The sequence below is a fragment of the Hyperolius riggenbachi genome, chromosome 7 (assembly GCF_040937935.1).
Source record: "Hyperolius riggenbachi isolate aHypRig1 chromosome 7, aHypRig1.pri, whole genome shotgun sequence".
Taxonomy (NCBI): domain Eukaryota; kingdom Metazoa; phylum Chordata; class Amphibia; order Anura; family Hyperoliidae; genus Hyperolius; species Hyperolius riggenbachi.
Genome location: NC_090652.1, coordinates 313,003,733 through 313,147,911, shown reverse-complemented (window position 1 = coordinate 313,147,911; position 144,179 = coordinate 313,003,733).

Genomic DNA, 144,179 nt, shown 5'->3' with positions numbered 1-144,179 from the left:
TCAAACACATTTTTTTGTAGAGACATATGAGAGATGTTATAGAAAAGTTTTCTTTGTCTAAAACTTCAGGTAAGTTCCCACTGTTAGCAAAGTATTCTTACATAGCTCCACAGCACCACCTGCTGGCCTATGTGTGATCTTCATTCAATCACTGAAATCTGTTGGGGCCCTGTTGATGTTGTTATTCATTTATGTAGTACCTCTGCAGCAGCACTTTACGGAGTAAATAGTCATGTCACTGACTCAGAGGAGCTGACAGTGTAATCCTTCCATAGCAATAGTCTAATGTCCTACCATATTATTATTATGTACTTTTATATAGCACTGACATCTTCGGCAGCACTTTACAGAGTACATAGTCATGTCACTGACTGTCCTCAGAGGAGCTCACACTCTAATCCTACCATAGTCATAGTCTAATGTCCTACCATATTATTATTATGTATTTATATAGCGCTGACATCTTCTGCAGCACTTTACAGAGTATATAGTCATGTCACTGACTGTCCTCAGAGGAGCTCACAGTCTAATCCTACCACAGTCATAGTCTAATGTCCTACCATATTATTATTATGTATTTATATAGCACTGACATCTTCTGCAGCACATTACAGAGTACATAGTCATGTCACAGACTGTCCTCAGAGGAGCTCACACTCTAATCCTACCATAGTCATAGTCTAATGTCCTACCATATTATTATTATGTATTTATATAGCACTGACATCTCCTGCAGCACTTTACAGAGTATATAGTCATGTCACTGACTGTCCTCAGAAGAGCTCACAATCGAATCCTACCATAGTCATAGCCTAATGTCCTACCATATTATTATTATGTATTTATATAGCACTGACATCTCCTGCAGCACTTTACAGAGTACATAGTCATGTCACTAACTGTCCTCAGAGGAGCTCACAATCTAATCCCTACCATAGTCATAGGCCACATACACACATCAGACCTTAAGGCTCATACACACATCAGACTATAGTCTTTGGAAAATGAAAGATCACAGACCAATCTTACCACCCTTCATGTAGTATGAGAGCCATACCTATACAGTCTTTTCTATGGAGCTGAACTCCCGATCAGAAAAAAATCTTTGCAAGATGCTGCACACACAGATGCTGTACAGACACAAAAGATCAGTATCTGCAAAAGATCTGTTCCTGCCAAAAATCCATTCCTGCAAATTGCAATGATAGTCTATGAGATCTGCACATCATCATACACACATGATTTAACTGGCATTCATCTGCAGATCAAGCAATCATCTGCAGATCTGAAAATCCATCCTGGTGGATCTGATCTGCAGATGAATGCCAGTTAAATCATGTGTGTATGATGACCTGCAGATCTCATAGACTATCATTGCAATTTGCAGGAATGGATTTTTGGCAGGAACAGATCTTTTGCAGATACTGATCTTTTGTGTCTGTACAGCATCTGTGTGTGCAGCATCTTGCAAAGATTTCTGTCTGATGGGGAGTTCAGCTCCATAGAATAGACTGTGTAGGTATGGCTCTCATACTACATGAAGGGTGGGTGGTAAGATTGGTCTGTGATCTTTCATTTTCCAAAGACTATGGTCTGATGTGTGTATGCACCTATAGTCTAATGTCCTACCATATTATTATTATGTATTTATATAGCACTGACATCTTCTGCAGCACATTACAGAGTACATAGTCATGTCACTGACTGTCCTCAGAGGAGCTCACACTCTAATCCTACCATAGTCATAGTCTAATGTCCTACCATATTATTATTATGTATTTATATAGCACTGACATCTTCTGCAGCACATTACAGAGTACATAGTCATGTCACTGACTGTCCTCAGAGGAGCTCACAATCTAATCCTACCATAGTCATAGTCTGATGTCCTGCCATATTATTATTATGTATTTATATAGCACTGACATCTTCTGCAGCACTTTACAGAGTACATAGTCATGTCACTGACTGTCCTCAGAGGAGCTCACAATCTAATCCTACCATAGTCATAGTCTGATGTCCTGCCATATTATTATTATGTATTTATATAGCACTGACATCTTCTGCAGCACATTACAGAGTACATAGTCATGTCACTGACTGTCCTCAGAGGAGCTCACAATCTCACTTTTGTTGTGAAACAAGTTGAAACAACTAAAAAGAGTATTTTGCTATTGTTCAAACAGCTGATAAGACGGATAAGAAGTCAATAAAACTGTTGTTTTAGTTGTTTCAACTTGTTTCACAACAAAAGCTGTTTGACAATTGTGCTGCATAAAGGACCGCTGTTGAGCCTGTGAATGGGGGCTTAACAGTCAAGTTTGGCAGATAGTTGGACAGATAGTTGGTGGGTTTTGGGGCTTCATATCAATAAAGTACTTGGGGCCCAATATAAAACTTGCACTGCCCCCCAGTTACGGCACTGCAGAAATGTACAGCTTATACACAGGTGTACACATGTATTTATATTGTACAGCTGTTCGTCAGAGAGCCCATTTGAAGAGATTGCTTGTACAATGAACCTCGATTCATTTCATACCAATTCGTTAGGAGAGCTCCATAATTGGGTTTTTGGGTTTTAAAACATTCCTTAACCTGCTGGGAGGTCTGGACGAGCTCAGCTCGTCCAGTACCGCCGGAGCCTGCCGCTCAGGCCCTGCTGGGCCGATTTGGCTCAAATAAAAAGCAGCACACGCAGCCGGCACTTTGCCAGCCGCTTGTGCTGCCTGATCGCCGCCGCTCTGCGGCGATCCGCCGCGAGCAGCGGCTAAAGAGGGTCCCCCCAGCCGCCTGAGCCCAGCGTAGCCGGAACAAAAAGTTCCGGCCAGCGCTAAGGGCTGGATCGGAGGCGGCTGACGTCAGGACGTCGGCTGACGTCGATGACGTCACTCCGCTCGTCGCTATGGCGACGATGTAAGCAAAACAAGGAAGGCTGCTCATTGCGGCCTTCCTTGTTTATTCTGGGCGCCGGAGGCGATCGGAAGAACGCCTCCGGAGCGCCCTCTAGTGGGCTTTCATGCAGCCAACTTTCAGTTGGCTGCATGAAATAGTTTTTTTTTTATTAAAAAAAAACCCTCCCGCAGCCTCCCTGGCGATCTTAATAGAACGCCAGGCAGGTTAATACCGTACTTTTAAATAACTGAAATATTTATTCAGTGCTTTTTTTTGTTTTAGGGATGCTCATTTGCATTTCACAAAAATTAAATATCCGCATTTCCAAACAGAAATCCGCGTTTCCGATCGGAATTTGGAAATCAGAAACGGAAATCGTATTGGCGGAAATCAAAATTTCCTCGGAATAGGAAAATGACATTTCTGACCATCCCTAGATTTTATGTCTGATTTTATAAGGGCTGGTTCAGACGGACGTCTGCGTGGCGTCGCGTTTGGGGGGCGTTGCGGCGGCTGCGCGGTCAGGCTTCGTGTCGCGTTCCGATGTGGTCGCGTTTTTTGTTCCCCTAGGGGGACATTAGTCGTCGCGGTTGGCCGCCTCCTGGAAGCTACATGTCGCTTCCAGGGGCAGCTCGAGCGCTCGCGAAAATCGGGACTCGAACGCCGCGAACGTGCAAACGTGCGCAAAAGCTCGGTGTAAACGCTCCCATTCACTTCAATGGGAGCGTTTACCGCGATGTTCCGAACGCTTGCGGTAAACACTCCGCAAGTGTCCGTTTCAACAAGCCCTAATTTTGTTTTTTTCATCTGAAAACTTCCTAGAATGGACTAACTACTTCATGTACCCCTCAGTTCCTTATGAACAAGTCTTTTGTACATAAGGGGTTGGCAGATTTGCCACTGCTGGCCTTTGCAAACTCTTACAAGAGTTTGCCATTAATTAACTATTGTTCCATAATGCCATAGTAATTACAGATGCAGAATAACTGGAACTAGGTTTACAAGTTACTGCAGTTCTGTACATCAAGCTTTGCTTAGAATCTCCAGCGCACCCACAGGCAGGAACAGGAATCAGAACGTCGCTAGAACAGCATCAGCAACAGATCCTCTGCAATCATGCAGCATCGCAGTAGTAGTAAAGTAATGTCACGGGGGACGGGGCCACCTACAGGCCAGAAGCATGAACACCACACCAAGCACGACCTTTGACCTGAAGTCAGAATAGGGCTTGAGTCCGCCGGGTTGAGTGCGTTTGCGTCAAAGCCGGATCATCCACAAGACAATTGTAGGCAGTTGCCTAGGGCATGGTGAAAGTCTAGGGGCCTAGTGGATGCTACCCCCCACCAGTGGTGGGCCTAAATTCCGCATATGCGAAATTATGCATCGAAATTTGCATTTATGCATCGTAATCGTAATGTGAAATTTCAGGGAAAACCGTAATTAATTTCATATGTAATAGTAGTATTTCAGAATTTCGAGTCATTTTTAGCGTAATTTTCATGCAATTTCACGAAATGTTGTGCCTACTGCTACCAATTTGGTACATATGTTAAGGAAAATATTGGGTACAAGTAAAAAAAAATAATTTTTAAAAAATACATTGTAGTTTTAGAGAAAATCGATTTTAAATATGCAAAGAAAAATAGTTTTTAAACTCATTTTTTTTGTTTGTTTAAAAACAATTTATTATTTGTATTTTTAAAATCGATTTTCTCAAAAACTACAATGTCTTTTTGGAAAATTCTTTTTTTTGACTTGTACTCACTATTCTGCCACTTCCATGTATGGGGGTTTGCTATTCACTGCCAAAGTCGGCACAAAATGACGTGAAAATTACGCAAAATTTTAGGCGAAATTACGAATCGCTGTACGAAATCAATTGTACTTACAAATCATAATTACGTTCAAGCGTAAATGCGAAAATGTATGTGAAATTTCGCGTAATCGTAATTAGCTGATTAAGATCATCATTGCCCCCCACCAAATCTAAGGCTCATACACACATCAGACCATAGTCTTTGGAAAATGAAAGATCACAGACCAATCTTACCACCTTCCATGTAGTATGAGAGCCATACCTACACAGTCTATTCTATGGAGCTGAACTCCACATCAGATAGAAATCTTTGCAAGATGCTGCACACACAGATGCTGTACAGACACAAAAGATCAGTATCTGCAAAATGCATTCATAGTCTATGAGATCTGCAGATCATCATACACACCTTGTTTAACTGACATTCATCTGCAGATCAGACAATCATCTGCAGATCTGAAAATCCATCCTGGTGGATCTGATCTGCAGATGAATGTCTGTTAAACAAGGTGTGTATGATGATCTGCAGATATCATAGACTATGAATGCATTTTGCAGGAACGGATCTTTTGCAGGAACAGATCTTTTGCAGATACTGATCTTTTGTGTCTGTACAGCACAGGGCCGGGCCGAGGCATAGGCTGGAGAGGCTCCAGCCTCAGGGCGCAGTGTAGGAGGGGGCGCAGAATTCATTCAGCTGTCATTCCTAATTGTGTTTGAAGCAGAAATAAATAAGAAAAGGGGATACATGGCAGTGACTGCAAGCCAGATAACTAGAGATTAAGGTGTTGAGGAGGTTGTGAGCCCTGTGGCGCCTCTTAGTCTAACAGCAATCCGTGTGTGACGGCTGGGGTGGGAGGGATGGAGGGGCGCACTTTGGTGTCTCAGCCTTGGGTGCTGGAGGACCTTGTCCCGGCTCTGGTACAGCATCTTTGTGTGCAGCATCTTGCAAAGATTTCTATCTGATGGGGAGTTCAGCTCCATAGAATAGACTGTGTAGGTATGGCTCTCATACTACATGGAAGGGGGTAAAATTGGTCTGTGATCTTTCATTTTCCAAAGACTATGGTCTGATGTGTGTATGAGCCTTTACTAAAAAAGCCAGGTGACCATGGAAAAGCTGAAGAAATCCACTTGCTGGCCAAACTGCAGCAGTAAGCAGGTGTTGCTCACAGTGAAGACTTGCCGCAGGTTTCCGTTGGGAGTGATAACACAGGGATATCTCTTCTCTTTCATTACCTTTTGCTGCCAGAAGGTGTCGCTGTGCTCTAAGGAGTGGATTTCTGGATATAGGAAGGTTCTTGAAGCTCACGTCTCTCCAATAAACGCAGTGATTTTCTTTCTATCATTTCAGACTATGAGTTCACATTATAAATCGCCAGCGAAAAGTGCATTTGTGAGCGCTTTTTAAACTGCTTTTTCTGGCGTTTTTACAGTGATTTGCGATTTAGTAAAGCACTTTTGTTAAAGGGATACTGTAGGGGTCGGGGGAAAATGAGTTGAACTTACCCGGGGCTTCTAATGGTCCCCCGCAGGCATCCTGTGCCCGCGCAGCCACTCACCGATGCTCCGGCCCCGCCTCCAGTTCACTTCTAGAATTTCAGACTTTAAAGTCAGAAAACCACTGCGCCTGCGTTGCCGTGTCCTCAATCCCGCTGATGTCACCAGGAGTGTACTATGCAGGCCTAGTATGGTCTGTGTCTGCGCAGTACGCTCCTGGTGACATCAGCGGGAACAAGGACACAGCAATGCAGGCACAGTGGTTTTCAGACTTTAAAGTCTGAAATTCTAGAAGTGAACCGGAGGCGGGGCCGGAGCATTGGGGAGTGGCTGCGCGGGCACAGGATGTCTGAGGGGGACTGTTAGAAGCCCCGGGTAAGTTCAACTCATTTCCCCCCGACCCCCCTACAGTATTCCTTTAACGCTTTTCAGTGGCAATTAGCATTTTTTGGGGTCAGTGAATCAGGAAGTGAACTCTTTGACCTGGAACTGAATCTAATGGTTTTTTTTTTGTAAAAAGCGCTCACACGATTGGTTTTCTAAGCGCTTTTCCAAGCGCTTAGCGCACTGGCGTAACAATAGGGCCTGCAGTCCCTGGGGCCCGGACTCCCCTCGGGGCCCGCTTGGGGCCATTTTGGGGGGCCGGAGGGGTCGCAGCATGAGGGGAAAGCCATGCTGCACTTCGAAGGCGGGGCAGCGGCAGATACATACCTTCCGTGTGCTCCAGCATGGACGTTTCTCCCTCTAGTGCCTGACGCGACTTCCTGTATAAACAGGAAGTCGCGTCAGAGGCTAGAGAGAGGAACATCCACGCTGGAGTGCACGGAAGGTATGTATCTGCCGCTGCTCCGCCGCCTGCATACACAAACTATTCAACGCTGGAGGGGAGCGCAGGGGGGAGAGCCCGAGGTCAGGGAGGGGAGGGGACCATCCCCCCTCCCCGCCGAAGTGCAGCATGGATTTCCCCTCATGCTGCGACCCCTCCGGCCCCCCAAAATGGCCCCAAGCGGGCCCCGAGGGGGGCGCTCAGTATTTCTGTAGGGGTCCCGGTGGGACCTTGTTACGCCCCTGGCTTAGCGATTTTCCTATACCTTGCATTGAAGCACAAATGCTCAGGAAATGGTGCAGGTGCCGCATTTGCGATTGGAAAGAAAGATCATCGCTCATGTGAGAACACTCACACGTAAAATCATTGCTCAAGCGCTTTTAAAAGATCACAATTCTCTGCCTTTATAAAGAAAACCTGTTTCAGAAGAAATAAATCCAAATCGGTGAATCGGTGGACTGAGTGAGCTGTGCATTACGCTGCAAAGTTCCCCATTTTATAAAGAACAGATTTACAGTCAGCGATCCTTTTTCGACTGACCCCGCTGTGAGTTCTTTAGCATTTGCTCCTTCGCACGGCTGAACGCACTGCATCAGAATGATTGCGCCATGCACATTATGGGCCCTAAATCTTGCTATACAGAGACAGAGGTGCCTGGCTCTTCTACTGACCACATCTGCTCATGGCTGTATTTAGGTCAAAGCCACCTAGGCTATGGCCTAGGGCACCACAGGAGCAAGGGCACCAAAGCAGCAGGCTAAACTGGTGCAGCATTTGCAAGCTTGCAAATGCTGCAATGCAGGGAGATCAGGCGAGCACCTGACCGCAGTACTCTGCTGCCAGCCACCTGTGCAGCAGCCACCTTGCTCTCTGTGCACGTTTGTATTGTGGCCGGTGGCTATGGATTTGGGCAGCTTTGGAGACGGAAAGGAAGAGGAAGCTTCTGCACTGGAGACGAGCAGAGAAATCAGTGACACGGGATCCGTTGAAAAGGGCGCCTGAGCTGGCTGTATGAAAAGGGCGCCTCCATAGACATCAATGTTATTTCTGGAACTATGGGCTACAAGGTGGTGAAAAGGGCTTTGATATAGAGTACAAGCGGGCGCCGCTTTGTAGCCCATATTTTTTTTGGCCACAAGGTTTTCGGCTACAGTAGGGCACCCCTCTGTAGCCCATATTTTTTATTCAGCTACAAGATTTTCGACTACAAGGTTTTTGATTCTGCTACAAAAGGGCACCCTTTGATAGCTGAGATTTTTGATTCAGGGGTGCAGGGGGGGTTAGGATTAGGCATCAAAAGCGGGGGTGTTTAAGGGTTAGGCACCACCAGGGGATAGTGTTGGGCGAACAGTGTTCGCCACTGTTCGGGTTCTGCAGAACATCACCCTGTTCGGGTGATGTTCGAGTTCGGCCGAACACCTGACGGTGCTCGGCCAAACCGTTCGGCCACATGGCCGAACTAAGAGCGCATGGCCGAACGTTCCCCGAACGTTCGGCTAGCGCTGTGATTGGCCGAACGGGTCACGTGGTTCGGACCCGAACGCGCTCTGATTGGCCGAACGGTCACGTGGTTCGGGTAAATAAATACCCGAACCACGTCATATCTCCGCCATTTGTCTGTGGGTTTAGCTTTGGGTAGGCAGGCAGGGTAGTTCGCGCTCCAGCCACGCTAGCCAGGGTCCCCCCCAGTCATTGTGTGTCGCAGCTGGGAACAGTAGTACACCGCTCGCTCAGCCACACTATATATAGCATTGTTTACTGCCACTGTGTACCTCGCTCAGCCACACTATATAGCATTCTGTGTACTGTTCTGTGTCTGCTGGGAATAGTGGTACACCGCTCGTTCAGCCACACTATATAGCATTCTGTGTACTGTTCTGTGTCTGCTGGGAACAGTAGTACACCGCTCGTTCAGCCACACTATATAGCATTCTGTGTACTGTTCTGTGTCTGCTGGGAACAGTAGTACACCGCTCGTTCAGCCACACTATATAGCATTCTGTGTACTGTTCTGTGTCTGCTGGGAACAGTAGTACACCGCTCGTTCAGCCACACTATATAGCATTCTGTGTACTGTTCTGTGTCTGCTGGGAATAGTGGTACACCGCTCGTTCAGCCACACTATATAGCATTCTGTGTACTGTTCTGTGTCTGCTGGGAATAGTGGTACACCGCTCGTTCAGCCACACTATATAGCATTCTGTGTACTGTTCTGTGTCTGCTGGGAACAGTAGTACACCGCTCGTTCAGCCACACTATATAGCATTCTGTGTACTGTTCTGTGTCTGCTGGGAATAGTGGTACACCGCTCGTTCAGCCACACTATATAGCATTCTGTGTACTGTTCTGTGTCTGCTGGGAATAGTGGTACACCGCTCGTTCAGCCACACTATATAGCATTCTGTGTACTGTTCTGTGTCTGCTGGGAACAGTAGTACACCGCTCGTTCAGCCACACTATATAGCATTCTGTGTACTGTTCTGTGTCTGCTGGGAATAGTGGTACACCGCTCGTTCAGCCACACTATATATTGTTTACTGCCACTGTGTACCTCGCTCAGCCACGCTATATATAGCATTGTGTTTTCTGACACTCTGTGTACACGGCTTAGCCTGGCTATATAGCATTGTGTGTACTGCCACTGTGCACCTCGCTCAGCCACGCTATATATAGCATTGTGTTTTCTGACACTCTGTGTACACGGCTTAGCCTGACTATATAGCATTGTGTGTACTGCCACTGTGCACCTCGCTCAACCACGCTATATATAGCATTGTGTTTACTGCCACTCTGTGTACACCGCTCAGCCAGACTATATACCATTGTTTACTGACACTCTGTGTACACCGCTCAGCCAGACTATATACCATTGTTTACTGACACTCTGTGTACACCGCTCAGCCAGACTATATACCATTGTTTACTGACACTCTGTGTACACCGCTCAGCCAGACTATATACTATTGTTTACTGCCACTCTGTGTACATGGCTCAGCCAGACTATATAGCATTGTGTGTACTGCCACTCTGTGTACACCGCTCAGCCAGACTATATAGCATTGTTCACTGCCACTCTGTGTACACGGCTCAGCCAGACTATATAGCATTGCGTACTCTGCCAGTCAGTGTGTATATTGCTGGGATCAGTAATACTCCACTCACCGTCAACCACTATATGAGCTCACCATGAGTTCCTCAGAGACCTCCGCTGTGAGCAGCACTCCCAACAACAGCAACAGCCAACGCCCCACGCAAGCTATAACATCCACCCCAGCAGCCAGTGGTCAGCAGCAGCCCTCCCCGGAGGAGAACGTTGTGTCCATCGGTCCGGCGCCAGAGCGATTAATGAGAGCTGCCATTGAGGAGATGATGGGGCCTGATGTGGAGGAGGAGGTCGGGCTCAGGCCAGCATCCCAAGTTAATGTTGAGGACGATGAGGGGTCTGTGACTGTGTCTGGGGATGTTGGGGTGGCAGAGGTGGTGGGTGGGTCAGACTCAGGAGAAGAGTTGTATGATGAGGATGATGATCGGGACCATCTGTATGTGCCTCAGAGTCCGACCCCGAAAAACATGTTGTATCGTGTGTTTAGGTACTAAAATCTGCGTTCCCAGTAGTGTTGGGCGAACAGTGTTCGCCACTGTTCGGGTGCTGCAGAACATCACCCCGTTCGGGGTGACTATATAGCAGACTATATAGCATTGTGTTTACTGCCACTCTGTGTACACGGCTCAGCCACACTATATAGCATTGTGTTTACTGCCACTCTGTGTCTGCTGGGAACAGTAGTACACCGCTCACCCGCCACTGTATAGCATTGTGCTCTGTGTCGCTGCTGGCAATAGTGGTACACCGCTCACCCACCACTGTATAGCATTTCTGTACTGCCACTGTACTGCTGCCAGTCAGCGTGTACTGTAAGGATAAGTGAAATGAGGAAGAAATCCGGTGAAAGAGGGAGGGGCAAGGGAAGAGGTGTTTCCCCTGACGGTTGTGCTGGGGAGCTGTACTCCACGGCGGCGGCCCCCCACAATGACATATGACGAGTTTGAGGAGATGGAAGAGGAGGGTATGGACAATGTGGACATAGACCCAGATTTTGTTTGTGAACGAGAACATCGCCGTCGTAGCAGCAGCACAGATGAGTCTGTTGAAGAACCCACTGCTGCACGAGTTCGCCTTGTGCCACAAGGTAGGCGGCGCGCAATTTCAGGCACCACAAGCGTGGAAGTTCAAGTGAGAGGCAAAAGAGGCGCAAACAGAAATCGCCAGCAAGGCAGGTGCTCCAAAGTCTGGCCTTTCTTTGAAGACTGCACTGAGGATGTTACCATGGCGATTTGCAAGGTGTGCAAGACCCGCCTGAGCAGGGGGAAAAGTATTAACAACCTCTCCACCACCAGCATGAGCCGCCACATGCTATCCAAACATCCCACTCTGTGGGCAAACACGGCAGGACAGGGTACCACCAGCAACACTGCCTCCCTTGGGTTCACCAGACTCACCACCAGACCCGCCTCAGCAGCAGCAGTAGCCCAGCCATTGCGTGGTTCAAAACATTCCAAAAAATCAGATGACGCTGACACTGTCACTTTCCGGAGTAGTGCTCTTGAGGTCTCCCAGTGTTCATCAAACACAACAACCAACAGCCCTTCGTTGTGCAGCCCTACGGTTCAGTTGTCTGTCTCGGAGATGTTTGAGCGCAAGAGGAAATTGCCAGCAAATGACCCCCGGGCCGTGGCAGTAAGAGCCAGCATAGCCAAGCTTCTGGCCTGCGAAATGCTGCCATATCGAGTGGTGGAGACAAACAGCTTCAAGGGCATGATGTCAGTGGCCATCCCACGTTACGTGGTTCCCAGCCGCTACCACTTTGCGCGCTCTGCAGTGCCTGAGTTGCATGAGCACGTGGTCAGCAAAATAACCCGAAGCTTGAAGAATGCCGTTGCCTGCAAGGTTCACCTCACCACTGACACCTGGACGAGTGCGTTCGGCCAGGGTCGATACATCTCCCTTACCGCGCACTGGGTGAACCTTGTGGAGCTTGGCAGCGAATCCTCACCTGCTACGGCGCGGGTGTTGCCCACGCCGCAAACACCTGCACCGCCGTCCCTCCCACTGGATAACAACAGCACCTACCTCTCTGACTCCTTCTCCTCCAACGCATCTCAAAGCTGTACCTCATCCGGAAACGCTAACCCAGCAGCAGTAGGATCGTGGAAGCAGTGCAGCACAGCTGTTGGCATGCGTCAGCAAGCGTTGCTGAAGCTGATCTGCCTTGGGGATAAGCAGCACACAGGGGAGGAAATTTGGAGGGGAATAAAGGAACAGATGGATTTGTGGCTGGCACCGCTGGACCTGAAACCGGCCATGGTTGTGTGTGATAATGGGAGTAATCTCATTCGCGCTTTAAGGTTGGCTAAGCTGACACATGATGAAGAAGAGGAGGAGGAACAGCTGGAGTTGGAGCAGGAATTTCCTGCCACCACTGACGAGGGCCAGAGCGGTGCACGTTGGACTTCCACAATTCAGCGCGAATGGTCAGCAGAAGCAGACCAGGAAGAAGGTGACGACTATGATGCATCACAACAACTATCACAACGCTCACAAGAGGATGATGAGGATTCTGGTAGGACTCTGGCACACATGGCTCAATTCATGCTAAACTGCATTGAACGCGACCCACGCATTGTGCGCATTCGGGACAACACCAATTACTGGGTTTATATACCCTTCTGGATCCACGGTACAAACACAATGTTCCAAAACTGCTTGAAGAGTCAGACAGGTCAAAATGGAAGAATACCAGCAGGCCCTTGTGGAGACTTTAGAGAGGAGATTGACATCCTCCCCCTCCTCTAGCCAGTTGTACGCCGACAGACTGACTTCCGCAAACCCAGGACGACCAGGAGGGCAGCAAACAACACAAGCCGCAGCTAGTGCCCAAAAGGGAATGGTATCGGCAGTGTCCTTGGAGTGGGAAAATTTTCTGACACCCATGCAGCAGCATCCCACAGAACAGCAAGCGTGCAGATCCACCTCCAACACCGATCGCCTGGAGAAGATGGTCAAGGACTACATGTCAGATGGCGTAGCTGTGTCTAACAATCCATCTGCACCCTTCAACTATTGGGTATCGAAGCTAGACACCTGGCACGAACTGGCAATGTACGCAATAGAGGTGCTGGCTTGCCCGGCAGCCAGCGTTATGTCGGAACGCTGTTTCAGTGCTGCCGGAGGCATCGTCACAGATCGGCGTATCCACCTCTCCACAGAAAATGCAGACCGTCTGACTCAAATTAAAATGAATCAATCCTGGATTGGAAACGACTACGCAACACTCCAGGACCCCAACCAAGTAACATGACCAATGAACATCTGGGATGGTTTAGCGTTTCCGGTCCCTGTTTATTGAACCTCTCATCTGTATTACATTTATGACTGCATGGCGGCAAAAAGCATTGCTGCTATATCCGCACGCTTTTTGTCCTCATGCAAGGCCTGGGTTGTTGTGTCTCAAAAAGCATGGCCTTCTCCTCCTGCGCCTGCTCCTGTTCCATCACGTGTGCTGCTGCTGCTGGGTTAGCGTTTCCAGTCCCTGTTTATGGAACCTCTCATCTGTATTACATTTATGACTGCATGGCGGCAAAAAGCATTGCTATATCCGCACGCTTTTTGTCCTCATGCAAGGCCTGGGTTGCGTCTCAAAAAGCGTGGCCTTCTCCTCCTGTGCCTCCTCCTGTTCCATCACGTGTGCTCTGTGCTGCTGCTGCTGGGTTAGCGTTACCGGTCCCTGTTTATGGAACCTCTTCTCTTTATTACATTTATGACTGCATGGCGGCAAAAAGCATTGCTATATCCGCACGCTTCTTGTCCTCATGCAAGGCCTGGGTTGTTGTGTCTCAAAGCGTAGCCTTCTCCTCCTGCGCCTCCTCCTGTTCCATCACGTGTGCTCTGTGCTGCTGCTGGGTTAGCGTTACCGGTCCCTGTTTATTGAACCTCTTATCTTTATTACATTTATGAATGCATGGCGGTAAAAAGCATGCTATCCGCACGCTTCTTGTCCTCATGCAAGGCCTGGGTTGTTGTGTCTCAAAGCGTGGCCTTCTCCTCCTGCGCCTCCTCCTGTTCCATCACGTGTGCTCTGTGCTGCTGCTGCTGCTGGGTTAGCGTTACCGGTCCCTGTTTATGGAACCTCTTCTCTTTATTACATTTATGACTGCATGGCGGCAAAAAGCATTGCTGCTATATCCGCACGCTTCTTGTCCTCATGCAAGGCCTGGGTTGTTGTCTCAAAAAGCGTGGCCTTCTCCTCCTGCGCCGCCTCCTGTTCCATCACGTGTGCTGCTGCTGCTGCTGCTGCTGCTGGGTTAGCGTTACCGGTCCCTGTTTATTGAACCTCTTATCTTTATTACATTTATGACTGCATGGCGGTAAAAAGCATGCTATCCGCACGCTTCTTGTCCTCATGCAAGGCCTGGGTTGTTGTGTCTCAAAAAGCGTGGCCTTCTCCTCCTGCGCCTCCTCCTGTTCCATCACGTGTGCTCTGTGCTGCTGCTGCTGCTGGGTTAGCGTTACCGGTCCCTGTTTATGGAACCTCTTCTCTTTATTACATTTATGACTGCCTGGCGGTAAAAACCATGTTACCTGTGCAAAGAAACATGACATTTTCAGCATTTAAAAGACAATTTTTCCTTTGAAACTTTACAATCAATTTTCTCAAAAACTATAAGCTCTTTTTGCAAAAAAATTTTTCCTCTTGTACCCACTCCCAAGGTGCACATACCCTGTAAATTTGGGGTATGTAGCATGTAAGGAGGCTTTACAAAGCACAAAAGTTCGGGTCCCCATTGACTTCCATTATGTTCGGAGTTCGGGTCGAACACCCGAACATCGCGGCCATGTTCGGCCTGTTCGGCCCGAACCCGAACATCTAGATGTTCGCCCAACACTACCAGGGGAGTCTTAGGGTTAGGCACCACCTGGCGGGTCTTAAGGTTAGGCACCACCTCGGGGGTCTTAGGGTTAGGCACCACCAGGGGAGTCTTAGGGTTCGGCACCACCGGGGGGGGGGGGGGGGTCTTAGGGTTAGGCACCACCTGGGGGGTCTTGGGTTAGGCACCACCAGGGGAGTCTTAGGGTTAGGCACCACCAGGGGGATCTTAGGGTTACGCACCAGCAGGGGGGTCCTTTTTATAAACTAAAACTATATGGCATATATGGGGCTACAACAGGTGCCTTTTGTAGCCGAATTTGACATATATGGGCAACACCAGGCGCCCTTTCTAGCCAAATTTGGCATATATGGGCTACATCAAGCGCCCTTTGTAGTCTAATTTGGCATATATGGGCTACATCAGGCGCCCTTTGTAGTCTAATTTGGCATATATGAGCTACACCAGGCACCCTTTGTAGCGAAGTTGGTATATGGGCTACACCAGGCTCCCTTTTTGTAGCCGAATTTGGCATATATGGGCTACACCGGGCGCCCTTTTTTCCAGGCGCCCTTTTCAAATAGACACGAGTGACATTGAGGGCTGCTGCGGTGTGTGGAGGGGAGCTGGCTACCTATATTGAAAGGGGGAGGGGGAAGGAGGGATTTAGGCCTCGTTCACATTACAAACGCGGACGGGCACACACGCGAAACGCAACGCGTACGAACGCACGCCATTCGCGTTTGTATGCGTTGCGTGGCTGATCCCATCACTGAAAAGTGAATGGGACAGCCACGCGTTTTTGCAAAAAATGCGTGCAGCATGCGTTCCCGGACCGCACAGGTCCGGAACGCATGCAGTGTGAACATCAGACATTGCACTCTATGCAATGTCTGATGTCGTGCGTGTCGGCCACCTGCACGCGTTTCCAAAACGCGGCTGGAAACGCGTGCAGTGTGAACGGGGCCTAAGGGAGTCATCTGGCTACCTATACTGGAGAGAAAGGGGAGGGGTTATTTGGCTACCTATACTGGAGAGAAAGGGGAGTGGTCATCTGGCTACCTAGACTGGGGGGTCATCAGGATACCAGTGTAAGATATGTCAAAAATAGGCACCCCATAAAAATAAACTAATATCTATAGCATTGCCAGACTGAGCAATCCAAGATAATGCCAGCTATATCAGGAAACAATTCATGACCCTTTAGTAAATCACCATTAGATGGCAGCAGAGTGTTAAGACCTTAGGACAGCACTGCAAGGGAGGAACAGAACACACCGATCTTTCGTTCCTGGGAGGACAGAATATACTGTCACATTCCTGTAACTCCAGACTGATAAAGACATGTGCTTGTTCATTACAGGTAAGAAAACACATATTTAGGGCTATAGACAGGGTAAAATGATTCAGACCCCATTCCTGTGATCAGCCAAGGCTGCTGGTGATGCAGGGGGTGTACATAGACCCCACACACTTGTGAGTGAGATATACTGATGGGTCACTTGGTGCTACTGTACAGTGGATGTGATTGCTATAGGGAGCTGATGTGTCTGTATGAGATATAATGCACTGTTTGCTTACTGTGATGCCGATTAAGTAATCATAGAGCAGCTGCACGTTATATGGTCAATGTCTCTTATAGGAAAGTTATACTTGTTATGGAGAATGTGTGGATGAATATAGATGTGTATTCATATTAGGGATGGTCGGAATGCCAATTTCCGATTCCGCGGTAATTCCGCATTCCGTCACATACCAATTACCGATTCCGCTTTCCGCTACCAATTTCCGCATTCCAATGCGGAATTTCCGCCGGAAATCGCGGAAATTCCGCCCAACTTTAACATCGATTTTTTCAAAAACTATAAGGTCTTTTTGAAAAAAATGTTTTGCATCTTGTTCAGAAGATACTGTTTAATAAACCCTGAAAATTTGGTGTTTCTAGGACTTAAGGGGACTTTGCTATTAACCGCTAAAGTCGGTGGATTTTTACTGTAATGTAAAATGCAGAAAATAGGCAGATGCAGATTTTCTGCATTTTACATTACAGTAAAAATCCACCGACTTTAGTGGTTAATAGCAAAGCCCCCGTAAGTCCTAGAAACACCAAATTTTCAGGGTTTATTAAACAGTATCTTCTGAACAAGATGCAAAAATTTTTTCAAATAGACCTTATAGTTTTTGAGAAAATCGATGTTAAAGTCGGGTGGAATTTCCGCGATTTCCGATTTCCGGCGGAAATCCGCCTACGGCACTTGCATTACCGATTTCCGCATTCCGATGCGGAAATGCAATTTCCGATCGGAATTTTGGAAATTGCATTTCCGCGAAATCCCAATGAGCATCCCTAATTCATATGTAAGAATAGGATATACTGTCACATTCCTGTAACTCCAGACTGATAAAGACATGTGCTTGTTCATTACAGAAAATGTTCAATAAACACACTTCTGATTTCACCCAGCCCGCTCCCTTCGCACATTGGAATTATTAACCATACTTTCAGCATATACTGGAGGGAAGGGGGAGAGAGGTTATCTGGCTACCTATACTGGAGGGAAGGGGGAGGGGTTATCTGGCTACCTATACTGGAGGGAAGGGGGGAGGAGTCTTCTCTCTACCTATACCGAATGGGGGCAGCTGGTAAAATTGGCCTTGGGCGGTATAGAGTAAAAATGCGGCCCTGCATCTGCTATTACTCCATTGTTAGTGCCTGATGAAGCGGGATCAAACCTGCGAAACGCGTTGCATTGTCCCCCAAAGTATGTAAATAAACTTGTTCTATTTTACAAACACATTAGCAATTTTTGTTTCTGCTTGGAGGAGGCAAGTCCACCACTGTCTTCTCATGTTTTACACTTTTCAGATACTTTTATCCTTTTGGCGCCTCTGTATCCATACTACGCTAATTCTCACTATATAATGCTGTGTCATGAGGAGCAGTGACGCCGTCCTGTGGTCACCCAGTAATGTATGGGGGTAAGGGAATGTAGCATGTAATGCAGTGCTTACAGCATGCAGCATCCATTAAAGGGAACCTAAACTGAGAAGGATATGGATTTTTCGCTTTAAAATAATACCAGTTGCCTGACTCTCCTGCGGATCCTGTGTCTCTAATACTTTTAGCCACAGCCCCTGAACAAGCATGCAGAACAGGTGCTGTGACTGAAGTCAGACTGGATTAGCTGCATGCTTGCTTCAGGCGTGTGATTCAGACACTACTGCAGCCAAAGAGATCAGCAGGACTGCCAGGCAACTGGTATTGTTTAACAGGAAACATCCATATCTCTCTTAGCTAAGGTCCCCTTTAATGTACTTGTGTTTTAAGGTTAGGCACCTGGGGGGGAGGACGACAGGTACAACATAATAAAATATCAGTAACCTAAATGATCAATATTTTACTACTTGTGCCCCCACCCTGCGCCCAATCCATACATCTTCACCATAGCCCCTGAACAAGCATGCACAGCAGGTGCACTGACTGAAGTGTGACTGGATAAGCTGCATGCTTATTTCAGGTGTGTGATTCAGACACGACTGCAGCCAAAGAGATCAGCAGGGCTGCCAGGCAAATGGTATTGTTTAATAGGAACTCCAGTATTTATTATGCAAGTAGACTACTACATGTGGTGTTGACCCGACCTACAGAAGAATGAGATGAGACTTTTACCTTAAAGCACCCCGAAGTGACAGGGATATGAAGGCTGACATATTTATTGAAAATATTTATGATAAATTCAAGTTTAAAGGAAACCTGTAATAATAATAAAAAAAAGTTGAACTTACCTGTGATTTGTACCGGCCCCCTGCAGAGGTCCTGTGCCCGCGCTGGGACAAAATAATCCTCCAGTCCTCCCCCGTGGCTCAATCTTGGTTTTGCGGTTGGTGGTTCTGCGCTTGCGCGACCCTGGCCTGGTGCATCCTAGTTTTCGCTCCCTTTGCCGAGAGCGTCCTGTGCAGGTGCAGTATGAAAAAAACTCCTACTGCGCCTGCGCAGGACGCTCCTGGCAACGGGAGCGCGAACAAGGACACATGCGGCCAGGTCGCGCAGGCGCAGTAAGTCGGCGAAACCGAAAGTGAGCGGTGGGGGACCGGAGGATTGCTTTGTCCCGGTGTGAGCACAGGACGTCTGCAGGGGGCTTATAAGCTACACAGTTACCTTTTTCTGTTGTGGTAAGTCACACTTTTGTCTCAAGGTAATTCCATCCTTGGCCACAAGGAGGTGGTATTGCACTTTAACAAACTGAGTAAAGATTATCTGAACTGCAAACTAAACCACAAATACCGGTAGTAAGTTAGATACAATGAAAAGGACATAAAACTTCTGTACCTGGGCATAAACTGATGATCACAGTGACCTAAATGCCAAGTCAGAACCCCAGGAAAGGGTATTACAGTTTATGGATGATGTGACGATGGGGACACAACTGGGCAGTTTGAGCTGAACTGAGATATTTTTCTTCGCCGTGGACTGAATTGCACAAAGCTTTTCTTCTGTTTAGAGAAATGTTTTTGTTTTTTTATTTGGGAACAGAGAATGAAAGGAGGTTAATACAGAAAGAGTAACTCCGCTGCCTTCTGGATTCTGGGGTAGCCTCTAGTACAGGTAGCCAAAGACACCCCCAGTAGTTGGTGGTACCCAGTTTTATGAAGCAAGATGTGACACTCTCTCCCCCCCCCCCCATTATAGGTAGCGAGAGGTGTTCCCGGAGGACCAGGATCATCCACCAGGCAACCTAGGCATGTGCTTGGGGCCTAGTGGGTGTCAAGGGGCCTACCAGCCATCTTCTCTGGCCTCTCTTCAGTTCAGCTTACCAAATAGACCACAATTGGGACTGAAATGTACTAGCTTGCCTGGGGCGCCATTATATCTCAATCCATCCCTGGGTGTTCCCCAATATAAGGCATCCCCCAGAATGCCTTTATTTCATTTTCAACAATGCCAGTTGCCTGGCTGTCCTGCTGATCCTCTGCCTGTAATATTTTTAGTCATAGCCCCTGAACAAGCATGCAGCAGATCATTTGCTCTGACTGAAGTCAGACTGGATTAGCTGCATGCTTGTTTCAGGTGTCTGATTCAGACACTACTGCAGCCAAAGAGCTCAGCAGGGCTGCCAGGCAACTGGTATTGTTTAACAGGAAATAAACATGGCAGCCTCCATATCCCTCTCACTATGGGGTCCTTTAACCATTTTAGCCGCCTGAACGTGATTGTCACTTCCAGCCGGCTGCTGTAGCACTGCTGCACGCGCCCGCACGCCTCCGTGCCACCCCCGCTAGCCCGGAGATCAATGAACATAGTTCCCATTCATCGATCGAAGTCCCCGGCAGAAAGACCAACGGCTTCTTAGCAGATGCCGCAGTCTCTCTGAGAAAAAAAAAGTTTTCCTTCCTCCCTATACTTCCTGGAAGCGAGAGCATTCGCTTCCAGGACTAAACATTTTTTGGGGGACTGTGGCCATCTTGTGGCCAAATAGTAAAACTACATCCACATACATTTTTTTTATTAAATAAACACATATTATTACATTTCAAATTAACTGTTTACCTCCCACACCAAAAATTACCCAAATAAAATTTTGAATGAAAAAAAAAACTACAATTAAAGAAAAAAACAAAACAAACATAAATAGTTACCTAAGGGTCTGAACGAATTTTTTTCATATGCATGTGAAAAGGGTGTATTACTACATTTTTTTTTAATTATAAGCTTGTAAATAGTGATGGACGCTAAACAGAAAAAATGCACCTTTATTTCCAAATAAAATATTGTCGCCATACATTGTGATAGGGACATAATTTAAATGGTGTCATAACCGGGACAAATGGTCTAATAGAATATGTGGGTTTTAATCATGGTAGCATGTATTATTTTAAAGCTATAACTGCCGAAAACTGAGAAATAATGATTTTTTCCCCTTAATATTCCTGTTAAAATGCATTTAGAAATAAATACTTGTTAGCAAAACGTACCACCCATAGAAAGCCTAATTGGTGGCAGAAAAAAACAAGGCATAGATCAATTCATATTAAGCAGTGATAAAGTTATTAGAGAATGAATGGGAGGTTAAAATTGCTCTGATGCATAAGGTGAAAAACGACTGAGGGCTGAAGTGGTTAATCTTCAAGTCTTCTTTTCAAACTGGAATGATTGGAATGTCCCTTTTAAAAAAAGAGAGAATAAGTGAATACAATTCAGATTTTACTCCCCTTAATAAACACAGAATACGGCCTTGGCAGTGATTAGGTGACATCCCGGCAGAGGAGGATGCGGCTTTCTATTGACAAATAAGATGTTGTTGTAATTGCCGCGGTGTAATGGCGAGAGTGTCCTCAGCTGAACTTTTTGGGGTATCATCGTTACATCCACCCCCCGGCATGTGCAGCTCACGCCGTCCTGTGCCCAGCTCCTCTATACACATAGCAACTGCTGGGAGAACTCAGAACTCTCCCCATCCCAACAGCACCTTCCTACACCCACTATTCATACTGGTTACACAACCTCACACTCTGCTGCCTTCTCAGCTTTGAAGTCTAAGGACGAAGCTCATTGCATTGATGAAACAGGAGAACATTCATCTCAGGGGACGTAATGCGGGATCCCCTGAGGGGGGCGCACTGGGGCTGCTGCACGGGGGCGTCCTAGAGGCAGGTATAGCAAAGCGGCAGCTTCCCCCCCCACTGTGATTTCACCTTTCTGACTGAATCTTGTAATGTGTGAGTGACAAACATAAAGGGTAAGTGAATTCACCACCAGAGGCTGGGAGACTCACAAAGGGAATCTGAGGTGAGAGGGACATGGAGGCTGACATATATTTATTTCCTTTGAAAGCGGACCTGAACTCAGAACTTCCTCTCTGCTCTAAAAAATAAGCAACAGCATAATAACCTTTAAAGAAGAAACATTTCTTTGTTACAGCTGATACCAATCCTGCAATAAATCTGCAGTGTGTCTACTTCCTGCTTTCATGGAAGCAGGCATAGGGTTCACATCCTATGTTTACAAATTAGCTGCTCTGCCGAAGCCGTCAGGTGACACAGCTGAGAGATCAAATTACAGTTGTGGTTAGTCACAGATGAGGGGGAATTAGACAGGCTAAACTCTCTAAATACACACAGGGTGCATTTCTCTGTGTTTTCCTTGTGTCCTGTGCAAGAGTTCAGTGTACATGTAGCGAAACAAGTGCTGCAGATGGGTACTTACCTGAGGGAGAGAGAAACCTCCGGATCCTCCATTGTCCCCCTTCAGCGCACGGATCCAGTGCTGAGACCCTCCGAACCCCGTTGACAAGCGCTTGTGGACGCAGCTCAGCCGCACCGCGCAGAACTCAGAGCGAAAGCGCTCGGCTTTCCCTTTTCTCTCTACCGAGGGAAGCATCAAACTTTTTCCCTATAAAACGCTCACATGTTTACTTTAAACAATGCAGATTGCCTGTCTGCCCTCTAATGCATCTAGCCTTAGACCCTGAACAAGCATGCAGATCAGGTGCTCTGAATGAAGTCTGAGGGCCACTCTGCAGAGGATTTACCTGCTCCAGTGCTACATGAGATCCGCTCTTCTTCCCAGCAACTGCACAAGCTATACTGCCATCCCGATCATGTGACATGCAGGTCACATGATCGGGTGCCAGAGGAGAGCAGCACTGCATAGAGCGAGTTGCTGCTGGGAGGAAGAGGAGACCTGACACCGCGCTGTAGCAGGCAAATATTACACTACTACTCCCTACTCTTACTGTGCCAACCTGGGGGGTGTCATATGTGGGGTCTAGAGAGTAGAGACACAGATATGCTGTGGATACACACATACATGCTGTACACACACTGTACACACACACAGATATGCTGTGGAAACACATTCACACACTGTATGGATTAGATAGGTAGGTGCCCGCTGTAGGTGCCTCCAGTGTAGGTTAGACAGGTAGTTGCCCACAGTATAGGTTAGATCAGGGTCGGATTTAGGCCAAGGCCACCTAGGCCATGGCCTAGGGCACCACAGGAGGAAGGGCACCAAAGCAGCAGGCTAAACTGATGCAGCATTTGTAAGCTTGCAGATGCTGCAATGCAGGGGGATCAGGTGAGCGCCTGACCGCGGTACTCTGCTGCTAGTCCCCTGTGCAGCAGCCACCTGGTGGCTATGGACTTGGGCAGCATTGGAGACAGAGGGGAAGAGGAAGCTTCTGCACTGGAGACGAGCGGAGAAATGAGTGACACTGATGGCTGCTGCGGTGTGAAGGCGAGCTGGATACCTATACTAAAAGGGGATGGGAAAAGGAGGGATTAAGGGAGTCATCTGGCTACCTATACTGGATGGAAAGGGGGAGGGGTCATCTAGCTACCTATACTAGAGGGAAGGGGGGAGGGGTCATCTAGCTACCTATACTGGAGGGAAGGGGGAGGGGTCATCTCGCTACCTATACTGGAGGGAAGAGGAGAGGGGTCATCTTGCCACCTATACTGAAGGGGGCGGCTGGTGACAGTGGCCTTGGGCGGTAAAGAGTACAAACCCGGCCCTGTGTTAGATAGGTAGTTGCCCGCAGTATAGGTTAGATAGGTAGTTGCCAGCAGTATAGGTTAGATAGGTAGGTGCCTCCGGTATAGGTTAGATAGGTAGGTGTCCGCTGCATAGGTTAGCTAGGTAGGTGCTTGCAGTATATTAGATAGGTAGATGCCTGCAGTATAGGTTAGATAGGTACGTTCCCCCAGTATAGGTTACATGGGTAGGTGCCTCCAATGTAGGTTAGATAGGTGTCCGCTGCATAGGTTAGATAGGTAGGTGCCCCCAGTATAGGTTAGATAGGTAGGTGCCCCCAGTATAGGTTACATAGGTAGGTGCCTCCAGTATAGGTTAGATAGGTACATTCCCCCAGTATAGGTAAGGTAGGTAGGTGCCCGCAGTATAGGTTAGATAGGTACGTTTCCCCAGTATAGGTAGATTCCCCCAGTATAGGTTAGATAGGTAGGTGCCTCCAGTTTAGGTTAGATAGGTGTCCACTGCATAGTTTAGATAGGTAGGTGAACCCAGTAGAGGTTAGATGGGTATGTTCCCCCAGTATAGGTTAGATAGGTAGGAGCCCCCAGTATTGGTTAGATAGGTAGGTGCCTCCAGTATAGGTTAGATAGGTAGGTGCCTCCAGTATAGGTTAGATAGGCACGTTCGCCCAGTATAGGTTAGATAGGTAAGTTCCCCCAGTATAGGTTAGATAGGTAGGTGCCTCCAGTATAGGTTAGATAGGCACGTCGCCCAGTATAATTTAGATAGGTAAGTTCCCCCAGTTTAGGTTAGATAGGTAGGTGCCTCCAGTATAGGTTAGATAGGCACGTTCGCCCAGTATAGGTTAGATAGGTAAGTTCCCCCAGTATAGGTTAGATAGGCAGGTGCCCGCAGTATAGGTTAGATAGGTAGGTGCCTCCAGTATAGGTTAGATAGGCACGTTCGCCCAGTATAGGTTAGATAGGTAAGTTCCCCCAGTATAGGTTAGATAGGTAGGTGTCCGCAGTATAGGTTAGATAGGTAGGTGCCCGCAGTATAAGTTAGATAGGTAGGTGCCCGCAGTATAGGTTAGATAGGTAGGTGCCCGCAGTATAGGCTAGATGGGTAGGTTCCCCACAGTATAGGCTAGATAGGTAGGTGGGTAGGTGCCCCGCAGCGGCGGGGGGAGCGGGCATAGTAGTTACAACTTACCTTCCTTCCACCGATCCCCGCAGTCTCCGTCTCCTTCCTGTCCCAGCATCTGTCGCATTGGTAAGAGCTCCCCCTGTGACGACATGTGGTTATGTCATCACAGGAGGCGCTGTTCCCAACGTGACGGATGCCAGAGGAGTAAGGAGATAGATGCTGCTGGGTATCGGTGGAAGGAAGGTGAGTGGTAACTACTATGCCCGCTCTGCCACCGCAGAGGGTACAGGGCCTTCTTCAGGCGCAGGGCCTGCGGCGATTGCCCCACTTGATATGATGGCTTCCTGATCTGGATCACTTGAGCGCTACTGTGTGACTGGTACAGATTGCCCCACTTGCCCCCCCCCCAAAAGGCCGCCTCTGGGGGGGAATGCCTCACCATGCAGTAGGGGATGGGAAGGGAGTAGATTCACTGACGTGTGTGCATCCTGGCCTAGAGAAGGGGAAGGCTGGGTGGATTGGTGAGTAAGGGAGCCCCATGGAAAATCTGCGATGCTCCTGTACCGGCACTGGAGCACAGACAGCATATCAACTGTCAGGAGTAATGAGCTTGCCTCCACCACCATCTGTATTCCCATATATCTCTTCCCTAGATTCCAGATACCACCCTAACCACAGCCTCCGCTCTGCACACAAACTTGTTCTGTCCTCCACCATCATCTGTATATTCCATACATCTCCTCATTGAGTTCCAGACACCAACCTAACCTCAACCTTCACTCTGCACACAACCTTCTCCTGTCCTCCACCACCATCTGTATCTTCCATACCTCTCCTTACTGAGTTCCAGATACCAACCTAACCACAGCTTCTGCAGCCTTCTTCTGTCCTCACCACCATCTCTATCTTCCATACCTCTCCTTACTGAGTTCCAGATACCAACCTAACCACAGCCTTCTTCTGTCCTCACCACCATCTGTATCTTCCATACCTCTCCTTACTGAGTTCCAGATACCAACCTAACCACAGCCTCCACAGCCTTCTTCTGTCCTCACCACCATTTGTATCTTCCATACCTCTCCTTACTGAGTTCCAGATACCAACCTAACCACAGCCTCCGCAGCTTTCTGTCCTCCACCACCATCTGTATCTGTATTAGGTTACCAACCTAACCCCAGCCTTTACTCTGCACACAGCCTTCTTGTTGTGTTCTCCACCATCTCCATCTCCGTACATCTCAATGCTACTTTCTAGAAACCACGCTAACCCCAACCTCTGCTCTGCACACAACCTTCTTCTGTCATTCTTCTGATGGTCATTCTTTACCTGAGTCCAGGCGTCACCCCTGCCTGTGAGGAGGTCTGACACCTCCAGGACAGACGGGATAAACCGATGACAGGTCAGCGTCATGGTCATTCTTCACCTGAGTCCAGGCGTCACCCCTGCCTGCGAGGAGGTCTGATGCCTCCAGGACAGACGGGATAAACCGATGACAGGTCAGCGTCATGGTCATTCTTCACCTGAGTCCAGGCGTCACCCCTGCCTGCGAGGAGGTCTGATGACTCCAGGACAGACGGGATAAACTGATGACAGGTCAGCGTCATGGTCATTCTTCACCTGAGTCCAGGCGTCACCCCTGCCTGCGAGGAGGTCTGATGCCTCCAGGACAGAGGGGATAAACTGATGACAGGTCAGCGTCATGGTCATTCTTCACCTGAGACCAGGCGTCACCCCTGCCTGTGAAGAGGTCTGATGACTCCAGGACAGACGGGATAAACTGATGACAGGTCAGCGTCATGGTCATTCTTCACCTGAGTCCAGGCGTCACCCCTGCCTGCGTGGAGGTCTGATGCCTCCAGGACTGACGGGATAAACTGATGGTCAGTGTCATGGTCATTCTTCACCTGAGTCCAGGCGTCACCCCTGCCTGCGAGGAGGTCTGACGCATCCAGGACAAACGGGATAAACCGATGAAAGGTCAGCGTCATGGTCATTCTTCACCTGCAACAGCTGGAAGCAGAGACCCCTGATCAGCGCAGACCGTGTGACTGGGACGGGGGAGGCTTTGGTCATCGAGGAGGGCCATGACTGATGATGGCCAATGTCACCCTGGCAGGGCAAAGAAAGGACACTAAAACTAATCTGTTTCTAGAAGGCCAAATATCATCCATTTTTTTTCTTTACAAACGACTACCTGCAAAGACTCAGGCCTCGTTCAGACTATACAATGGTGGAATCTGCAAGCCTTCTTAAAAGGACAAGTGACCCAAGAGGTATATGGAGGCTGCCATAATTATTTTCTTTTAAACAATACCAGTTGCCTGGCAGTCCTGCTGATCTATTTGACTGCAGTAGTGTCTGATTCACACCTGAAACAAGCATGCCGCTAATCCAGTCACACTTCAGTCAGAGCCCCTGATCTGCATGGTTGTTTAGGGGCTATGGCTATTAGTATTAGAAGATCAGCAGAACAGCCAGGCAATGTGCATTGTTTAAAAATAAGTATATATGGCAGCCTCCATATCCCTCTCAGGGCCTCAGAGAGTGTTTTGTGTGTGTGTGTTTTTTAAACATTTCTATGGACTTGCATTAAAATTGGTGCAAAATTGCAAGGATCGCGATTTTTCAAAAAATCTACCTTGATTTTAATGCAAGTTAATGGAAGCATTTAAAAAAAAAAACACCCCAAAAATGCTCTCTGGTCTGCCCGGGCCTTCAGGACAGTTGTCCTTTAAGATCAAGGTGGGCACCTATACCTGGCTACCTATACTTGGCTACCTATACTGGTGGAATCTATTCCTTGCTACCTATACTGGGGGCACCTATACCTGGCTGACCGATACTGGGGGCACCTATACCTGGCTACCTATACTGGGGGAGCCTATTCCTTGCTAACTATACTGGGTGCACCTATACCTGACTACCTATACTGGAGGAACCTATTCCTTGTTACCTATACTGGGGGCACCTATACCTTGCTCACCGATACCGGGGGCACCTATACTTGGCTACCTGTACTAGGAGCACCTATTCTTTGCTACCTATACTGGGGGCACCTATACCTGGCTACCTATACTGGAGGAACCTATACCTGGCTACCTATACTGTGGGCACCGATACCTGGCTAGTGGCTACCTATACTGGGACACTGGGGGCACTTTTACTTGGCAAACCTATACTGGGGGCACCTATACCTGGGTAACATATACTGGGGCACTTATACCTGGCTAATCTATACCGGGGACACATACACCTGGCTAACCTATACTGGGGCACCTATACCTGGCTATCTATACTGGGGGCACCTATACCTGGCTATCTATACTGGGGCACCTATACCTTGCTAACCCATAATGGGGGCAACTATACCCAGTTAACCTATACTGGGGCACCTATACATGGCTACCTATACTGGGGTGCCTTATACCTGGCTAACCCATAATGGGGGCACCTATACCTGGGTAATCTATACCGGGGACACATACACCTGGCTAACCTATACTGGAGCACCTATACCTGGCTACCTATACTGGCGACACCTATACCTGGCTACCTGTACTGAGACACCTATGCCTGGCTACCTATACTGGGGCACCTATACCTGGCTACCTATACAGGGGGCACCTATACCTGGCTACCTATACAGGGGGCACCTATGCCTGGCTACCTGCACTGGGGGCACCTATACCAGGCTACCTATACTGGGGGCACCTATACCTGGCTACCTATACTGGGGGCACCTATGCCTGGTTACCTATACTGGGGGCACATATACCTGGCTACCTATACTGGGGGCACCTATGCCTGGCTACCTATACTGGGGCACCTATACCTGGCTACCAATACTGGGGGCACCTATACCTGGCTACCTATACTGGGGGCACCTATGCCTGGCTACCTATACTGGGAGCACCTATACCTGGCTACCTATACTGGGGACACCTATGCCTGGCTACCTATACTGGGAGCACCTATACCTGGCTACCTATACAGGGGGCACCTATGCCTGGCTACCTGCACTGGGGGCACCTATACCAGGCTACCTATACTGGGGGCACCTATACCTGGCTACCTATACTGGGGGCACCTATGCCTGGCTACCTGTACTGGGGGCACCTATACCTTGCTAACCTATACTGGGGGCACCTATACCTTGCTACATATACTGGGGGCACCTATACCTGGCTACCTATACTGGGGGCACCTATGCCTGGCTACCTGTACTGGGGGCACCTATACCTTGCTACATATACTGGGGGCACCTATACCTGACTACCTATACTGGAGGCACCAATGCCTGGCTACCTATACTGGGGGGGGGGAATACTGCATTGCAAATAACATTTTTGAGCGGGGGGGGGGGGCAGTTTTTTCTCACTCACCCTGAGAGCAATTTAGCTTAGGAACCTGTATACAAGCGATTCGCATTTTCCGCTGTCTTTCTGGACAGATATACAAAATGTGTGACTTCAACAGAAGCTTCTTGTTTTTTTTTTTTTCTCTTTAGCAGGAAATTAAAAGGTGAGGAAGTGACTGGAAGCAGCACGATGAGCTCATGTGTTGTTGTGTGTAAATATGCACTTACTTCCTCTATAGTGTTCATGTTTATTATATACGCACAGTAATGTGTAGTTGGGGAATTTTCTCGACTCAAAGGCCTAAAGGTTGGAAATTTCCAGTCGCTCCTCCCTTGTTCTATAGCGATCCTGCGGATAGAACCCCGCGCTTGTCGCATGCTGCTGATCCCACGCCGAGGGAAATTCCAGGACAATAATAACTGACAGAAGAACTGATGATGTCATGCAGAGGCCTCACGGGTGCTTTACTGCTCTGCTGGAATAAACCTGCATGTGTACATGTTTAACTGTCATCCTATCAAAAGCTAATGGGAAGCCAAAAAAACCCCAAACAGATACTTCCCTACGGAGAGGAAATGCTGTAGGGCTTTGTTCTCATTATAAATCGCCAGCGCTATCGCAAGTGCTGAGCCATTTATTGAGCTTTTCTTTAAAAGCGCTGTTCCCTGCACTTTGCGCTTAGAAAAACGCTTTTGTAAGCACTTTTGCCGAGCGGTTACGATTTTCACTTTCAGTCAGGAAGTGAACTCTTTGACCTGTAAATGAATAAATACAATGGGCTTGATTCACTAAGACAAATAGCATGCCTTATCAGAGATAACACGCCTTATCAAAGTTAACACGCCTTATCAGAGTAGCACAGCAAGCGCTACGAACCCACAGGGGCTCAGGGCAGGATGAGTGGAGCTCTCGTCATTGCCAATTAGCAGGCATAAGTTCGTAGCGCTCATTATGCTACTATGATTAGGCGTGTTAACTTTGATAAGGCGTGTTATCTCTGATAAGGCGTGTTATCTCTGATAAGACATGTAATCATGTAATCTCTGATAAGGGGTTCGATTCAGTAAACGGTGCTAACCCAGTTAGCACACCTAAAGGCTTTGGGCGTACTAACTAGGGTGCTAAGTAGTTAGCACATACAAACTACTTAGCACCGTAGTTAGCACATGCAAACTTACCACCATAGTTAGGACATGCAAACTACTACTTAGCACCGTGCTAACTAGGGTGCTAAGCTCCATGGTTAGATACCCCTGGTCTTGCTAATTATGATCTTGTAAAAGATAGAATATTTGGAAATTTAAATTCAATCTGAGCTCTATATATTATGTGACGATCATTATATTATTGCTAACAATACCTCTCATCTTCCACAGTGATAATTGATGCTGAAGCTACTGTTGGAAAAGTTAGGAGGCGCACTGCTACACTGCATATTCTGTCATATGTTCCTTTTCTTACTATTTAGCACGTGCAAAGCATGTTAGCACATGCAAAGTGGCTTTTCACTGGCATGCTAACACTTAGCACCCTTTTCTGAATCAAGCCCTACATGTGCTAACTACGGTGCTAAGTAGATTACATGTGCTAACTACAGTGCTAAGTAGTTTACATGTGCTAACTACGGTGCTAAGTAGTTTGCATGTGCTAACTACGGTGCTAAGTAGTTTGCATGTGCTAACTACGGTGCTAAGTAGTTTGCATGTGCTAACTATGGTGCTAAGCAGTTTGCATGTGCTAACTATGGTGCTAAGTAGTTTACATGTGCTAACTATGGTGCTAAGTAGTTTACATGTGCTAACTACGGTGCTAAGTAGTTTACATGTGCTAACCAGGGCCGGGCCGAGGCATAGGCTGGAGAGGCTCCAGCCTCAGGGCGCAGTGTAGGAGGGGGCGCACAATTCATTCAGCTGTCATTCCTAATTGTGTTTGAAGCAGAAAGAAATAAGAAAAGGGGATACATAGCAGTGACTGCAAGCCAGATAACTAGATATTAAGGTGTTGGGGAGGTTGTGGGCCCTGTGGCACCTCTTAGTCTAATAGCAATCAGTGTGTGACGGCTGGGGCAGCAGGGATGGAGGGGCGCACTTTGGTGTCTCAGCCTTGGGTGCTGGAGGACCTTGTCCCACCTCTGGTGCTAACTACAGTGCTAAGTAGTTTACATGTGCTAACTACAGTGCTAAGTAGTTTGCATGTGCTAACTACGGTGCTAAGTAGTTTGCATGTGCTAACTACGGTGCTAAGTAGTTTACATGTGCTAACTACAGTGCTAAGTAGTTTACATGTGCTAACATGTGCTAACTACGGTGCTAAGTAGTTTGCATGTGCTAACTACGGTGCTAAGTAGTTTGCATGTGCTAACTACTTAGCACGTGCAAAGCATGTTAGCACATGCAAAGTGGCTTTTCACTGGCGTGCTAACACTTAGCACCCTTTTCTGAATCAAGCCCACGGTGTATTAACTCGGATAAGGCATGCTATTTGTCTTAGTAAATCAAGCCCCATGTATTTATTAATATTTATTATTATTAAGCGCTCAGGAAATCGCAATAAAAAGTGCTTTTTCAAGTGCTTTGCGATTTCCCTATACCTTCCATTGAGCCAAAAAGCTGAGAAAAATGGCACAGGCAGCGCATTTGCGATTTTAATAAAATTTAAACACGCACATGTGCACACTCTAATAGGAAATCATTGCGCAAGCGCTTTTAAGGCGATTTCTAAAATCGGAAACGCTCATAGGGCTTCACTCACTAAACCGCGCTAACTCATAGCACAGCCGCGCTGGCGTGTTTGCGTGCAATTGCAAATTTCCTGCGCGTAATCGTGGGCGCAAATCCGCGTTTGCGCGTGAAAATTTCTTAATTGTGTGCAAAATCGCACGCAAAAACGCTAGTGCGGCCGTGCTATGAGTCAGCTCGGTTTAGTAGTGAATCAAGCCCATAGTGTAAACTAGCCCTAACAGTCATCTTTATTATTTTCCTTTTTCTCCCATTAACCTTAGTCACTTTTAGCCCGCCCCTCCTCACCTGTGCTGCGCCCGCCCCTCCCCCACGCGTCGTCGCGCCCCACCGCAGCGAGGTAACGGTTAACTCCGCGGAGATCTTACATGAAGGTAAATGATAATCTGTAGACAAATAACCGGCGGAGAGAAAGGCTTTGAAGATTTGCAGCGGAGTAAGCAGGCAGCGGCGAGGGGCCTGCAGAGGAGCTTTTGATTCTGCGGGTGATTCTGGGACGGGGGATGGGGGGGATAATTGCCCCCATGAAAGGCAAGCGATACATTTTTTGAAGTTAACACAAGTCGTGCCTCATTACTTTTTAAGAGGTAAAAATTGGTCCATTACCATCCCGAAACAATGGAAAGAAATATCAAAGCCGGATTTGTGGAATGGGCGCAGGTGTGACTCGCTCACAAGCACAGCTTTTATTTTCATATGCCTTTAATAGCACGCTAAATTCATTATGCTTAAAAAAAAACAACGTTTTGTAAATTAAAAAAATAAAAGGAAACCAGTTCATATTTAATATCCTCCTCTCTTTCCCGGTGACCTGCTGCCACCTGCCCACTGCCAGCTAGTCTGAGATCCTCCCCCTTTGGTCACATGGCCATACAGGGTGCAGGATGATGACTAGAATTTGAAGCGACGCCCCCTGTTGACTGTTGGCCTATCATAGCAGGGTTGGAAGAGCAAACAGCTCCAAACAGCACAAACCAAGGACAGTTGCAAGTACTTCTATTCTTCTCCTAAACATGGCCATACACTTAACAATCTCTCCTCACAATATCCGGCAGAGGCAGTGAGTGACCCTCACAGCCTGGGGACCATCTTGCAAGTGTCCTAACAAAAAGTGTAGACATCATGATCCCATAAGGCCCCATTCACACTTGCAAAACGCAAAACGCTAGCAAAGCGTTTTGCTCAGGTTATTTTGGGTGATTAACGTTAAAAAAAATCGCCGATTTTTTCCCGATTAGCGCTTCTATAGCACTAAACACGATCGCCGGGAAATCGTCTGAAAATGGTGAAAGATACAAATTTGCATTTGCCAATTTGAGTTAATCGCCGGCAATTAACACAAATTGCCCAAGTGACAACGGGCTCATAGGGTATTATGGCACTAGCGCTTTAAAAAGCGCTAGCGTTTGAGTGTTTTGCCTGAAATTACTGGCAAAACGCTCAGATGTGAACGCGGCCTTACAAGGGTAGCCACAAAACACCTGATCTGAAGGATGGACCCAGTGGCGGCTCCAGCTTCAAATCTGAGGGGGGCACAAAGGGGATTTGATGGCTGACTCGTGGGGCCCATTTGGGTGATCAAAATCAATGATTGTATAGCGAGCTTTAGATATTATTTTTCTAACTCAGGTAATAAAATTAAAGCTAACTTGTTCAGCAATGATATGATTATAAGGGATCTTGCGAGGATTGTGAGGTATTTATGGCAAATAGATAAGACCCTTGGTTTACTTAGCACCTACATATACTCTGGGTGACATGGATTCTTTACAGACCCTATTCACTGTATGCTGTTGGGGCCTGGGAACAGTTAACTGTATGTAGTGAGCAGGGGGGTACCCAGAGGGGCACAGTGATTCTAAGGGGGGAGCCAGTGTCCCAGCATGCCTCAGTGTAGTGCTGCCACTGGATGAACCCCTTTATCAGAGGGACGCAGTGGTGGGCCGAAATTTTGCATCGAAATTCGCAATTCTGTGTCGTAATCGTAATGCGAAATTTCAGAGAAAATCGTAATTAATTTTGTATGTAAAAGTAGTATTTCAAAATTTCACGTAATTTTTGTGAAACTTCGCATAATTTCCTGCTGAATTTAGAGGTTAATAGCAAATCCCCCATACATGCTATTGCTACCAAAATTGCAACCTATGTTAAGCAGAATAGTGGGCCTAAGTCACAAAAATAATTTTGCAAAAAGACCTTGTAGTTTTCGAGAAACTCGATTTTAAAAGTGCAAAGAAAAATGTTTTTTAAACTGTCATTTTTCTAAGTTTAAAGGGAAGGTTCAGGGAGGGGGGTAAAAAATGAAAATCAATCTCCACTTACCTGGGGCTTCCTCCAGCCCGTGGCAGGCAGGAGGTGCCCTCGCCGCCGCTCCGCAGGCTCCCGGTGGTCTTCGGTGGCCAACCCTACCTGGCCAGGCCGGCTGCCAGGTCGGGCTCTTCTGCGCTCCAAGGCCCGGCACTTCTGCGTCCCACGCGGGCGCGATGACGTCATCGGACAGCCGCCGAGCTGTACTGCGCAGGCTCAGAACTACTGCGCCTGCGCAGTACAGCCCGGAGGACGTCCGATGACGTCATCGCGCCCGCGTGGGACGCAGAAATGCCGGGCCTTGGAGCGCAGAAGAGCCCGACCTGGCAGCCGGCCTGGCCGGGTCGGCCACCGGAGACCACCGGGAGCCTGCGGAGTGGCGGCGAGGGCACCTCCTGCCTGCCACGGGCTGGAGGAAGCCCCAGGTAAGTGGAGATTGATTTTTATTTTTTTACCTCTCTTCCTGAACCTTCCCTTTAAAAAACATTTTTTTCTTTGCAATTTTAAAATTGGAGTTTCTCAAAAACTATGAGGTCTTTTTGCAAAATTCTTTTTTTTGACTTGTACCCACGATTCTCCTTAATATATGTAGGTGTCAGTAGCTTGTATGGGGGATTTGCTATTCACTGCTAAATTCAGCAAGAAATTACGCAAATTTTCACTAAATTTTATGCGAAATTACGAATGACTACACGAAATCAATTGAATTTGAAAATCGTAATTACGTATAAGCGTAATTGCGAAAATGTATGTGAAAGTTAGCGAAATCGTAATTTGTTGATTATGCTCATCACTAAGAGGGAGTGAATAAGTAGTTATTATTATTATTATTGATTTATAAAGCGCCAACATATTTACAGCTTTGGGCCCCACTGTGGTGGCAGGGGCTGCTGCCCTCTAGTTACACCCCTGGTCGGGAGCCTTCCTTACTCTATCTGGCACAAGGAAGAGCACAACTTTTTGCCAGAGCTGGGCTATCGCTCTCCATCTTCCACTCAAAGCACCTTGATTGCTGAACCTGTTGAATTATTCAGGGCCAGTGAAAGGGGATATTGTGAGAAGTACAAGCCACGGCCCGTCTCACTGCCCCGAACACAATGGGCGGCTAAATATGAATTACCCCCAAATGACCCGCCAGCGACAGCTGTGGGATATCCCCCTGGCGGAGGAAGAGCGCGGGACAATGGACAACCCTTCATGGCTTTCTCTGGCGTTGGCGATCACATCAGGATCAGCTGGCGGACGAGGGTGAGCTGCCACCACACCTGCGCCGCCGTCACGCGGAGGTCACATACCAGGCCGCAGCGGCCAAGCCCTCCCCTTCTATCACAGATACAATATGTTACATTCCTGCCTTTGTTCCTCGCACAAAATGGATTCAAGTCCATGTCCAAGAAAGGAATAGACTGGTGTAACTGGATCGCACGCTGCTACTTTTGTGGCGGCCCTGACAATGGAAATGTGAGATGGGTGACCTGGATGACCCTTGGCATTCCATCGCTGTGTCCTTCCTGGCCTCTGCCGCCAGGACACAGGGACAGAGCAGGCCCCAGACCCCTGCAAGAGAGACAGAGCCAAGGCCATCAATAAGCCATTATGGCTATATTAAGTATGAGGCATAATAGGGGGTACAGGGAGCTCCCTGCGGCCGCCTTACATACAGGCTGATTTATTCTCTGCTCCTGTCTCGTCTAATGGGCCTTCCTCATACTAAATCGTGACCCCCTCTGACCGATGATCGCAGACCTTCTGTAAGCTCCATTTCTTCTTATTAGCGGAGGGCGGTGAAGGGGACTTAAGGTGAGATGTGTCGTGGAATATTATCATGGCTCCCAGCTGTCCCTCTTTTGGAGAGACAGTCCCTCTTTGGAAACCCACTTTCTTCATAGGCAGCATGCGTGGTGTAAGTGGTTAGCTCTCTCACCGCGCAGCTCTAGGTCCCCAGTTTGTATCCCAGCCAGCTCAACATTTGCAAGGAGTTTGTATATGGTCTTTGTGGGTTTCCTCCGGGTACTCTGGTTTCCTCCCAAAACATACAGATAAGTTAATAGGCTTCCCCCTAAGTTGGCCCAAGATTATGATACATGTATGTATCATAATCATCCATAGACATATGACTATGGTAGGGAAACTAGATCGTGAGCCCCTCTGAGGGACAGTTAGTGACAAGATAATATACTCTGTACAGCGCTGCGTAATATGTTGGCGTTATATAAATACTTAAATAAATAAAATGTCTCCCTCTTTCGGGACTCATGTACAGATTTATGTAAATCAATGTATTTTTTACTGAAAAATGTGTTTCATTGACTATAAACTTTATTCCTAACTTTTTTTTTTTTTAATGATTTATAAAGCGCCAACAAACTCCGTGGCGCTGTACAAAGTAAGAAACAAACGTGGGGTACAGACAATGGTATACATCAATAAACAAAATACAGAACTGGTCTGATTGCCATTTGCCCCCCAGTTTTTTTTTTTTTTTTTTTAATCAATATTTATGTTCGTTTTTTTAAAAATATTTTTTAATATTTATTTCATTATTTTTTTTTTTTTAGAAAACCCCTCCATCCCCATCAGGCGATTGGCTGTCATAGGCTTCAGCCTATTAGAGCCAATCGCTCTCTTGTCCCCCAGGGGGACAGCTGTGCTGATCGCAGTGCTGTACTACATGTAAAGACGCCGGCAATAGCCGCTCGAAGACTGAAGGCGGGGCGGAGCTCCGCCCCTCGAGCAGGAGATGCGGCGCAGCCTGTGCGCGATCTCCTGCAAAGTGCAGCCCCAGGACTTGATGCCAATTGGCGTAAGGCGATCCTGGGGCTGCCGCCGCGGTCATGCCCATTAGCATGAGGCGGTCTTAAAGTAGTTAATATGTGTAATATGTTGGCGCTTATAAATACAATAAATAAGGTGGGGGGTGTGGTGGTGTTTACAAAATTCATACCTAAACGCAGTGCGTTTTTAGGTTATCTAGTAGGAGTGCAACTTGACCAGAGGCTAAAGAGGGAACGTTGAAATGTTGGAGAGTGGTGGATGTGTTTTGGAAGGGCATTCCAGAGGAGGGGTGAAGCATGTGAGAAATCTTGTATATGTGAATATGAGGAGCTAACTCTAGAGGAGGACAGAGGAAAGTCATGTGCAGATGTGAGATTGCGGTTCGGTTGGTATCTGGAAACTAGTAAAGAGATGTACACAGGAGAGAGATTGTGGAGAGCTTTGTAGGTTAGGGTTTAGAGTATGAACTGAATCCCCTGGTTTCTTAAGAAAACACTCCTCACCACCTGCTTTCTTCTCCCATCTCTCTAGGAGGCTGGAGGTGTGAATATATTGCCTGTCAGCTGCTCCCGTTCACCGGCCGGTGCTTTGCCAGCACTCGGCACAGGCAGTGACTATCCCCCCCTTCGCCCCCCCATGGTGCTACATCTGAATTGGTGGTACTGGGCTTTGATTAAAGTGTACTCCAGACAAACCTCGGGTCAAAAAGAAACATACCAAAGAAGAGGCAAGCTCCGCCTCGGGGGTCCCTCTATGGACATGTTATCTATCCTGCTGTTGCCTCAATAAAAGTTGAATAGTTGCCTTGCCGTCCTCAGATGTGACAAGTCAGGTAACTACGGAAAATATGGCGGTGCCGAGGTCAGGTGCTACATGGCTGTGAGCATGTGCCAAAATTACATGTCTCTTCTGATGGTAACTAACCTTAGCCCTCCCCTGATCGGTGCCTAACCTTAAAGGGGAACTGAAGAGAGAGGTATATGGAGGCTGCCATGTTTATTTCCTTTTAAGCAATACAGGTTGCCTGGCAGCCCTGCTGATCCTCTGCCTCTAATACTATTAGCCATAGCCCCTGAACAAGCATGCAGCAGATCAGGTGTTTCAGACTTTAAAATCAGATCTGACAAGACTAGCTGCATGCTTGTTTCTGGTGTGTTATTCAGATACTACTGCAGAGAAATAGACCAGCAGGGCTGCCAGGCAACTGGTATTGATTAAAAGGAAATAAATATGGCAGCCTCCATATCCCTCTCACTTCAGTTCCCCTTTAACCGCCCTCTGTGTTAAGACGCATCCTGTTTGAACTGCAGGTCAGAATAGCGGGCGTAAACGCCCACTCTCTAGCTGCAGTTTGCAAAGCATGCACCCTTTTCAAGAGGATGCGTCTTGCACCTTTTTTGAACTGCTTCGACTTTTTTATTACCAGTGTGAATGCAGCCTAACACAGTAGTACCCGCATAGAGAGGATGAGGAAACATCTGTGCTCCTATCTGGACTTTAGAAAGCACAAGTGTGTAAGCAGCACGCGGACGTACACAAATGTCCCCTGCGTTGTGGCAGCCGCGTCTCGCTGCATTTCTCACATATGGAGGCGATAAGCTGAAGGTCGTTCCTCCTGGTTCCCAGCGACGATGGCGAGCTTATATCTTCATTCGGAGGGATCTTCCAGCTCTGGCCGGCCTATCTCCTCCAGAGACACAGAAACACCCCAAACACGCCGGCTGCGTAACAGGCAGGGGGGGGGGGGGGCAACTTCACCGCTAACAGTCTACTAATGCTCCTCCCCCTCAAACTCTTTATTCTTCTTTATTTTCCCAAATGTGCTTTAGTGATTTACAAATACAGAGTCCTGTTTAGCAAACAGTCATTTGCAGAGCTTCTGTCCACCGGATGCTGAAATCATGGAAAACAAAAACAGATTTATGATGCAGTTTAGGCCGCGTACCAGAGGGGATGAATGTCAGATGCAATGGTGTTTTGTGAGTGATTGCTTCGGGTGAGAGTTACCCTGCTGCACAATAAGAAATGTCGGTGAGTTCCCTTCACAAAGACAATTCCACACATGTTTATTAATTTTTTTTAATTTTAAGCAGAGAGAGAGGTAGCAGAGTAGGGTGCTGGGAGGAGAGGTTCAGGAAAGGTTAGGTAGGGGTGGAAGTTGGGTAGGTTCGTTAGCACTGCAGCACAGGATAAATGGTACCTGGGATGTATCTGCAGTGACAACCGCATACAATGCTCCACCTTCCTGCCGGCACAGTGAGTATTGGGTGTATCTGCAGAGACAGCCACGTGCACAGCTCAGCCCTCCTGCCAGCACAGTGAGTATTGGGTGTATCTGCAGAGACAGCCACATGCACAGCTCCGCCTTCCTGCCAGCACAGTGAGCATAGGGTATATCTGCAGAGACAGCCACATGCACAGCTCAGCTTTCCTGCCAGCACAGTGAGTATTGGGTGTATCTGCAGAGACAGCCACGTGCACAGCTCCGCCTTCCTGTCACTACAGCGAGTATTGGGTGTATCTGCAGAGACAGCCACATGCACAGCTCCGCCTTCCTGCCAGCACAGTGAGTATAGGGTATATCTGCAGAGACGGCCACATGCACAGCTCAGCTTTCCTGACAGCACAGTGAGTATTGGGTGTATCTGCATAGACAGCCACGTGCACAGCTCCGCTTTCCTGCCAGCACAGTGAGTATAGGGTATATCTGCAGAGACAGCCACATGCACAGCTCAGCTTTCCTGCCAGCACAGTGAGTATTGGGTGTATCTGCAGAGACAGCCACGTGCACAGCTCCGCCTTCCTGTCACTACAGCGAGTATTGGGTGTATCTGCAGAGACAGCCACATGCACAGCTCCGCCTTCCTGCCAGCACAGTGAGTATAGGGTATATCTGCAGAGACAGCCACATGCACAGCTCAGCCTTCCTGCCAGCACAGTGAGTATAGGGTATATCTGCAGAGACAGCCACATGCACAGCTCCGCCTTCCTGCCAGCACAGTGAGTATAGGGTATATCTGCAGAGACAGCCACATGCACAGCTCAGCCTTCCTGCCAGCACAGCGAGTATTGGGTATATCTGCAGAGACAGCCACATGCACAGCTCAGCCCTCCTGCCGACACAGTGATTGGGTGTGTCTGCAGAGACAGCCACATGCACAACTCAGCCTTCCTGCTGGCACAGTGAGTATTGGGTGTATCTGCATAGACAGCCACGTGCACAGCTCCGCCTTCCTGCCAGCACAGTGAGTATTGGGTATATATGCAGAGACAGCCACATGCACAGCTCAGCCTTCCTGCCAGAACATGGAGTATTGGGTATATCTGCAGAGACAGCCACATGCTCAGCTCCACATTCCTGCCGCTACAGCGAGTATTGGGTGTATCTGCAGAGACAACCACATGCACAGCTCCACCTTCCTGCCAGCACAGTGAGTATGGGTATATCTGCAGAGACAGCCACATGCACAGCTCAGCCTTCCTGCCGCTACAGCGAGTATTGGGTGTATTTGTAGAGACAGCCACATGCACAGCTCCGCCTTCCTGCCAGCACAGTGAGTATGGGTATATCTGCAGAGACAGCCACATGCACAGCTCAGCCTTCCTGTCACTACAGCGAGTATTTGGTGTATCTGTAGAGACAGCCACATGCACAGCTCCGCCTTCCTGCCAGCACAGTGAGTACGGTGTGTGTATCTGCACTCCACATGTACAGCTCATCCTTCCTGTCACTACAGCGAGTATTTGGTGTATCTGTAGAGACAGCCACATGCACAGCTCCGCCTTCCTGCCAGCACAGTGAGTACGGTGTGTGTATCTGCACTCCACATGTACAGCTCATCCTTCCTGTCACTACAGCGAGTATTTGGTGTATCTGTAGAGACAGCCACATGCACAGCTCCGCCTTCCTGCCAGCACAGTGAGTACGGTGTGTGTATCTGCACTCCACATGTACAGCTCATCCTTCCTGTCACTACAGTGAGTATTGGGTGTATCTGCAGAGAAAGCCATGTGCACAACTCCGCCTTCCTGTTATGGGGTTGGTTCGTTTTCTGATTAGTGCAGTTGTTACTTCTCCAGAGTTCCAATGCATTCTACTGTGTTTAGCTGGTTACTCATGAAGGAAGAGTAGAGTGCCTGGGGAATTATTGGGTAATTTCACTTTTACATTGTGCACTAAAAGCTACAGATTAGATGTTTGAAGACTAAATTACTATATGATCATCCAGGCTCTTCGTGATACGCACAGCAGGCAGAACACTGAAACAGAAGAAAATTATATAATAACATTAAATAAAAAATAAAAATCCGTTATATAGCCCTGATATACGTCATTCCATTTTATAAACAACGGTGGAATTTCACCAACAATAACAAATGCAAATAATGTGCCAAATACCGATTATCTTACGGTGCACCAAACTGTTCCTCCATATCGATAAGCCGTCCATCTAGCCGCACCTAGAAACAAATGATACATTCAATAAACGCAGCTGACTAAACAATGTTATTGTGTCTGCTCTGACGCGTTTAGCTGAATCTTGGCCTGGAAAACATGCGGAATGGCCTTGACTTGACTCCCGCTATTTCTATAAATTTCAGATTGTATGATGATGCTCTGGTACAGTGCTCCTTTAAGAGGTTACCCCGCCTTCCCCACTCCACGTGCTCACCAGCCATTATTATTGATTTGTAAAGCGCCAACATATTCCGTGGCGCTGTACATGTAACAAACATGGGGTACATAATAAGACAGAAGTCACCGACATGATGAGGTAAGCGATCCTTTACAGTATACATCTCAAACTCCGGCCCCTGGGCCAAATTTGGCTCTCAGAGACATTAAATTTGGCCCTCAAGTGGTTTGCCTACTTTGCTGGAGTAGACCACAGCTGCAGCGAGGGACACAGACACTTCTAGGGGCTGGAAGAAGCACCAGGTAAGTAAAAAAGCATATGCTTAGTTAACCTCGGAAATCCTTAAAGAACAAGCGACACCCATGCTAAAGTAGAAATAAAAAACACATATATAAGTAGATAAATACTAGTTCTACTTACATAACAGATGTAGTGCACTGTCCACGTTATGATTCCTGTGAATTTTATAAAGTAAAAGCAGAGAATCCTATTCTAGACAGTTTCCATCTTGGTTACCTTTGAATGAAGCTAATCCTGACATCATTTCCTCCCTCACTCTTCTTTCTCCTCTTGCTAATTGTGTATTCGTTACCCACCCTTCTCCCAGAGTCTTCAGACACTCCCACTGAGGCCTATACTAGGAAGTGCACTGTCTTATGTCATTAGAAGGAGAGGGAAATAAAGGGAAGAAGAGGAACATATTAAAGATGAAAAGACCCCCCCCAGCATGCAACTGTTTGGCAATGGCAATTAAATGGCCAGTGCTCCTAAGGTATGTGATAACTCCAAACCATAACAGCAGAAAAAGTTTTGAAAGTTTTGAATGCAGGATTAGCAACTTTATCACTTTATACATTCAGACCAGTTGCAGGCCCCTTTTACGCTTGTCTTGCAATTGTGTGTTGCATTAAGGGGCCCATACACCTAACGATTTTCCTGCCGATATACAGCCGATTCGATCACAGTGATCGAATCAGCTGTGAAATCGCCGCGCACACCGCTGACAGAACGATCGATTTCCGTCCGAAATCGATCGTTCCTGTCGATTCCCGTCGATCCGTCCGAGCGGAAGATTTTTCTCGATCGCCGGCGGGTCGGGAGTGCGTCGATAGCGGCGTTCGAATGCCCGATGACCGACGCAATACAGCGGGTATACATTACCTGTTCCGGCCGGCGCGAGTCACCGCTGTCTTCTTTCCATGCTGGGTTCCGGACCGGCTGCAGCTACACAGAACTTCCTGTCCCGGCAGGAAGTTTAAACAGTAGAGCGCCCTCTACTGTTTAAACTTCCCCTGGACAGGAAGTTCAGTAGCTGCAGGAACGGTCTGGAGCCCGGAGCGGAGAAGAAGACAGCGGGGACCAGGGGACTCGCGCCGGCCAGAACAGGTAATGTATGCAGGGGGGGGGGGGGAAAGGGGGGGGGCGGCAGCAGCGGCAGCTCCACAGATTGTGATCGGCTTTAGACTGAAATCGATTCACAATCTGTTTGCAGTAAGGTGGCCATACGATCCCCCTCTGATCAGATTCGATCAGAGAGGGATCTATCTGTTGGTCGAATCTGATGGCAAATCGACCAGTGTATGGCTACCTTTACCCTGTTTTGCTCATAGCTCTCAACTGTCCCTCTTTGAGGACCCAATCCGTCTGTCCCTCTTTCTCCCTTACTTGTTCCCCTGCAGGACTGATGCACAGATCTGTGTAAATCTTTTCTACAGAAAAATGTGTCTAATTGACTCTAAACTTTATTCCCATTAATTAAATGTATATATTTCTTGTTTTCAAATGTTAAAATAAAGAAAAACTAATGATGATAGAAAGGACCAGTGGGGTTTGAATGAGAAAACATCTTTTGATTCTAAATTCTATGTGACATGCATGGTGAGGGGTGTGGTGGGGGCGTGTTTAGGGGTGTGGCAGGGGGCGTGTCTGAAAGTGTCCCTCTTTCTTATCTAAAAATGTTGGGAGGTATGTTTGCTGCAGGGTAATGCAACGATAGGGCAAGGCAAATACATCACTTACTGTACTTACTGTCAGAGGTGGTTCACCCATGATGCCGCCTGAACAGCTTGCGCCTGGTGGCGTCTTCCAAGGGGTGGCATCCTATGCCTGGTTAACCTATACTGGAGGCACCTATACCTGGCTACCTATACTGAGGCACCTATACCTGGCTACCTATACTGGGGCACCTATACCTGGCTACCTATACTGGGGGCACCTATACCTGACTACCTATACTGGGGGCACCTATACCTGACTACCTATACTCGGGGCACCTATACCTGGGTAACCTATACTGGGAGCACCTATACCTGGCTACCTATACTTGGAGCACCTATTCCTGGCTACCTATGCTGGGGCACCTATACCTGGCTACCTATACTGGGGGGACCTATCCCTGGGTAACCTATACTGGGGGCACCTATACCTGGCTACCTATACTGGGGGCACCTATACCTGGCTACCTATACTGGGAATCTATATTGGGGGCACCTATACCTGGCTACCTATACTGGGGGCACGTATACCTGGCTATCTATATTGGGGGCACCTATACTTGGCTACCTATACTGGGAACACCTATGTCTGGGTACCTATACTGGGGGTACCTATTCCAGGCTACCTATACTGGGGGCACCTATTCCTGGCTACCTATACTGGGAGCACCTATGTCTGGGTACCTATACTGAGAGCACCTATGCCTGGCTACCTATATTGGGGGGACCTATACTTGGCTACCTATACTGGGGGCACCTATGCCTGACTACCTATACTGGGGGCACCTATACAAGGCTATCTATACTGGGGGCACCTATACCTGGCTACCTATACTGGGGGCACCTATACCTGGCTAACCTACATACTGGGGCACCTACACCTGGCTACCTATATTGGGGGCACTTATACCTATCTAGCTAAACTGGGGCAGCCACAGTGATAGAAACATTATCCTCCTCGTGTTCCATTTATCACTGAAAACTCACTCAGAGGTGGAGACACACTTAAAGTGACCCTGAGGTGAGAGGGATATGGAGGCTGACATATTTATTTCCTTTTAAGCAACACCAGTTTCCTGGCTGTCCTGCTGATCCTCTGCCTCTCATGCTATTAGCCATAGAGCCGGAACAAGCATGCAGCAGATCAGGTGTTTCTGGCATTATTGTTGGATCTGAAAAGATTAGCTGCATGCTAGTTTCTGGTGTGATTCAGACTCTACTGCAGCTAAATAGATCAGCAAGGCTGCCGCCTGTCAGGCAGCTGGTATTGTTTTAAAATGAAATAAATATGGCAGCCTCCATATCACTCTCACCTCGGGTGCACTTTAAGTGATAAACAAACGAGAGCCGTTCTCTGCCCCGCCGTCATGGCGTTACCTCAGGAAACCTCCGGGCGTGTTTGAATGCGAGGCGATCGGCTCTGTGCCTCCCCCGCGATGTTCTGAGCAGGGCAGAGTGACGGAAACCCACGTTCGCCGCGCACAGAGCACTAATTTATCTGGCTATTCACGGCTGCCATTCCAAGCTGCCGCTACTGATGAAAAGATGTCCCCAGGCCAGAGCGGGCGCCGTGCCAGCCCATCGCTGCTGGAACAAACACATCCTCAGCGTACCCAACTGCCACTATTATCAAACCATGTTCTTTTCTATTTCTGGTTCCTCTTCCTCCTTTTTACTCCATTTCCCCGGCTGATCTCAGCGAGTCGTGGTTCAGATGCACAGAACATTCCGAGGCAGCGGGAGGGGTTGTCGAGTGAATGATCCAGTAGCTGTTCTATGGAGACACCCCACACAGATGGGGCAATCCCTGGACTGACACACACACCAATCATGTCCCCCGAGCTATGCCAGTAAAATGAGCAATATTCTCTAATGACTATACCTGGCTATTTATACTGGGGGCAGGGCCGGCGCTACTATTAAGGCAAAGGAGGCAGCTGCCCCAGGGCCCCAGAGCTTGTAGGGGCCCCCAGTGGCTACAAGAGGAAACATTTTTTTTCAAATCGGCCTTATAGTTTTTGAGAAAATCGATTTTAAAGTTTCAAAGGAAAAAAAAAATACACATTTAAAAACCTGCCGACTTTAATGGTTAATAGCAAATCCACCTTAAATGCTAGAAACCCTAAATTTGCAGGATATGTTAAGGAGATCATTAGGAATGAAAGGAAAAAACTATTTTTCAAAAAGACCTTATAGTTTTTGAGAAAATCGATTTTAAAGTTTCGAAGGAAAAAAAGTATACTTTTAAATGTAGTAAATGTCACGTTTAGTAGCAAACCTAACGGTAGTGTAATATTACATGCATCAAACTAAAGCGCAATACATTTCCTGACGGGGTTTCCAGGGGGTCCATACACAGCTGCAGCGCTTTGGCCAGAGATCGCTATACAGCCGCAATATGGCTGTATGAAGATCCCTGGCATTTTTTCCTATTTTCCCAATTTTTTTTTTATGTTTAGAGTGTGGGATTTTTTTTTTTTAAATTATGTGGGGTCCCCCCTCCTGAAACTTTTTAACCCCTTGTCCCCCATGCAGGCTCGGATAGCCAGAATGTGGAGCTCCGACCGATTGGGACTTCACACCGTTATACCAGCTGCAAAAAAGGTCCCCTAATGCCGATTTTTGTTCCGGGGTATATGTTGGGGGGGGCCCCCAGGTTTATTTTGCCCTGGGGCCCCATTGTTGCTTAAAGAGACTCCGTAACAAAAATTGCAACCTGTTTTTTATCATCCTACAAGTTCCAAAAGCTATTCTAATGTGTTCTGGCTTACTACAGCACGTTCTACTATCACAGTCTCTGTAATAAATCAATGTATCTTTCCCCTGTCAGACTTGTCGGCCTGTGTCTGGAAGGCTGCCAAGTTCTTCAGTGTTGTGGTTCTGTGATGCATCTCCCCCCTCCAGGCCCCTCTCTGCACACTGCCTGTGTATTATCTAGATTAGGGCAGCTTCTCTCTTCTCTCTTAACTTTTACAAGCTGGATAAATCCTCCTCTGAGCTGGCTGGGCTTTCACATACTGAGGAATTACATACAGGCAGAGCTGTCTGCACTCTGCAGGAAGAAACAGCCTGACACTTCAGTGGAAGATAGCTGCAGGGGGAAAGAAACACACAAATGATCTCTTGAGATTCAAAAGGAAGGGTGTATACAGCCTGCTTGTGTATGAATGTATTTTCTATGTGTGGACATACTGTACATCAACCTACTTCCTGTTTTGGTGGCCATTTTGTTTGTTTATAAACAAACTTTTTAAAACTGTTTTTAACCACTTTTAATGCGGCGAGGAGCGGCGAAATTGTGACAGAGGGTAATAGGAGATGTCCCCTAACACACTGGTATGTTTACTTTTGTGCAATTTTAACAATACAGATTATCTTTAAACCGGCCCTGACTGGGGGAACCTATACCTGGATAACCTATACTGGGGCATCTATACCTGGCTATTTATACTAGGGGCTTCTATACCTGGCTAAACTATACTAGGGGTCCCTATACCTGGCTAACCTAAATTGGGGGTACCTATACTTGGCTACCTATACATGGGGCTCCTATACTTGGCTACCTGTACTGGGGGCACCTATACCTGGCTAGCTATACTAGGCCACTTGTCCCTTGCTACCTATACTGGGGGCACCTATACCTGGCTAACCTATACTGGGACATCTATACCTGGTTAACCTATACCGGTGGCACCTATGCCTAGCTACCTATACTGGGGCACCTATACCTGGTTAACCTATACTGGCGGCACCTATACTTGGCTACCTATACTGGGGGCACCTATACCTGGATACCTATACTGGGGGCACCTATACCTGGCTACCTATACTGGGGGCACCTATACCTGGCTACCAATACTGGGGACACCTATACCTGGCTACCTATACTGGGGCACCTATACTCAGGAAACATATACTTGGCTACCTATATTGGGGGCACCTATACCTGGATAACCTATACTGGGGCCCGCAGTATAGGTATCCAGATACCTATACTGGGGGGCACCTATACCTGGATAACCTATACTAGGGCACCTATACCTGGATAGCTATACTGGGGACACCTATACCTGGCTAACCTATTATGGGGGCACCTATACCTGGCTACCTATACTGGGTGCACTTTTACCTGGATACCTATACTGAGGGCACCTATACCTGGCTAACTATACTGGGGCACCTATACCTGGCTAGTTATACTTGAGGCACCTATACCTGGAAAGCTATACTGCTGGCACCTATACCTGGCTAGCTATACTGGAAGCACGAATACTTGGCTACCATACGGGTGTGTGTGTGTAGGGGGGGGGGGGGAGTGGGGCACATCTAGCTACCATACTGTAGAGGGAGGGGGAGCCCATCTGGCTACCATACTGGGGTGGGGGGTACATCTGGCTTCTATTCTGGTGTGGGAGGTAGCACATTAATTAATGAAGTGGGGGCTCGGGTCCAAATAGCTGTAGCTACGTCAATGAATCTGGTGACCATTATTCAGTGTATGTAGAGGGTGCTGATCCATTCCTGGCTTTGCCTCCTTCCAGAGGAAATAGAAAAATTAGTGTGGGGGGCCTGGGGTATATGGCAGCCTAATATCTTAAGTGTGTAACTGAGCATATCAGGTGTTTGCAATTCTTAAAATGGTTTTTCTTGCAGTGAGAAGCTGTGACGGCCGAGGCACAAGCAGGCTTTACGTTGTTGGAGTTACCAGTCGTCATTATTTCTGATCAGTCAGCAAAACGTTAACACTAACGCTACAAACACTGGGGGAGAAGTGGCGTCCATTTTCAGGGCTTTATCTTTTTGTGGGACAATGCTCCTGTGCACATGACCAATGTTGTGGCTGCCATGTTGAACACCCTGGGTTTCCAATCGATCCACTATCCCCCCTACTCACCTGACCCGGCACCTTCAGACTATTATCTGTTCCTGAACTTGAAGGAACACCTGAATGGGGCAAAGTTCTGAGAACATTCGTGATGTCAAACATCTGAGAGCTGGTTTGAGGCCCAACCAAAGGATTTTTACTTGAATGGTCTAGAAAAGCTGCAACTGTACCAAGTGCATCAGTCTCGGGGGGAATATGTTGAATACATGTTTTTTCATAAATGATGTGGAGATGATGTTGCCTGGCAAAAAGATGCCTTCAACTCCTGGGAACTTGCTGAATCATCAAGATTGCTGTCTGATTACCCCGCCACCGCCTAAATCACCTGCCTCTATCCATACTGTACATGGGGGGAAGGTGGTGGGTGTCACCCATGGGTATAACTATGTGGCCTCCCCAGCAAACCTTTGGGTCCTCCTAACGTTCTTACCACCTCCTCTATATGGTGACCATCTTGGTCTGGAGGCCCACCTACCAGGTGTTGTATAACAATTGTTTCCACCATGATCCCCAAGTTCATGAGCTCCAGCAGCTATGCCTCTGGGGGTCCTGCCTTACCTTGGGTGGCAGAGGACCTTGTCCTGACCACCAGGCCTCTCATCCTCTCCACCCAACAGTCCACCATACTGCAGAATCCCTGAGAACCTGAGTTGTCCTGGAAGTTCTCACAGCACCCGTATGGCGTCATGTTTACTATGTCTTCCCTGGTATCAGCGTGTATTATTCAGCGGGCCAGAGAGCCCACAGAGTGAGCTCAGCGTTGTCTGATCTGCTGGAACATCCCAAGGATTTCCAGAGAACAGGGCTGGTGTGAGCGGTCCTTGGACGTGGGATAAATAATATTTTCCTGCAGGCGGACTTCTCCTTTTTATTTTCATCAGCTTGTATATATCGTCTGCTGCAGTCACAACAACCGCCACAGCCAAGAAGCACGTTCTCCATTCTACAACATTCTCCCCTAATCTGTCCGCCGTTCAGACACAACATCAACAGCCAGACTCGAGGCAAGCGGCTTCATACGGAGCGGATCTCAATGCTTTTCATTCGACTTTACTAGCTTGTGTATATAAAATGCACAGCTATCCCACAGTGTGCCTAACATAACGGGGGTGGATCAAAGTGTCAGCATTTGCTGCAGGTCAGCAAAGAACAGCAAAGATTTCCCCTTCAAGTAGAACTCCAGATACTTCACTGTATAGGCCAGAAGCAGCCTGGCATAAAGGTGGACGGGGCAAGACTGCACTCTCCCAGCATACAAGCCTTAGAGGAGAGGGCAGTCTTGGTGAAAGGAAGTACAGGCCAGCTTAGCTTTTTATGGAGGAACAGAGCTGTGTTATCCACAAGGCAATCCTGGGCAGTTGCCTAAGGTCTGCAGAGAGTCTAGGGGCCTGACGGATGATAGCCCACACCAAATCTAACTAAAAAAGCTAGATGACCATCAGTGGTGGGCAAAAACTGCTATCTTGCCTGGGGGCCCATTCCGAGACTCTCTTCGAGAGTAACCAACCACTGTTGCCCTTCTTAGAATTCAGCATGGAAATAAATGTATGTAGCAAGAGAGAGGCAAAGTGCAGTAATGCTGCGATTTATTGTAACGAGGGGTGTTGACAATAAGCCACGGTGGGGGTGGCCAACAATCGAGAACCTCCCATGGTAGTGCCAACGCCCTAAGGAACTTCCTCCATGGAAATAGCTGCAGCACTGGGAGAAGACTGGAAGGCAGACGTGTCTCTGGCTGGCCTACATGTGCTGCGTGTTGGTAAACACGGATGTTACCCAACAGGGAGGCTGTAACACGAAGTTATGTAAAGTCATTTCAATCTCATTAGATCTCTCCTGATGCTCTAGACACTGTGATCTGAATTCCGGTCATCGGGGAAAGTTAATCCAGGCCAGTCATGCATAATATCTCGGCCAGGTCAGCAGGTAAAGCCAGATTATGTAAGGGTTTGACGCAATCTTTCCATCAGCCTCATTCCCGGAGGAATTCAACGAGTTATCTGTCAGGGCTCTCTCACCCGCTGATATATATGTGTCATTCTTGTGAGCCGTACACACCTGCTGTCCTACATAGCTAGAGATGACCCCACCATTCACAGCCTGCAGTGCTGCAGCTTCCTGTGTCTCCTGCTACTTCCTCTAGGGGTGACACCGCTACTCAGAGCCTGCAGTGCTGCAGCTTCCTGTGTCTCCTACTACTTCCTCTAGGGATGACACCACCATTCACAGCCTGCCGTGCTGCAGCTTCCTGTGTCTCAGTGTTGCCAACATCCCTTTAATTACTGACACATCTAAGTTATACAGGTTCTGGGGCTATTTGCACTTAATCAGTGCCTTCACTGCATCTACCTAGCCACAAAACCTGTATAATTCATATGTGTCAGTAATTAAAGGGATGAGTTGGCAACACTGCTGTGTCTCCTGCTACTTCCTCCAGGGGTGACACCGCTATTCAGAGCCTGCAGTGCTGCAGCTTCCTGTGTCTCCTGCTACTTCCTCCAGGGGTGACACCACCATTCAGTTCCTGCAGTGCTGCAGCTTCCTGTGTCTCCTGCTACTTCCTCTAGGGGTGACACTACCATTCACAGCCTGCAGTGCTGCAGATTCCTGTGTCTCCTGCTACTTCCTCCAGGGGTGACACCGCTACTCAGAGCCTGCAATGCTGCAGCTTCCTATGTCTCCTGCTACTTCCTCCAGGGGTGACACCGCTACTCAGAGCCTGCAATGCTGCAGCTTCCTATGTCTCCTGCTACTTCCTCCAGGGGTGACACCGCTACTCAGAGCCTGCAATGCTGCAGCTTCCTGTGTCTCCTACTACTTCCTCCAAGGGTGACACCGCTACTCAGAGCCTGCAGTGCTGCAGCTTCCTATGTCTCCTGCTACTTCCTCCAGGGGTGACACCGCTACTCAGAGCCTGCAATGCTGCAGCTTCCTGTGTCTCCTACTACTTCCTCCAAGGGTGACACCGCTACTCAGAGCCTGCAGTGCTGCAGCTTCCTGTGTCTCCTACTACTTCCTCCAGGGGTATCTGTGTAGACGGGGATGGGGTAGGGACAAGACAAAAGGGGAAGAGCGCGCTCAATTTCAAAACAATATAGACGACAAGCCTCTCCGTGGAATATTCTCACCTCTATAAGTTGCTGACTCGCCCGTATGGGTTGGTCAGTGTTAGCTCTTTTGTCCCTTTGTAGGCCAGGGACATAGGCTCTGAATACAGTGTTGCTGATCGCCTGCTGTCTCCTTTTGATCGCAGGATAACTCCGCCTTGGTACTTCCAAATGTGTTCTCCAAGCTGGCTGATACTTGTAGTCCTCCCGGTTTGGGGATAGGTGGTGGTGGAATATGCGGAGTAATGAAGCAGAGAGGTGAAGAGGAGGGAATGGATAGTCATGCGGCACAAGTGACTAAGCGCCCAGTGCCCCTTGTGGCCAGGTATATGCAGCCTCACCTGTGGAACGGCGAGAGTGGATCCTCCAGGGGTGACACCGCTACTCAGAGCCTTCAGTGCTGCAGCTTCCTGTGTCACCTCCCAACTTCCATTATGTACTATTTTTTTTGCTGTTGTTTTAGGCCCTTAGGTGGTTCTTTTTTACTCCTACAGCAAGTAAATACTATTTACAAGTTCAAGTAAATAGTATTTTATATGATTTACTTGTAAAGCAACATGGAAAGTGTTTGTGTGAAAAAAATAATAGTGAGTTGATGAAAATGTGACTGTTGTGTGGATGGAAATGTCGATAGTAACTATTTTGCCAACTCGCGAAGGACAGCGGGGGCCGCCTCCACAGCATCCAGAGGATCCCCTTCTTAGGTAAGTATCTGTGTTATGACTCGAGGTTCGCCTTTTAAAGGGCAACTGAAGTGAGGGGTAGATGGAGGCTGCCATATTTATTTCCTTTTAAGCAATACCAGTTTCCTGCCTGTCCTGCTTATCCTCTGCCCCTAATACTTTTAGTCATAGCCCCTGAACAAGCATGCAGAAGATCAGGTGTTTTTGACATCATTGTGAGATCTGACAAGATTAGCTGCACGCTTGTTTCTGGTGTAATTCAGACCCTATTGCAGCCACATAGATCAGCAGAGCTGCCAGGCAACTGGTATTATTTAAAAGGAAATAAATATGGCAGCCTCCATATCCCTCTCGCTACAGTTGTCCTTTTAACCAGATTTGGGCAGAAAACAAGCAGAATTTGCCTTTCCAGAGCAGAGACGCAGGAGCAGAAACCTTCCTCCAGGGGGCGATGTTGTGTTTGGTTTGACCATATTTATTTTGGACATATTTAATTTTCACCAGCATTGCGATGTTGCAGCGTTTGATTGAAAGCTTATTTGAACATGATTCTCCTTCTCCTCCTGTGTCTTGTTGTGATTGTCTCAAGTTTGTAATGTATTCCCCTTAAAGGAGAACTGTAGTGAGAGGTATATGGAGGCTGCCATATTTGTTTCCATTTAAGCAATACCAGTTGCCACTTGCCTGGCTATCCTGCTAATACTCTGCCTCTAATACTTTCAGCCATAGGCCCTGAACAAGCATACAGCAGATCAGGTGTTTCTGACAATTTGGACAGATATGACAAGATTAGCCGCATGCTTGTTTCTGGTTTGATTCAGACACTACTGCAGCCAAACAGACCAACAGAGCTGCCAGGAAACTGGTATTGCTTAAAAGGAAATAAATATGGCAGCCTCCATATACCTCTCACTACATTTCTCCTTTAACTGAAGTATAGTGGCTAAGTAAGGCCTCTTTTCCACGAAAAGTTGAACTGTGTGCTCAGCAAGCAGTTATCAGGCAGCAGTGAGCAGTTACCAGGCAGCCGTGAGCAATTATGGATGGAGGCCTTATGGATATGAGTACCTTAAAGGACAACTGAAGTGAGAAGAATATGGAGGCTGCCGTATTTATTTTCATTTTAGACAATACCAGTTACCTGGCAGTCATGCAGATCTCTTTGGCTGCAATAGTGTCTGAATCACCTGATCTGCATTCTTGTTTAGGGTCTAATGCTACGTACACACATGCGACAACGATCGTTCGTTAAGAACGACGAACGAACTTTTAATTGATGAAAGAACGACCTAAGTAAAGATAGTTTTAAAATGTGTGTAACGATCTGATCGTTAGAACGAACGTTACATCATAGAAAGCAACTATTGCGCCTGCGCATAAAAATGAGAAGTTCCATGGAGAAATAGTGAAATGCGCATGTCAAGCCTAGTACGAACGATCGTTTCCAACGATGTACTACTTTTGCAAACGATCGTCGTTGGTTAAAATCCGCCGAGACAGAACTTTCTTTTGTAGCGATTTGGCTCGTTCGTCGTTTGCCTTAATAGTCGGTGGTTCGTTTTTTGTAACGATCGTCGTTGGTAAAGATCGGGGAACGATCGTTACAAACGACTATAGTCGCATGTGTGTACGCACCTTAAGGCTAAAAGTATTAGAGGCAGAGGATCAGCAAGACAGCCAGGCAATCTGCATTGTTTAAAAGGTAATAAATGCATGGCAGCCTCCGTATACCTCTCATTTCAGTTTTTCTGACTCTACCATAAAATCTTATAAAATCCTTACAATCTGATCAGACAGCCTGGAGACAGGTTCTGTTTTCTCCACGAAAATTCGAGTTTTACGGTGCCTGAAATCATTTGATCCCAAACATATGGAAGTGTACAGCAAACATCTCGGCAAACAGTTCTCGGATTGTGTGTATCCGATGATTATACTGGAAATAAACAACAGAAAACTACAAAGACTGCAGGAAAAGTAAAACAGACAGATGTTAAAGATTAAAACAAGAAACATGAGAATATGATGAGAGTTATGTCTGCTGGGATAAGATGCTCCATACTCCAGAACCTGGACTATTCACCACAATATATGGAGCAGCTTTGAGGCTAGATTCACAGTGGGACGTTGCGTTTTGATGCCACGTTAAAGTCGCACCGCAAACTTACAACGCAACGCGCCCAAAAAGGGGCAACGCAGCGTTACCGTCACATACAGCAGATACAGTAAAAATACAGGCAATGAAAAGTATGCTTCCAAGTCATTACTGAGCATGTGCAAACAGTCCAACGCAGCTAATAACGTGTATAACGCACGGCATACAGCACTTTTACTTAACGTGCAGCATTAGACACCAACGTAACGTGTGCACTGTGAACAGGTCATTGATTTTTCATTGCAGTGAGTTATTCTGCGTTAAATGCTGTTTTAACGCGCGACTTTAACGTCCCACTGTGAACTTAGCCTGAAACTTCTTGCATAATGCTCCATATTAGCACTTGTGCCCAGGGCCGGGCCGAGGCAGAGGCGAGAGAGGCTCCAGCTTCAGGGCGCAATGTAGGAGGGGAGCACAACGCAGCTATCATTTCCCTGTTGTGTTTGAAGCAGAAAAAAATAAGAAAAGGGGATACATGACAATGACTGCAAGCCAGATAGCTAGAGATTAAGGTGTTGGGGGCCTTGTAGCGCAATCAGTGTGTGACGGCTGGGGTGGGAGGGATAGGGGCGGACTTTGGTGTTTCAGCCTTGGGTGCTGGAGGACCTTGTTTTGGCTCTGCTTGTGCCTTCAAGGACACCTGATGTGAGAGGGATATTGAGGCTGCCATATTTATTCCTTTTGGAAATAATCCCATAGACCCTGAACAAGCATGCAGATCAGGTGTTTCTGACTGAAGTCAGACTGGATTTGCAGCATGCTTGTTTCAGGTGTGTGATTCAGCCACTACTGATGCCAAAGAAATCAGCAAGTTGCCAGGCAACTGGTATTGTTTAAAAGAAAACTAATATTGCAACAACACACATGGCTCCTCTTCAGCCCAATTGAAAAAATCAGTGTTTCCAGAAATAAATATAACATTGTGATTTATCAGACAGAATAGTTTTTCCACCTCTTCTCAGCTCTGGCCCGGTGAAGGTGGCAGTGTTTATGGATCATTTGGCCTCTTATTTGCGCGGCAGAATTTTAACTTGCAGTGGTGGAGTATGTTTACGGTTAATGCTTTTCATAAACATTCCAGGGCCCATGTAGTGATTTTACTGCACAATTGTGTCTGTTCTTAATGCAGGGCTTCCTGAGGGTGTAAAGATCACGGTCATCCAATATTGGCTTCTGGTCTTACCACAGATTTCTCTGAATTTTCTGACGACATTATGAAGTGTAGATTATGAAATACCCAACTTGTTTGCAATTCGACAATGAGGAAAGCTCTCATTAAAGATACTCTGAAGTGAATCCAAATTCCCTTTTTTTTTTTTTACTTTTTTTAAAGTTAAGCGCTCTAGCTAGTGCTAAACCGCCGCATCCCCGCGGCAAAACAAGCGGTTTATACCCCCCAAATTCTTTCTGATAAATCCAGGGAGCACTTCCTGCTTGAGGCAGAGCTTAGGGCAGTTCGAGGTGAAAATAAAGTGATGAGAGAAAAAAATGTATCTTTCCTCCTAAAAGTAACTTTTTTTTTAGATATCCCACAGTTTAATTTTATACTTAAATCTAGTTTGTAATGTTTCATTTTCTGTGCTCAAAGACACATGCATTGAAGTATGCCAAAGCTCAAATCTATGAATTATTGAACCTTTTTATCTCTTTCCTGCTCTCAGAAGCCATTTACTGACAGGAAAGTGTTTTATGGCTGTAATTACTTATCAGTGAGGGTTATGCTATAGTCTGACCCAGTCCGACCCGGACAGAAACTGTCACTTGCATACCTGATATTTAACCTTTTCAGGCAGAGAAAGAAAAAAAGGAACACAGCATAGTTATTTGTATGCTTGGTACTATACATACCCGTGTCTATCTCATCATGTCACATGTCACCTCGGGTGTTCTTTAACCAGCTGAGCGGTCTGGACGAGCTCAGCTCGTCCATCACCGCCGGAGGCTGCCGCTCAGGCCCTGCTGGGCCGATTTTCATCAAATAAAAAGCAGCACACGCAGCCGGCACTTTGTCAGCCGCGTGTGCTGCCTGATCGCCGCCGCGTGCAGCGGCGAAAGAGGGTCCCCCCAGCCGCCTGAGCCCAGCGTAGCCGGAACAAAAAGTTCCGGCCAGCGCTAAGGGCTGGATCGGAGGCGGCTGACGTCAGGACGTCGGCTGACGTCCATGACGTCACTCCGCTCGTCGCCATGGCGACGAGGTAAGCGAAACACGGAAGGCTGCTCATTGCGGCCTTCCGTTTTACTTCTGGCCGCCGGAGGCGATCAGAAGAACGCATCCGGAGCGCCCTCTAGTGGGCTTTCATGCAGCCAACTTTCAGTTGGCTGCATGAAATAGTTTTTTTTTTATTGAAAAAAACCCTCCCGCAGCCGCCCTGGCGATCTTAATAGAACGCCAGGGTGGTTAAACAAACAAGAAACAGTGAGAGACAGGTTGAGATAAGGGCTTCAGAAAAGAGCACTTCTCTCTGACTAAATTAGTCAGAGAAAGCTCAGTGAAGCTCTTTTGCATAGATAACATCTGAAGTTCCTGTACCGGAAACAATATGAGACTCATTTCTTTGCTACTAATGTTCTATTTCTTAGCTGTACTACCCATATAAATCATTATATCACAAGTTTATTTTAACTTCAGATTCCCTTTAAGTTATGACAAATATCTCCCCTCCGTCCCGGGAAGCCGATTGGCGTTAGATTCCGTGCAGGGAGCGTCCTGTGCTTAAGCTGTAGCAGAATAACAAGAAGCTCGCGGAGTTTGCTTTTGTCCGGCCAAGTTAAGAGCATGAATAAATTAGGCTATTCTTAGCCTCCTAATGAAAATGTTTCTTTTTAAGAAAAGAAAGGGAGAGAAAAAAAACAACAAATTCTTTATTTTATTTTTTTTTGTGGCTGAGGTCTGTGTTGCAAATAACAAAAATAGTAAATAAGGAAAATTGTTTACAAAAGATATTGTCACAATATAACATAGAATTGGCCAAATGACACAGCTAAAAATGTATTACAATGCAAATGTTTCAATGATGTTATGATCGATTTAACCAAAATCGCTGCACTGACTGTCTAATGGTAATTGCACTGAGAGATGTGAGATGTCGCTGCATCCCCCCTCTGCCGGGCTACCTATACTGAGACACCTATCCCTGACTATCTATACTGAGGCACCTATCCCTGGCTATCTATACTGAGGCACCTATCCCTGGCTATCTATACTGAGGCATCTATCCCTGGCTATCTATACTGAGGCACCTATCCCTGGCTATCTATACTGAGACACCTATCCCTGGCTATCTATACTGAGGCATCTATCCCTGGCTATCTATACTGAGGCATCTATCCCTGGCTATCTATACTGAGGCACCTATCCCTGGCTATCTATACTGAGGCACCTATCCCTGGCTATCTATACTGAGGCATCTATCCCTGGCTATCTATACTGAGGCACCTATCCCTGGCTATCTATACTGAGACACCTATCCCTGGCTATCTATACTGAGGCATCTATCCCTGGCTATCTATACTGAGGCATCTATCCCTGGCTATCTATACTGAGGCATCTATCCCTGGCTATCTATACTGAGGCACCTATCCCTGGCTATCTATACTGAGGCATCTATCCCTGGCTATCTATACTGAGGCACCTATCCCTGGCTATCTATACTGAGGCATCTATCCCTGGCTATCTATACTGAGGCACCTATCCCTGGCTATCTATACCGAGGCACCTATCCCTGGCTATCTATACTGAGACACCTATCCCTGGCTATCTATACTGAGGCATCTATCCCTGGCTATCTATACTGAGGCATCTATCCCTGGCTATCTATACTGAGGCACCTATCCCTGGCTATCTATACTGAGGCATCTATCCCTGGCTATCTATACTGAGGCACCTATCCCTGGCTATCTATACTGAGACACCTATCCCTGGCTATCTATACTGAGGCACCTATCCCTGGCTATCTATACTGAGGCACCTATCCCTGGCTATCTATACTGAGGCACCTATCCCTGGCTATCTATACTGAGGCACCTATCCCTGGCTATCTATACTGAGGCACCTATCCCTGGCTATCTATACTGAGGCACCTATCCCTGACTATCTATACTGAGGCACCAATCCCTGGATATCTATACTGAGGCATCTATCCCTGGCTATCTATACTGAGGCACCTATCCCTGGCTATCTATACTGAGGCACCTATCCCTGGCTATCTATACTGAGGCATCTATCCCTGGCTATCTATACTGAGGCACCTATTCCTGGCTATCTATACTGAGGCACCTATCCCTGGCTACCTATACTGAGACACCTAATCCTGGCAATCTATACTGAGGCATCTATCCCTGGCTATCTATACTGAGGCACCTATCCCTGGCTATCTATACTGAGGCATCTATCCCTGGCTAGCTATACTGAGGCACCTATCACTGACTATCTATACTGAGGCACCTATCACTGACTATCTATACTGAGGCATCTATCCCTGGCTAGCTATACTGAGGCACCTATCCCTGGCAATCTATACTGAGGCACCTATCCCTGGCAATCTATACTGAGGCATCTATCCCTGGCAATCTATACTGAGGCATCTATCCCTGACTATCTATACTGAGGCACCTATCCCTGGCTATCTATACTGAGGCACCTATCCCTGGCTATCTATACTGAGGCACCTATCCCTGGCTATCTATACTGAGGCACCTATCCCTGGCTATCTATACTGAGGCATCTAATCCTGGCTATCTATTCTGAGGCACCTATCCCTGGCTATCTATACTGGGGCACCTATCCCTGGCTATCTATACTGAGGCACCTACTCCTGGCTATCTATACTGAGGCACCTACTCCTGGCAATCTATACTGAGGCCCCTATCCCTGGCTATCTATACTGAGGCACATAATCCTGGCTATCTATACTGAGGCACCTATCACTGGCTATCTATACTGAGGCACCTATCATTGGCTAGCTATACTGAGGCACTTATCCCTGGCTAGCTATACTGAGGCACCTATCCCTGGCAATCTATACTGAGGCACCTATCACTGGCTATCTATACTGAGGCATCTATCCCTGGCTATCTATACTGAGGCACCTATCCCTGGCTATCTATACTGAGGCACCTATCATTGGCTAGCTATACTGAGGCACTTATCCCTGGCTAGCTATACTGAGGCACCTATCACTGGCTATCTATTCTGAGGCACCTATCCCTGGCAATCTATACTGAGGCACCTATCACTGGCTATCTATACTGAGGCATCTATCCCTGGCTATCTATACTGAGGCACCTATCATTGGCTAGCTATACTGAGGCACTTATCCCTGGCTAGCTATACTGAGGCACCTATCACTGGCTATCTATTCTGAGGCACCTATCCCTGGCAATCTATACTGAGGCACCTATCACTGGCTATCTATACTGAGGCATCTATCCCTGGCTATCTATACTGAGGCACCTATCCCTGGCTATCTATACGGAGGCACCTATCCCTGGCTATCTATACTGAGGCACCTATCCCTGGCTATCTATACTGAGGCACCTATCACTGGCTATCTATACTGAGGCATCTATCCCTGGCAATCTATACTGAGGCACCTATCACTGGCTATCTATACTGAGGCACCTATCACTGGCTATCTATTCTGAGGCACCTATCCCTGGCAATCTATACTGAGGCACCTATCACTGGCTATACTGAGGCATCTATCCCTGGCAATCTATACTGAGGCACCTATCACTGGCTATCTATACTGAGGCACCTATCACTGGCTATCTATACTGAGGCACCTATCACTGGCTATCTATACTGAGGCACCTACTCCTGGCTATCTATACTGAGGCACCTACTCCTGGCTATCTATACTGAGGCACCTATCCCTGGCTATCTATACTGAGGCACCCATCCCTGGCTATGTATACTGAGGCACCTACTCCTGGCTATCTATACTGAGACACCTATCACTGGCTATCTATACTGAGGCACCTATCCCTGGCTATCTATACTGAGGCACCTATCCCTGGCTATCTATACTGAGGCACCTATCCCTGGCTATCTATACTGAGGCACCTATCCCTGGCTATCTATACTGAGGCATCCAATCCTGGCTATCTATTCTGAGGCACCTAATCCTGGCTATCTATACTGAGGCACCTATCCCTGGCTATCTATACTGAGGCACCCATCCCTGGCTATGTATACTGAGGCACCTACTCCTGGCTATCTATACTGAGGCACCTATCCCTGGCTATCTATGCCTAGACACCTATCCCAGGCTATCTATACTGAGGCACCTATCCATGGCAATCTATACTGAGGCATCTATCCCTGGCTAGCTATACTGAGGCACCTATCACTGACTATCTATACTGAGGCACCTATCACTGACTATCTATACTGAGGCACCTATCCCTGGCAATCTATACTGAGGCATCTAATCCTGGCTATCTATTCTGAGGCACCTAATCCTGGCTATCTATACTGAGACACCTATCCCTGGCTATCTATACTGAGGCACCTATCCCTGGCTATCTATACCTAGACACCTATCCCTGGCTATCTATACTGAGGCACCTATCCATGGCAATCTATACTGAGGCATCTATCACTGGCTATCTATACTGAGGCATCTATCCCTGGCTAGCTATACTGAGGCACCTATCCCTGGCAATCTATACTGAGGCACCTATCCCTGGCTATCTATACTGAGGCACCTATCATTGGCTAGCTATACTGAGGCACCTATCCCTGGCTATCTATACTGAGGCATCTAATCCTGGCTATCTATTCTGAGGCACCTAATCCTGGCTATCTATACTGAGACACCTATCCCTGGCTATCTATACTGAGACACCTATCCCTGGCTATCTATACTGAGACACCTATCCCTGGCTATCTATACTGAGGCACCCATCCCTGGCTATGTATACTGAGGCACCTACTCCTGGCTATCTATACTGAGGCACCTATCCCTGGCTATCTATACTGAGGCATCTAATCCTGACTATCTATTCTGAGGCACCTACTCCTGGCTATCTATACTGAGGCCCCTATCCCTGGCTATCTATACTGAGGCCCCTATCCCTGGCTATCTATACTGAGGCATCTATCCCTGGCTACCTATACTGACACTGAAGAAAGCGGCATGCACATCGTGATGCGGCAATAAGTGGGAGTGACCATGGCATGTTGTGGGTGGAGCCAAATACTAGCAAAATACAGGTAGGCCCCGGTTAACAAGCCAAGTATAGGTGGTGCTAAAGTATAGGTAGCTAGGTATAGGTGGTTCCAGCCCAGTATAGGTAGCTAGGTATAGGTGGTTCCAGCCCCAGTATAGGTAGCCAGGTATAGGTGGTGCCCCAGTATAGGTAGTCAGGTATAGGTGGTGCCCCAGTATAGGTAGCTAGGTATAGGTGGTTCCAGCCCCAGTATAGGTAGTCAGGTATAGGTGGTGGCCCAATATAGGTAGCCTGCAGCCAGATATAGGTAGTGCCCCAGTATAGAAAGTCCGCTGTAGCGGGCTCACTCATCTGCTCCCCACGTTCAAGCACTGATGTCACTCTTCTCTTAGTGCTGGAACGCTGTGTGCTGGTGACTCAGCCACAGGCCCAAAGCCAGCACATGCGGCTCTTCCATTGCTTTTGGGGAGGCTAGGGCCCCCAGAAGCCCTGGGCCCCTCACTGCAGTGTCAGTTGTCCCCCTCTGATGGCTGCCCTGCCTATCACTGGCTATCTAGTCTGAGGCACCTATTCCTGGCTATCTATACTGGGCCACCTATTTCTGGCTATCTGTACTGAGGCACCTATCCCTGGCTATTTATACTGAGGCATCTATCCCTGGCAATCTATACTGAGGCATCTATCCCTGGCTATTTATACTGAGGCATCTATCCCTGGCAATCTATACTGAGGCATCTATCCCTGGCTATTTATACTGAGGCATCTATCCCTGACTATCTATACTGAGGCACCTACTCCTGGCTATCTATACTGAGGCATCTATTCCTGGCTATCTATACTGGGGCACCTATCCCTGACTATCTATACTGAGGCACCTATCCCTGGCTATGTATACTGAGGCACCTTATCCTGGCTATCTATACTGAGGCACCTATCCCTGGCTATCTGTACTGAGGCACCTGTTCCTGGCTATCTATACTGAGGCACCTATCCCTGGCTATCTATACTGAGGCACCTATCCCTGGCTATCTGTACTGAGGCACCTGTTCCTGGCTATCTATACTGAGGTACCTATTCCTGGCTATCTATACTGGGACACCTATTCCTAATTATCTATACTGAGGCACCTATCCCTGGCTATCTATACTGGGGCACCTATTCCTGGCTATCTATACTGGGGCACCTATTCCTGGCTATCTATACCGGGGCACCTAATCCTGGGTATCTGTACTGAGGCACCTGTTCCTGGCTATCTATACTGGGGCACCTATTTCTGGCTCTCTATACTGGAGGCACCTATCCCTTGCTACCTATACTGAGGCACCTATTCCTGGCTATCTATACTGGGGCACCTATTCCTGGCTATCTATACTGGGGCACCTAATCCTGGCTATCTATACTGGGGCACCTATTCCTGGCTATCTATACTGGGGCACCTATCCCTGACTATCTATACTGAGGCCCCTATCCCTGGCTCTCTATACTGGAGGCACCTATCCCTTGCTACCTATACTGAGGCACCTATTCCTGGCTATCTATACTGGGGCACCTATTCCTGGCTATCTATACTGGGGCACCTAATCCTGGCTATACTGGGGCACCTATTCCTGGCTATCTATACTGGGGCACCTAATCCTGGCTATCTGTACCGAGGCACCTATCCCTGGCTATCTGTACTGAGGCACCTGTTCCTGGCTATCTATACTGAGGCACCTAATCCTGGCTATCTATACTGGGGCACCTATTCCTGGCTATCTATACTGAGGCACCTATCCCTGGCTATCTATACTGAGGCACCTATCCCTGGCTATCTATACTGAGGCACCTATCCCTGGCTATCTATACTGGGGCACCTATCCCTGGCTATCTATACTGAGGCACCTATCCCTGGCTATCTATACTGAGGCACCTATCCCTGGCTATCTATACTGAGGCACCTAATCCTGGCTATCTGTACTGAGGCACCTGTTCCTGGCTATCTATACTGGGGCACCTATTCCTGGCTATCTATACTGGGGCACCTAATCCTGGCTATCTGTACTGAGGCACCTGTTCCTGGCTATCTATACTGAGGCACCTACTCCTTGCTATCTGTACTGAGGCACCTATCCTTGGCTATCTATACTGGGGCACCTATTTCTGGCTCTCTATACTGGAGGCACCTATCCCTTGCTACCTATACTGAGGCACCTATTCCTGATTATCTATACTGGGGCACCTATTCCTAATTATCTATACTGGGGCACCGATTTCTGGCTCTCTATACTGGAGGCGCCTATCCCTGGCTATTTAATATAGGTTGGGTGGGGCGAGCCCTGAGGTCTGTAGCTACGCCACTGGACATGGGGGATGACAGCTGAGGAGTAGCCAGGAGTCAGGCAAGCGGACAGGTTATAACTTTCAGATGACAGGCAAATGGAACATGTAACACTGAAGGGGAGGCGGTCCTTTATGTACCTCGGTCTTCACGATCTTGCATGCGGTTACTGCCATGCACACACTCGACCGTGTGCAACCAAGATTTTCCAGCATGTCCAATCAATGCTTTTGAATGATTTCCGTCCAAAATAGATTGAATCGTTGGTTGGGCGAATAGGTTGCAGCACCGGTTTTCATCCATTTAGATATAATTATCAAATCGTATGGCCGATCAGGCCACATAATCGGTAGATGTTTGGCCACCCTAAGAAGAACGGGTTGTCACGGGACTGACCAAGAGATGTTCGAAGCCGAGGTTGCATCTCACTGAGCGACACTCGTGGCTGATCTATCGCTTCTGATTGGATCCTTGATTACGAGAGAGAGGTTTGGACACCAGCAGAAACGTTCTGTTCGCCTTCATGGTGTTCTCGGGGACAGAGACACTTCCCCACGGGGCCATCCAAGGCCGCCATACAGCACCGATCGCCACGTTTTCCTCCCTCCCGCCCTCCTGTAATCAGTTTTCTGTCATTCGGGGTTGTTTAAGGACAAGGGAAAAGCAAACAGGCCCTTCTACTGAGGGATGTTCCCGTAAAAGTCATTTATTTCACCCCTTTTTTCCTTGAGTCAATCTAGCAAGGCACAAAGAGGGCCGCTGGCCAGTGGACAAATATTAACAGAGCCGTATTGTCATTTTCCTTATCCATAGGCGGCGTTCTATACATTCACCTTCCGCGTGTGAGGACAGGGAGGAAACGAACGAGCACACACTGTCCTCCTGTGTCCTCCTCTCACACGGATTGTGAGATGCTTCTGTGTGTGTCCAGCTGACCAATCCGCCGCCTCTTGTATGGTCAGTTCCCAGCGTCCAACAATTCACAGCTCGCCTGCTAATCCCTTCGCCATTAATTAAAGTGTCAATGACTTCTTCAGTTAAGACTCTTATTGTCTCCTGTCCTCCAAGCAAATCTATTCTATATTAACAAATTCCGCGTCTCCCGTGTGAGCGGAGAGCGGAGGGGGGGAGGGGCCCGTGTTTTGTGCTGACGGTTAAATGGGGATTGTTTGGCTGTTGCACGCAAGATTTGCTTTATATGGAATGTGCAGAGCCTTGTTTGCTGAGCCCCAGAAAGCTCAAGTTCAGCCCTTTAGCTTGCTTCATCAGGCAATGGCGTTCCTCTATATCGCTGCCGTTGCTCTATTACGTGACCGAAAGCTACATCGATGGGTAAAGATCATGAGTATTGACTGTGTTGGGGTTAAATGTAAGGAAGGACTGTGTATTGGGGGGAGGTTAGGGATAGTGTTAGAGTTAAACAAGGACTGTGTATTGGGGGAGGGGATAGGGTTAGGGTTAAGGAAGGACTGTGTATTTGGGGAGGAGTGAGTGTTAAGGAAGGACTGTGTATTTGGGGAGGGGCCTAGGGTTAGGGTTAAGGAAGGACTGTGTATTGGGGGAGGGGTGAGGGTTAAGGAAGGATTGTTTATTGGGGGAGGGGCTAGGGTAGGACTGTGTATTGGGGGTGAGAATAGGGTCAGTGATAAGAAAGGACTGTGTATTGTGGGAGGGGGTAGGGTTAGGGTTAAGGAAGGACTGTGTATTGGGGAGGGGCTAGGGTTAAGGAAGAACAGTGTTTATTGGGGGAGGGGCTAGCTTTTGACTGTGTATTGGGGGAGAGGATAGGGTCAGTGATAAGGAAGGACTGTGTATTGGGGGAGGGGATAGGGGCAGTGATAAGGAAGGACTGTGTATTGGAGGAGGGACTAGGGTTAGGGCAGGACTGTTTATTGGGGACGGAATAGGTTCAGGGTTGAGGAAGGACTGTGTATTGGGGGAGGGGCTAGGGTCAGGGATAAGGAAGGACTGTGTAATGGGGGAGGGGATAGATTAGGGCTAAGGAACTCTTGTTTATTAGCTGTTTAGCTATTAATAGCCAATTGGCTACTATTGCCTAGAAGCAGGAAGTCTTAATTGGCTGATTGGCTAATGATGATAGCTGATGATTGGCTATTATCGAGTCTGCAGAAGCCGGCCCCCTCTTCACCTGATCCCAGCCTGAACCTGCAGTCATTGGGCCTGGTGGGGTATATATTGGGTGTATACTGGCTGTAAATGAGCTTTTGGGGGCTCTCTTGCTGGTTTGTGGCACCAAGCTGTACAAAGCTACTGAAGAATAATAGGAAATAAAAGAACCTACATTAGTCATGATGAGTCCTAGTTGGTCTGGTGAGTGGTGACTGTGTGCCATTTGATAGAATCCTTTATTATAGTATTCTGTTACTTATCATCAACAACAACAACAAATAACATTTGTAAAGCGCTTTTCTCCCGTGGGACTCAAAGCGCATAAGCATGGCTCCGACCATCGTGGTACAGAGGAAGAATTTTATAAGTCTGGAAATGCCAGGCTAAACAGGTGGCTTTTCAGTCTGGATTTGAATAGCTCCAGGGATGGTGCTGTCTTTACTGGGTGCGGCAGGGAGTTCCAAAGAGTAGGGGCAGCATGACAGAAGGCTCGGTCTCCAGATTTTTTGAGGTGCACTCTGGGAGTGACCAAGTTTATAGAACTTGCTGATCTGAGGTTGTGAGAGGTGTGGTGCAGCTTCAGCAAGTCCTTCATGTATCCAGGGCCCAGATTGTGCAGGGATTTGAATGTCAGCAGTCCAATCTTGAAGAGTATTCTCCATTCTACTGGTAGCCAGTGCAGTGAGCGAAGGATCGGTGTAATGTGACAGTGGCGAGGCTGGTTTGTTAGCAATCTGGCAGCAGCATTCTGCACTAATTGCAGGTGACGCAGGTCCTTTTTGGGGAGGCCAGCATAAAGGGCATTGCAGTAGTCCAGCCGTGATGTGATGAAGGCGTGAACTAGGGTTGGAAGATCCTCTGGGGGAATCAGATGTTTAATCTTTGCAATGTTCTTCAGATGAAAGAAGGAAGATTTAACTACAGATGAAATTTGGTTTCTGAAACTTAAATCCCCATCGATTAGTACGCCAAGGCTGCGCACAAGGTTGGAGCTGTTTATGTCCGAATTCCCAATCCTGATTGGTGTTGCTTTAGGATAGAGCTGTTTTGATAGCGAGCACTGGCTTTGGACAAAGAGGACCTTGGTTTTGTCAGCATTCAGTTTCAACGATCTTTCTATAGATCTTTTGGACATCTGTGTGTGTGTGGTCATTTTTACACCTCAGAAATGAGTCATTTACGGAAGCCTCTCGGCCTTGCCTGTGAGATTGGCGCTCCCTGGGCATTGTCGATGGCACAGCAGCGCTATAAAGCTTGTTCCGCCTGCAGTCTGCCCTCCGCTGTGCGCCCCCCTCCCCCCCACGCAGACCACCACAAAGCTCCCATAAACCTCGCCATCCACACCTTATAAAACGCTGGCACCAGCGGCCTGCGCTCCTGCCACTGTCTGCCACAAAGCCGCCAATGTCTTGACACAAGGGCAACGTGTTAACTGCGCTCGTAAAACCGCGCTACATCATTAACCAGAGGCCTATTTTTCACACAAAAAACTGTATAATCCTTTTAATGGCCCTGGGATTTTCAGCACCTCCTGTGCGCTTTTTTTTATGCCCCCTCCTGCACACAAAGGGCTGCAAACTTGTTTTCAACATTAAAAAGGGGGAAGAAGATAAATTGTGGAAGAGAAGCTGCGGCCTGTGTCCCACTCAGATCTACGTTTCTCAGGAGTTGCCTAAACTTATATATATATATATATATATATATATATATATATATATATATATATATATATATATATATATATATATTTTTTTTTTTTATTTTTTTTCAGCCGATTTATATAATATCTTATCAGCACACAGAAAACAAGAAGAGACATTCATTAGGCAGCATCATTATACTACAAGCTAGAATCTATCTAAACTGGGGAGGGGAGCTGCCTAATACTGGGGGCACACCTGGCTACCCTATACTGTGGGAGGGGGCTGTCTAATACTGGGGGCAAACCTGGCTACCTATACTGTGGGAGGGGGCTGTCTAATACTGGGGGCACACCTGGCTACCTATACTGTGGGAGGGGGCTGCCTAATACTGGGGGCACACCTGGCTACCTATACTGTGGGAGGGGGCTGTCTAATACTGGGGGCACACCTGGCTACCCTATACTGTGGGAGGGGGGTGTCTAATACTGGGGGCACACCTGGCTACCTATACTGTGGGAGGGGCTAATACTGGGGGCACACCTGGCTACCCTATACTGTGGGAGGCGGCTGCTTAACTCTCGAGCACACCTGGCTACCTATACTGTGGGAGGGATATACCAAGTACTGGGGGCACACCTGGCTACCTATACTGTGGGAGGGGGCTGCCTAATATTGTGGGCACACCTGGCTACCTATACTGGGGGCACACCTGGCTACCTATACTGTGGGAGGGGGCTGCCTAATACTGGGGGCACACCTGGCTACCTATACTGTGGGAGGGGGCTGTCTAATACTGGGGGCACACCTGGCTACCCTATACTGTGGGAGGGGGCTGTCTAATACTGGGGGCACACCTGGCTACCTATACTGTGGGAGGGGCTAATACTGGGGGCACACCTGGCTACCCTATACTGTGGGAGGCGGCTGCTTAACTCTCGAGCACACCTGGCTACCTATACTGTGGGAGGGATTTACCAAGTACTGGGGGCACACCTGGCTACCTATACTGTGGGAGGGGGCTGCCTAATATTGTGGGCACACCTGGCTACCTAAACTGTGGGAGGGGTCTGCCTAACTCTCGAGCGCACCTGGCTACCTATACTGTGGGAGGGGGCTGCCTAACTCTCGTGCACACCTGGCTACCTATACTGTGGGAGGGGGCTGCCTAACTCTCGTGCACACCTGGCTACCTATACTGTGGGAGGGGGCTAATACTGGGGGCACACCTGGCTACCTATACTGTGGGAGGGGGTGGACTAATATTGTGGGCACACCTGGCTACCTATACTGTGGGAGGGGGTGGACTAATATTGGGGGCACACCTGGATACCAATACTGTGGGAGGGGGCTGCTTAACTCTGGAGCACACCTGGCTACCTATACTGTGGGAAGGGTATACCAAGTACTGGGGCACACCTGGCTACCTATACTGTGGGAGGGGGCTGCCTAATACTGGGGGCACATCTGGCTATCTATACTGTGGGGGAGGGCTGCCTAATACTGGGGGCACATCTGGCTACCTATACTGCGGGAGGGGGCTGCCTAATACTGGGGGCACATCTGGCTACCTATACTGTGGTAGGGGGCTGCCTATTACTGGGGGGCACATCTGACTACCTATACTGTGGGAGGGGGCTTCCTAATACTGGGGGCATACTGTCTACCCTATACTGTGGGAGGGGGACTGCTAATAAGCAGGGAAAGCCGCCCGTCATTCAGCTCGCCCTGCGCCCAACTCACCGACAACATACTAAGACGTACCAGTGTTCTTCCCAGAATTTTTTTCCAGCCGGTTGGCATGAAAAAGTAGCCGGGTGGGACAAGATGAGAGAATACAGGACCGGTGCTTCTGTGAGCAACTCTGCTTACAGCATAGAAGGAGGTGAGCCGATGACAGCCGGGTGCTCACCAAAACTAGCCGGGAGGAGCACCCGGCTAAAAGAACCTTACAGCAGGTCTTCTTTAAGGTACAGCTCCTTTGGGCAACAACTCTTCTCTCTCCCTATTTTCTGCCTCCTTTTTCCATATACAACAACTCCTCTTCCATGTACAACCACCCCTTAGACTGCATACGCTCAAGACCCAGGCCTTGGTGACCTTTTCTGAAATTTAACCCTGAGTAGGATAGATGAGGGTTGGGCAAAGGAGAAGAAGGTATTATTTACAGTATGGCTGTCACTCTGAGGGAGATTCCTCTACTTCCTGTCTAAACAGGAAGTGATGGACTTTCTCCCACAATGGGGATACAGACAGTGTTACAAATATAAAGGAGGCTTTAATTCGAAACCACTGTATCCATAAACAGAAATAAAATGTTTTCTTTGATCTGGGATATAAAGAGAGGGGGGGGGGGGGGGGGGACATATATGTTCTGCTTTGAAAACTGAGTATTTAAAAATAAAAAACAATATTAATTTGGCTGGTGATTGTATCTGAACATGTAAGCAAAGGTAAGCGGTGAAATTTGTTGGCATTCCGCCCGTAAATGAATGAGGCTGTGGGGCTCCCCTCGCCTTGATACCATACAGGCGGCGGAACAGGATGAAAGGGATAATTAATTGCATATCGCCATCACTTTATGATCTTATCTGAGACGTGACAGGTCCTGTGTAGCGCCATAAGCGGGTGCTGTGCCCCCCGCCACCCCTGACTGCGCCCGTCAGCTGCATTGTTAGTCTCCGCTGACCCCCCGCGCCACACAAAACGCCTGATGCAAATCGCTGTTTGCAAACTGACACAGAGTGACGGCTCCTGGCAGCGCTCCAGGCTCCGTCAACCTGCAGAGATCTGCAACGCTAAACGACGTGCCTTCCACACAAAGACTCCCAGTCAAGCACAAAGTCCTCCGAGTGGAGGTGCGCGACTGCAGGAGAGGAGTCCATTGAGGATAACACAGCATGAAGAGCGACGCATTCCGCAGACCGCCGCGCCAAACAAACCAGAGGAGTACAGGGTACAGCCATGAGGAGGAGAGCCCCCCCATCCCCGGTTATCTGAAGCGTTCAGCTTTATTCAGTATTATTAAACCTCCTTATACACTTCCTGTCATTAACACGTCAGTGTCATTAAAACTGAAGAGACTTGTTTTCCCGCACAGTGAATGAGTGCATCTGGAAGGTACAAGACAAGCCTTACAAATTGTACACGGTACCTCATGCCAGGGGTATTGCTCGGGATTTTGTGGTCCCATAGGAAACATAACTTGTGTGCCACCCAGGAGTCCAAGACCCCGTCTCTCGTATTAATCGATAGCCAAAGCTGTCCTCCCCCAAATGAGGTAGGTCTCCAGTATATGTAGGTAGCCAAAGTGTGCCCCCCCCCTCATTAAAGGTAGCCAACCCCAGTATAGGTAGCTAAGGTGTCCCCCAAGTATATTTAGTCACCACCAGTACAAGTAGCCAAGTGCCCCCTCCAGTATAGATAGCCACTTCCAGTATAGGTAGACAAGCTCCCCCCCCCCCCCCCCAAAAAAAAAAATAGTCACCACCAGTACAGGTATCCACCCTCAGTAAAGGTAGCCCAGGTGTCCTCCCAGTATAGGTAGCCAACCCCAGTATAGGTAGCCAAGGTATCCCCAAAGTGTAGACAGTCATACCCCCACTGACACCAATGCCCCCCCCCCCCCCCCCCCATATAGGGCATCAATGTCAGTGGGGGTATGCAGATCTACAGCAACCTGCAGTGCGCAATAACTGCGCATCACACTTTAAATACAGTTATTTAGCAATTATCTCACTTCCACATTTGAAATGCCTGTCGCCTGCCCTGACCCTGCCTGCTTAATGCTCACACTGAGCCTGACACCTGCCCTGACCCTGTCTGCTTAATGCTCACACTGTGCCCGTCGCCTGCCCTGACCACATCAGCTTAATGCTCCCAATGTGCCCGTCACCTGCCCTGACCCTGTCTGCTTAATGCTCACTTTGTGCCTGTCATCTGCCCTGACCCTGTCTGCTTGATGCTCACACTCTGCCTGACACCTGTCCTGACCACATCTGCTTAATGCTGACACTCTGCCTGACACCTGCCCTGGCCACATCTGCTTAATGCTCACACTCTGCCTGACACCTGCCCTGGCCACATCTGCTTAATGCTCACACTCTGCCTGACACCTGCCCTGGCCACATCTGCTTAATGCTCACTTTGTGCCCGTCAACTGTCCTGACCCTGTCTGCTTAATGCTCACTTTGTGCCTGTCATCTGCCCTGACCCTGTCTGCTTAATGCTCACACTCTGCCTGACACCTGTCCTGATCACATCTCCTTAATGCTCACACTGAGCCTGCCACCTGCCCTGACCATATATGCTTAATGCTCACACTGAGCCTGCCACCTGCCCTGACCATATATGCTTAATGCTGACACTGAGCCTGACACCTGTCCTGACCACATCTGCTTAATGCTCACACTGAGCCTGCCACCTGCCCTGACCATATATGCTTAATGCTCACACTGAGCCTGCCACCTGCCCTGACCATATATGCTTAATGCTCACACTGAGCCTGCCACCTGCCCTGACCATATATGCTTAATGCTCACACTGAGCCTGCCACCTGCCCTGACCATATATGCTTAATGCTGACACTGAGCCTGACACCTGCCCTGACCATATATGCTTAATGCTCACACTGAGCCTGCCACCTGCCCTGACCATATATGCTTAATGCTCACACTGAGCCTGCCACCTGCCCTGACCATATATGCTTAATGCTCACACTGAGCCTGCCACCTGCCCTGACCATATATGCTTAATGCTCACACTGAGCCTGCCACCTGCCCTGACCATATATGCTTAATGCTCACACTGAGCCTGCCACCTGCCCTGACCATATATGCTTAATGCTCACACTGTGCCCGTCACCTGCCCTGACCACATCTGCTTAATGCTCACACTGAGCCTGCCACCTGCCCTGACCATATATGCTTAATGCTCACACTGAGCCTGCCACCTGCCCTGACCATATATGCTTAATGCTCACACTGTGCCCATCACCTGTCCTGACCTTGTCTGCTTAATGCTCACACTATGTCCGTCACCTGCCCTGACCACATCTGCTTAATGCTCATGCTGTGCCTGCCACCTGTCCTGACCTTGTCTGCTTAATGCTCACACTATGTCCGTCACCTGCCCTGACCACATCTGCTTAATGCTCATGCTGTGCCTGCCACCTGCCCTGATCCTGTCTGCTTAATGCTAACGTTTTGCATGTCACCTGCCCTGACCTTGTCTGCTTAATGCTCACACTGTGTCTGCCGCCTGCCTTGACCTTGCCTGCTTAATGCTCAAATTGTGCCTGCCCCCTGCCCTGACCTCGTCTGCTTAATGCTCATATTGTGTCTGCCGCCTGCCCTGACCTCGTTTGCTTAATGCTCACACTGTGCCTGCCACCTGCCCTGCCCTCGTCTGCTTGATGCTCACAATGTGTCTGCCGCCTGCCCTGACCTCATCTGCTTAAGGCTTACAATGTGCTGCCACGTGCCCTGCCCTCGTTTGCTTAATGCTCACAATCTGTCTGCCGCCTGCCCTGACCTCGTCTGCTTAATGCTCACACTGTGCCTGCCACCTGCCCTGCCCTCGTCTGCTTGATGCTCACAATGTGTCTGCCGCCTGCCCTGACCTCATCTGCTTAAGGCTTACAATGTGCTGCCATGTGCCCTGCCCTCGTTTGCTTAACACTCACAATCTGTCTGCCGCCTGCCCTGACCTCGTCTGCTTAATGCTCACACTGTGCCTGCCACCTGCCCTCGTCTGCTTAATGCTCACACTGTGCCTGCCACCTGCCCTGCCCTCGTCTGCTTAACACTCACAATGTGTCTGCCGCCTGCCCTGCCCTCGTCTGCTTAATGCTCACACTGTGCCTGCCACCTGCCCTGACCTCATCTGCTTAGTGCACAGAGGGGTGCAGTGTGGTTGCCCCATCCTCATAGATAAACTTACAGCCGGTATCTATGGCTGTAGGTTATTAACTAATATCAATTGCTGTGCTACAGCTTCTGGCTTTGTACCTCCCGATGCAGCACTCAGTTTGGCAAATGTTGTTCCCTCCCTCCTCCTTCTGTATCCATACCCGCAAAGCTCACATGAAGCCCTACTCAACCCCGCCCAAAATCATAGAGGTGGCCCCGGAGCCATGACAAGGCAAATCTCTTTCAGGGTTCCCTATGCTACCAGGGGATGCATTTCATCCTACACATATAATGAGCGTACCCACGATTGCATGCATATCTTCGTTAGCTGATAACAAATAAATCACTGGTCAGATGCTCAGACACCAGCCACTTCCTGTGCTTTAAGCTGCAATCCTTTCAAAGAGATTCAATCCGTGCCCTACCCCCCCTTGCACCCTGACCTGTGGGGATGATGCAATCCAGACAGCTGCAGCAGCCACACCCACAAAGCTTAAAGGACCCCCTAAGTGAGAAAGATATGGCAGCTTACATGTTTACTTTCTTTTAAAAAATACCAGTTGCCTGGCAGCCCTGCTGATCTCTTTGGCTGCAGTAGTGCCTGAATCACACACCTGAAACAAGCATACAGCTAATCCAGTCACACTTCAGTCAGAGCACCTGATCTGCTGCATGCTTGTTTTATGGCTAATGTATTAGAGGCAGAAGATCAGCATAACAGTCTGGAAACTGGTATTGTTTAACCACTTCACCTCCAAGGGTTTCTCCCGTTAAACACCAGAACAATAGCACTCCTTCCATTCATTCGCCTATAACTTTATTACTACTTATCACAACAAAACAATCTATATCTTGTTTTTTTCGCCGCCAATTAGGCTTTCTTTCGGGGTGTACTTTTTGCTCAGAACTATTTTATTCTAACTGCGTTTTAACAGGAAAAATAAGAGAAAAAATTTGAAAAAATTCATTATTTTTCAGTTTTCGGCAGCACAATCATCCTACCTGATGCCTAACCCTAACCCCCTTCCCCCACCTAATCTTAACCCCCCGCCACCACTCGCTGCCAACCCCACCGCAGGTAAAAAGATTCATAATTACTCGGGTGCCGGCGTAGGCGCCTATTGAAATATCGGCCCTGAGGTGTAATTTGGGGACTTGCGGTGCCCAATAAATAGCGGGCGATGTAACTCAAATTACCTCTCAATGCCAATATTTCAATAGGCGCCCATGGCGGTGCCCATACTTCTGGCGCTAGTGGGCTCTGCTTTCGGCTTCCAGCGCCCACCTTTCCCCGACACCCTTTTTGCATTTATTCAAACATTCGGCCCTTGCCCTGCTGGGCACAATAGCGCTCGGTACATCCTGGCCCGGCAGCGACAAGTGGGTGATAAGCTGGTGCTGCAGCTCATAAATAAACCCCTCTACCGTGAGAAGTCCGACAAATCGGCGTTTACTCTAATCTGTCCTTCGGACGCTGGGACCGCGCTCTGCTGACCCTGTGACACGCTCTTTGTTGTGAGTAGAATGCTGAACGATACATTGTGGACATTTCCGACAAGAGGCTCATTAAAGCAGGTGATTTTTTTTTTCTTTTTACATTTTCCTTTTTTTTGGGGGGTGGGGGTAACCACGTTAAAGGAAAACAACGTGTTTACGGCCTGGCCCTCCTATTGACGCTGCTAATCAGAGTGTGAAGTGTGATGTTTGTTTGGTCGCTTTACTCGCCACCGGACACAGCGTACTAATTCACAGCATGAAATTGTCGTCCGGGAGCCAGTGACAACCTTGTGTGACTCGACTCTGACCTCTGACCCCGTCCTGAATAGCGCAGGAAAAATCTGTGCCGTTCCCTTCAGCTGCCCGGCGCTCCCATCGCCTAACAAACAAGCCAGAGTCTCGCCTGGCATAGGGAGAAAAGGGAGCCCTTATCCCCCCCATTTCCCATGCTTCCAGCCCCGGCCTGCCCACGACTGCGGCTCCTTGTGTCGGCTTCAGTGAATCATTGTACAATGAAACACACGACTAATTAAATGTGGCAGGGAGGAGGGGCCACAGACCTGCGTTTACCGTCTCTCCCAGGACCGCCAGCCGATGGGGAGATCTGAGAGATCCGCCCATCTCTTTCCTGACAGTGATTTAAAGGATACATGAAGTCAGAGAGATATGGAGATTGCCATATTTATGTCCTGTTAAACAATACCAGTTGCCTGGCAGTCCTGCTAATCTTTCATGCATCAGTAGTGTCTGAATCACACACCCGAGACAAGCATATAGCTAATCCAGTCACATTTAAGTCAGTGCACCTGATCTGCAAGCTTGTTCAGGGGCTATGGCTAACAGTATTAGAGGCGGAGGATCAGCAGGACAGACAGACATTGCAACAGGTATTGCTTAAACGGAAATAAATATGGCAGCCTCCATATCCCTCTCAATTCAGGTTCCCTTTAAAGGACAACTGTAGACAAGACATGACAAGACAAATAACATTTATATCGCGCTTTTCTCCTGGTGGACTCAAACTGTAGTGAGAAGAATATTTATTTATTTTAAAGGGAACCCAGGTGAGAGGTATATGAAGGCTGCCATATTAAATTCCTTGTAAACAATGCCAGTTGCCTGGAAGTGCTGTTGATCTTCTGGCGTAAATAGTGTCTGAGTCAAAACCCTGGAACAAGCATATGGCTAATCCAATAAACCTGAGTCAGCTGAGTCAGTCCCTGATCTGCTGCATGCTTGTTCAGGTCTATAGCTAAAAGTATTACAGACAAAGGGTCAGGAGGACTACCAGGCAACTGGTTTTGTTTAAAAGGAAATAAATATGGCGGCCTCCATATACCTCTCACTTCTGGTATCCTTTAAGCAGGGCTGGGCCGAAGCAGAGGCGAGAGAGGCTCCAGCCTCAGGGCGCAGTGTAGGAGGAGGCGCAGGGCGGGGCCGAGGCAGAGGCGAGAGAGGCTCCAGCCTCAGGGCGCAGTGTAGGAGGGGGCGCAGGGCGGGGCCGAGGCAGAGGCGAGAGAGGCTCCAGCCTCAGGGCGCAGTGTAGGAGGGGGCGCACAACTCACTCAGCTATCATTCCCCTATTGTGTATGAAGCAGAAAGAAATAAGAAAAGGGGATACATAGCAGTGACTGCATGCCAGATAACTAGAGATTAAGGTGTTGGGGGCCCTCTTAGTCTGGTTGGCATACCTCCCAACTTTTTGAGATGAGAAAGAGGGACACTTAAGCCACGCCCCTGCCACACCGCTGCCCACGCCCCAGTACACCCCTAGTCAAGCATACCATTAAGATTTCATAATCATAAGAAAAATATGTTTTTTTTTTATTCAAACCACACTGGCTTTTATCTCCTGGCTCACTTTTCCTTCATATTAACATTTTAAAATAAGAAATATATCATTTTAAAAGATAGGAATAAAGTTTAAAACCAATTAAAACACATTTTTCAGAAGAGAAACACATATATTTACATAAAAAAGGGACAAAGTCCTGAAAGAGGGACAAATGAGGAGGAAAGAGGGACAAAGGGACAGGGCTCCCAGAGAGGGACAGTCCCTCCAAAAGAAGGACAGTTGGGAGATATTGGGTGGGATGGAGGGGCGCACTTTGGTGTCTCAGCCTTGGGTGCTGAAGTACCTTGTTCCGGCTCTGCCTTTAAGCAATACCAGTTGCCTGGCTGTCCTGCTGATCCACAGACTCTAATACTTTTAGCCATAACCCCTGAACAAGCATGCAGCAGATCAGGTGTTTATGACATAATTGTCAGATGTGACAGGATTAGCTGCATGCTTGTTTCTGGTGTGATTCAGACACTACTGCAGCCACATAGATCAGCAGGGTTGCCAGGCAACTGGTAATGTTTAAAAGGAAATAAATGTGGCTACCTCTATACATAGCTCCCAACTGTCCCTCTTTTGGAGGGACAGTCCCTCTTTGGGAGCTCTGTCCCTCTTTCCTCCTCATTTGTCCTTCTTTCAGGACTTTGTCCCTCTTTCTATGTAAATATAAGTATTTCTCCACTGAAAAATGTGTTTCATTGCCTCTAAACTGTATTCCCATCTTTTAAAATTGATATATTTCTAATTTGCAGATGTTAATATGAAGGAAAATACACCAGGATAAAAAAAAACAACGAGTGGTTTGAATTCTAAAAAAACATATTTTTCTTATAAAATCTTTATGGTATGCGTGACTAGGGGTGTGGTGGGGCGTGGCTAGGGGTGTGGCAGGGGCGTGGCTTAAGTATCCCTCTTTCTCATTTCAAAAAGTTTGGAGGTATGGCGTTAGTCTGGAGGTGATGCTGGATGCTCAGTAACTGCCCATAATAAAGGGCTTGCTAGACATGGCTGACCTGTGGCCCTCATTAATCATCTTAGTATGGATTCTCCACCTCTCCTCTGACCCCGAGTTTAATATTAAACAGCCCTGACAACACCATGGGGAAAGATGATAGAATTCACAGGAGGCCATCTATCAGTCATTAAAGAGGACCTGTCGAGAAAAGATAGACAGTCAGGATGAGGCGGCAGTTTGATTAGTTTCTATTCTGCATTCCCACCTCTCCCCTGATGGGACAGGTCCTCTTCCCTCCTACTACTGTATCCTGTGATCCCTCAACTCCTAGCTTTTTAGCCTGATGGGACAGGTCCTCTTCCCTCCTCCTGTATCCTGTGTTCTCTCACCTCTTAGATTGTAAGCCTGATGGGACAGGTCCTCTTCCCTCCTACTGTATCCTGTGTTCCCTCACCTCTTACATTGTAAGCCTGATGGGACAGGTCCTCTTCCCTCCTCCTGTATCCTGTGTTCCTCGCCTCTTATGCTGGGAATACATGATCCGTTTCTGCGGCTCGATTAGCCGCCGGATCGACTCACGCCGCGTCCCAGCGGGCGCCTGCATCGATTCCCACTCGTCTCCGCGGGTATTGAGCGCGGAATTGATCCAGGCGCTGAACGGATACGTCGGATATTATCAATCGAGCCATCAGCGGCTCGATTGATAAGAAAAAAACGACCTGTGTATGCCCAGCATTAGATTGTAAGCCTGATGGGACAGGTCCTCTTACCCTCTTATTGTGTCCTGTGTCCCCCCCATCTCTTAGTTTATAAGCCTGATGGGACAGCAGGGCCGGTTTTAGCGACAATGGGGCCCCAGGGCAACCTGGTGGCCCCCCCAACAGATACCCCAGAACAAAAATCAGCATTAAGAGACCTTTTTTGCAGCTGGTATAGTCAGGGTGTGAATCCCCAATCGGTCGGAGCTCCACATTCTGGCTATCCCAGCCTGCATGGGGGACAAGGGGTTAAAAAGTTTCAGGAGGGGGGACCCCACATAATTAAAAAAAAAAATTCCCACACTCTAAACATAAAAAAAAAATTGGGAAAATAGGAAAAAATGCCAGGGATCTTCATACAGCCATATTGCGGCTGTATAGCGATCCCTGGCCAAAGCGCTGTGGCTGCGTATGGACCCCCTGGAAACCCCGTCAGAAAATTAATTGCGCTTTCTTTTGATGCATGTAAAATTACACTACCGTTAGGTTTGCAACTAAAAGTGACATTTACCGCATTTAAAAGTATACTTTTTTCCTTCAAGACTTTAAAATCGATTTTCTCAAAAACTATAAGGTCTTTTTGAAAAATTGTTTTTTTTCCTCTTATTCCCAGTGATCTCCTTAACATATCCTGCAAATTTAGGGTTTCTACCATTTAAGGTGGATTTGCTATTAACCGTTAAAGTCGGCGGGTTTTTAAATGTGTATTTTTTTTTTGAAAATTTAAAATCGATTTTCTAAAAAAACTATAAGGTCTTTTTGAATTTTTTTTCCTCTTGTAGCCACTAGGGGTCTCCTTTGCCACTATGGTAGCGCCTGCCCTGTGGGACAGGTCCTCTTCCCTCCTACTGTATAATGTAAATTTCACCACCCATCATTTGCTGAAATAAAGTAGTAAGACATAAGTTTTATAAATAAAGAACAACAATAGCTGTTTTCCTCTTCCTGCAAGTTATTGCGCTTTCATCCGGTACATGGTGATGGCAAGCTCTTGTTCCCAGGCGACGGCCGTCTCGCTATATTATACAGCCATGGAGGGCAACACAAGCACGATGCAAAAAATAGAAAGACGCGGCGTATCCCGATCGCCATACGGGAGGGGTTATTGGTGTCAGGAACCTGAGCAAACAGCGGAGCAGCTGCTTAATAGAGGTGGCGGCGGGGTGTCAAATATTGTCTTTAGCGTGTCTTGGAAAAAGCGCTTTTCTACGCTTCTCGCCTGTAAACCAATATTGACTCTGCGAGACGAGCTGTACGCGGCATGGAGGGGGCCCCCGCCCGGCATTCCAGCACCCCCAGCATGTGATGAGTTAATTAATGAGGACTTGCGGCACCGCGGCCGACGAAAGAGGCTGCTTTTGGCCAGGGGCAATCATGCAAGCGTGTTTGGCTCTTTGCCACCTCGTCTTAATCTTCAGGAACAAAGACTACCTACTGTAGATGGATTAAAAAAAAAAAACGAAAAAAAAAAAAAACCCCAGAATGATTTTACGGAGCGATTCCACCCACCTCGCTAAGTCCATAATTAAAGGTACGAACTCCCCGTGGGGACAGAGAAAAAAGTCACTCCACAGGGATGAGTGATGTCATTTGGTAGAGAGAAAACCTCTGCTTGCTGCATGCTATACAGAGCCCACTCCTTCCAAGCTGTACAGGTATGTCGTATGCAGGATAATTGGGGGCTTCCAATAATAGATCGCTTTGTAACGTAGAAGCCCCCCAGTGCAGCATGGAGACTCTGTAAGGACTGAGCATTGCATTGTGGGAACACAACCTACCTTTCTTCCTCCTAAATGCCAACAGCCTACAACAACAACAACGAAACATTTGTATAGTGCTTTTCTCCCGTAAGACACAAAGCGCATAAGCTTGTCTCAGATCGGTACATAGTGATGTGTACAGGGGAAAACGTTAGATCATAAATGCCAGACTAAACAGGTTAAATCAGCTTTGATTTAAACCTGTCCAGGATTGGAGCGGTCTTCATTAAGTTTGGCAAGGCATTCCACAGGGTAGGGGCAGCATGACAGAAAGCTCTGGATCCAAAGATCTTTAATTGGAGTCTGGGGTGGTCAAGTTATTGGATCTTTTGATCTGAGGTTGCAACAAATCCTTCAAGTATCCTGTGCCTAGGTTGTGTAGGGATGACGAAGGCAGGGATGCCGAAACGCGTCATCACGCTAGAGGCACGTCGTGACAGCGGACACGCCCCCCACCAGTGAGAGGCTTTCCAAGACATCGGACGCCACGCTGCTGGCCACAGCCTGGCGGTGCCCACGCTACAGGAGGGGAATTGGTGTCTGCAGGCCATTATGAGCCTTATTGCATTTGTGATTTTGTAAGTACATTTTTAACTTGCGCATATTAAACTGGTTTATGGTTTTACACTATGGAGCGCTCTATGTATCTTTTTTAGATCGCCATTCCTTGTGTAGGGATGAGAATGTTAGCATGACAATTTTGAAAAAGGATTATTCACTTCATGGGTAGCCAGTGTAGTGAGCAAAGGATTGGTGTTGTGTGGCAATGGCACGGTGGGCTTGTTAACAGTCTTGTGGCAGCATTCTGTACTAGCTGTAGGCGGTGTAGGTCTTTATTTGAGAGGCCAGCATAGAGGGCATTGCAGTAGTCCAGCCGGGATGTGATGAAGGCGTGAACTAGGGTTGGAAGCTCATCTGAAGGAATGAGGTGCTTAATTTTTGCAATATTCCTCAGGTGAAAGAAGAAATTAAATTTTATGTAATTTGATTCCTGAAGTTTAATTCCATCCCCCATCAATAAGTAAACCCAAACCGCGTACTTGGAGCTACTGAGGTCTGAGTTTTCAACGAACAACAGCCTGCTGGTCTCTGGAGCCAGATCTGTACATTTAACACACAGCGATGGGCTCCCTTTAATGTGGATCTCTCATGTATGACGAGAGGTTATTAGAGTAAAATGATAGATGTCACGGTTAATTGGTGCCGCCATTCCTGGCTGATCAAAAGTGGAGAATCAAAGGCTGCACTTCGACTATCAGACTCACCTCCAGGCTCAAACATTTTATGAAAAGACAGGGCTGGGGTCGTAAAACGGGTCATCCCCAGAAAGAATGATACAGTTAGATGGAAAATTACGGAGGAGTCAAGGAGAGGGATACTGTCAGGTGACAGGTTAGGGGGAGTAGTCAGGTAGAGGGATACTGTCAGGTGACAGGTTAGGGGGAGGAGTCAGGTAGAGAGATGCTGTCAGGTGACAGGTTAGGGGGAGGAGTCAGGTAGAGGGATACTGTCAGGTGACAGGTTAGGGGGAGGAGTCAGGTAGAGAGATGCTGTCAGGTGACAGGTTAGGGGGAGGAGTCAGGGAGAGGGATACTGTCAGGTGACAGGTTAGGGGGAGTAGTCAGGTAGAGGGATACTGTCAGGTGACAGGTTAGGGGGAGGAGTCAGGTAGAGAGATGCTGTCAGGTGACAGGTTAGGGGGAGGAGTCAGGTAGAGGGACGCTGCCAGGTGACAGGTTAGGGAGAGGAGTCAGGTAGAGGGATACTGTCAGGTGACGGGTTAGGGGGAGGAGTCAGGTAGAGGGATACTGTCAGGTGACAGGTTAGGGGGAGGAGTCAGGTAGAGGGATACTGTCAGGTGACAGGTTAGGGGGAGGAGTCAGGTAGAGGGATACTGTCAGGTGACAGGTTAGGGGGAGGAGTCAGGTAGAGGGATACTGTCAGGTGACGGGTTAGGGGGAGGAGTCAGGTAGAGGGACGCTGCCAGGTGACAGGTTAGGGAGAGGAGTAAGGTAGAGGGACGCTGCCAGGTGACAGGTTAGGGAGAAGAGTCAGGTAGAGGGATACTGTCAGGTGACAGGTTAGGGGGAGGAGTCAGGGAAAGGGATACTGTCAGGTGACAGGTTTGGGTGAGAAGTTAGGGTGAGGAGTCAGGTAGGGGGATGCTGCCAGGTGACAGGTTAGGGAGAGGAGTCAGGTAGAGGGATACTGTCAGGTGACAGGTTAGGGGGAGGATTCAGGTAGAGGGATACTGTCAGGTGACAGGTTAGGGGGAGGAGTCAGGTAGAGAGATACTGTCAGGTAACAGGTTAGGGTGAGGAGTCAGGTAGAGGGATACTGTCAGGTAACAGGTTAGGGTGAGGAGTCAGGTAGAGGGATACTGCCAGGTAACAGTTTTGGGGAGGAGTCAGGTAGAGGGATACTGTCAGGTGACAGGTTAGGGGGAGGAGTCAGGGAGAGGTATACTGTCAGGTGAACGGTTAGGGGGAAGAGTAAGGTAGAGGGATACTGTCAGGTAACAGGTTAGGGTGAGGAGTCAGGGAGAGGGATACTGTCAGGTTAAAGGTTAGAAGGAGGAGTCAAGGAGAGGGATACTGTCAGGTAACAGGTTAGGCCTCGTTCACATCAGGGCCGTTTCTGTGCGCTTTCCACAGCGCACTGCCCTGTGCGTTCAGCAAGGTATTGATTTTTCCATGTAACTAAATGTAGCTGGTTCACATCTATGCGCTGCGCTGAGCAGCGTTACAGAAACGTAGTGTTGCAGGCATTTCTGTGCGTTGAGCTGGAAAGCGCACAGCAATGCAAGTGAATGGGTCCGCTTTTTTAGCGCATAGAAGCGCGTACAAGCGCATAGAAGCGCATGCGTTTTTTACCCCTAATTGGAGAAAAAAATACATTTACATACAAAAACAAAGTTTTATTGACAACTGCTGCTGCTACAGTAAGCAAAACGTGCTTTAAAGAAGCGCAGCGCAACGCACAGAAACGCGGACTAAAGCGCGCACAAGCGCATGCGTTTTTTACCATGCGCTTTAACACGTTTTTCAGCGCAGCAGATGTGAACGAGGCCTTAGGGTGAGCAGTCAGATAGGGGGATGCTGCCAGGTGAGAGGTTAGGGGGAGGAGTAAGGTAGAGGGATACTGTCAGGTGACAGGTTAGGGGGAGGAGTCAGGTAGAGGGATACTGTCTGGTGAGAGGTTAGAGGGAGGAGTCAGGTAGAGGGATACTGTCAGGTGACAGGTTAGGTGGAGGAGTCAGGTAGAGGGATACTGTCAGGTGACAGGTTTGGGTGAGAAGTTAGGGTGAGGAGTCAGGTAGAGGGATGCTGCCAGGTGACAGGTTAGGGGGAGGAGTCAGGTAGAGGGATACTGTCAGGTGACAGGTTAGGGGGAGGTGTCAGGTAGAGGGATACTGTCAGGTGACAGGTTAGAGGGAGGAGTCAGGGATACAGTCAGGTGACAGGTTAGGGGGAGGAGTCAGGTAGAGGGATACTGTCAGGTGACAGGTTAGGGGGAGGAGTCAGGGAGAGGGATACTTTCAGGTGACAGGTTAGGGGGAGGAGTCAGGTAGAGGGATACTGTCAGGTGACAGGTTAGGGGGAGGAGTCAGGTAGAGGGATGCTGTCAGGTGACATGTTAGGAGAGGAGTCAGGGAGAGGGGTACTGTCAGGTGACAGGTTAGGGTGAGAAGTTAGGGCGAGGAGTCAGGGAAAGGAATACTGTCAGGTAACAGTTTTGGGGAGGAGTCAGGGAGAGGAATACTATCAGGTGACAGGTTAGGGCGAGGAGTCAGGTAGAGGGATACTGTCATGTGACAGGTTAGGGGGAGGAGTCAGGTAGAGGGATACTGTCATGTGACAGGTTACGGGGAGGAGTCAGGTAGAGGCATACTGTCAGGTGACAGGTTAGGGGGAGGAGTCAGGGAGAGGGATGCTGCCAGGTGAGAGGTTAGGATGAAGTGTCGGAGAGGGATGCTGATGTTTTTTGTGGAAACACGCTATTGGTCAGTAGTAGTAGTACTGGTACTACTACTACTGACCAATAGCGTGTTTCCACAAAAATAAATTTACCTCCAAAAGATGTGCTAGGGCTTATTTTCGGGGAGGGCTTATATTTTTGAGGGGTACAAAATCTGACGCTATGTTAGTGTATGGGGGGGGGGGGGTGCAGTCACTTACCGCACCTCCCTTGTGGATGCATCCCCCTCCAGTATCCTAACATAGTCGTCGTCCTTTGACCTGGTTGTCGCACATGCGCTGTATGCTGAACCAGCCCCGCGACCGTGCTTCCCTCTCATCATAATCAATGTGGACGTGCGCTGTACACAAGGGAGGTGCGATAAGAAACTGCACATCACCAAACACTGGCTTAGCATCCGATTTTGTACCGGTATGCAGCTAGGGTTTATTTTCGGGGGAGGGCTTATTTTCAGGGAAACGTGGTACTACTGTACCGATGTTGGGCAACGGAGGGTGTGGCTTAAATACTGGTTTTGCGGTTCCGAAATTTAGATTGAAAAAAGGAGGGGGGGGGGGGGGTTAGGGAAAGACATATTCTGAAAGAATTAAAAAAAATGCATTAACAATATAACATTTTAATTAAGCATTCATAAAACATTTCCCTGGATCATATGGCAATTTCAGGCAGCCTTAATTGACACACAAAAAAAGAGTTTCTTCCCTGGGGCTTCTACCGCTCCAACGCAGACGTCCTGCACCCGAGCCGGGACACACCGATCCAGGGGTGTAACAATAGGCCCTGCAAGGGATGCAGCCGCAGGGGGGCCCTTTGGGGGGAGAAGTTTCTTTTCCCTGTTCTGAGAGACTGACAACTAAGAGCACGGAGAGAAAAAACTCTCTGCTCTCTGCACAATTGTTCTAATGATTGCATCTGCTCATCCACTGATAAGGAATCATGCAAAGTTTTGCAGACTAAGATTTGTAGACAGTCCCTATTCGGTGTTCAGCAGGTTCTTGTGTACAGCGCTTCTTTGCCCCCAGTCTCTCTACCCCTCCCCAAGTGCTGTGTACTGTAATGATGCTTGTGTCTGGGCACGGAGAGAAAAAGCTTTCTGCTTTCTGCACAATTTTTCAAATGACTGCATCTGCTCAACCACTGATAATGAATCATACAAAGTTTGGTAGACAAAGATTTGTAGACAGTCCCTATTCAGTCTGCAGCAGGCTCTTGTGTACAGCGCCCTGCCCCCAACCTTTCTACCCTTCTCAAGTGTACTGTAGTGATGCTGGAGAAAGAAAAGCTCCAAAGTGAGGGGGCTTCATCCATTTCGCAGGGGGGCCCAGTGATTTCTAGTAATGCCCCTGCACCGATCCTTCAGTTCCCCGCAGCGAGCAAGTTTCGTTTTCACCGACTGATCAGTTGGCAGGCCACTGCGCCTGCGCGGCCGTGAGCCTCCACGTTCATGTTGCCGTCCTGCACATGCGAGTACGACGTGAGCGAGGATGTACATGGCCAGGGCCTGCAGGCGCAGTGGTACGCTGACTGGTCAGTCGGTGAAAGTGAAACTTGCTCCCTGCGGAGGATCATTTAGTGACAGCTCGGGCACAGGGCGGCTGCAGGGGGCTGGTAGAACCCCAGGTAAGTTAAACTCTTTTTGTGTCAATTAAGGCTCCCTTTAATCTGGCAGCACTGAGGTAGGTCAGGTTTCCCAGACTTTAGGGTCATTTTCCCCAGATAGTAGGGCCTGTGTTGTTGGACATTTGCTCTCCCTGGTTGGACTGTAGATTTTCTCCTGTCTCTGCTGTATTCCCCAGATAAGCGGGCCTGTGTTGTTGCACATTTGCTCGCCCTGGTTTCACTGTAGATCTTCTCCAGTCTCTGCTGTATTCCCCAGATAAGCGGGCCTGTGTTGTTGCACATTTGCTCGCCCTGGTTTCACTGTAGATCTTCTCCAGTCTCTGCTGTATTCCCCAGATAAGCGGGCCTGTGTTGTTGGACATTTGCTCTCCCTGGTCTCACTGTAGATCTTCTCCAGTCTCTGCTGTATTCCCCAGATAAGCGGGCCTGTGTTGTTGGACATTTGCTCGCCCTGGTCTCACTGTAGATCTCCTCCGGTCTCTGCTGTATTCCCCAGATAGTAGGGCCTGTGTTGTTGGACATTTGCTCTCCCTGGTGTCACTGTAGATCTTCTCCAGTCTCTGCTGTATTCCCCAGATAAGCGGGCCTGTGTTGTTGGACATTTGCTCTCCCTGGTGTCACTGTAGATCTCCTCCGGTCTCTGCTGTATTCCCCAGATAGTAGGGCCTGTGTTGTTGGACATTTGCTCTCCCTGGTGTCACTGTAGATCTTCTCCAGTCTCTGCTGTATTCCCCAGATAGTAGGGCCTGTGTTGTTGGACATTTGCTCTCCCTGGTTGGACTGTAGATTTTCTCCTGTCTCTGCTGTATTCCCCAGATAAGCGGGCCTGTGTTGTTGGACATTTGCTCTCCCTGGTTGGACTGTAGATTTTCTCCGGTCTCTGCTGTTTTCCCCAGATAGTAGGGCCTGTGTTGTTGGACATTTGCTCTCCATGGTCTCACTGTAGATCTCCTCCGGTCTCTGCTGGCCGTGTGCCGGCTGGTGGAACAGGAAGTGATGGGAAAATGACTCATTTAGCGAGAAACCCACTGATGTCACCTTTAATTATGCAACAGATATGAAACCTGTCCAAAGCATCCAGGCTGAACCGCAGAGAGGAGAGAGCGACCTCATCCCATGACATCATTGCGGGGGAAGGGGGAAGCATGCTCAATTACCTGTATTGTCACCGAACTCTCCTGGCAAGGGTGACTCTGTGTCATTGTCAAATACCGAAGTGCTTAGAGAACGGGTTTATTTATTAACTGGGTTATGTTGCTCTCATCCTGCATCTATTTAAAGTGGACCTGAACTCTTGCACAGGACAGAAGGAAAACAGAGAATTGTACCCTGTATGTATTTAGAGAGTTTAGCCTGTATGACTCCCGCTCATCTGTGACTAAGCACAAGTTGTAATTTGATCTCTCAGCTGTGTCAGCTGGCTGCAACTGCAGAGCAGCTAATTTGTAAACACATGGGGCTCGATTCACAAAGCGGTGCTAACCCAGTAAAAGACTTAAGGGGCTCGATTCAGTAAGCAGTGCTAACTGTTAGCACGCTTCTGAAAAGGCCATTATCATGCCTTATCTCAGTTTGGGCGTGTTAAAATCAGATCGCGCGCAAAGTTTTGCGCGCGCACAGCGCAGTGTGCGCGAAGTGCCCATTCATATCTATGCGACGTTCCGCGCGCACCGCTCTGTGCGCGCGCAAAGTTTTGCGCACGGGTCTTTGCGTGCGATCTGATTGTAGAAACAGTGCTAGCCTGCTTAGCACCCTGGTTAACGCGTGCTAAGTAGGTTAGCACCGTTTACTGAATCAAGCCCAAGGTGTGATAACCATTGCACCACGCTGGTGAAAAGCCAGTTTAGGAGTGATAAGTTTAGGCGTGATAGGTTTAGATTGCGTGAAGCAGCGCCATTAAACTCTATGCGAAGTGCACCAGACTTTGCTAGCGCAAAAATTTTGATCAGCTGTGCACTGCGGTGCTAACCCAGTTGGTGTTTAAACTTATCACGCCTCAACTTATCACACCTAAAGTTATCACGCCTAAACTTATCACGCCTAAACTTATCACGCCTAAACTTATCATGCCTAAACTTATCACGCCTAAACTTATCATGCCTAAACTTATCACATCTAAACTTATCACGCCTAAACTTATCACGCCTAAATTTATCACGCCTAAACGTATCACGCCTAAACGTATCACGCCTAAACGTATCACGCCTAAACGTATCACACCTAAACTTATCTCCCCTAAACTTATCATGCCTAAACTTATGAGCTTAGCTGTAACAAATAAATGTTTTTCTGTAAAGGTTATTTTACTGTTGCGTATGTTTTAGAGCAGAGAGGAAGTTCTGAGTTCAGGTCCGCTTTAAGGAGAGCTCTGTTCTATTAAAGAGGAACTGTAATCAAAATAACAATTTGTCCCTAGACTAGGATACATGCACTAAATGATACATACATAGACATATGACTGTGGTAGGATTAGAGGTGCTCATGCTTCACCGCCATAGCAGTTAGGGCACTTGTTTTTTCACTGACCTGAGGAAGCAGGCAAGTATCCACGAAACGCCTTGCCAATTTTATGTGCTCTAATAAAAGACCTTTTTTCAATAAACTGGTCCAAATTCTTCAAGAGAGGTAAGATTCCCTCTCTGTTTTTTAGTTGTCATAAAGAACTTCCGGAGCGACCGCCCAGTTCCTGTGACAGGCCTGGAAAACCAAGCGGGGACGGTTAATTTCCCGCCTGCTCTAACGGTGGTTGCAAGAACTTGCACCCCACCTTTGTGAGTATATACTGTACATCCTTAGCAATTTGCTTTCCTGAATATTACACAATTCTGCACCATTGGGCTCCTGGTCTCCTTTTGTCTTTTAGATGAACCCGGGGTTGTTACAATCACAGGAACCATCGACATAAGCTATCTTGACTCCTCCCAGGCTGCCTGCGTCAGACGTCAAGCCATCATCACGTCACCACCGCGTGATGACACCTGGTGCCCTGTAGCGGTACTGCAGGCTGTCAGTGTGCAGCGGCCATGGAGGAGTCGGCTTTCTGGGCTCTGCCTGTGTGTTCTCCTGGTCCCTGCTTCCTCCTGGATGAGCGGCTGGTCACTAGTAAGTAGGCAGATCTACTTGTGACCTGTGGCTGTGTGACTGTCCCTAAAGAGCAAGAGTTCGCGAGTCCACGGGGGTGGGGGGCGCACTTTTTACAGCCTTGCCCTGGGTGCAATTCAGCCTAGAAACTGCCCTGACCTCACTACCCCTTAAAGTTAATGCCTTCCTGTCAAACTATACACACTCTCTTAACGTTAAACCAGGTGCCTGAAAGCAGTAATGTAATACTGGGCGGGGTACATAAGGGTAATTCAGGGCTCTGGCGGCTGCTGGTTCCTAAATTACATCTCCTCCAAGTTGCGACACTTCGGAGGGGGGATAGTATTTAATGCTGCCGGGAAGTTTAGTGGCAGCAGGGGGAGCTGTCACTTGGCTTGCCCTGCGCCCAGCTCACTGGCGACACAGAAATACTGTACGTATGCAGGCTGGAGACAAATGGAGGGCTATTTTGAGTGTAGGAGCTGAATCCAAGCACGGGATCCCAAACCTCCTAGCTAAACACTGGCACCCGAAATAACCTCCCCCACCGGACATGCCTCTGTGTCTCATCTGCCCCCCGAAGATCCACCTCAGGTTCTCTTTAAAGAGAACCAGAGTCGAAGCACCCTCTTGTATTTTACCTTATAAATCAGTGGGAACATGACAGTAAACACCTAATCTGCTCTTTGTTTCATTGTTCTCTGTTTAATCTGACTGTTATCACCTCTGATAAGAATCCCTGACTGAGTACTCAGTCTGGCTTTGCTATGGAAAGATTATAGCTGAGTCAGTCTTCTCTGGTGTATTTTCAAGCCCAAGCCTGCCCCCTTGTGGCTCTGCTATAATGACTCAGCTATAATTATTCCCTGCAAAACCAGACTGAATGCTCAGTCCGGGATTCTTATCACAGCTGATAACAGACACTTTTGGCAGTGAGGATGAAACGGAGAGCATGGTAAGTGTTTTCTCTAATGTGCTTACTGATATCCGGGTCTCCTCACTTGCGCTGCCTGGGCGCTCCGATGAGCAGGTCCCCGCCGGCGCTGATCCACCACCTCATTGCCGCTGCCCAGGAACATCGCTCACACTGCCTGCGGGAGGGTTCAAAATGGCGCCTGACTGGTAGCCACGGCCACAGGGCTCCGGCTAAATTTATCTTTTTTCCTCCTTTCCCCCCTGAACTCACGGCCATGACTGCGCGGGTGGTCTCCCTCCAGCTCCGCCACACCATCGGGAGGATGGGGGACACTCTGGCTCCCCGGACTCCGGCAACAGGGCACACTTTCTGAGGTTCGGCTCACCACGTGGTCCGCTTAGCTGTTGGCCCACGTGGTGCCGGCCCCAGCCGCTCCGCCGCTACCATCCGGGTCTCCTCACTCGCGCTGCCTGGGCGCTCCGATGCGCAGGTCCCCGCCGGCGCTGATCCACCACCTCATCGCCGCTGCCCAGGAACATCGCTCACACTGCCTGCGGGAGGGTTCAAAATGGCGCCTGACTGGTAGCCACGGCCACAGGGCTCCGGCTAAATTTATCTTTTTTCCTCCTTTCCCCCCTGAACTCACGGCCATGACTGCGCGGGTGGTCTCCCTCCAGCTCCGCCACACCATCGGGAGGATGGGGGACACTCTGGCTCCCCGGACTCCGGCAACAGGGCACACTTTCTGAGGTTCGGCTCACCACGTGGTCCGCTTAGCTGTTGGCCCACGTGGTGCCGGCCCCAGCCGCTCCGCCGCTACCATCCGGGTCTCCTCACTCGCGCTGCCTGGGCGCTCCGATGCGCAGGTCCCCGCCGGCGCTGATCCACCACCTCATCGCCGCTGCCCAGGAACATCGCTCACACTGCCTGCGGGAGGGTTCCACGCTGCTGCGGCTTCACCACCGGCTGCTCCGATCTCCTCTCTGCTGCCCGCTTCACCACCGGCCGCTCCGATCTCCTCTCTGCTGCCCGCTTCACCACCGCTGCCTGGGGATTCTTCGCCGCCGCTGCCTGGACCACTGCAGACACACGGTCCCCCTGCCGCTGATCCAGCACTCCATCACCGTGCCTGGGACAGCCTGGAGATGTGAACTTGGAAGACCCACGTGGCTTCCACACCGCCGGTGCCTAGGGAACCAGGACGCATCCGTTAAAGGTACAGGGACTGCTCCGACACCGCAGCCACACACTGCAGCCACTACACACCAGGCCACCTCGCCTGCAGTGCCAGCACACCATTCAAGAGCCTTCTGCTGGGAGCCATCTCTGCCCCTGCTAGGCTGCCTGGGACCCGGCCCTTTTGCTCTTTGGCCAACTAGCAGCTCCCTGTTTTGACTGTTGCCAGGACCCGCTACATGCACCCAAGGGGGTAAAGACAGGACCAGGAGACTAATCAGCCAGATTACATCGGAATCCAAGGGGACTGACTTCACTTTTTTCACCTCTCTCCTATCTTTCCTCCATCTCTTTCCCTGGGTCAGACCATGGGGCATCTGATTCAAAATATCGCTACAAAAGCGTTTTGAGTGCCCAGATGGCAGCGGATTACCCCCCCTGGTCCTTCCCCTGGGTCCATCTTATATGTATCTTCCTGTCTATGCCTATGTTTGCAGTGTACCACTGTACATATGTATGCATCTACTGTATGTATCTGCATGTACCTGTATGCACTGTATATACTCTGTAACTATTGCCTATCTACTGTATCCACTGTATGCACTTTTATGTGACTATACCATCACCGACCCTGCTTGTGCCAAAACCAATTCCGGGTACAACTCTGTTGTACTTGGCGAAATAAACATGATTCTGATTTTGATTCTGATTCTGATATGGCAAAATACACAAGGGTGCTTCGTCTCTGGTTCCCTTTAAAGCTGTCCATGGACAAGGCTCAGAGTCAAACACCAGCACCTAAGATAACCTATTGCAGTGAAAAGCGGCCAGCAATATTCCATTTGCAGACTTCTCTTTCATATTCAGGATCCCCTTTTCCATGCCAAGCCACCACCCCTGAGCAGCAACTACCCAAGACCGGGGCCTAGGTGGCCTTTCCAGAAATGTTGCCTTGTATGTAATAAATGAATATCAGTGCCCAAAATATGGCTGAACCCCTCCCCTACCCCAAATGTAAGTGAGTGCTTCTAAATGACAGCATTGTCTATGGCCTGTTTGTGCCTAAGGCTTTTAAATAGCAGTTATATTACGAAGGCCAGGCGTTCATCATGGTGGCCCTGCTAGTTAGATAAGTGGGGTGGCTCAGCAGATAGTTGGTAATGACAGTTTTTTTTCTTGGGGGAAGGGTGGTTATGGATGGATTTGTACTCCAGTAAGGCTCATTGCGCAGCATTCGCAGAATATTAGAACATTGGACAGGCAGGGAGTGTCGGGCAGGGAGTGTCAGGCAGGGAGTGTCAGGCAGGGAGTGTCAGGCAGGGAGTGTCGGGCAGGGAGTGTCGGGCAGGGAGTGTCGGGCAGGGAGTGTCGGGCAGGGAGTGTCGGGCAGGTAGTGACAGGCAGGTAGTGACAGGCAGGTAGTGACAGGCAGGGAGTGTCAGGCAGGGAGTGTCAGGCAGGGAGTGCCAGGCAGGGAGTGCCAAGCAGGAAGTGCCAGGCAAGGAGCGTCAGGCAGGTAGTGTCAGGCAGGGAGAGTGCCAGGCAGGGAGTGCCAGGCAAGGAGTGCCAGGCAAGGAGTGCCAGGCAAGGAGTGCCAGGCAGGGAGTATCAGGCAGGGAGTGTCAGGCAGGGAATGTCACGCAAGGAGTGCCAGGGAGGGAGTGTCAGGCAGGGAGTGTCAGGCAGGGAGTGTCAGGCAGGGAGTGTCAGGCAGGGAGTGTCAGGCAGGGAGTGTCAGGCAGGGAGTGCAAGGCAGGGAGTGTCAGGCAAGGAGTGCCAGGCAGGGAGTGTCAGGCAGGGAGTGAGAGGTGGAAAGTGTCAGGCAGGGAGTGAGAGGGGGAAAGTGTCAGGCAAGGAGTGTCAGCTAGGGAGTGTCAGGCAGGCAGTGAGAGCGGAAAAGTGTCAGGCAGGGAGTGTCAGGCAGGGAGTGTCAGGTAAGGAGTGTCAGGCAGGGAGTGTCAGGCATGGAGTGCCAGGCAGGGAGTGTTATGCAAGGAGTGCCAGGCAGGGAGTGTCAGGCAGGGAGTGAGAGGTGGAAAGTGTCAGGCAGGGAGTGACATGGGGAAAGTGTCAGGTTGGAAGTGTCAGGCAAGGAGTGTTAGCTAGGGAGTATCAGGCAGGCAGTGAGAGGAGGAAAGTGTCAGGCAGGGAGTGTCAGGCAGGGAGTAAGAGGCGGAATGTGTCAGGCAGGGAGTGTTAAGCAGGGAGTGTCTCTCATAAAATCTAGAAAAGGAGAACCAACCCTACGTACTGAAATTTTCTATCCGGGTAGCTAATGCACAATCATGGCATGAAATAATAAGAAAAGCCTGGCTGCACCAAATCATAATAATCTTTATCTGTATATTTTTGGAACGTGGGATTTGGCCCAGGATTAAACCGCGGTGTGTGTCCCTATCACTCACTGCAAGGAGAGAATGCTATCCACCATTATCTTGCCCCCAAGTACTGCGGGGAGCCTCCTGCCTCTCCTCCTCTGGCCTTCTCTGCAGGGCTGAGCCCACCACACATCTTTGTCACATGCTAGCCGTCAGAAGGATCAGCTGCCTAGTTGGGGCGTTAGGCCAGCTGTCAGACAGATCCATCCTTTACTCTTTGCTAATTAGATCTCCTTGTTAGTTTCCACCAAATAACTAAACTTTGGGTAGATTCCGCTTCTTTTTTTGTAACAAGAGACACCTTTGAGTTTTAGGTGGATTTTCCCAGCCGTGGAGAAGTGGATTGTTTGTGTATGACTGCCGTGACTTCCAGTTAGAAACCTAACGCAGATAATCACCCGGGGGGGGGGGGGGGGGGGGTGGTCTTTGCCTCATCTTATAGATCTGTTTATTAATTTCCCCCCTTCGTTGGGGGGGGGGGGGCGGCCGAACCCCCTGTGAAAAGGCGTTTAACGCGTTCACTTCCACAGCGCGGCAGCGGCCAGAGAGCTCGCCTCTTTGTCTCTTAAATTCTCGTAAAGTTAATCCCGTTACATGCTGCCAGGTGTAACAATGGGGATCTTTGTCCCTCTAGGCCCCGCATCGAGTCTCTCTCTAATAGCTGCTCTCAATCCGCGTGGACACAGTTGTACAAGCTGGCGAACAATATAGAGTTTCCATCACAGCGTTTTGTAACCTGTCCTATTTTCGGGCAGAGAATAATATTGTATAACAGGATTTGCGCACGGTCTTTGTCCGCAGGCCTGGCCTTAAGTGAGTTGTCACATAGAAATGTAGATGTAGGAGAGAGAGAGAAAGAGAGAGAGAGTCGCTGAAATACAGATTTGTTCCTGGATGAAGAACAAACAAGAGATTTCGTTCAATCACACGACTTCCTAAACGGCTGAAAATGGCTTGAAGACGCTTGCATAGAAAAGGATGGGATTGAAAGGGATTTTTTTCGTGTCGAGACAGGGCCACTTACCATCATTTTTTTAATGACTTAAAGGGTACCCGAGGTGATAAGTGACGTGATTAGGTAAATATGTGTATATAAAGTGCCAAACATATTAACAACTAGTCTGCGCTCCTTTTTTCTTTTTCTTTTTTCCTCCTTGGAAGAGTTAACCTTCCGGCATGCACGTGACAGCTTCTCCTGTGTTGGAAACCTTGCTGGGCTGTAGCTTAACCCTCACTGATAAGGAATTACAGCCATACAACTTTTCCTGACAGAGAACAACTTCTTTGAGCAGGGGATAGATAAACAAAGGTAAATAGTTTATATATTATAGCTCTGGGATGCTGTAAAGACTGCCATTGAGCAATTAAGCAAAGACATTAAAACATTAGAGAACAACCATCAAAGTCAAATAAAATTCTAAATGCCACATATATTTCCAGTAATTACTAGCAAATAGCAATAGAAAGGCTTATTTTTTTTGTCTTTTAATTTTTTATGTGAAGAAAATATGAAATTTACAGAGCATGCTAGTACAGGAAAAAGTACAGCTCATTCTCTTCAGATCTTTCTCTGTAGCTAAAAAATCTCTCAGCTGTTCTCATATGATCTGTGACAAAGCAGTGTGTGTGTGAGCAGGGCAGAAACAAACAGTAAATCATTCCTCTGTGAATAGTGACAGAGAAGTGGAACCTATCTACATGGTATAGCTCTAGCCCCATCACACCAATACAAGCTGTTACAAAAGCTGATAAACAAAGCATTTTTACTCCCACAGGCTTTGATGACAGACTTCTGAAAAGCTTTCTATCGTTGCTGGCTAAAAGCTCTATAGGTATGTGGGGTTGAGGAAGGATTTAAGAAGGCAGGCTTCTTTGGTAGTTCCTTTTTAAGTCTACTTTGGAAATGTATGAACATAATATAAAACCGTGGGGTATCATAAAAGGTTATATTTAGGAACAGGAGGATATATACAATTGTTTATCTTATCAGTTTATTTTCACGTGTGGTGCAATTTAAACTCCGCCCCTTAAAACTGTCACCCCTGCAAGCCACGCCCCACCTTGTAGATGGCAAACTGGACACTTTGTTCTATGTTTAATCTTTACCTTTCCTTATAACAATATGGGCCAGTTCATCCTGTGAGCAGTTTTGTTGAATGCCCTGTGGTGCAGTGCATTACTTGCAGTACTTACACATACACATTACGTACATGCATTACTTGCACACAAACTAATATGACTAATGTCTATGCCTCTGTGGACTGCAGCAGTGTCTCTCTCTGGCTGCAATCCATTGCAGTTACACCTCAGTGACCTCACAGATGACACATAACTTTTAATAGGCACTACACAGAGTCAAATACATTGGTAAAAGTTATTGAATAAAAACAGATTGGTGCGTCATGCAACTTGCAACAAAAACGCCTGACGCAAGTTTCCCAGATTCTACATCCGGTCAATCCACCTAGAACAGGAGGAAAGGGCGCAGGAGCCATTGTGGAAAAAAAGGGGGCCTCTGTAGGCGCCCATTATAAAAGATTTGCGGCAAAGAAAGGAAAGTTAGTCACAAGAAACCCAATACATTTGCTAGTACTACTAAGGCTTGCCAATATGCAAACTGCAGCATTACATAGTGGGGGCGGAGTTATGTAATGCCGTATTTTGCATTTTAGCGAGCCTTGGCAGCAACAATTCCATCAAGAGCCTCCGTGCGCTCGAATTTCATTTCTTTGCCGCACATCACTGCTTTGTGGTGGGTGGTAGGTTATAGTTGGGGGGGGGGGTTAAGTGTTAGGCATCAGTAGAGGGAGGTCTTAGGGTTAGGCATCAGTAGAGGGTGGTCTTAGGGTTAGGCATCAGTAGAGGGAGGTCTTAGGGTTAGGCATCTGTAGAGGGAGGTCTTAGGGTTAGGCATCGGTAGAGGGTGGTCTTAGGGTTAGGCATCAGTAGAGGGAGGTCTTAGGGTTAGGCATCAGTAGAGGGTGGTCTTAGGGTTAGGCATCAGTAGAGGGAGGTCTTAGGGTTAGGCATCTGTAGAGGGAGGTCTTAGGGTTAGGCATCGGTAGAGGGTGGTCTTAGGGTTAGGCATCAGTAGAGGGAGGTCTTAGGGTTAGGCATCGGTAGAGGGAGGTCTTAGGGTTAGGCATCAGTAGAGGGAGGTCTTAGGGTTAGGCATCAGTAGAGGGAGGTCTTAGAGTTAGGCATCAGTAGAGGGAGGTCTTAGGGTTAGGCATCAGTAGAGGGAGGTCTTAGAGTTAGGCATCAGTAGAGGGAGGTCTTAGGGATAGGCATAGGTAGAGGGAGGTCTTAGGGTTAGGCATCTGTAGAGGGAGGTCTTAGGGTTAGGCATTGGTAGAGGGAGGTCTTAGGGTTAGGCATCGGTAGAGGGACGTCTTAGGGTTAGGCATTGGTAGAGGGAGGTCTTAGGGTTAGGCATCTGTAGAGGGAGGTCTTAGGGTTAGGCATCTGCAGAGGGAGGTCTTAGGGTTAGGCATGGGTAGAGGGAGGTCTTAGGGATAGGCATAGGTAGAGGGAGGTCTTAGGGTTAGGCATCTGTAGAGGGAGGTCTTAGGGTTAGGCATGGGTAGAGGGAGGTCTTAGGGATAGGCATAGGTAGAGGGAGGTCTTAGGCTTAGGCATCGGTAGAGGGAGGTCTTAGGGTTAGGCATGGGTAGAGGGAGGTCTTAGGGTTAGGCATAGGTAGAGGGAGGTCTTAGGGTTAGGCATAGGTAGAGGGAGGTCTTAGGGTTAGGCATCAGTAGAGGGAGGTATTAGGGCTAGGCAGTGGTAGAGGGAGGTCTTAGGGTTAGGCATCGGTAGAGGGAGGTCTTAGGGTTAGGCATTGGTAGAGGGAGGTCTTAGGGTTAGGCATCAGTAGAGGGAGGTCTTAGGGATAGGTATCGGTACAGGGAGGTCTTAGGGTTAGGCATCAGTAGAGGCAGGTCTTAGAGTTAGGCATCGGTAGAGGGAGGTCTTAGGGCTGAGCATTGGTAAAGGGAGGTCTTACGGTTAGACATTGCTATAATGTGGTCTTAGGGTTAGGGATCAGTAGAGGGTGGTCTTAGGGTTAGGCATTGGTAGAGGGAGGTCTTAGGGTTAGGCATCGGTAGAGGGAGGTCTTAGGGTTAGGCATTGGTAGAGGGAGGTCTTAGGGTTAGGTATTGGTAGAGGGAGGTCTTAGGGTTAGGCATCAGTAGAGGGAGGTCTTAGGGTTAGGCATTGGTAGAGGGAGGTCTTAGGGTTAGGCATCAGTAGAGGGAGGTCTTAGGGTTAGGCATCGGTAGAGGGAGGTCTTAGGGTTAGGCATTGGTAGAGGGAGGTCTTAGGGTTAGGCATCAGTAGAGGGAGGTCTTAGGGTTAGGCATTGGTAGAGGGAGGTCTTAGGGTTAGGCATTAGTAGAGGGAGGTCTTAGGGTTAGGCATTGATAGAGGGAGGTCTTAGGGTTAGGCATCGGTTGCAGTGCTGGGCCGAAATTACGCATGAGCGTAATTACGCATCGTAATTCAATGTAAATTTACGCGTAACTTACGGTCTTACGCGTATTTATTTACGCGTAAGACCGTAAGTGGTATCGTAATTACACTGTCTACCGTAATTGCTAGGCATGCGTAATTTTACGAACACTTACGCGTAATTTTACGCGTAATTACTAACGTAAAATCTCCCATTTTCTAAGAGTAGCCAATCAGTCAACATCCTAAGCAACCAATAGTATCTACTCCCGCCCTTCAGTATAAGCGTACGTTTTGACGCATACGAATGATATGTACGCAATAACTGTCACATTGACGTCTATTGCGTACATATCGTCCGCATGCGTAAAAAAAATACGCATTAATGGGTATTACGGCACTACGCGTAACATCGTAGTGTAAGCGCCTTCATTACGGTATCCTTACGCGTAATTGCGTAAGTTTACGCGTAATTACAGTGATGTACCGTAAATAATTTCCTACGCCGTAACCGTAATTGCGTAATGCGTAATAGCGTAAAATTACGCGTAATGATCCGTAAGCGTAGATTTTTCCATTACGACCAGCACTGATCGGTTGAGGGAGGTCTTAGGGTTAGGCATCGGTAGAGGGAGGTCTTAGGGTTAGGCATTAGTAGAGGGAGGTCTTAGGGTTAGGCATCGGTTGAGGGAGGTCTTAGGGTTAGGCATCGGTAGAGGGAGGTCTTAGGGTTAGGCATCGGTAGAGGGAGGTCTTAGGGTTAGGCATCGGTAGAGGGAGGTCTTAGGGTTAGGCATCGGTAGAGGGAGGTCTTAGGGTTAGGCATCAGTAGAGGGTGGTCTTAGGGTTAGGCATTGGTAGAGGGAGGTCTTAGGGTTAGGCATTAGTAGAGGGAGGTCTTAGGGTTAGGCATCGGTTGAGGGAGGTCTTAGGGTTAGGCATCGGTAGAGGGAGGTCTTAGGGTTAGGCATCGGTAGAGGGAGGTCTTAGGGTTAGGCATCGGTAGAGGGAGGTCTTAGGGTTAGGCATCAGTAGAGGGTGGTCTTGGGGTTAGGCATTGGTAGAGGGAGGTCTTAGGGTTAGGCATCTGTAGAGGGAGGTCTTAGGGTTAGGCATTAGTAGAGGGAGGTCTTAGGGTTAGGCATTGATAGAGGGAGGTCTTAGGGTTAGGCATCTGTTGAGGGAGGTCTTAGGGTTAGGCATCGGTAGAGGGAGGTCTTAGGGTTAGGCATCGGTAGAGGGAGGTCATAATGCTGTTCGGCAGTTGCTGCAGTGACTCTCCTCTCCAGGCTCCAGCACTGAATTTTCTCCGTAAGCCGCTGTGAGCCTCTCATTGTCCAGCTGGCATCTCTTAATGACGCCGGCTTGTGAGTGAGAGGCGCAGAGCGGCTAATGGAGGGAAGGATGAAGATTCGGTGCTGGAGAGAAGACTGGGGAGGTGAGACACTGCTGCAGCCTGCTCTGCTCGAGTCTGTAGCTGCTTGCTGCGGTGTGCAGAGAAAGCAGAGTGCCGGCTGCCCCTTCTCTCCTGTGGCGCAAGGCCAGGGCCTTTATTGCCTTGACACAAATCTTTCCCTGAGCACGCTACTATCCACCTCCATCATCATTCACGTAACTTGCCATTGTTTTGCCAGAAGAATGGTACAAGATCCCCCAGAAGCTGTACACAAGACCTCTATTTATCCATTCTAAGGAGACTGCAAGGAAGTGGCCCTACGTCATATTAGTCTCTTGCCCAGTTTTTCCATATTTTGATCCACTACCTGTACAATAACTCTCTAAGCATCCATGGGAGAGGAGGATTGTGGGTAACAGGAAGTGGTGAAAGTGATATTTCATGGCTTGTATACTGAGCTGTCTAACAAGGAGCACACAGTCTTCCCACAGTCAGGATCGTTACCTCCGTGTAGTCTCGGTCCATTCGGCTGTGTCGGGCTCTCCTGTTGTCCTATTGTGGGTGGAGAATGTCCCTTATTGTTTGCACAGAGCGGGGATGAGTACCAGCAACAGAAGCAGCATTGTTCTCACTTGCAGGAACCTGCAGACAATGCAAGAAGTTACCGCAAGAGTTTCAATAGAAATCCTAAACGTCCCAAATAAAAATGAGGATGGACGTCCTCCAGATTAGATGGTCAACTGAAGAAAAACAAAAATTGTTGTGGTCTTTTTTGGTCACTGTCAAAAGTAATAAGTGTCGCATGGTGGACGGGCGCGTCGAGCGCGTCGAGTGCGCGCGCACACAGCAATTACAGACCTAGAGCCCGTTTTCAAACGGGCTTAGGTCACTAGATTAGGTCTAGATTTATAAAACGCCAACACATTTCTATACTCGACACTGCTGAACACTCCAGTACCAAACCCATTAATCAACCCCCCTTCCTTCAACTTTTATTAATTTCCTTGTACTCTCTTATATCTTTGTTTCATCTCCACACATCACAGGCCACAGAATCCAGAGATAAATGTCCATTTTCTGTGGCAGTCTGGGCTGTGTTATGCCCCACTCCCCTCCGAGCCCCCCGCAACGTCTCTGTTTATTTCCGATCTTTGGCCCTCTTTGTATGTGGGGATGTTTTATACATCTGTATTTATATAACTCTGTCTGTGCGCATAAATGAATGATACATCAGCCATTTCATTTACTGAACATGCCGTTTCTCTTTCCCGGTTCCAGAGACTCGCGTTTCCCTGTAAGAACCGATACGGATCTGACTAGGATAAGATCAGAGCCTGGTTGCAATCTGCTGCTGTTGACCGAAACGATTGTACAGCTCATTGGTTTTCCAGCAGGGTATATCAAACGCTAGTGACGGGCGTATTCCATCACAGCTCCATTCAGCCGTAATATAGCAGACCGTGCAATCAGATTGCAACGTCAGTGTGGTCAGCTGAAGATTGGCCACACACACATCAAAAGCTCTTTTCCAATGTGATTGTGGTTTCATAGCATTAATGATCCCTTATTTATGTCACAGATGTGTTTGAACTTTGTGGAATCGTCCTCCATGCTTTCAGATTCACAGAGGAGCCCAGTGATTTCTAGTTACACCCCTGAATAGCAAAATATCAGTATGAAATACCGGTATGTTACTACGGCTGAACCTATTCTCACACTGAACCCTCCCACTGCCGATGCCTAAACTTACTTTGGATGCCCCTCCCCCCCCCCCCCCCCTCGAACCAATGTTATTCAGTTGTGCACACTTGAATGTGTTTTCTGCATGCAGATAAAAACAGACAGCAGTGAAGCACTGCAGCATTTTCTCTATCAATTACATTAGCTTCTGGGATAAAACGTGCATGTTTCCACACATACAGACACACGTGCTATGCAGAAAACACATACAGAGGAGTGTGCTCCCAGCCTCAGCTTATTACAGTCACTCTGTCCATCTCTGATGGAGCAGAACTGGCTCTGCAGACTTCATTTGCATCACTACAGTACACAGCACTTGGGGAAGGAGTGGAGAGGTTGGGGGCGGAGTGCTGTACACAAGACCCTGCTGAACACTGAATAGGGACTGTCTACAAATCTTTGTCTGCAAAACTTTGTATGATTCCCTATCAGTGGCTGAGCAGATGCAGTCATTAGAACAATTGTGCAGAGAGCAGAGAGTTTTTTCTCTCTGTGCCCTTAGTTGTCAGTCTCTCTGGACAGGGAAAATAAACTTCTCCCCACATGGGGCACCCTGCGGCTTCTGGGCCCACCTGCGGCTGCATCCCTTGCAGGGTCTATTGTTATGATCCTGTTGATATTGTTTTTCCACTTTGATAGTAGGACATTGGTAAATATACCCATATTCTACACTTGGCTTTTCTGAGCGCCCAAATTCCCAGGCGCCCTTTTTTGATGCATGCTGTAATATCTTTGCTGGTGAGGGTTACTGTAGCAGTTTGAAGTGGATTATTTGGGTAACTGGCAGTCAGTGGAGGGATTAGCAGAGGAGAGCAGTGTCAGAGGAGGAGAGCTGGATGAGGAGAGCGGTTCAATGAGATGACAGTCTATTTCTTGGCAGGCAACAGAGAAGGACGAATGTTGCAGTAGTCAAGAGGGGTAGGGATGAGGGCGCACAACAGCCTTTCTGGGAGGAAGGGATGTATTTGGGATACATTTTAAGGAAGATTTACAGTAAGTTAATGGCTAAAGGTAGCCATATATCTAGCGATGTTTGGGCAGATTTGACCGAGAGACAGATCTCCCTCTGATCCAATCTGATTATAGAGAGATCTGTCAGCTGTCCATACATGACAGGCCGATTTCCGATCAATTTCATGCTGAAATCGATCCGGAATCGGCCTTGTGACGCCGCATCCGAACGCCTCGCCGCCCCAACGATACCCCCCTAATGTTAAATGCTCCCCCCCCCCCTCTGTTTGCCCAGTGCAAAGTATACAGTACCTGTCTGCGGCCTCTGCTTGTCCCCGCTGGCTCCGGGCGCACGCTGTTCTTCAAACACACACGGCATGTGGTTACCTAGTAACGTGGCTGCGTGTATGACGTCTGACGTCACTCGCACGCCCTTACTAGGAAACCACGTGGTGCGCGCATATGGAGCAAGGAGTGCGCCTGGAGCTAGCGGAGGGAAAAGCGGTGGCTGTGGACAGGTAATGTATACCGTGCACTTTCTGGGGGGGGGGGGGTGCATTTAACCTTGGGGGGCAGCGCCAGGAGTTTCGCTGCATTCTTCTATTGTCCCAAAATTGCACATCGTTCCCACCACCCACCCGATTGAGCAAATCGGACCAACATCTTGCAGCATGCGCGATCGACAATGTGACCAATATTTGTCCCGAAATTGGTTGCTTTGTCTGTCGGACATGCACTTGGCGGCACCGATTTTTATCCGATTTGATTATAATAATCAATTCCGTTAGTTGATCGGCCGCCAAGTCGCCTGATGTATATCTAGCGATGTATGGGCAGATCGACCAAGAGACAGATCCTGATGTATTTGTCCAATCAGAAAATAAAAAAAAATGAAAAAAATCGAAAAAAAAAACCCCTCAGAAATCGGAAAATGGAAGACGAAAATCGGAATTCCGCAGAATCAGTAATCGGCAGTGCCTGAAAATTGGAAATTGCCACAGAATAGGAAATTAACGTTTCGGACCTCTCCCAATAAGGATATAGAATGAAATAAAAGAAACAGATTTCAACCCCTTTTCAGATATTTTTATTTTTTTCCCGGGAGTTGGGTCCTTCAAGGATACCCGAAGTGACATGTAACATGATGAGATAGACATGGGTATGTACAGTGCCTAGCAGCACACCAATAACTAGGCTGTGTTCCTTTTTTTCTTTCTCTGCCTGAAAGAGTTAAATATCAGGTATTTAAGTGGCTGACTCAGTCCAGACCGGAAGTAAGTGACTACAGTGTGACCCTCACTGATAAGAAATTCCAACTATAAAACACTTTCTTAGCAGAAAATGGCTTCTGAGAGGAGGAAAGAGATAAAAAGGTTCAATAGTTCATAGATTTGGCATACTTCAATGAATGTGTCATTGAGCAAAAACAATAAAACAGCAAAAACTTAAAAAGTAGATTTAAACATAAAATAAAACTGTGGAATATCTTAAAAAGTCATTTTTAGGAGAAGGAAGATAGATACAATCATTTATTTCATCAGTTTATTTTTGCCTCCGGTGCCCTTTCAGCTTTTCATAGTTTTCCAGCAGAGAATGTTGAGTTATTAGCGGTGTTTGTGCTCTGCATGGTGTAGCGCTCGTCCTATCTGCGCTGCCCCCCTCCCCCAGGTAAGCCGGCGTGCTCGGTCCTGAATGCTGTTGTAAGGCCCAGTGAAGCTGAAATGTTCTGCGATGAATGCACAATTTCATTTTGTAATCGCGTTGCATGATAAGACGTGAATGCCGAGGAGGCCCTTGAGAAAAAACAACAAGCGTGCACAGTTCAAAGCCGCCCGGCAGTGGAATGAAAGGGGCCTATTTAACTCAGGCCTAATCACCCGCGAGCTCTCGCCTTGTGTAAGTCCCACCCCGACCAGGCAGGGGCACCATTAGAGGAGTCCTGGAACTCTCCATTGTACCATCAAAGCTTTGAAGTGGAGCGAGACAAAGGCGGAGGTCCCTCTCCGGTGTACTGGTGGTGACAGGAGCACCTGCCGCCCGCCGTCCTCTCCTGCCCGCCACAACCTTTGATTAGTCTCTTTAGCTCGGTATAGGAGGCATCACTGCCATGGAGGACCTTAGTGCCGCAGTCATTGTTGGCAACCTTTGGAAGCGTGTTGAAATCTCTCTGTTCCATTCTCCGAGCCGTCATGGAGGGCGGATAGATTTCACAAGGCGCTGCTGAGGGGCCCTTATCTGAGGGCTGGTGCACACCAGAGCGGTTCTGAAGCGGTTTTTTAAAACGCTTGCGGGGGAAAACCGCTTGGCTAATGAAAGTGAATGGGATGGTGCACACCAGAGCGGGTCGTTTTTTCCCCAAACGCAAACTTGGGGGCTGCAGCATTTTTTAGATTTCTGAGGCATTTCTGCCTGTTAAAGTATAGGAGAGTGGAAAGCCGCTCTGAAAAACGCCAGATCAGAGCGGTTTTCCAGGCGTTTTTGTTACAGAAACTGTTCAGTAACAATATATGAAATCTATTACACAAAAACGCTCGGCATGTTTAGAAAACCTCTCTATACATGCCTAGAATCGCTCTGAAATCTGCTCCAAAACCTCCAGCGTTTTGCGGATCTGCTAGAGGTCTGTGATGTGCACTGGGCCTAAATTTGTATCCGCTGTCGTGTTGGTAGGAAGCTATTCATTTCCACGCTTGCCCTTTTTTTTTGGTGGCGAATGTTGCCGCGTTCTTTGCGTGTAACTATTATGCCGTAAAATCATAGCTCCCAACTGTCCCTCTTTGGGAGCCCTGTCCCTCTGTCCCTCTTTCCTCCTCATTTGTCCCTCTTTCAGGACTTTGTCCCTCTTTCTATGTAAATATATATATTTCTCTACTAAAAATGTGTTTTATTGACTCTAAACTTTATTCCCATCCTTTAAATTGATATATTACTTATTTTAAAATGTTACTATGAAGGAAAATGAACCAGGATAGGAAGCACCAGTGTGGTTTGAATTATAAAACAACATATTTTTCTTATGGTATGCATGACTAGAGGCGTGTTGAGGGTGTGGCCAGGGGTGTGGCAGGGGCGTGGCTTAAGTGTCCCTTTTTCTCATCTCAAAATGTTGGGAGGTATTTCATTAGCCAATCAGCTAAGACTTCCTGCTTCTAGGCAATAGTAGCCAATTGGCTATTAATAGCTAAACAGCTAATACACAAGACTTCCTTAGCCCTAGCCCTATTCTATCCCCAGTGTGGTTTGAATTATAAAACAACATCTTTTTCTTATGAAATCTTTAGGGTATGTGTGACTAGGGGTGTGACTGGGGTGTGGTTAGGGGTGTGGCAGGGGTGTGGCTTAAGTGTCCCTCTTTCTCATCTCAAAAAGTTGGGAGGTATGCGTAAAATCGTTCGCCGAACAACCAGATTTTTATAATGACTATTTATAAAAATGTAATTTTTTACAAAAAATACAGCACTGCTGATTACAATTTGATTTAACATGATGACTAAAATGTATAAATGTCTAACAGTGTGCAAGCAATTACATTAATAACATTCCATGACACAAAAGGGTGAGAGCCCTGCCCTTGTGAGCTTGGAATGGGGTGGAAACAAGAGGAGGGGTAGTATACGATAAAATATATAGAGGCTGTGTGTTTTAGGATACCTAGTAGGAGTGCAATTTGGTCTTAGGACAAAGGGAAGTGGCCTAAGGTAGCGCATATGCTTGTCGGAACACATGAGTTTTTAGAGAGGGTTTAAAGGTAACAAAGGTTGGCGAGTGACGGCTGTGTTGTGGGAGGGGATTCCAGATGGTTCGATAGATAATTTCCGACATGTCCCATCCTATTTTCGATCGTTTTTTCTGATCCATTTCTCATAGAAGAGAATGTATATTGATATGAAAAGATAAGAAAATTGATCGAAAATAAGATCGGACAGTAAATCTCATCGAGTATTCCCAGCATAAAGTACCCCTCGATGCAACATTAACTTTATTATCATTATTGATTTGTATAGCGCCAGAATCTTCCGTGGCGCAGTACAGCAGCATACAGGGTATAACAATACAAAATAAACAATACAACAGGTAATACAAGACAGGAGTGGATTACAGCTGATGCAGTTACAATAACTTGTCAGCAATCCACAACTGAAAAAGAACCAAAAAGTAGATGAACAAGTACTGTCAAAATGATTGAGGGTAGGAGCACACAGGGCAGAATGGGACATGCGGCTTCAATAGCACATAGTGGAAAACATATATGCGATTCTGCCTTGTGCAGTGATCTGCAAACTTGGCCCTCCAGCTGTTAAGGAACTACAAGTCCCACAATGCATTTGCCTTTATGAATCCTGACTGTGGCTGTCAGACTCCTGCAATGCATTGTGGGACTTGTACTTCCTTAAAGAGAACCCGAGGTGGGTTTGAAGAATATTATCTGCATACAGAGGCTGGATCTGCCTATACAGCCCAGCCTCTGTTGCTATCCCAAACCCCCCTAAGGTCCCCCTGCACTCTGCAATCCCTCATAAATCACAGCCACTCTGCTGACAAACAGCTTGTCAGAGCTGGCTGTGTTTATCTCTATAGTGTCAGTCTGCTGCTCTCCCCGCCTCCTGCAGAACTCCAGTCCCCGCCTGCATCCCTTCCCTCCCTGCTGATTGGAGGGAAGGGACGGGGCAGGGACCGGAGCTATGCAGGAGGCGGGGGAGCAGCTGAGACTGACACTACAGATGTAAACACAGCCTCACAGCATGGCTGTGATTTATGAGGGATTGCAGAGTGCAGGGGGACCTTAGTGGGGTTTGGGATAGCAACAGAGGCTGGACTGTATGGGCAGATCCAACCTCTGTATGCAGATAACATTCTTTAAACACACCTCGGGTTCTCTTTAACAGCTAGAGAGATAAGTTTGTAGATCACTGGCCTAGTGTGTTCCTATGAAGGTAGCAAAGATCAGCACACACTGCAGCTAGTTTACTATCAGTACAGCCACATAATAACAGCTTATACTGTACATACTGGAGGCAGCAGAGATCAGCACACACTGCAGCTAGTTTACTATCAGTACAGGCACAGACTAGAGTAGCTGTTGATACGTGTACATACTGGAGGTAACAGGGATTAGGGGTACGAGAGGAATCGGCACGGGAGACTTTGGCGCAGGATACAGCCGGTATGGCTTATCCTGCTGCTGCACAAGTTCCCAGCGGCGATAAATACTATTCCCCCTCCAGGTCCAAGTGGATGGTGGGGAATGAAATAATTAGGCTTCCAGCTATTGCTGGAGGCGGAATTATAGTGCTCTATAAGCAGGGTCGGACTGGGACACTAAGGGCCCACCAAGGAAGTTTCAGCCTGGAGGGGGGGGGGGGGGGGAGCGCGGAAGGGGGGCCCTAGGTGAGGGAGGGGGGAGGCTTCCAACCCTCCCCGCCGCTCTGTGCCCACTTTTCCCCCTTCCTGCGCTGTGCCCCCTCCTTCTCAGCTCTGGGGCCCTCAGGAGGCGGGGTGGCCGGGGCCCACCGATGGAAAAATCGGTGGTTCGGTGGCTCAATCCAAGCCTGTTTATAAGTAACTTCAGCTCCATCTTCTGCCAGCGCTGAAGTTTCTCACTGCTGCGCCCAAGTCTCTTATACTGCATAAACTGGAGGTAGCAGAGATCAGCACACACTGCAGCTAGTTTACTATCAGTACAGGCACAGAGTAACAGCTTATATTGCACATGCTGGAGGCAGCAGAGATCAGCACACACTGCAGCTAGTTTACTATCAGTACAGGTACAGGGTAACAGCTTATACTGTATATATAGGGGGCAGCAGAGATCAGCACAAGCTGCAGGCAGCTAGTTTACTATCAGTACAGGCACAGAGTAACAGCTTACACTGTACATACTGGGGGTAGCAGAGATCAGCACACACTGCAGCTAGTTTACTGTCAGTACAGGCACAGAGTAACAGCTTATACTGTATATATAGGGGGCAGCAGAGATCAGCACAAGCTGCAGGCAGCTAGTTTACTATCAGTACAGGCACAGAGTAACAGCTAATACTGTATATATTGGGGGCAGCAGAGATTTATTTTGTATTATTTATTTATTGTATTTATAAAGCGCCAACATATTACGCAGCGCTGTACAGGCACAGAGTAACAGCTTATACTGTACATACTGGGGGTAGCAGAGATCAGCACACACTGCAGCTAGTTTACTATCAGTACAGACACAGAGTAACAGCTTATACTGTACATACTGGAGGCAGCAGAGATCAGCACACACTGCAGCTAGTTTACGATCAGTACAGGCACAGAGTAACAGCTTGTACTGTACATACTGGGGGTAGCAGAGATCAGCACATATTGCAGCTAGTTTACTTTCAGTACAGGCACAGAGTAACTGCTTATACTGTACATACTGGGGGTAGCAGAGATCAGCACACACTGCAGCTAGTTTACTATCAGTACAGGCACAGAGTAACAGCTTATACTGTACATACTGGGGGTAGCAGAGATCAGCACACGCTGCAGCTAGTTTACTATCTGTACAGGTACAGAGTAACAGCTTATACTGTACATGCTGGAGGCAGCAGAGATCAGCACACACTGCAGCTAGTTTACTATCAGTACAGGCACAGAGTAACAACTTATACTGTACATACTGGAGGTAGCAGAGATCAGCACACACTGCTGCTAGTTTACTATCAGTACAGGCACAGAGTAACAACTTATACTGTACATACTGGAGGTAGCAGAGATCACCACACGCTGCAGCTAGTTTACTATCAGTACAGGCACAGAGTAACAACTTATACTGTACATACTGGAGGTAGCAGAGATCACCACACGCTGCAGCTAGTTTACTATCAGTACAGGCACAGAGTAACAACTTATACTGCACATACTGGGGGTAGCAGAGATCAGCACACACTGCAGCTAGTTTACTATCAGTACAGGCACAGAGTAACAGCTTATACTGCACATACTGGGGGTAGCAGAGATCATCACACACTGCAGCCAGTGACATGGCAATATGATAAAAGCAGGATAAGATCAGTACAGTATTATTTATTAGAGTAACATTTTAAGAACACTTAATAAATGATACAATATTTTCCACAGATGCGATCATTTGATCAGATTTTTATGATCGAATTTTACAGAAACCCACCCCCCATCTTGAGCAAATTTAGCGTAAAACGATTCTGTGGTAGATTGGAATTCAGATTTTTTTTTTTGATCGGAATGTTGGATTTTACGATTTATCTGAAGAAAGAAAATGCCCTAATCCACCCATTTATGGGAACAATCAATAATTACCTTCCAATCCTGCAAATCTGATGGAATGATTGCATCTGAGGAAAATATTGTGCTGTTTAATGGACACCTTTAAGGGAACCTGAACTCTTGCATGGGACAGAAGGGAAACGTACAGAAATGCCCCCTGTATGTATTTAGAGAGTTTAGCCTGTGTAATGCTGGGAATAGATGGCTCGATAGATCATTTCCGACACGTCCGATCTCCCGCCCGATCGTTTCACCGCTCAATTCTGCATTGAGGACAATGCAAAAATATAAGAAAAACGAGCGGAAGATAAGAGAATCGCCTGCAGAATTAAGCGGGGAATCGATCTAGCCTCTAGCGCAAGAATCGAGTGGCAAAATCGAGCCGTGTATGCCCAGCATTATGCCTCCTCATCTGTGACTAATCACATGTGTAATTTGATCTCTCGATGGTGTCAGTTTAGGAATCTCTGCTGCCGTCGGCAGAGCAGCTAATTTGTAAACACAGGATCAGTGTTCTCCCCAGATACTGCCGGGTGGCATGAAATAGTAGCCGGGTGGGGCGCAATCAGGGGAATGCAGGGCCAGTGCAATTATGCTTACAGCATTGGAAGAAGATGAGGAGGTGAGCTGATGACAGCCGGGTGCTCACCAAAATCAGCTGGGTGGAGCACCTGGCTAAAAGCACTAGACAATTGTAAAGAGGCGCCCTAATCGTAGATAAAAGCATCTAAAAACAGTTTAAAATTGACAAAAACGCGAGGTAGCTTACCTCAATGACGACAAATCTTTGTAATAAACAAAAGATTTATTATAGCACAGGCAACGCGTTTCGCGGGTCCAAGCCCGCTTCCTCAGGCCAATACAAGTGCCAAGCTAAATGAAATATTTAGCCAAGGGAGCCGCCTCTTTACAATTGTCTAGTGCATCTTGTACCCCCATACGTGTCCCGTTTGAGGGGTGGAGACAGACCACGCATGGTGTACACCACGGTGGACACCTGTCCCCCTTTTTTTCCCAAGGAGTGCGACCGCATCCAGGTCCTCGGTGACCTCCCCGAGTGGAGTCGGGTTTATTGTCTCCACCTGCTTCCTGCGGTCGGTCGCCCCTCTGCAACCCACCTTTGTGAGTAGATTTTCACTTACTACAATTACCTGATTGTATTGACGTACTGCACCATTGGGCTCCCCGTTTTTGTTCCCTGTGTCCTTTTTCAGAAGGTGTCCTGACACCCACTACCCACTTCGACCTGGCTAAAAGAGCCTGGGGAGAACACTGAGGATGCTAACCCTATGTCTGCTTCCTTGAAAGCAGGAAGTAGACACACTGCATATTTATTGCAGGATTTGTATCAGTTGTAACAGAGAAATGTTTTTCTTTAAAGGTTATTATGCTGTTGCTTATGTTTTAGAGCAGAGAGGAAGTTCTGAGTTCAGGTCCACCTTAAGACGTTAAATTGGGTCTTAATAATATAAGGCCATATTATGTGATTTTCTCCGGATTGCGTGACTCGCCCATTGATTGCCGGTGGGAGCCGGATCTGAGGTGTGGTGGTAATTGCGCAGTCCCGGGCCCCGTATCCATGGAAACCGGTCATTGTCTAGTCCGGTGACCCCGGTGCCGTCCCCTCAGTGGGACTCGCCAGCGAAGAAGCGTCGTCCTCGCCGCTGTCTCCAGGATCAATGCGGCACCATGGTGGCGTCTGCACGGGGCCCATGGCAGGGCAGGCTTGATTGACACCCGGGGCCTGGCATCTCTCGTGTGTGACTGGCAGCCAGCAGGTGGCAGAGCGGCAGAGCTAATTGGCACCACGCAAGGTTCCCATAGCTGATATCTGGGCGCATTGTCCCCGCGGCGTGATGGAAACATTGTAACAGCGCCGGAATGTTCTCCTGTTCGGGCGCCGCATGGAACGCAAACATACACATATGTTACCATGGCAGCCAGCCATTAACCCCCTCACTACCAGCGGACCCCTATGGGATGGGGACATCTCAGCCAGCCATTAACCCCCTCACTACCAGCGGACCCCTATGGAATGGGGACATTTCAGCCAGCCATTAACCCCCTTACTACCAGCGGACCCCTATGGGATGGGGACATCTCAGCCAGCCATTAACCCCCTCACTACCAGCGGACCCCTATGGGATGGGGACATCTTAGCCAGCCATTAACCCCCTCACTACCAGCGGACCCCTATGGGATGGGGACATCTCAGCCAGCCATTAACCCCCTCACTACCAGCGGACCCCTATGGGATGGGGACATCTTAGCCAGCCATTAACCCCCTCACTACCAGCAGACCCCTATGGGATGGGGACATCTCAGCCAGCCATTAACCCCCTCACTACCAGCGGACCCCTATGGGATGGGGACATCTCAGCCAGCTATTAACCCTCTCACTACCAGCGGACCCCTCTGGGATGGGGACATCTCTCCTCTAAAACTAGCTCTGAGCTTCGTTGGAAATCATTTTTGAAATTAACACTTTAAAGTGAACTAAACGGAGAAGGATATGGAGGCTGCCATATATTATTTCTTATAAACAATGCAGATTTCCTGGCTGTCCTGCTGATCCTCTGCCTCTAATACTTTTAGCCACAGCCCCTGAACAAGCATGCAGCAGATCAGGTGCTCTGACTGAAGTGTGACTGTATTAGCTGCATGCTTGTTTCAGGTGTGTGTTTCAGACACTACTGCAGCCAAAGAGATCAGCAAGACTGCCAGGCAATAAATATGGCAGCCTCCATATCCTCTCACCTCAGTTTCCTTTTAAAGGGAACCTAAAGAAAGGTTTCCTTATTTAATTCCTTTTTAAGAAATACACGTTGCCTGGCAGTCCTGCAGTAGTGTCTGAATCGCACACCTGAAACAAGCATGCAGCTAATCCAGTCTGACTTCAATCATCTGATCTGCTGCATGCTTGTTCAGGGGCTATGGCTAAAAGTATTAAATGCAGAGGATAAGCAGGACTGCCAGTCAATAGAAATAAATATGGCAGCCCAATTAATATAGTTTGGCTTTCGATCGTTTTCTGTGACAAATACGGCTCTGTTGCGATGGATGTCGGGAGGAAAAGGAGACTGAAGATTTTTAGGTGGTTTTCTTTGCGGTAGATATGAGGTTTATGTTTGATTGCTGCATGGAATGAGCACTGTACAGATTGCCAGTAGCAAAGTATAGAAATGTTCCAAAGGCTCCCCATCTCCTCTCCGACCCTACCGCTGCTCAGAGCCGGGACCAGGTCCTCCAGCATCCAAGGCTGAGACACCAAATTGCGCCCCTCCATCCCTCCCACCCCAGCCGTCACACACTGATTGCTATTAGACTAAGAGGCGCCCCAGGGCCCCCAACACCTTAATCTCTAATTATCTGGCTTGCAGTCACTGCTACGTATCTCCTTTCACAGTGCGACGTTAAAGTCACATGTTAGAAAATGTTTTAATGTGGACTAACGCACAGCAATACTAAAGTCTGTGCGACATTCACAGTGCACACGTTGCATTGTGTGTAACGTGTAGCATTATTAGAAAGTGCTGCATGCTGTGCGTTATACACGTTATTAACTGCGTTGGACTGTGTGCACATGCTCAGTAATGACCTGGAAGCATACTTTTCATTGCCTGTATGCCTACTGTATGCGATGATAGCAGGGCATAGAAATGCGTTGTGACATTTGTGGGACATTGCATTGTTAGTATGCGTTGCGAATTTAACGTCGCATCAAAACGCAACGTCCTACTGTAAAAAAGACCTTAAAGGATACCCAAAGTGACATATGACTTGATGAGATAGACATGTGTATGTACAGTGCCCAGCACACAAATAACTATGCTGTGTTCCTTTTTTTCTTTCTCTGCCTGAAAGAGTTAAATATCAGGTATGTAAGTGGCTGACCCAGTCCTGACAGGAAGTGACTACTTTGTGACCCTCACTGATAAGAAATTCTAACTATAAAACACTTTCCTAGCAGAAAATGGCTTCTGAGAGCAAGAAAGAGATAAAAAGGGGAATTTCTTATCAGTGAAGGTCACACTGTAGTCACTTCCTGTCTGAGTCAGGACTGAGTCAGCCACTTACATACCTGATATTTAACTCTTTCAGGCAGAGAAAGAAAAAAAGGAACACAGCCTAGTTATTTGTGTGCCTGGCACTGTACATACCCATGTCTATATCATCATCTCTCATGAAACTTCAGGTATCCTTTAAAGAATGGGAATAAAGTTTAGAGTCAATTAAACACATTTTCTAGTAGAAAAATTACACATATTTACATAAATCTGTACAACAGCCCTGAAAGAGGGACAAAATGGAACGGGGCTCCCAAAGAGGGACAGTTGGGAGCTATGCGTAATTAATAAGACACAGACAACCAGCTTGGATAAAATTGGCTGTAAGCTCTGTTTATTGCCGTTTAGATAATTATTTATTTATTTAAAAGGAATATATTGAAACATAAAACAATAACATTATCTAACCATATCAAATGTATCAATCAATACTTAATCCAACCATACAGTCTTTATACTAGTCTTTATACTAGTATTAATCAGTCATAAATTGTCCAAAACCAGCCAGTTATGGGCGACTTTAACCGCCAATAAAGTCAATCCGCCTACCACAGTGAAACCATTGTAGAAAAGGGACGGGCGGGCGGGTGCTCCCAGCTTGCCTGACTGGAAACTGAGCAAACTTAAAGAGAACCTGTACTGAGTAAAATTATTTAAAATAAACACATTAGGTAACTTCAAATGAACATTACATAGTTACCTTGTCATCAGTTCCCCTCAGAAGCTCACCATTTTCTTCTGACAATAATCCCTTCCAGTTCTGACAACATTTTGTCAGAACTGAAATATATCAGTTGCTGTCAGTATAATATCAGTTGCTGTCCGTTATAGCTGAGAGGAAAACTGATGTACCAGGTAATGTCCATGTTTCCCTATGGCTCAAGTGGGCGAAGTTACAGTTTAACTGTGTGCTGACCAGGAAGCTGTTATGGTGTAATGGCCATTTTCACAATGGAGGACAGAGAATTTAATTGATCGCAGTGGACGAACAGGACGCGGGAGAGGAGAAAGAGATTGATAAGTAGACTATACAGGAGGTAAGTGTAACATGTGTATGGTTACTTGGACTTTTAATTTTCAGTTCAGGTTTGGCCACTAACGTTTGAGCGATCAGAAATTCTTCGGATTGGTTGTAAATAATCTCAGTTGATTATAAACGATGTCGTCCGATTGGATTTTTGTCAAACCAAAATTTGGATTTTCTTGTAAGTTGTGATCGATAGGAAGCAAAAATTGGTTCGCTGATGGTGTAGCAAATGATTTTTCGTCCGATCAGAATTTCTGATCGCTTGGACCATTAGTGGCCTCCTAGCCAGAGCATCACAGGTTTGAGGTGATCCCATCTGTGATTGGACGGCTGAAACTTGGCTCCAAATGACAGCTGCCAATCAACTGAGGGAAACCTCTCACCTCTGCTCAGCAACCAAATCTCCTCACACAGACTCCTAGAGACCGCCCAGCATCTGAAATGAAAGAAGAAAAAACTGCAACATCAAAGGGGAAAGGCACACACACATATATATAGCCTTACAATGTTATATACATCTACAAACCTATACCCTTATATACATATACAGTATTAGGGAAGCTCATGTCGGATTCCGCGCAAATGCAAATTCCGCATTTCTGATCGGAAATTGCATTTCCGCATCGGAATGCGGAAATCGGTATTACAAGTGCGGTAGGTGGATTTTTGCGGAAATCGTGGAAATTTCTGCCGACTGTAACATCGATTCTCTCAAAAACTATAAGGTCTTTTTGAAAATGTTTTTTTTTCATCTTGTTCACGAGATTCAGTTTAATAAACCCTGAAAATTTGGTGTGTCTAGGTCTGATGGGGGCTTTGCTATAAACACCAATTTTTCAGGGTTTATTAAACGGAATCTTGTGAACAAGATGAAAAAAAAAAACTTTTCAAAAAGACCCTATAGTTTTTGAGAAAATCGATGTTAAAGTCGGCATACATTTCCATCGGAATGCGGAAATTGGTAGTGGAAAGCGGAATCGGTAGCAGTAGCGGTAATTGGCAATAGCGGAATGTGGATTTTTCGCGGAATCGGAAATTGGCATTTCCGACCATCCCTAGCTATATAGATAGACTACTCATCAGGTGCGTAACTAGATCCCACTGGGCCCCCCTGCAAAAAATTCCAAGCAGGCCCCCCCCTGGGGCCCGCTCGGGGCCGTTTTGGGGGGCTGGAGGGGTCGCAGCATGAGGTGAAAGCTATGCTGCAGTTCGGCGGGGAGGGGGGACGGTCCCCCCCTCCCTCAATTCGGGCTTTCCCCTCTGCACCCCCCTCCGGCTTCAATAAGTATCCGTGAGCAGCGGCGGCAGATCCATACCTTCCGTGCGCTCCAGCGTGGACGTTTCTCCCTCTAGTCTCTGACACGACTTCCTGTTTATACAGGAAGTTGCGTCAGAGACTAGTGAGAGGAGCGTCCACGCTGGAGCGCACGGAAGGTATGTATCTGCCACCGCTGCTCACGGATACTTATTGAAGCTGGAGGGGGACGCAGAGGGGAAAGCCCGAGGTGAGGAAGGGGGGGACTGTCCCCCCTCCCCGCTGATGTGCAAAGCTCTCCCCTCATGCTGCGACCCCTCCAGTCCCCCAAAACGGCCCCAAACGGGCCCCAGAGGGGGGGGGGGAGGGGCCGGGCCCCCCCATGGGGGCACGGGCTGCAGGGCCTATTGTTACGCCAGTGCTACTCATCAATCACCACAAACTGTCCAGCCACCAAATTACCAGGAGGCCTGCATTCCATGCTCTCACGATGGCCTTACAGGAGTGCAGCACAGACGGGGCTGTTTTAGAGCAAAGACATTCCAGGGCGTTACCTGGAGCGCCATTTGCTCTTGGAGCACCACTGATGATGATCAGAATGAGGGTTCTGATGGCTGCAGATTTACCCCCATTTTCCTCACGTTGCTTTTGATTCGGACACACTTTGCACTTGAGCAGTGCGGGAGCCATGTTGTCTTGTCCTCTTCCTTCACCATCTTTGGTCCATCGCGGTACGAAGGGACGCCGGCCGCAGATGAACTGTGAGTCACGCTCAGGAAAGTGTCAGGAGTTGTAATTCGCGAGGCGTTAGTTGGTAAATCCGTGTATCAGCTTATCCAAAACGAGCCTCATCCGCTAATATCCTCTTAGCCTAATTCTGCAGCAGTAATTATAGTTGAGTGGATGGAAGGCCCTGCGGGGCAGGAGGGGGTCCTGTATCACTGGGGGACACCTGGACCGTCATTATGTCTTCTTATCACAGCAGAAAGCAATCGCTGATAATAAATACAGACATGTTACAAATTCCCCTCCCCCCACCCTCTCCCATCTTTCTATGTAAAGTGTACCAGAGGCGAACCTCCGGTCAAAAAACAGATACTTTCCTGAGACGAAGGAAGCTTTGGGATCCTGCAGAGACTTCCCACACCGTCCTCCGGTCCACCATTGCTTCTCAGCATCCTCCAATCCACCATTGCCGTTTGGCGTCCTCCGGTCCACCATTGCCGCTCACCATCCTCTGGTCCACCATTACCGCTCGCCGTGCCTCAGTCCACCATTGCCATTCGGCGTCCTTCAGTTTACCGTTGCCATTCAGCGTCCTCCGGTCCACCATTGCCGCTCAGTGTCCTCCGGTCCATCATTGCCGCTCACCATCCTTCAGTCCACCATTGCTGCTCAGTGTCCTTCAGTCCACCATTGCCGCTCACCATCCTCTGGTCCACCATTACCGCTCACCGTGCCTCAGTCCACCATTGCCATTCGGCGTCCTTCAGTTTACCATTGCCATTCAGCGTCCTCCGGTCCATCATTGCCGCTCACCATCCTTCAGTCCACCATTGCCATTCAGCGTCCTTCGGTCCACCATTGCCGCTCAGTGTCCTCCGGTCCATCATTGCCGCTCACCATCCTTCAGTCCACCATTGCCGCTCAGTGTCCTTCAGTCCTCCATTGCCGCTCACCATCCTCTGGTCCACCATTACCGCTCGCCGTGCCTCAGTCCACCATTGCCATTCGGCGTCCTTCAGTTTACCATTGCCATTCAGCGTCCTCCGGTCCATCATTGCCGCTCACCATCCTTCAGTCCACCATTGCCATTCAGCGTCCTTCGGTCCACCATTGCCGCTCAGTGTCCTCCGGTCCATCATTGCCGCTCACCATCCTTCAGTCCACCATTGCCGCTCATTGTCCTTCAGTCCTCCATTGCCGCTCACCATCCTCTGGTCCACCATTACCGCTCGCCGTCATTCAGTCCACCATTGCCGCTCAGTGTCCTTCAGTCCACCATTGCCATTCAGCGTCCTTCGATCCACCATTGCCGCTCAGTGTCCTCCGGTCCATCATTGCCGCTCACCATCTTTCAGTCCACCATTGCCGCTCATTGTCCTTCAGTCCACCATTGCCGCTCACCGTCCTCCGGTCCACCATTGCCGCTCACCGTCCTCCGGTCCACCATTGCCGCTCAGTGTCCTTCCGTCCACCATTGCCACTTGCCGTCCTTCAGTCCACCATTGCCGCTCGCCGTCCTTCAGTCCACCATTGCCGTTCGCTGTCCTTCAGTCCACCATTGCCGCTCACCTTCCTCCGGTCCACCATTGCCGTTCAGTGTCCTTCCGTCCACCATTGCCACTCGGCATCCTCCAGTCCACCATTGCCGCTCAGTGTCATCCGGTCCACCCATGCCGTTCGCTGTCCTTCAGTCCACCATTGCCGCTCAGTGTCCTTCAGTCCACCATTTCTGCTTGCTGTGCTTTGGTCCACCATTGCTGCTTGGCACCCTCCAGTCCATCATTCCCGTTTGGCGTCCTCTGGTCCACCATTGCGTTTGGGGGACCCCCAAGATAAATCTGACAACAGCTTGTCAAATTTTCTGATCATGACGCACAGAGTCTGCCGTTAACCCCTTACATCCAGCTGCTTCAGGTCACATTTATCCAGTCTAGAAGTAGCGTTTTGAAAACATCTGGGCGTCTCTCTTACTAAGCACCATGGAAGATGATGGTGCTATAGTAATCCTGATCAGTCTTAGTCTCTGTTAAAGGATACCCAAGGTGACATGTGACATGATGAGATAGACTTGGGTATGTACAGTGCAAAGTACACAAATAACTAGGCTGTGTACCTTTTTTTCTCTCTCTGCCTGAAAGAGTTAAATATCAGGTATGCAAGTAAAAAGGGTAGATAGTTCATAGATTTTAGCACTGGCATACTTCAATGAATGTGCCATTGAGCAAAAACAATAAAACAAAACTTAAAAAGTAGATTTAAACATAAAATAAAACTGTGGAATATCTAAAAAAAAGTCATGTTTGGGAAAAGGAAGATCGATACAATAGTTTATTTCATTAGTTTATTTTCATCTCGGGTGTCCTTTAAGTCTCAGATGTCTGCGTCCGTGTGTGTGTGTGTACCGGCACACTGCGCAGGGCCGTATAGTGTGCGCGTCGGGTGCAAGTTGCTGTCGGCTTTGCACACATTGGCACGCGACTCATTTGTCATTCGTTTTGTACAATTCTTTTTTATACCGTGGGTACGAGGCTAAAGAGTTAATGTCATCCTCTCTTGCGGACCCCCCCTTCCCCCTCCACGTGGGGTTAAGAGGTTAATCGTCCCCTCCGCACGGCCGTTTTGGGACTCCTGATATTTAGTGGCCCGGTCCTCGTCACGAGCGCAGCCACTATCTTAATTGAATTATAATTTTGATCTTAAACAATAACAAGAATCCTGGTAATTATCGGTGGATGGTGGATGACAGCTGGCGAGTCTGATCTGCCCGTCTGCTGACAAATTGGTATTACTGACAGAAATAAAGCTGATTAATGTAAAGATTAGCGCGCCGCGCGCTGGACGCGGCCAGATGCTCTCACAAAAGCTGTCAATCTTGGCAGCAGCTGTTAAATGATGAGCTGTGCTCCCTTCTCTATAGAGGCTCATCGGGGGCCGCGATGCATATTAATGTGGCGAGATCGGCCCTTACGCCGGAATGTCCGGCATGAATGGAGCGGCCCCCGACATGATGGGAGGGGCGGCGGTCAATTAATCACTTCCACCCTCGCCATTGTCCCGCCGTCCGGCCGCCCTGCTAATAATTGGGCAAATCTATATCTTTAAAATGGTTACTTGGCGTCTATTAACCTTTTATATACAGCGGAAATCTGTCGACAGACTTGACACAATGCAAAAAAAAGAAAAGAAAAGAAAATCAAAGGCCAGTTCTGTGGCGACAAGGCCAAGGTTACCGCCGCAGCCGCAGAGGATTTGGATGAGAAAAAACTCCAAACAATTATTACTATTATTATTTTTCTAGTTTGGTTTTCTAAATTTCACTCTACTTTGAGCCATACTTTACTCGATGTGCCACCAGATCGACCATTGGATAGAACCAGAGATGGCTTAACCACTTAAGGACCAGCCTATGCTGGTCCGATCTGTGCTGCGTGGGCTCTCCAGCCCACAGCACAGATCACTTTGAAGCCAGGGCGACCAGACTTCCCCCCCCTTTTTCCCCACTAGGGGGATGTCCTGCTGGGGGGGTCTGATTGCCGCCGGCCATCTGCGTTTTGCGGAGGGGGGGGCTCGTCAAAGCCCCCCTCCGCAGCCATTTCCGCCCTCACGCTCCTTACCTCCCTCTCCCTCGTGCAGTGTAATGCGCAGGCCTGCGCATCCTATGATAGGCTTCCGCCTATCAGATGCCGGCGATCCCTGGCCAATCAGAGGCCGGGGATCGCCGATCTGCCTTACGGCGCCGTATGATGTAAACAGCGGGGATTTCCTCCCCGCGTGTTTACATTTTGCCGCGATCGGCGGCTCTCTGGCTGTTCACGGAGACACCCTCCGTGAACTGACATGGAAAGGCCGGTCGAGCGGCCGTTTCCATGGTAAACCACTTAAGACCTGCCGACGCCTATGGGCGTTAGCTGGTCGTTAGGATACCCGAAGTGACATGTGACATGATGAGATAGACATGTGTATGTACAGTACCTAGCACACAAATAACTAGGCTGTGTTCCATTTTTTCTTTCTCTGCCTGAAGGAGTTAAATATCAGGTATGTAAGTGGCTGACTCAGTCCTGACTCCGACAGGAAGTGACTACAGTGTGACCCTCAATGATGAGAAATTCCAACTATAAAACACTTTCCTAGCAGAAAATGGCTTCTGAGAGCAAGTAAGAGATAAAAAGGGGAATTTCTTATCAGTGAGGATCACACTGTAGTCGTTTCCTGTCTGAAACAGGACTGAGTCAGCCACTTACATACCTGATATTTAACTCTTTCAGGCAGAGAGGTAAAAAAAAAAAGGAACACAGCACACCCAAAGATAGGTAACAAAAAATAATAATAAGGGGGAGGGAAGTGTCTTTACCACTCCAGATGGAAGAACCCAATGTAAAAAGATTAAATTATTTACTCAGCACGATTAAAAGGACAACGCGTTTTACAGGTCTCAGACCGCTTCCTCAGGTCAATACAAGTGCCTTTAAAATATGGTCACAACATGGACACCAGAAATAATTACACCAGTAACAATACCATGGTCAGTTCTAGCTATGATGGGGCCCCTGGAAGAAATGAACCTGGGGGACCCACTGATAGACCCTTCCCCCCCAACAGACCGGATCCCTTCCTTTCTTAAAGTGGTATTAGGGAGGTTTGTCTGTATGGGCGGGGGGGGGAGGACGGGCGGGGGTAGGGTTAGGCGGAATACTTTTGATGTATTTTTTTTAACCCCTGCTTCTAAAGACTTTAGGGCTAGTTAGACTTCAACACGATTTCTCCCAGTCTGTTCCTGTCCCTGCTTGGGAGACATCCTCGTCCAAGTCTGTGTCTAGGCAAGAAGTCGGGCAAAACCCCCAAATCAGGGGCGCAACTAGAGGGGAGGAGCCACTGCGATCGCAGGGGGGGCACAGCCACTAACCTTCTCTTCCTCCGATACAAGGGACTATACTTCAGTCAAGAACATGATGGTCACACTTGTTTTATGACCTTTGTGAGATGGGCCCCAAGGCTATGAAGGGCACCAGAGGGAGGCAAGGGAAGTTTTTTCTGGGGACCTCCATGAAGTGTAGCTACACCATTGCCCCAAGTGGAGACACAGACAGCAATAAACCTCCATCCTTATCCACACTATCTAGAACAACGTTTTCCATTTAAGTTGGGCTTTCCAGTTGAGTACATTTCAAGTTGAGTACAAATTTCAAGTGGAAAATCAATAGTAAAATAGATTATTTTCTGAATGACTTTCCGGACTAATGAGGGAGGTAAAGAGGGCCTGGAAAATCTATATACCGTAAATGGGGAGAAGATGACACAATATGGAGACAGGAGAGTATGTTGAGTAGTTCCCATTACTAAGATGCTGACATTGACCTGTTATAGAGTGTCACCTCTCCCCAGAGACCCCCGCCGGCCGGTGGCACAATAATCCGGCGATATCCTTATGCCTGGTACATAAGTGGCAGCTTATCTCTCACCAGAGCATGATAATGGCTCAGAGAATCAGGTGTAAAGAGGAATCAATGAGCTTATGTCGAGGGATGAGGAGCCCTTTGTACGTTTTAAGGTTTATCCTGAAGGCATAAAGCTGCTTATTGCAAGTGATGTGCTGGAAGGATTAGCTGAGGCCTTCTGATGGTGACATGCTGGGGGAACAATGCAATCATATTTCACATACGGGATACGGATACTGCAGGAGAGGAACACGCCACCTAGAATGGTTATTTCATGGATAAACAAAGTCAAAAAACACAGAAGCCTTAAGCTCCAGGGGTGTAGAGAAGGTTCCATGGTGGACTTGGCCTTCAGAAATGCTCCTTGCCTTGTATTGGTGATGATCTGCTGCTCTCAGTACTTTCTAGTCCTGATTTACCAAGACATGGACACCCACCAACAGTCCATATTCTGAAGTCACATCTGCTTCTTCCTCCTTCTTCCCCAACTGTCTCTCTTAAAGAAACCTAAAATAAAGAGGGGGGGGGGGATGATACATACCTGGGCCTTCCTCCAGCCCACTCCAGGCTTATCACTCCTTCTCCATCCTCCGCCTTATGCCTACTGCGCATGTGTGGCCTGACCATGCGCCCCCATTACCAAAAGCGTTTTGCGCCTGCATAGTACTACTGCGCAGGGGCAGAACGCTCCCGGCCATGGGAGCACGACAGGGTATGGGGTGTGGCTGGACTGCTCCTGTGCCATCTGGTTACGAGTGGAGGACTTTTCAGGGCCAATTTCAGGAGATCCAGTAGGTGGAGGAGGATGGCCCCTTGCTGTCTCTCTGGGTGGCTCCTGTACCCAGCTGGATAGAAACAGGAGCGTGACTGGGTGTGCAAGCATCCGGGCTGCGCATGCGCGACAAAGTGCTACTTGGCCAGGCTATCTGGCTATCCAGCGCGGGACAGGAGCCACCCGTGGAGATGGTGAGGGACGAGCGGACTGAAGAGGGCTGGAGGAAGCCAGGGGCGTAGCAATAGGGATTGCAGAGGTTGCGACCACATAGGGGCCCTTGGGCCAGAGGGGCCCTCCCTCAACTGCAGTATTAGCTCCCTATTGGTCCTGTACTCATAATAATCACTTCTATAGATACTTTGAATAGTAGTAATCATTAACAAGCTGTTCCCCATCCCCTTCTTGTACCTCTGACACTGTAGCTCCATTGGCAGGTTTTGGTGCACCGTATCAATTGTTATGTATAGAGTGCTTAGGGGGGCCCATTGTAAAACTTGCACCTGGGCCCACAGCTCCTTAGCTACACCACTGGAAGAAAGCACCAGGTAAGTATGGAACCTGAGATTTTTTTCATCTCAGGTTCCCTTTAATTAAAGCGGAATATAACCCAGAATTTCTTCTTTGCTCTAAAAGATTATTTACAGCATATAATATACTAACACAATGTTTTTTTTTTTTTAGTAATACAGCATTCAAAGGGTTACATGACAGGGCTGACTCTACCCACCCCCCAGCTAGTGTTGGGCGAACACCTGGATGTTCGGGTTCGGGCCGAACAGGCCGAACATGGGCCAGATGTTCGGCATGTTCGGCCCGAACGCCGAACTCAATGGAAGTCAATGGGGACCCGAACATGCCCATTTTGGGGGCCCTATGGGGTCGGAGGCATAAGGGGGGAGCATGCCCCGATCGCGGGGGGGAGTCGGAAATTCCCCCCACCCCCTCCGCTCCCCCCTCTGCTCGCTTCCCCAAAAAAAGTTTGAGGCAAGTTAAATAGTACTTGGTGGCTGGCCTGGCACTGGCAGTGGAGTGAGGAGGAGGAGGAGTCCGAGTAGCAGAGTGACGCGTTGAGGCCGGGCAGCGGGCGGTTCAGCGGTAGTACCCTTGTGGTACTTCCGCCCTTTCTCTGACCTCACGTCCTCTACGTGATGACGCGTACCCTCGTATGCAGAGGACGTGAGGTCAGAGAAAGGGCGGAAGTACCACAAGGGTACTACCGCTGAACCGCCCGCTGCCTGGCCTCAACGCGTCACTCTGCTACTCGGACTCCTCCTCCTCCTCACTCCACTGCCAGTGCCAGCCACCAAGTACTATTTAACTTGCCTTAAACTTTTGTATGGGGAAGCGGGCAGAGGGGGGGGGGAGCGCTAGCGGAGGGGGTGGGGGAATTTCCGACCCCCCCCCCCCGCGATCGGGGCATGCTCCCCCCTTATGCCTGCGACCCCATAGGGGGGCCGTATTGCGGCATGTTCGGGCGAACAGGGCCCTGTTCGGCGGCCATTCAGTAGTTCGGGACGAACCCGAACTTAAAAGGCCGAACACCATCAGGTGTTCGGCCGAACTCGAACATCACCCGAACAGGGTGATGTTCTGCAGAACCCGAACAGTGGCGAACACTGTTCGCCCAACACTACCCCCAGCCCCAAATATATTAATTTTGTATTCATTATGTTATTTTCACTACAGTTCCTTTTTAACAGATAATGTAACATTTTGTATGACAATTAATTAGCTACAGTAAAAATGTTTTTTTTTGTTTTTGTTTTTTAAACCCTCTGGTCTAATCCAAGAGGAGAAAGGAAAATCCTACAGTAACTAATGCACAAAAATGTTAGGGTGTAATAAAACAATCTGTAATAACTATAATACGCTGTTACATATCAGTCCAGCCACACAGAAAGCTATCTATTCTGCTTCTGGAGATGAGTGAATCTTAGAACCCCTGGATTCCACATTTCTTTATAAAGGTGCTCATTAAAGGTACAATTTTTCACTAAATGCGATCTTTCGATGCAATTTGAATGATCGCAAGTAATCTGAAGGCAATTATCGTATGTTCATATTTACTGAATGTTTCTTTCTTCAGATGTGAACATATTTTCCAACTTTCGGATCAATTTTATTCTACGATATAAAGCAATCAACCAAAGAATCTTTCACTATCAATCGATAGTGAACAAGCAATCAACCAAAGAATCTTTCACTATCAGTCAATAGTGAACGATTCTTTGGTTGATTAAAATTTATCCGAAAGTTGGAAAATATGTTCACATTTGAAGAAAGAATCATTCAGTAAATGTGAACATTCAATAATTGCCTTCAGATTACTTGCAATCATTCAAATTGCATCAAAAGATCTAATTTATAAACAGCAAATTTTCTGTACAATTTGACCATAAAAATCGCATTGAAGGATTGCATTTGGTGAAAAAAAATTGTACCGTTAACGGGCACCTTAACTTACTCTACTTTCCTCTGGTATTGATTTTTGTCTTGGGGATGTGGTGAGTTTTGGCTGGTTGTCCGGTGACCTGGGCCATGGATGAAGGCAGGTGATGATGTCGCTGATTAGTCGCGGTGCAGATGGCTAAGTACCTCTGCTCACCGGCATCTCTCCCGCCATCTGCGGCGGCGCCCGAATTCCAGCGGGTAAAACCATGATGAATGATTTACATTCCGGGATGAATTATTGATGTTTAACCGGCTTGCTCGGGTCAGAGACTTCCGCAGGCGGCACAGCAGATGAATGGCTCCAGGATCTGGTAATTCCGAGGCGGGAAATGTGCGGCGCCAGCGGCGGTAACAGATGACGAGCTGAGGCGCAGCAGAGGGAGGTGGAACAAGGCAAAGTTGAACGCGAGGGGCACCTATGGATGCAACGCTAGCTGAAGACAGTCCGTTAGGGATGGTCGGAACTGCCAATTTACGATTCCGCTGAAATTCCGATCCCTGCAAATAGCGATTTCCGTTACCGTGGTATACCAACGCCAATGCGATTTCCAAATTCCGAAAATGTAATGGAACTTTTAAAAGGACATCCGCAAAATATTAGGACTTCCTTTTAAAACCAATACTGTACATTACAATATACTTGTGAACAGTTCATTGGCGAAATACTTCGGAACTCTGAAGCATTCCACCAATCAGAGATTGCAGAATATTTAAAATGGAAATCGCCTCAGTAATTATAGCTCAATCAAAAACATCGGATGCTATTGAGTATTTTCAAGTCTTCTGGCCTAAAATGTCTTTGGTTTTCTGATTCTTGCAGTAAATTACCACATTCTCTGATTGGTCCAGTATGAGTGAGTATGTCAGATTTTCCATTTTTTGCAGTAAATTGGAAAAACGGTAAATCGGAAGTACCCGGTGGTATTAGACCAACCAGAGAAAGAGGTAATTTACTGCAAAAATCAGAAAACCACAGAAATTTTAGGCCAATCAGAAGACTCGAAAATACTCAGTAGCATCCGATGCTTTTGATTGGCCGATAGTTACCACAGCAATCCGATTTCTATTTTGAAAATCCTGCATCCTCTGATTGGTGGTATGTTTCCAAGGGCTGTGAATGGAACTAAAATTACCGAGTTGCAGTAAATCAGATTGCAACGTGAGTCCGATTTACCAGTGATCAGAATTTAAACTTCCGTTGGAAATTTCTGACCATCCTTAGAATCTAGGGTATCGAGACCACTGCTACTGGCTGGGACCAACCCCCCAGAAGATCACAACCGCGGCTCCTTTACATGCACTAGCGCGGCCTCGCTGCACCTGCGTGAACGTGGCCACGCCTCCTATACGTCACCATCAGGACCCTTTCCCACTGCACGACTTCCTGTCCAATTTTCAGAAGACATGCGTTTGGCCAATCTCAAAGACACCGCCGGACTGATAAAAATTGTGGTGCGGTATTTCTATCTCCGCCGCCACTATGCGGTTCAATTTTTCCTCAAATGCAAAGTGTCTGCTGTATTTTTTCTGCAATTGCATTTGGGATTAAAGCACCTGCAGTGAGAGGCAGATGGAGGCTGCCATATTTATTTCCTTTTAACCTCCTTGCCGGTCTAAAAAATCCGGCAAGGAGGCAGCGCTGCACTTTTTTTTTAATTTTTTTTTTCTAAATCATGTAGCGAGCCCAGGGCTCGCTACATGATAGCCGCTGAGCAGCGGCATCCCCCCACCCTCCGATCGCCTTCGGCGATCAGAGTATGCAGGAAATCCCGTTGAGAACGGGATTTCCTGCAGGGCTTCCCCGGTCACCATGGCGACGGGGCGGGATGACGTCACCGACGTCATGGACGTCGGGACGTCACAGGGAATCCCGGGCCACCCCTCAGCGCTGCCTGGCCCTGAACAGGCTGCGCAAGGGGTCTGGGGGGGGGGCAGCGCAACGTTGCGGATAGCGGTGGATCGGCGGCGAGCGGCGGCGATCGGGTGTTACAAGCAGCTAGCAAAGTGCTAGCTGCTTGTAACAAAAAAAAATTATGCAAATCGGCCCAGCGGGGCCTGAGAAATCCTCCTGCGCAGGTTACCCCGAGCTGAGCTCGGGATAACCAGCAAGGAGGTTAAACAATGCACATTGCCTGTCTGTCCTGCTCATCCTCTGCCTCTAATGCTGGGAATACACGGTTCGTTTTTGCCTTCGTTTAAACCTTCGATTCGTTCGGTAAACGAATCGAGTGTTGAAAACGTATGTGAAAATAGTCATAATCTCATTATAGTTTCGATTAATAGACCCCAAAAACGAACGACTAGTGATCGAACATGTTTGATATTATCTCTCTTTATCCATCTAATCGAGCCATTGGTAGGCTTGATGGCTGTTCAGATCGATTATATATTCGTTTATGCTAGTCCGTCCCTGTAAAAAGGGATTTTCGTTTCGTTTCTTTGCAGCCTTCCATCATTGGAAAAACGAAACCATCAGAATCGAAAAAAAAAACGAAACCGTGGGTGGTAATATTAACTGTATGACCGATTATTTCGGGATCAAAAAGGACAAAAGGCACAATCGAAACGAAGGTTTAAACGAAGGCAAAAACGAACCGTGTATTCCCAGCATAACACTCATAAACACCGTTGAGGGCTGTCACCCATTGAGGATCAGTACTTGGTCCCCTTAGACAACATTGCTGGGCCGGCGGGACACACATGTAGCTGTGTAGCTGACCATACACTGTGCTGCTATGCTGGACGACGACAAAGGGGCGATGAGCGGTGTGTGCATGATGTCACACGACAGATTGCACGTGGGTTGGGGGTCTGGGGTCACCGGTTGCAGTCAGGGCCGGATTTTTACTCTTTACCGCCAAAGGCCTTTGTTACCAGCCGACTCCCTTCAGTATAGGAAGCGAGATGACCCCCCTTACCTCTATTATAGGTAGCCTGATGACCCCCCTCCTGTATAGGTTGCCTGATGACCAGAGCAGGGACAAGGTTCGCCAGCACCCAAGGCTGAGACACCAAAGTGCGCCCCTCCATCCCTCCACCCCAGCCGTCACACACTGATTGCTATTAGACTAAGAGGGCCACAGGGCCCACAACCTCCCCAACACCTTAATATCTAGTTATCTGGCTTGCAGTCACTGCTATGTATCCCCTTTTCTTATTTTTTTCTGCTTCATACACAATAAGGAATGACAACTGAATGAATTGTGCGCCCCCTCTTACACTGCGCCCTGAGGCTGGAGCCTCTCCAGCCTATGCCTCGGCCCGGCCCTGCTGATGACCCCTCCCCCTCCAGCATTGCTAGCCAGATGACTCCCTTATTCCCTCCCTTTCCCCCTCCCCCCTTCAGTACAGGTAGCCAGCTTGCCTCCAAACCGCAGCAGCTATCAATATCACTGACATCTCCGCTCTTCTTCAGCACAGAAGCTCCGTCTCCATCAGCCACCATGGTCAGGCACTTGCCCGATTTCCCTGCTTGCAAATGCTGCAAAAGTTTAGCCAGCTGCCTACCCGCCCTTGCTCCTGTTGTGCCCTAGGCCATGGCTTAGGTGGCCTTGGCCTAAATCCAGCCCTGGTTGCAGTACACACATTTGAGTCAGGTGTGTGGGGCGGGGCTTTAGGCCTCATTCAAACTAAGGGCTTGATTCACTAAACCATGCTAATTCATAGCATTTTTGCGCGCGTTTTCGCGTTTCTAACTTCTAATTTTGCGTTGCAAATTTGCGATTGCGTGCAGAAATTCGCAATTGCGCGCAAAATGAGTTAGCACGGTTTAGTGAATCAAGCCCTAAATGTGTTGTGGTGCAATGCGTTTGGTGCGCGACAGGCAAGAGCATCAGAAGTGCATAGACTGCACTTTCTGATGTTCAGACAACATGCGCTGAGCAGCAGTGCACTGTTGCTGATACTTTTCGGCACCGCCAGGGGGGGTCTTAGGTTTAGGCATTGGTAGAGGGAGGGTTCTGTGTGAGAGTAGGGTTAGGTTAGGTCAGTAACATATCAATAAAGATTACTGATATTTTACTATCATAATTACTAAGTATGAGAATATAAGTAATTTTACCGATATTCTGCTAGAAGCTATCTCCAATGCCCTTTTTACCGGACGCCTTTTTTACACGTACACCAGCAGGGCTGCCAGGCAACTGGTATTGCCTAAAAGGAAAAAAATATGGCAGCCTCCATATCCGTCTCACTTCAGGTTCCCTTTACATTTTTTTAGTCATCTGAATGTTTATAAACCACGTTGCAAGATGGAGAAAGGCTGAAAATGCCCATTTGTCGCCAGATGAACCCGCGTGCATTTTTTTTCGCTCCAGGCCCTCACACAAGGGGTGGAAGTGTTATCTGTGTTCAAAGAACTGGGAATTTCGAATAAAAAAGACAAATTACGGCACAGAGCAGCAGAATAGAGGAGCTGGAATCCCCCTCATGCGAGCCGTTGATGAAGCAGCGGGCGATCTTTCTGAGTGGCTGGTCTTGGCGTGGGCCGCGGGTGAGATCACTCGACGCACAATGACTCCTCAGAGCTTTGGCAGCGCTATCTATCCGTTGCCTCTTCCCTCTGGCAGTAACCTGCGCTGGAATTCCTGGCCCGGCGCCCGCAGGCCGTTGTGAGGAGCAGGTGTCATCCGATCCTCTCTTCTTCTGTGAGAATCAGAGTCAGCAAACAAGATACACCAACCATCAAACAACCCCCTCAGCTCAATGTATAGATCGGGCTTTCATTGTCTCTCGTTCACCTGTGTTTATGGCGTAGCACCTGCTTCCTCTTTGATGTGGCTTATTTTTGTATCCTTTCAACAATTGGCTTTGGAAGGCCACACCGAAACATCTCCCCTCTCCATCCCCGCCTTTGGTTTGGGAATGTCCCTCACTGCTTCCCTTTCACTGGTTTCTAAAGGAAATATGTTCACATCGAAACGAAGCCAAGAAAGACGTTTGGAGAGATGCTGGTGTGTTTTCCTCTACGTTACGTTTCAGTGATGAGGGGACAAGTTCAGGCGGATAAATTCCACGAGGGTACTAAGGAAGAGGAGCTGAAATAGGGTTCACCTTTTGTCCTTAGTGGAGATGGTCCCGTCAATAAGAGGCTGATAATTCCAACTTGGGTGCAAACTGTAGGCAACATTGGGATTTGATTGGCCCGACTCAAGGCTGGTACACACCCCCAAGTTTGATTGGCCAGTTTTACCATCTCCATGTGTTATGGGGCTCAACAAATTTTGAATACTATGAGGAGATTGCATAGGTAAACCCTCATAGTACATGGAGGGGGTAAAATTGGTCAGTGATTGGCCAATCAAAGTTGAAGGTGTATTCCAGGCTAAAGCCTGGTAAACACTTCCAATCAGAGCCGGGACAAGGTCCTCTGGCACCCAAGGCTGAGACACCAAAGTGCGCCCCTCCATCCCTCCCACCCCAGCCATCACACACTGATTGCTATTAGACTAAGAGACCCCTCCCCCATTCCTCCCACCCCAGCCGTCACACACTGATTGCTATTAGACTAAGAGGCTCCTCCTCCATCCCTCCCACCCCAGCCGTCACACACTGATTGCTATTACACTAAGAGGTCCCTCCATCCCTCCCACCCCAGCCGTCACACACTGATTGCTATTACACTAAGAGGTCCCTCCATCCCTCCCACCCCAGCCGTCACACACTGATTGCTATTACACTAAGAGGACCCTCCCCATCCCTCCCACCCCAGCCGTCACACACTGATTGCTATTACACTAAGAGGCCCCCCCATCCCTCCCACCCCAGCCGTCACACACTGATTGCTATTACACTAAGAGGCCCCTCCATCCCTCCCACCCCAGCCATCACACACTGATTGCTATTACACTAAGAGGCCCCTCCATCCCTCCCACCCCAGCCATCACACACTGATTGCTATTACACTAAGAGGTCCCTCCATCCCTCCCACCCCAGCCGTCACACACTGATTGCTATTACACTAAGAGGTCCCTCCATCCCTCCCACCCCAGCCGTCACACACTGATTGCTATTACACTAAGAGGCCCCTCCATCCCTCCCACCCCAGCCGTCACACACTGATTGCTATTACACTAAGAGACCCCTCCATCCCTCCCACCCCAGCCATCACACACTGATCGCTATTACATTAAGAGGCCCCTCATCAGGGCCCCCAACACCTTAATCTCTAGTTATCTGGCTTGCAGTCGCTGCCATTTTTTGATTTCTCTCTGCTTCAAACACATTAGAGGAATGATAGCTGAGTGAGTTGTGCGCCCCCTCCTACACTGCGCCCTGAGGCTGGAGCCTCTCTCGCCTCTGCCTTGGCCCGGCTTCCAGTTATGTTTGGACAATTACCAGCCAATTTTACCACCTCCATGTAGTACGAGAGCCAACAGATATTGAATACTTAAAACAGATTGTGTAGGGAAAACCTCATACTACACGGAAGTAGCAAAATTGGTCAGTGATTGCTCAATCATAATTGAAAGTGTGTACCAGGGTTCAGTCTTTGTGAACGGAGCAAGCACAGAACACTGCAGGGTATGAGAGTGTGATTGAGAGAGAGGTAGCCTATGACCAGTGCTGTGGTTGGAGATCTTTCAGGGGGGATAGCGCCACCCCTGGTGGGCAGCAGAACTTCAGCATGGGACCTGATAGACTGCGAGGGGCTGGAAGAAGCTGCTGGTAAGTAAGTCTAACCCCCCCACACTCACACTTTGGATGTCCTTTATTCCTAACTATTAATACAACACAAACCCTAAGCTAGCTAGCTACACTCAAACTAAGCTAGTGGTTAAATCTGCCTCTAAACCCCCCTACCCCCAAAACTCCCCCTAACTTTCCATGACCATCCTAAAGTAATAAACTCCGCCCTGGCCCTGCTGTCATGGGGCGACTCCTTACCCTCTGAGCGGAGAAGGTGAGGACAGCTCCATCTTTTTCAGAACATCTTATGATCATACAGTCTTGCATGTGGCTACCGTCGATTTCAGCATCACTAAATTGTTCTTTGGTCCTTTAAAAAAATAAAGAAAACTTCTGATTCAGATTTTTCGGCATTTTAACTCTCTTGGTGAATGGAGCAGTTTGCAAATTCTAGCTATTGGATCTGCTGCCTTACTGTAGATAAGATAGGGCGATTTGACATGAGAATGTTGAGGAGACTGGGTAAAAAGGGAATCACTGTTATTTGCTAGAGCAAGAAAGGGTTAAGGTGCACATACACCTGTCAATCTCCCACCACATCAACCATTAGATAGATCAAATCTGTTCAGAGAGAGAGAGAGCTATAGCCCGTCCTCACACTGCACACTGAGCATGAAATCTATTGAAAATCATTCTGCTGCCTGTTGGATCTGACAACATCATTAGTTAAACTGCAGTATAGTAAAACAACCACAAGATGTCACTGTCTGTAGAATGATGTGAAGATCTTTATGGTATTGTGATTTCCTGTATTCACTCTGTGCTCCTCTCTGTTGCAAGTAAGCTGCATTTCCTTATGGTGGTGTATGATATACAGTAGGTCTGCATGTTTTCTTCAGTAAAGAGTTCTAACTTGTTATACTGGATGCCTCTCTGCTTGTACAGAACCCTCTGCTCCGTCACTGCCACCCCCCAAGTGTATATCCCCCCCCCCCCAAATGCCTGTGTATAGTGCTGAAGGCTCGCCTATCACAGTCACACGCTCGTGCAAATCCTGGCCTCCTCTGATGTCCGACGTCACAGCAAGCGCCACGTAACGCCAGCGCAGGTGGTAACATCGCTGCATGCGCCGGTGTCACATGATACAGGAGCTCGCGATGACTGGGAAGCCTTCAACATGGGCCCCGGGGGTACACTTAAGGGGACACTGACTTTGGGGGGAGGGGTCATTCTGATTTAAGCAGAATGTAAATTTCCGCATTTCCGTTCTGATATCAGCCTTTCTGATTGGAAATCGGAAACCGGTTATTGGAATTCCGCAGATATCCGATTTAACACGGCTCAATAATTTTAAACCAATCACAGAACTCGAAAGCATTGGACCAAACAGAGAATGCAGAATTTTTCTATGAAAATCGGATGGCTGCAGTAATTTGAACAATCACAAGTTTCTGTATTTCCTTTTTTGTCATTTTTGGCATTCTTCTGCTGAAAAACAGAAAATAAGAAAAATGTGAAATTAGCGTAAATCAGAATCTCCCCGGAATGGGCATTTACGGTCATCCATAACACTGACTGGGGGTGCATCGCTCATCGCGACATCGAACGCTGTTACTGCCACCCACCCAAAACAGCCCCTGCGACTAAGATTATCTGCCATGTCCAACTGATCCTTTTGGTCAGAAATCAATCGTAAGGTTGATTGAGTCAACATGTTGAAGACCAATTCTACTCTGATTCGATAAAGTTATTGGATCGGAAGGTCGATTGGCCCACAATATCGAGTTTTGTAAGGAACCTCATTTTGCGCTCCACGGACTCTCTGTGCAGCCCACAGTAAGGCCGTGCTCTATACGGCGCAGTATCAGGCCGGGCGATCGCTGCAGGCCGAGGACTAGGCTCTGCTCTATACGGTGCAGTATCAGGCTGGGTGATCGCTGCATGCTGAGGACTGGGCTCTGCTCTATACGGTGCAGTATCAGGCTGTGTGATCGCTGCAGGCCGAGGACTGGGCTCTGCTCTATACAGCGCAGTATCAGGCCGGGCGATCGCTGCAGGCCGAGGACTAGGCTCTGCTCTATACGGCGCAGTATCAGGCTGGGTGATCGCTGCATGCTGAGGACTGGGCTCTGCTCTATACGGTGCAGTATCAGGCTGTGTGATCGCTGCAGGCCGAGGACTGGGCTCTGCTCTATACAGCGCAGTATCAGGCCGGGCGATCGCTGCAGGCCGAGGACTAGGCTCTGCTCTATATGGTGCAGTATCAGGCTGGGTGATCGCTACATGCTGAGGACTGGGCTCTGCTCTATACGGCGCAGTATCAGGCTGGGTGATCGCTGCATGCTGAGGACTGGGCTCTGCTCTATACGGTGCAGTATCAGGCTGGGCGATCACTGCGGGCTGAGCACTGGGCTCTGCTCTATACGGCGCAGTATCAGGCTGGGCGATCGCTGCGGGCCGAGGACTGGGCTCTGCTCTATACAGCGCAGTATCAGGCTGTGTGATCGCTACGGGCTGAGGACTAGGCTCTGCTCTATACGGTGCAGTATCAGGCTGGGTGATCACTGCGGGCTGAGGACTGGGCTCTGCTCTATACGGTGCAGTATCAGGCTGGGTGATCACTGCGGGCTGAGGACTGGGCTCTGCTCTATACGGTGCAGTATCAGGCTGGGTGATCACTGCGGGCCGAGGACAAGGCTCTGCTCTATACGGTGCAGTATCAGGCTGGGTGATCACTGCGGGCCGAGGACTAGGCTCTGCTCTATACAGTGCAGTATCAGGCTGGGTGATCACTGCGGGCTGAGGACTGGGCTCTGCTCTATACGGCGCAGTATCAGGCTGGGCGATCGCTGCAGGCCGAGGACTAGGCTCTGCTCTATACAGCGCAGTATCAGGCTGGGTGATCGCTGCATGCTGAGGACTAGGCTCTGCTCTATACGGCGCAGTATCAGGCTGGGTGATCGCTGCGAGCTAAGGACTAGGCTCTGCTCTATACGGCGCAGTATCAGGCTGATCGCTGCAGGCTGAGGATTAGGCTCTGCTCTATACGGCGCAGTATCAGGCTGGGTGATCGCTGCGGGCTGAGGACTAGGCTCTGCTCTATACGGCGCAGTATCAGGCTGATCGCTGCAGGCTGAGGATTAGGCTCTGCTCTATACGGCGCAGTATCAGGCTGGGTGATCGCTGCAGGCTGAGGACTAGGCTCTGCTCTATACGGCGCAGTATCAGGCTGGGTGATCGCTGCGGGCTGAGGACTGGGCTCTGCTCTATACGGTGCAGTATCAGGCTGGGTGATCGCTGCGGGCCGAGGACTAGGCTCTGCTCTATACGGTGCAGTATCAGGCTGGGTGATCGCTGCATGCTGAGGACTGGGCTCTGCTCTATACGGTGCAGTATCAGGCTGGGTGATCGCTGCATGCTGAGGACTAGGCTCTGCTCTATACGGCGCAGTATCAAGCTGGGCGATCGCTGCGGGCTGAGGACTAGGCTCTGCTCTATACGGCGCAGTATCAGGCTGGGTGATCGCTGCATGCTGAGGACTAGGCTCTGCTCTATATGGCGCAGTATCAGGCTGGGCGATCGCTGCGGGCCGAGGACTGGGCTCTGCTCTATACGGCGCAGTATCAGGCTGGGCGATCGCTGCATGCTGAGGACTGGGCTCTGCTCTATACGGTGCAGTATCAGGCTGTGTGATCGCTGCAGGCCGAGGACTGGACTCTGCTCTATACGGCGCAGTATCAGGCTGGGCGATCGCTGCGGGCCGAGGACTAGGCTCTGCTCTATACGGCGCAGTATCAGGCTGGGCGATCGCTGCGGGCCGAGGACTAGGCTCTGCTCTATACGGCACAGTATCAGGCTGGGCGATTACTGCGGGCCGAGGACTGGGCTCTGCTCTATACGGCGCAGTATCAGGCTGGGTGATCGATGCGGGCCGAGGACAAGGCTCTAGTCTATACGGCGCAGTATCAAGCTGGGCGATCGCTGCGGGCCGGGGACTGGGCTCTGCTCTATACGGTGCAGTATCAGGCTGGGTGATCGCTGCGGGCCGAGGACTGGGCTCTGATCTATACAGCGCAGTATCAGGCTGGGTGATCGCTGCATGCTGAGGACTGGGCTCTGCTCTATACGGCGCAGTATCAGGCTGGGTGATCGCCGCGGGCCGAGGACTGGGCTCTGCTCTATACAACGCAGTATCAGGCTGGGTGATCGCTGCATGCTGAGGACTAGGCTCTGCTCTATATGGCGCAGTATCAGGCTGGGCGATCGCTGCGGGCCGAGGACTGGGCTCTGCTCTATACGGCGCAGTATCAGGCTGGGCGATCGCTGCATGCTGAGGACTGGGCTCTGCTCTATACGGTGCAGTATCAGGCTGTGTGATCGCTGCAGGCCGAGGACTGGACTCTGCCCTATACGGCGCAGTATCAGGCTGGGCGATCGCTGCGGGCCGAGGACTAGGCTCTGCTCTATACGGCGCAGTATCAGGCTGGGCGATCGCTGCGGGCCGAGGACTAGGCTCTGCTCTATACGGCACAGTATCAGGCTGGGCGATTACTGCGGGCCGAGGACTGGGCTCTGCTCTATACGGCGCAGTATCAGGTTGGGTGATCGATGCGGGCCGAGGACAAGGCTCTGCTCTATACGGCGCAGTATCAAGCTGGGCGATCGCTGCGGGCCGGGAACTGGGCTCTGCTCTATACGGTGCAGTATCAGGCTGGGTGATCGCTGCATGCTGAGGACTAGGCTCTGCTCTATACGGCGCAGTATCAGGCTGGGTGATCGCTGCGGGCTGAGGACTAGGCTCTGCTCTATACGGCGCAGTATCAGGCTGGGTGATCGCTGCGGGCCGAGGACTGGGCTCTGCTCTATACGGCGCAGTATCAGGCTGGGTGATCGCTGCGGGCCGAGGACTAGGCTCTGCTCTATACGGCGCAGTATCAGGCTGGGTGATCGCTGCGGGACGAGGACTGGGCTCTGCTCTATACGGCGCAGTATCAGGCTGGGTGATCGCTGCGGGCCGAGGACTGGGCTCTGCTCTATACGGCGCAGTATCAAGCTGGGCGATCGCTGCGGGCTGAGGACTAGGCTCTGCTCTATACAGCGCAGTATCAGGCTGGGTGAACGCTGCGGGCTGAGGACTGGGCTCTGCTCTATACGGCGCAGTATCAGGCTGGGTGATCGCTGCGGGCCGAGGACTGGGCTCTGCTCTATACAGCGCAGTATCAGGCTGGGTGATCGCTGCATGCTGAGGACTAGGCTCTGCTCTATACGGTGCAGTATCAGGCTGGGTGATCGCTGCATGCTGAGGACTAGGCTCTGCTCTATACGGCGCAGTATCAGGCTGGGCGATCGCTGCGGGCTGAGGACTAGGCTCTGCTCTATACGGCGCAGTATCAGGCTGGGCGTTCGCTGCGTGCCGAGGACTAGGCTCTGCTCTATACGGCACAGTATCAGGCTGGGCGATCACTGCGGGCCGAGGACTGGGCTCTGCTCTATACGGCGCAGTATCAGGCTGGGTGATCGCTGCGGGCCGAGGACTGGGCTCTGCTCTATACAGCGCAGTATCAGGCTGGGTGATCGCTGCGGGCCGAGGACTAGGCTCTGCTCTATACGGCACAGTATCAGGCTGGGCGATCATTGCGGGCCGAGGACTGGGCTCTGCTCTATATGGTGCAGTATCAGGCTGGGTGATCGCTACATGCTGAGGACTGGGCTCTGCTCTATACGGCGCAGTATCAGGCTGGGTGATCGCTGCGGGCCGAGGACAAGGCTCTGCTCTATACGGCGCAGTATCAGGCTGGGTGATCGCTGCATGCTGAGGACTGGGCTCTGCTCTATACGACGCAGTATCAGGCTGGGTGATCGCTGCGGGCCGAGGACTGGGCTCTGCTCTATACGGCGCAGTATCAGGCTGGGTGATCACTGCGGGCCGAGGACTGGGCTCTGCTCTATACGGCGCAGTATCAGGCTGGGTGATCGCTGCGGGCCGAGGACAAGGCTCTGCTCTATACGGCGCAGTATCAAGCTGGGCGATCGCTGCGGGCCGGGGACTGGGCTGGGAAAGGTGTTTCAAGGAACGGTTGGAGCAGAATTGATGGGGCGTGTCGCGAGAGACAGTTATGGGAATTTCTCACAGTGAGTCAGGGAAGAAGACGTTACACGACGCCTCCAGGCCACCGGCAACTGTTATTATTACTCAAGCAAATTATCCCTCGTCTCTTTGATGACTATAAACTCTCAGGCACGATTTAATAAAGTCCTTATTTTCCTGAGATTATTTTATCCCCTTTGATTCCAGGTTTCTCAGAATTGCCATCTGGTGACTTTAAGGACAACTTTTATAGAGAGTCAAAATCTACTGCCTAAAAAAAAAAATACTTTTTCCAGACTTTTCTGCTCATCTGAAATGATCAAGCAGGTGGAGATGCACAAACCCGACTGTAGAGAGGGTGGTGATGGTCGCACTCCTGAAAAACAGCAGTAAGGTCCTGACATGTGGCATCAGCCACGTGGTGACCACAGAGGAGTATAGGTGGGCAAGGGGAACACATGTCCCCGGGCAGAGCACTGTAAGGGGGCTCAGCATGGGGACAGCTTGCTGGATGCCTGAAGTGCCTCTGCTTCTCTACCTCCATCAGTAGAGAAGTGCAGAAACGTTAACAGCAGCAGAAAAAGCGTGACACGTCCGGCTATCTAGAGGTGCCTTGTTTGTGGCTACAAGCACTATTAGTCACTGCTATTTGGCCTGAGGAAGTGGTTATGCACCCACAAAACGCGTTGCCAGTCACTATTAATACGTGAATTTGTCTTCATTGAGGTAAGCAATAGGGATGGTCGGAATGCCAATTTCCTATTCCGCGGTAAATCCGCATTCCGCCATTGCCAATTACCGATTCTGCTGCCAATTTCCGCATTCCGATGCGGAATTTCCGCCGGAAATCGAGGAAATTCCGCCCGACTTTAACATCAATTTTCTCAAAAACTATAAGGTCTTTTTGAAAACATTTTTTTGCATCTTGTTCAAAAGATTCTGTTGAATAAACCCTGAAAATTTGGTGTTTCTAGGACTTACGGGGGCTTTGCTATTAACCGCTAAAGTCGGTGGATTTTTACTGTAATGTAAAATGTAGAAAATAGGCAGATGCAGATTTTCTGCATTTTACATTACAGTAAAAATCCGCCGACTTTAGTGGTTAATAGCAAAGCCCCCTTAAGTCCTAGAAACACCAAATTTTCAGGGTTTATTCAACAGAATCTGGTGAACAGGATGCAAAAAAGTTTTCAAAAAGACCTTATAGTTTTTGAGAAAATCGATGTTAAAGTCGGGTAGAATTTTCACGATTTCCGGCGGAAATTTCCTCGATTTCCGGCGGAAATCCACCTATCGCACCTGCATTACCGATTTCCGCATTCTGATGCGGAAATGCAATTTCCGATCGGAATTTCGGAAATTGCATTTCCGCGGAATCCGAATGAGCATCCCTAGTAAGCAACCTCACTTTTTTAATTTCATTTGTTTTTAACACATTTTCTCTTCTCTGGGCGGCCTCTTTCCCCTTTATCCTATCTGGGGGGGGGGGGGGGACAACGACACATATGGCTATTTATAGGGGGGCACACCTCACTATCAAAATGGGGAAGGGGGGCAGATCTGGTATCTAAAGGGGGGCACATCTGGCTATCTATATAGGGGCCCACCTCGCTAAATGGGGGAAGGGGGGCAGTTCTGGATATCTAAAGGGGGCACATTTGGCTACTTGAAGGGTGGCAGCATTTGAACATTTGACTTCACCCATGATGACCACACCCACATTCTGAAGTGTGGCCATGCACATTTTGTCCAGGTGTGGGCGCTAAAACTGTCTTTGTCCCAACCGGGTGCTGAAAACCCCAGCGATGCCTCCGGGTGACCAGACTTAGCCCTCACTGGGAAACAAGCACAAAGGGGGTAAAAAAACAGGAGTGTATAATACGGAGTTAAAAACAAAATAAAAGAGATAAAGGCTCGCCTCCATATTGACCTATATATATATATTATTTTTTTTTCTTTTTAATATGCACAGGCAATGCATTTCGTGGATCTCTGACGCTTCCTCGGGCCAAATCACATACCAAAGGGTTTGATAAGCCAGTGCATAGCACTTCTCTTTCTCTCCCCCTGAGGCGCTCTGCACTTGATTTGGGATTTTGAAACCCTCCTGCACTTTATTTGGCCTGAGAAAGTGGGCAAAGACCCACAAAACACATTGCCTGGACTTATTAAAAAGTAATTACATTGATATATGTGAATTTGTCGTTATTGTGGTAAGCCACCTCCCCCTTTTTCTCTTTTATTTGTTTTTACCTCTGTTTCATACACTCCTGGGTGCCTCTTATCTCCTTTGTGACAGCCACACACAGGTTTTCAATCAATTTCAGCATGAAATCGATTGAAATTCTGTGCGTATCTGCCGCTCCCGGTCCAAGCACCCCCCTCCCCCGCTCCCCCAGCCACGCAGCATATAGGGGCAGCAGAACTTCTCTCGCCTGTCTTTAGCGGGTTCCGGTCTCTTCTCTCTCCACTAGCTGCTTTTTGCTCTCTTCACTCCGGGGGGCGCCTGTGTTATGTTATAGAGGGCACATTGGCACATACCTTACATAACCACTAGAGGGCTCTAGTATTTGGCCTCTAGCATTTGCGTCACACAGGGGCCCCTGGATTCGGGAGTGGAGAAAGGGAGAAGCAGCCAGCGGGGAAAGAACAGACTGGAACAGCGCCGTGGACAGGTGAGAGTAGCTTTGTCATTCGTCAAATCAAAAGCCGCTTGCGAGTCGCTCCCGACCCACTGCTGATCGTCCAAAATGATCCATCCTGCACGATCAACCGGATCAACCGATTTCAGCCTACAATCGGTCAATTGGGAATTGTTTGCTTCATCGATTTCTGGCAGATTCTATCAAATGGTTGCATCGGCCGGATATCAATGCAAAAAATCATTAACTGTGTGGCGCCCTTTAGATTAGATAATAATAATTTCTGTTTTCATTATCCCTGTGATATGAGGGTGAGATAGAGAGATATTATGCTGGGCCCAGTGGTGGGCCGATACGCGAAATTTTGCATAGAAATTCGCAATTACGCATCATAATGTGAAATTTTAGAGAAAATCGTAATTCATTTCTTATGCAATAGTTATATTTAATCATTTTGCGTAATTTTCACGAAATTGTGTGCTGAATTTGGTGGTTAAAGAGAACCAGAGATGAAGTACCCTCTTGTATTTTACCTTATAAATCAGTAGGAACATGACAGTAAACACCTAATCTGCTCTTTGTTTCATTGTTCTCTGTTTAATCTGACTGTTATCACCTCTGATAAGAATCCCTGACTGAGCATTCAGTCTGGCTTTGCTACGGAAAGATTATAGCTGAGTCTGTCTTCTCTGGTGTCTTTTTAAGCCCAAACCTGCCCCCTTGTGGCTCTGCTATAATGACTCAGCAATGATCATTCCCAGCAAAGCCAGACTGAATGCTCAGTCCGGGATTCTTATCACAGCTGATAACAGACACTTTTAGCAGTGAGGATGAAACAGAGAGCAGGGTAAGTGTTTTCTCTAATGTTCCCACTGATATATATGGTAAAATATATGAGGGTGCTTCGTCTCTGGTTCCCTTTAATAGCAAAGCCCCCTATACATGCTACTGCTACTTTCCGAAAAGGCCATCAAGGCCCGGGTCTTGGGCATCTGTAGCCCAAGGGGGCGGCTGGACATGGAATAGGGATTGCTACATATGAAAGAGAAGGCTGCAGATCAGGGGCGTAACTAGAGATGGAGGTATGTGTTCAGCCTGCCGCCGCCGCCCGCTGCCACTAATGATTGCAGGAGGGGAGCGCTGTGAGGAGAGCCCGAGGTGAGGGGGGGGGGGGAATGTCCCCCATCCCCGCTGATCTGCCACACTCTCCTGCCCCCCAAAAAGGCCCTGAGTGGGCCCTAGGGAGGCCCCAGGCCCCCCCACTGGGGCAGGGGTCGCATCCCCTATTGTTAGGCCCCTGCTGCAAATGGTGAGCAACACGTGAAAAAGTAAAGCTCAAAACAGCTGTCCATGAAAGAGGGGCTGCACAAATGAATGTTACACATGGAAGAGGGGGGCTGCACATGGAATGGGAGGGGCTGCTGTACATGAAAGGGGAGCCAAAACATACCTGGCCAAGGAGCAGAAAAAGCCTACAATTGGCCTTGGCGATATGAAATACGAACGCATAGGAACAAGATGAATAGATGGAATTTTTAGCAAAAACAAAAACAAAACATCAACAAAAAATTGTAGTTTATAAAACATTAAGCAAAACAAAAGTTTGCCTTCTTAAAACAGAAGGTATTTTCGATTATTCAGCATATTAGGTCTCCCACAATGCACCACTGCTGAATATGCTTTTGTGGCTCTGTACAATTAACAAGCTGACACATCATTGCATTCCAGCAGTTCTGGGGGTGTGGTTAGCTTTCAGGGACAACAAAGGATGATTTGCATATTCAGCAGTGTTGCATTGTGGGAGACATCATATACTCGCTCCATCCTGAATTATCGCACTTAGCTTCTGTTTTAGTAGGCAAATGTCTGTTTTGCTCAGCATTTTACTTACTTTTTGGTCCTCTGTGGCCCCCTTACACTCTCCTAGGAGTTTTGGTTCACCATGTGCTCGCTGGGTAGTCTGTAAAACATTAAACTGACTGGAGAGTTAACTTTTTTGTTTACAGTACCTGAGTTTCATATAAATAGTTTTGCAAAAAACGTTCAGAATAATTTGTTATGTGATTGCAAGATCTGCAGCCCGCCTGCCTTGTCCCCCACACGACTCCCATGACAGCACCATTAGGAGACCCGCTGAACATGACAGTCACCGGTGAAAGGACAAGTCGGTGGCAATTTGCTCTCAATTACCAGCTAAAAAGAACTCTGCCACTTCCGTAGCAGTAATTAGCGAGATTGGAAGAAACAAATTAAGGGGGAATGCCATTAATCAGAGCTGACACCGGCCATTTGCATAAGTGATTGATTCTTGACTTCTCTGTGCATCTGTAGGCCGGTAATGAGATGCTGCTGGGCAGCGGTGGCAATCCCGTACGCTCCGCCAATGTGGGAAACAGGTGGACCTCTCCTGCAGTAATTATAGAAAGGATTCTTCTAATTCGGGAGATTCATCTTCCCTGTCACCACGTAATAATCTAATGTCTCCCCACCGAGACGGACCATGACGAGGAGCGTAGGGCCTCTAGGATGAGATTTCTGCTTCCCAATATAGACCAGGCTGAATTTATACATATCATAGATGTTTCACAAGCCTATTAAGTAATAAAAGATATTTGCTGGTGTATAGATTGGCCAGTGTTTTGTTTTTTTCTTCACAAATAACTAAGGAAAATGTAGAAATTGATTTTATGGAGTGGAGGGTAGACTTCAGAATAAACCAGAATTTCCGGTGTCCTCATACAAGGGGAGTTTCAGGTGTCTCCATACAACATCAACTTCAGGCATCCTAAAACAAGGTGAACTTCAGCTGTCTCCATGCAAGGTCCACTTCAGGTGTCTCCATCCAAGATCAACTTCAGATGTCTCTATACAAGGTCCACTTCAGATGTCTCCATACAAGGTCCAGTTCAGGTGTCTCCATACAAGATCATCTTCAGTTATCTCCATACAAAGTGAACTTCAGGTGTCTCCACACAAGGTCCAGTTCGGGTGTCTCCACACAAGGTCCAGTTCAGGTGTCTCCATACAAGATGAACTTCAGGTGTCTCCATACAAGGTCCACTTCAGGTGTCTCCATACAAGCTGAACTTCAGGTGTCTTCATACAAGGTCCACTTCAGGTGTCTCCATACAAGATCAACTGCAGTTATCTCCATACAAGCTGAACTTCAGGTGTCTTCATACAAGGTCCACTTCAGGTGTCTCCATACAAGATCAACTGCAGTTATCTCCATACAAGCTGAACTTTAGGTGTCTTCATACAAGGTCAAGTTCAGGTGTCTCCATACAAGGTCCTCTTCAGGTGTCTTCATACAAGCTAAACTTCAGTTATCTCAATACAAGGTCAGATCCAGAAGATTATAGTATTATTTATAATAATAATAGTTCACCCCCTCAGTACTATGGACCAGCAAGAGAATAAATAACCTTGAGATGATAGACGGTAAAAAATAACATATCAGAGGACAAGAACAAACATCTCCACCTAAAACATTGAGGCCGATTTCACACCAGCAACCTGTGATTTAGATGTCGTGCGTTTGGATGATCATACCACACCGCAAAAAAAGCCTTCGAAAATACCTGTGGTAATGTGCGGTATTGTAACTTTTTGCAGGAAGCCAACCTATAAGTGAGGCTTTCTAGCGCTCACTTCCTTCCTGTGGCCGAAATACGAATTGCACGGAAGTGTATTGAAAAAAATGTTTTTAAATATGAGCGTCTCTATTGACTTACATGACTCTAAACCTTATTTTGACTCATGACTCTAAACCCAGCTAAACTCACAGTTATTCCCAAAAAATTAAATTAATATAGTTCTTATTTTCAAATGTTAAAATTATGAAAAACTGCTGATGATAGAAGGGACCAGTGAGGTTTGAACGATAAAACTACATCTTTTGATTCTGCATTCTTTGTGACATGCGTGGTGAGGGG